This window comes from Melanerpes formicivorus, unplaced genomic scaffold, assembly GCF_026170545.1.
Source record: "Melanerpes formicivorus ecotype bairdi unplaced genomic scaffold, bMelFor1.0.p_v2 SCAF_72, whole genome shotgun sequence".
Taxonomy (NCBI): Eukaryota; Metazoa; Chordata; class Aves; order Piciformes; family Picidae; genus Melanerpes; species Melanerpes formicivorus.
In genome coordinates this window covers 49,037-183,727 of record NW_027142424.1, presented here as the reverse complement: position 1 = coordinate 183,727, position 134,691 = coordinate 49,037, and the positions used below count along the sequence as shown (strand labels likewise).

The window sequence follows — 134,691 nt, the reverse complement described above, 5'->3', positions numbered from 1 at the left end:
GGTTGGAGCCCTCAGGAGCTTCCAGGGAGCGCAGGGAGGTGGCAGAGGAGAGGCTGCCAAGTTTAAATCCCAGATTCCCAGTGGTGTCCTTGCTCCCAGCAGAGCCTCAGACACACCAGGAGCGGATTCACCTCTGAAGGGGGTTTAAAAGAGGGTTTCATTAGTTGAGCCCAATCCCAGGGCTCCCACCCTGGGCTAGAAGCCACTCACCCAAGGCCCCTCACAGAGCCACTGAGTGCCTTGGGCTGGAAGGGACCCTCCAAGGTCATCTGCAGCCAGCAGGGACATCCCCAACTAGATCAGGCTGCTCAGGGGCTTCAGATCTGAGCCCAGGGCTGGGGCTGAGCTGCCTGCTGGCATCTGCTACCACCCAGGACTGTCCCAGCCTTGTGCCCCCTTGCCAGCACCCCAGCTCCCTGAGGGTCTTGCCCAGCCCTGCTCTGCCCACGGGCAGCAGATGCTGGGGAAAGGTTTGCTCTCCTTCCCAGGGTTGGTGGCTTGGGTGGGCAGTGGGGAGGGGACCTTGGTCCTTCCTGACCACAGCCTTGGTGCCACTGCCAGCATCTTGGCCTGGGAATGAGAGGTTGCCATGGCAACCTGAGTTGAGACTTGCTGGGGACATGGATGGAGACTCCAAAGTGAAATATTCAGACCACAGAGAATCCCCTGCCCAGGGGCAGCTGGAGAGCAGGGCAGAGCAGGTTGGAAGGTCCCTAGGGCCACCAGAGCCTCTGTGGCATTAGGAGATGTGTGAAAAGGTGAAGGGAAAAGTGTCCTGACCCCACCTCAGCACCCGGCCAGGTCTCTGCCCTGAGCTCCAGGACAGGAGCAGGTCAGCAAGGAAAGCTGCAGGATGATGCAGCCCTTGGGGACTGCAAGGGAATCCCTCCCAGGGATCCTCCAGCCCACAGGAGGGAAGGGAAGCCCTGAAGCTCCTTCCCCTCTGCTGCAGCCTCCTGGCTGAGCCTGGGCATTGCTGATCTTCTGCTCTGCCTGGGAGCCGCTCTTTGGCACAGCTCTGGCGAGCACAGGCTGGGTGGCTCCATCCCACAACACCCTCCTGCACCCCCGAAGCACCCCACCACACCTCACAGGACCCCAGGGCACCCCAGAGCTCCTTGTGAAGCTCCACCTGCTTTGGACAAGCCCTGGGGATGGCTGCAGGGCACTCAGACTGCCCGGGAAGGAGTGATGGCCACCTCCTCCTGGAGAGCAGGACCAAGTGCTGGAGCCCTGGGGCTACCCTCAGCCCTGGGCTGCCATCCCACAGGGCAGGAGGACCCTGGGACAGGCACTGCTCCTGTGTGCCTTGTCTGGGCACCAAACCAGGGGGGAATTATCCTTCTGGCTCTCTTCAGCCTCTTGAAAGGTTGGAGACAAGTGGGGGTTGGTCTCTTCACCCAGGAAACAAGCAACAGGGCAGGAGGAAACAGCTTCAACCTGCACCAGAGGAAGTTTAGGTTGGACATGAGGAGCAATTCCTCCCCCTTGAGGGCTGTCAAAGCCTGGTCCAGGGTGGAGTCCCCATCCCTGGAGGGGTTTCAGAGCTGTGGAGCTGTGGTGCTGAGGGCCATGGCTTGGTGGTGCCCTGGCAGTGCACTGGATGTGCCCTGTGGTGCACTGGATGAGCTGAAAGGTCTCTTCCAACCCAAACCAATCTGTGATGTGATGATATTCTCTTATCTCAGAGGCAGGAAGGGTGGCTGAAAGCCACCCAGGAGCCCTCCTGCTCCCCAGGGGCCAGGTGCCTGCTGCCAGCCCTGGCTGCCACCCCCAGGCTGCTCCTCAGCTTCTTGCAAGGCTGGAGACAAGTGGGGGTTGGTCTCTTCTCCCAGGAAACAAGCAACAGGGCAGGAGGAAATGGCTTCAGCCTGCACCAGAGGAAGTTTAGGTTGGACATGAGGAGCAATTCCTCCCCCTTGAGGGCTGTCAAAGCCTGGCCCAGGCTGCCCAGGGCAGTGGTGGAGTCCCCATCCCTGGAGGGGTTTCAGAGCTGTGGAGCTGTGGTGCTGAGGGTGGTGCCCTGGCAGTGGTTAAGGGTTGGCCTGGATGAGCTGAAAGGTCAATTCCAACCCAAAGCAATCTGTGATGTGATGATATTCTCTTATCTCAGAGGCAGGAAGGGTGGCTTTCAGCAGGAGCCCTCCTGCTCCCCAGGGGCCAGGTGGCTGCTGCCAGCCCTGGCTCCCCTCCTCCCCCGGGGCTGGGAGCCCTGCGGAGCGCTTCCGCCAGCGGCTAAGTATAAAGCACGGGGGAGTGAGAGTGGGCTGGAGACATCCTCCCCGCAGCCCAGCCCCCCTCCTCGCTCTGTGTGCTTGCTGGTATCCAGGCAGATCCCAGAATAGACCTGCAGATGAGCTGTCTCTTTGCATTAAGGTCACTCGTGCTCCCAACCGGCCTGGCCCTGCAGAGTGCAGTGCCCGGGGGGGGGGTCCAGGAGGGGCTTCTGTGGAGCTCAGAACCTTGGCCCAGGGAGGGAGGTTGGGGATGGTCCCTCCCTGGAGGGGTTCCAGGCTAGGTGGGATGGGTTCCTTGAGCAACCTGCTCTGGTGGAAGGTGTCCCTGCCCATGAAACCTTTAAGGTCACTTCCAACCCAGAGACCATTCTATCAATCATAGAATCAATAAGCTTGGAAAAGAGCTCAGAGATCAGCAAGTCCAACCTGGCACCCAACACCTCAGGACTAAATAAACCATGGCTCCAAGTGCCACATCCAATCCCCTCTTGAACACTTCCAGGCATGGGGACTCCACCACCTCCCTGGGCAGCACATCCCAATGGCTAACAACTCTCTCTGGGAAGAACTTTCTCATCACCTCCAGCCTAAACCTCCCCTGGCACAGCCTGAGACTGTGTCCTCTTGTTCTGGTGCTGCTTGCCTGGGAGAAGAGACCAACCCCAACTGGCTACAACCTCCCTTCAGGGAGTTGTAGACAGCAAGAAGGTCTCCCTTGAGCCTCCTCTTCTCCAGGCTAAATACACAAGATAACCTCCTTGTACATCTTGATATCATTTCCCTCCTCCAGAGCTGCTTTAGCAGATCACAGAATCAATAAGGTTGGAAAAGACCTCAAGGATCATCAAGTCCAACCTGTCACCCAACACCTCATCACTACTAAACCATGGCACCAAGTGCCACGTCCAATCCCCTCTTGAACACCTCCAGGGATGGGGACTCCACCACCCCCCTGGGCAGCACATCCCAATAGCCAGGTTAGATCAAGGTCAGCATCACTTGTGTCCCCAGCAGCTCAGCATCGATGGATCAATCACTTGTGCAGGGCAGGGTGGATTTGGGCTGTGGGAGCAGCTGCTGGCCACACAGCCTGGGCTTGGGTAGGGAGAGGAAGCCTAAAGAGAGCCCTGCAAAACTCCTCAGGGAAGGAGAGCTGATGCTGGTGCTGCCCTGGGAACCAGCTCCTCCCCATCCCTCCATAGCAGGATGTCCAGCATCCCATGGCAGGGTCATAGGATCACAGAATAGTCAGGGCTGGAAGGGAGCTCAAGCCTCAGCCAGTTCCAAGCCCCCTGCCATGGCCTGCCATGACACCTCACACTCCAGCAGGTTGCTCACAGCCACATCCAGCCTGGCTGCAAACACCTCCAGGGATGAGGCTGCCACCACCTCCCTGGGCAACCTGTGCCAGGCTCTCACCACCCTCATGGGGAACAACTTCTTCCTCACATCCAATCTCAATCTCCCCATTCCTAGTTCTGCTCCATTCCCCCCAGTCCTATCCCTCCCTGACCCCCTCAAAAGTCCCTCCCCAGCCTTCTTGTAGCCCCCTGCAGACACTGGAAGGCCACAATGAGGTCTCCTTGGAGCCTTCTCCTCTGCAGACTGATCAGCCCCAGCTCCCTCAGTCTGTCCTCATAGGAGAAGAACTCCAACCCTCTACACCCATGGCCCCCACAGCAGGATGCTTGTGGAGGCCAGGCTCCACCTTGGGGTGGGATGAAGAGGACAGCAGAGACCTTCAGAGCCTAGCAGGGGGTTTGGGCCACCCCAGCAGCAGCCTGTGTGGGGGCACCAGGACACCCAGCCTCCCTGGGGGAGGAGCTCACAGAGGGCTGCTGGAAGCTGGTGCTTGCAGATGACACATGTGAAATGTCTCCTAATGTGCTGAGGGAATCAGCTAATGAATTTGCTGAACCACTGCTAATTAAAGAATTAATTGTTGAAGCCATGGGAAGCATTAAGGGAGGGCCCAGGGAAGCTCCTGCTGCCTGGCACTGCCTTGGCTGTGGCTGGGTCTAAGGCTCAGCAGGCAGCAGCAGCTTGGGGTGGGCATGGGCATCTCCTGGGTGGTGTCCCAGGGAGCTGGGGTGGGCATGGACATCCCCTGGGTGGTGTCCCAGGGAGCTGGGGTGGCTTAGCCTGGAGAAGAGGAGGCTCAGGGGAGACCTTTCTTGCTGTCTACAACTCTCTGAAGGAAGGTTGTAGCCAGGTGGGGGTTGGTCTCTTCTCCCAGGCAAGCAGCAGCAGAACAAGAGGACACAGTCTCAAGCTGTGCCAGGGGATGTTTAGGCTGGAGGTGAGGAGAAAGTTCTTCCCAGAGAGAGTTGTTAGCCATTGGGATGTGCTGCCCAGGGAGGTGGTGGAGTCACCATCCCTGGAGGTGTTCAAGAGGGGACTGGATGTGGCACTTGGTGCCGTGGTTTAGTCATGAGGTCTTGGTGACAGGTTGATGATCTCTGAGGTCTCTTCCACCCTTGGTGATTCTGTGATTCTCTGATCTTCCCTGGCAACAGTTTCCATGGCAAATGTTGACTCTTGGAGCTGTCTGCAGCGTGCTCAGAGCCTTGCTGCTGCTGCTGTGTCCAGCTTGTCTCCAGGCACAGCTCCTTGGACCCATTGCTGGGCTGGCAGTCCCTGGCTGACCATTAACCTCCTCAGCCAGGCTCTGCTTGCTCTTTCTGTCCCAACACCACCATGACCATCAAACCACATCCTCATGTGTGCCCACAGGTTTCCTGGGCACCTCCAGGGATGGGGACTCCACCACCTCCCTGGGCAGCCTCTTCCAATCCCTGCCCACTCTTGCAGCAAAGACATTTTTCCTCCTCTCCAACCTAACTCTCCCCTGGTACAATTTCAGGCCATTTCCTCCTCTCCTTCTATCACCTGAGACTAGGGAGAAGAGACCAAGCCCCACCTCACTGCAACCTCCTTTCAGGGAGCTGTAGAGAGCAATGAGGTCTCCCTTCAGTCTCTGCTTCTCCAGGCTGACTCACCCCAGGTCCCTCAGCTGCTCCTCCCCAGATCTGTCCTCCAGACCAGCAGGAGCTCCATCAGCCACAGCTTCCCAGGGGGCTGATCCCATGCCCCTGGCACAGCTCCAGCTGCTCACCCAGCAGTGCCCAAGTCCCACTGGTTCCCTGTTTGTTTTGCCTTTGCAGATAGTGGGTCAGGAGCAGTGCTGGTCCCCACCAGCCCAGATCCTCGTGGTGTGGAGGAGCTGATGGACAGGACAGCTGCTGGAGGTGGAAAGCTTGGGCATGCCACGGGTTTGACTGGCAGAGCCAAGGAGCTTGGGCACACCACTGGCTCAGCTGGAAGATCTGGGGAGCTTGGGCACACCACAGGTTCAACTGGCAGAGCTGAGGAGCATGGGCACACCACAGGCTCACCTGGAAGATCTGGGGAGCTTGGGCACACCATGGGTTCAGCTGGAAGATCTGAAGAGCTTGGGCACACCAGAGGCTCAGATGAAAGATCTGAAGAGCTCGGGCACACCATGGGTTCACCTAGAAGATCTGGAGAGCTTGGACATGTCACAGGTTCACCTGGAAGACCTGGAGAGCTTGGGCACACCACAGGCTCAGCTGGCAGATCTGGAGAGCTTGGGCACACCACAGGTTCACCTGGAAGATCTGGAGAGCTTGGGCACACCACAGGCTCAGCTGGCAGATCTGGAGAGCTTGGGCACACCACAGGCTCAGCTGGCAGATCTGGAGAGCTTGGGCACACCACAGGTTCATCTGGTAGACCTGGAGAGCTTGGGCACACCCTGGGTTCACCTGGAAGATCTGGAGAGCTTGGACATGCCACTGCCCTCAACCTGCTGCCAGCCATGGAGCACGGCACCAACCCAGCAGCGGAGGAGACGACGCTGCTGGGGCAGAGTCACATCCTGCCAGCCCCCACCACCGCCCCCCGCGCTGGTGACAAACAAACTTTCCCTGTAAAGAAAAAGCCTCCTGCTCTAAAACAAGCAAATGCAGCAAGGAAGCACCCGAGACCCAAGCCCACCCCCGCAGGACCCCCCCGGGCTGCCCCGCCGACCGGCGCGCCGGGCTCCAGGCTCCCCACCGCCTCCCGCCGCCCGCCCGCGCCGCCAGAGGTGGCACCCGGGGCAGGAGCCACAGAGCAGAGCCCCCCTGAGCTGCCCTGGGCTGAGCAGGCCACCACCAGCCGCCCTGCTCTCCAGATCTCCCCGTCCACCCTGCCCCCAGAGGCTCCTCAGCCCTTCCCTGGCGGCGCTGCCGATGCCGCCGCGGCCCCGACCGCCGCTCCCGCCGCCGCCGCCGCTAAGGGCGCAGAGAGAGAGGTGCCTGGCTCTGCAGCAGAGGACAGCCAAGAGACCACCACCTCCACCATCATCACCACCACTGTCATAACCACAGAGCCCACACCAGGTAAGCCAGGCTGCCCACACGGGGCTGGGGCGGTGCCAGCTGCCGGGGAGCTTCCGGAGCATGGATGGTGCCCCAAACCTTCTGCACCGCACTGGGGTCGGCTGCTGGGGAGCAGGGAGCTGGGGTTTAGGGGGGTGCTGGGTGTTTAGGATGGTGGGAGCACCTGGCTGCTACTGGGGTGCTGGGGTTGAGGCTGGCAGGAGCACCCAAGTCCTTGCTTTTCAGTCCCTCCAGGGATGGGGACTCCACCACTGCCCTGGGAGGAGTCTCCTTCTCTGGAGCCTTTCCAGCCCCACCTGGATGTGTTCCTGCGCAACTTGTGCTGGATTCTCTGCTCCTGCTCTGGCAGGGGACTTGGACTTGATGATCTTCAAAGGTCCCTTCCAACCCCTAACATCCTATGGGGACTCCACCACTGCCCTGGGCTCTGGAGGAGTCTCCTTCTCTGGAGCCTTTCCAGCCCCATCTGGATGTGTTCCTGTGTGAGCTGTGCTGGATTCTCTGCTCCTGCTCTGGCAGGAGGGCTTGGTCTTGATGATGACCTTCAGAGGTCCCTTCCAACCCCTAACATCCTGTGAGCCTATAGACTCCACCAGTGCCCTGGGCCAGGCCTTGGCAAGCCTTTAGGGGAAGAAACTGTTCCTCATGCCCAACCCAAAACCCAGCTGCTGGCTTTTAGGGTGATGGGAACACTGGGTGCCACTGGAGCAGAGACTTGGGTGCTGGGTTTGAGGGTGGTGGGAGGACCCAAGTCCCTGCTGTTCAGTTCTTCCAGGGAGGGATAGGCCAAGGGGTGATGGATATGAACTCCAGCACAGGAGGTTCCACCTCAACATGAGGAGGAACTTCTTCACTGGGAGGGTCACAGAGCACAGGAACAGACTGCCCAGGGGTGTTGTGGAGTTTCCTTCTCTGGAGCCTTTCCAGCCCCATCTGGATGTGTTCCTGTGCTGGATTCTCTGCTCCTGCTCTGGCAGGGGGGGTTGGACTTGATGATCTCCAAAGGTCCCTTCCAACCCCTAACATCCTGTGAGCCTATAGAGTCCACCAGTGCCCTGGGCCTTGGCAAGCCTCTAGGGGAAGAAATCACTCCTCATGCCCAACCCAAAAGCCAGCTGCTGGGCTTAAGGGTGGTGGGGAGCACCCAGGAGCAGGAAGGAGCGGCTGGAGGAGTTGCTGCCCTGGGGCTGTCAGTGACATGAGTTTCTCCCAGCTCCCTGCAGCATGACCTTCCACGAGCCTGAGGGCTACATTGACTCCACGGACTACCCCCCCCTGCCCCTGCACAGCTTCCTGGAGTGCACCTACAACGTCACAGTCTACACCGGCTACGGCGTGGAGCTGCAGGTGAGCAGCGCGGCGGTGGGATGAGGGAGGGGGGAGAAGGCAATCACCAAGGTCTGTGGGTCACAGCCTTGGGAACCTGCTCAAAAACCCCTCCCCAAGGGGGAAAACTCAGGTTTAGGAGGCTGTGTAACAAAACAAGGGAGATCCTGAGCCTCAGCAATGAGCCTGCAGCAGGAACAGTGTGGCCAGCAGGAGCAGGGAGGTCATTCTGCCCTGTGCTCAGCACTGCTCAGGCCACACCTTGAGTCCTGTGTCCAGTTCTGGGCTCCTCAGGTTAGGAAAGATGTTGAGACGCTGGAAGGTGTCCAGAGAAGGGCAAGAAAGCTGGGGAGGGGTCTGGAGCACAGCCCTGTGAGGAGAGGCTGAGGGAGCTGGGGTTGCTTAGCCTGGAGAAGAGGAGGCTCAGGGGAGACCTTGCTCTCTCCAACTCCCTGAAGGGAGGTTGTAGCCAGGTGGGGGTTGGTCTCTTCTGCCAGGCAAGCAGCACCAGAACAAGAGGACACAGTCTCCAGCTGTGCCAGGGGAGGATCAAGCTGGATGTTAGGAAGAAGTTCTTCCCAGCAAGAGAGATTGGCCATTGGACTGTGCTGCCCAGGGAGGTGGTGGAGTCCCTATCCCTGGGGGTGTTTAGGAAGAGCCTGGCTGAGGCACTTGGTGCCATGGTTTAGTTGATTGGATGGTGCTGGGTGCTAGGTGATGATCTCTGAGGTCTTTTCCAACCTGGTTAATCCTATCAGAGAGCTCAAGTGTCCTGCAATTAACTTAACAGGGAGGCTCTGGTGGGCAATTTGCTGAAACGGTTCTCAAATGTCATGGGAAGCAACAATGCTGCCTCCAGGTCTCTCCCCTTGCTGCCCACCCTGCAAGGTGGGTGAGGAGGGCACCAGCATCCTGGGTTCTATCAAGTGTGGCTTGCAGGACCAGGGCAGGAATCATAGCACTGGGCACTGATGGGGCCACAGCTTGAGCACTGGGCTCAGTTTTGGACCTCTCACTCCAAGAAGGGCATTGAGGGGCTGGAGAGCATCCAGAGAAAGGCAACCAAGCTGGGGAAGGGTCTGGAGAACAGGGCTGGGGAGGAACAGCTGAGGGAGCTGGGGGTGTTTAGGCTGGAGAAGAGGAGGCTGTGGGGAGACCTCACTGTTCTCTACAGCTCCCTGTAAGGAGGCTGAAGCCAGGCGAGGGTTGGTCTCTGCTCCCTAGTAGCAAGCGATAGGTCAAGAGGAAATGGCTTAAGTTGCCCCAAGGGAGGTTTAGGTTGGACATGAGGAACAATTTCTTCCCTTTGAGGGTGGTCAAGGCCTGGCCCAGGCTGCCGAGGGCAGTGGTGGAGTCCCCATCCCTGGAGGGGTTTCAGAGCTGTGGAGCTGTGGTGCTGAGGGCCATGGCTTGGTGGTGCCCTGGCAGTGCTGGGGTCATGGTTGGACTGGATGAGCTGAAAAGTCTCTTCCAACCCAAACCAGTCTGTGATGTGATGATACTCTCTTATCTCAGAGGCAGGAAGGGTGGCTGAAAGCCATCCAGGAGCCCTCCTGCTGCCCAGGGGCCAGGTGCCTGCTGCCAGCCCTGGCTGCCACCCCCAGGCTGCTCCTCAGCTTCTTGCAAGGTTGGAGACAAGTGGGGGTTGGATCTGATGACCTTGAAGGTCTTCTCCAAACAAAATGACTCTGTGATTCCTCTGCCTTGGCTGTGTCATGGTGGGGTGGGTGTCCCAGGATGCCCTTTCTCGTGGCCAAGACCTTTCCAAGCCCTGTGGGGTGGTGCAGAGCTTTCAGCTACCTGCAGGCACTTTGGGGTTAGGTCTTAGAGGCTTCTCTGTTGCCTGCCAGGCTCCTGCTCTCCCTCAGCAGCCCAAGCCCTGTGCTTTGCAAACCCAGCAGAGCAGGGTCTGGTCCAAGCAGCTGGGTTCCATCAGCTCTTCCCAGAATGCCATGGCAAGGCTGGGAGCAGGGCAGGAGCCTTGGCACATCCCAGGCACCCTCAGCCTCTGCGCTCTGCTCTGCCATCCTCTCTGCTTCTTGCACTTTCCATCCAATTAGAACCCATTCCCTTTTAATTAGTGTCATTAAGAGCATGCATTAAAGGAGGCAGTGGTTCCAGCAGGCTGACTGCTGCCATCCCTCCTGGATGGGGCTGACCTCCCTGGCACGGGAGGTGCCAGCCGTGGTGCAGAGGTTGCCCTGGGAGGTGGCAGAGCCAGGCAGGGACGAGCAGTGGGATGTGTGTGTGCGAGCCTCAGCCACTTCCCCATGGCAGCAGCTGTCTCCCCAGACCTGCAGGGTGCTGAAGACAGGCTGCTGCATCCATAGCCCATCAGGTGCCACCGCTCCTGACCTCACTCCATTGTGAGCTGAGGCTTTAATGGAGCATAAAATTAGCCTCTCCACCGCCCCCAGCTCTGCACTCCGCTCTGCTGCTGCTGCTGCTGCTTCAGAGCCTTTCAGACAAATTAAATCACCACAGCAGGTCCTCAGCTGGAGCTGGGCTCAGCAGGCAGCCGTGCAGCCCAGCTGGCAGCCAGCTCCCAGTGGTGCCCGAGGCGCCCCATGGGCAGGGCTGAGCCCTGCCACCCGAGCTGGAGCAGGGTGGGCTCTGGGGCTGCAGGCAGCGGTGCTGCTGAGCACCTCAGAGCTGCTGCCTGCAGCTGAGTGCAGGAGGAATCCTGCCCATGCCCTGCCCCAGGGTGGGCAGCAGCTCTGGGGGCGTTAGGGAGAAGGGAAGGAGGTGCCAGTGCCCCTCCACTGACCCCCATGGACAAGGACTGACGTTCCCCAGCATCAGCCAGTGCCTGCCCCAGTCAGGGAGCTCTGCAGAGAGCTTTCTTGGGAGGCTTTTAACCATCTGGGCAGCAGCAGTGCTGGGATTTTGCCCAGGGAGGTGGTGGAGGGAGTCCCCATCCCTGGAGGTGTTCAAGAGGGGATTGGATATGGCACTTGGAGCCATGGTTCAGTTAGTCAGGAGGTGTTGGGTGACAGGTTGGACTGGATGATCTCTGAGGTCTTTTCCAACCTTGTTGATTCTATGATCTGCTAAAGCAGCTCTGGAGGAGGGAAATGCTATCAAGATGTACAAGGAGGTTGTCTTGAGTCTTTAGCCTGGAGAAGAGGAGGCTCAGGGGAGACCTTATTGCATTCATGAGGCCAGCAGGAGCCTCTGCTTCCTTCTCTTCCACCCTTTGGAGTCAAACCTTTGCTTGCCGTGGGGAAAATCTGCCTCTGGTGAGGAGTGGGCACAAAACTTGGGTGCCAGGCGTGGTCTCAGGACCTGCCTGATGCTGGGAGGGGGGTGCCCAAGGTGGTGTGGGAGCTCAGGGTCCCTGCTCAGCAGGCTGCTGGCACCCCACAGGGAGCTGAGCCTCGCCCCGGCTGCCCCCATGCCGCCTGGGCCACGCCAGGGCTGCCCTGGCAGCAGTGAGCACTTCCTTGCTTCCTGAAAAGTCTGTGGAGTGCTTAAAGTTCTTGAATCTTCTTGGCAGGGAAGAGAATTTCCCTGAAGAGATTTTTCTAGTGGGTGAGCAGGGCTGGCAGCCTGCCCCACGGATCCCTCCTGCCTCCCAGGGAGGCTCTCCAGGAGCTGACGCTGCTGCAGCCTTGGATTCAAGGAAGAAACTCGTCCCCCCTCCCAGCCCCTGGCAGGAGCTCGCCCATATGGTCCTTCTGACAGCAGCTGATGGGCCCTGGCATGAGGCCACTGCAGCATCTCTAGCTGCCAGTTACTCCAGAGTGGCTCCTTGGAGGATGCCAGGCACTGGCACTGGCACGGTGGGTCCTCTACCCAGAGACGTCCCTGCTCTGGGCTCCTCTGAGGATGCCAGGCACTGGCACTGGCACAGGACAGCAGCACTCTGAGCTGGGTTAGGAGCTGGCTGCAGGGTGGTAGTGAATGGTGCCACATCCAGCTGGCAGCCAGGCACCAGTGGTGTCCCCCAGGGATCAGTGCTGGGCCCCAGCCTGCTCAATATCTTCATTGGTGATCTGGATGAGGGCATTGAGTCCAGCCTCAGTAAGTTTGCAGGTTACACCAAGCTGGGGGTGGGAGTTGAGCTGTTAGAGGGTAGGAGAGCTCTGCAGAGGGACCTTGCCAGGCTGGGCAGATGGGCAGAGTCCAAGGGCAGGAGACTGAACACATCCAAGTGCCAGGTTCTGCACATTGGCCACAACAACCCCAGGCAGTGCTACAGGCTGGGGGCAGAGTGGCTGAGAGCAGCCAGGCAGAGAGGGACCTGGGGACAGTGGTTAGGGGAGGGTTAGGTTGGAGAGGAGTTAGAAATCTTTGCTGCAAGAGTGGCCAGGCACTGGGACAGGCTGCCCAGGGAGGTGGTGGAGTCTCCATCCCTGGAGGTGTTCCAGAGCTGTGTAGATGCTGTGCTTGGCCATATGGCTTCGTGGTGGACTTGGTAGAGTTGGAGGCAGGACTTGATGATCTTTAAGGTGTTTTCCAAGCACCAGCTGCCTCTGTGATCTGTGACATGTCACCTCCCCTCCAGCAGAAGGTGGGTGAGGAGATGCCAAGTGGCTTGGGGGGTGGGGGGGTGGCTCTGTGAGTGCTCCCAGCAGCCCTTTGGAGCTGGGCACATCACTCCGTGCCAGGCTGGGGTGATGGGCAGGGTGGTGACAGCAGCCACAGATCCTTCCAGTCACAACATCATCGGGAGCAATCAGGGGCTGAGCCGGTGCCTGCTAAATATAGAGCCCTGGAGCTTCTGACACTCAAGGAGACAAATGATCTGATGAGCATCGTTGTGCTGGAGCAGGAGCCCATTCATTATGCTGAATGGAGGTGAAATGCAAATGTCAGGTTACTCCTCAGCCAGCTCCAGATAACAATTAAAGCTTGCTGGGGCTTCTCCATAAGCACCTTCCCTGTGGGGACTCCTCTCCCACCCCCTGGTGCGGGACCCCAGGGAATATCCTTGTGGGGGGGGGAATGGAGTCACCAAGCGGCCAGGCAGAAAGGGACCTGGGGGTAGTGGTTGAGAGTAGGCTGAACAGGAGCCTGCAGTGTGCCCAGGTGGCCAAGAAGGCCAATGGCATCCTGGCCTGCAGCAGGAACAGTGTGGCCAGCAGGAGCAGGGAGGTCATTCTGCCCTGTGCTCAGCACTGCTCAGGCCACACCTGGAGTCCTGTGTCCAGTTCTGGGCTCCTCAGTTTAGGAAAGATGTTGAGGTGCTGGAAGGTGTCCAGAGAAGGGCAACAAAGCTGGGGAGGGGTTTGGAGCACAGCCCTGTGAGGAGAGGCTGAGGGAGCTGGGGTTGCTTAGCCTGGAGAAGAGGAGGCTCAGGGGAGACCTTGCTCTCTGCAACTCCCAGAAGGGAGGTTGTAGCCAGGTGGGGGTTGGTCTCTTCTCCCAGGCAAGCAGCACCAGAACAAGAGGACACAGTCTCAAGCTGTGCCAGGGGAGGTTTAGGCTGGAGGTGAGGAGGAAGTTCTTCACTGAGAGTTGTTAGCCATTGGGATGTGTTGCCCAGGGAGGTGGTGGAGTCCCCATCCCTGGAGCTGTTCAAGAGGGGATTGGATGTGGCACTTGGAGCCATGGTTTAGTCATGAGGTCTGTGGTGCCAGGTTGGACTGGATTATCTTTGAGGTCTCTTCCACCCTTGGTGATTCTGTGATCCTGTGAAGAGCCTGGATGAGGCCCTTGGTGCCATGGTTGAGTTGATCAGACGGTGCTGGGTGCCAGGTTGGCCTGGATGATCTCTGAGCTCTTTTCCAACCTCACTGATGGATTCTATGAGCTTCCACGGGGGCTGCCTTGCCTCCCCAGCCCTGCCCCTCTCGGGGTCCCTTCCTTCCTTTCATGCCCTGCCACGGTTCCCTGCTGCCCCCCCAGGTGAAGAGCGTGAACCTGTCGGAGGGGGAGGTGCTGTCGATCCGCGGCGTGGACGGCGAGGCGCTGGTGGTGCTGGCCAACCAGAGCCTGCTGGTGGAGGGGCAGGTGATCCGCAGCCCCACCAACACCATCTCCGTCTACTTCCGCACCTTCCAGGACGAGGTGCTGGGCACCTTCCAGCTCCACTACCAAGGTGGGTGCCCCCCTGACCTGGCTGGGGGAGGAGGGCTGGGCTGGGCTGCCGGCCCCACCAGGCTGGAGGGACGGAAGGGTGCTGGCTCAGAGCGGCGGCCGGGGTGGGTCAAGCAGAAGCTCCTGTGGGTTCAGTGAGCACCAGCACCTGAACAGGCTGCCCAGGGAGGTGCTGGAGGCTCCATCCCTGGAGATATTCAAGGTCAGATTTGGTGGGGCCCTAAGCAACCTGCTCCAGTTGGAGCTGTGGAACAAAAGTAGGAATGGGTAGATTGAGGTTGGATGTGAGGAAGAAGTTGTTCCCCATGAGGGTGGTGAGAAATTGGCACAGGTTGCCCAGGGAGGTGGTGGAGGCTCCATCCCTGGAGATACTCAAGGTCAGACTTGGTGGGGCCCTAAGAAACCTGCTCTAGTTGGAGCTGTGGAACAAAAGTAGGAATGGGTAGATTGAGATTGGATGTGAGAAAGAAGTTGTTCCCCATGAGGCTGGCGAGACACTGGCACAGGTTGCCCAGGGAAGCAGTAGAAGCCTCACCCCTGGAGACATTCAAGGTCACACTTGGTGGGGCCCTGAGCAACCTGCTCTAGTTGGAGATGTGGAACAAAACCAGAAGTGGGTAGATTCAGATTGGATGTTAGGAAGTTGTTCCTCATGAGGGTGGTGAGAGCCTGGCACAGGTTGCCCAGGGAGGTGGTGGAAGCCTCATCCCTGGAGACATTTAAAGTCAGACTTGGTGGGGCCCTGGGCAACCTGCTGTAGTTGGAGCTGTGGAACAAAAGTAGGAATGGGTAGACTGAGATTGGATGTGAGGAAGAAGTTGTTCCCCATGAGGGTGGTGAGAGCCTGGCACAGGTTGCCCAGGGAGGTGGTGGAAGCCTCATCCCTGGAGGTGTTTGCAGCCAGGCTGGATGTGGCTGTGAGCAACCTGCAGTAGTGTGAGGTGTCCCTGCCCATGGCAGGAGGGTTGGAACTGGCTGAGCCTTGAGCTCCCTTCCAGCCCTGACAGTTCTGTGATTCTGTGTCTGTGCTGACTGCAGGGGGTTGGGCAGGATGATCTTTGAGGGGCCCTTTCCAACCTGCTGCATTCTGTGTGATCAGTAGCTGCACAGAATGGCTTTGGTTGGAAGAGACCTTAAAGACCACCTAGTCCCATCCCTCTGCCACGGGCAGGGACACCTTCCACTAGCCCAGGTTGCTCGAGGCCCTGTCCAACCTGGCCTTGAACACCTCCTGTGCTCCTCACAGCCTCCTTGCCCGCTTTCTGTCCCCCTCCAGCAGCATTTCCTGCACAGACTCAGCCCTCTGAGTCTATTTTTGCCCTGGAGGAGCTATAAAAAATGGATGAGTTGAAGCAAATCCTTGGTTTAAAATAGAAACTAGGTCTGGGCAGCAGCAGTAACAGGTGGAGAAGCTGCAGAGGGTGGCTCCTGGATGCTCTGTGGCCATCACCCAGCAGCAGGGGCTGCCTTGGGGGGGAGGGGGGCACCGTGGGGGGCATCCCCAGCGCTCCCACACTTACCCCTTGGGCTGGGGGGTGGGGGGAAGGGGGCTGGGAGCAGAGGAGCCTCAAGGTCTGAGGTGTGTGTGTGCTTCTCCCAGTGTTCATGCTGAGCTGCAACTTCCCACGGAGGCCTGACTTCGGGGACGTCACCGTCATGGACCTGCACTCGGGGGGGCTGGCTCACTTCCACTGCCACCTGGGCTACGAGCTGCAGGGCCCCAGGGTGCTCACCTGCATCAATGCCTCCCGGCCCCACTGGAGCAGCCCAGAGCCCATCTGCTCAGGTACCTTCGGGGCAGGGAAGCCTCAGCACCGAGGAAAAGGGATTCCCCCCGCCCCAACCCGAAAATGAAAGGGGGGGTTTGGGTTGGAAGTGGTCCTGGGAGCCTGGGGTCTCATGAGGAGCAGCTGAGGGACGTGGGGTTGTTCAGCATGAGGAGAGAGAGGCTGAGAGGAGACCTCCTGGCTCTCTACAGCTCCCTGGAAGGAGGTTGGGACCTGGAATAGTGAACCAGGAGGTTCTCCCTGTGTGGCAGCACAAGAGGAAATGGCCTCGAGTTGCCCCAGGGCATAAAGAGGCTGAGAGGAGACCTCCTGGCTCTCTACAGCTCCCTGGAAGGAGGTTGCAACCCGGAATAGTGAACCAGGAGGTTCTCCCTGTGTGGCAGCACAAGAGGAAATGGCCTCGAGTTGCCCCAGGGCAGGAATCGTAGCACTGGGCACTGATGGGGCCACAGCTTGAGCACTGGGCTCAGTTTTGGACCTCTCACTCCAAGAAGGGCATTGAGGGGCTGGAGAGCATCCAGAGAAAGGCAACCAAGCTGGGGAAGGGTCTGGAGAACAGGGCTGGGGAGGAGCAGCTGAGGGAACTGGGGGTGTTTAGGCTGGAGAAGAGGAGGCTGAGGGGAGACCTCATTGCTCTCTACAGCTCCCTGTAAGGAGGCTGAAGCCAGGTGAGGGTTGGTCTCTGCTCCCTAGTCCCAAGCGATAGGACGAGAGGAAATGGCCTCAAGTTGCCCCAAGGGAGGTTTAGGTTGGCCATGAGGAACAATTTCTCCCCCTTGAGGGTTGTCCAGGCCTGGCCCAGGCTGCCCAGGGCAGTGGTGGAGTCCCCATCCCTGGAGGGGTTTCGAAGCCATGAAGATGTGGTGCTGAGGGCCATGGCTTGGTGGTGCCTTGGCAGTGCTGGGTTAAGGGTTGAGCTGGCTGAGCTGAAAGGTCTCTCCCAGCCCAACCAATTCCATGGTTCCATTCCATGGCTCCATGGGGGGTGAGTTAAAGTGATGCCCATCTCTGTGCCCAGTGCAGCACTGGGTGCTCTGGGTTTCCACATCAGTGGCAGCAGAATGTGCCACCTAGCTCAGCAGATAAGGAAAGGCCATCTCAGCCTCTCTGTGTGTGTGCAAAACAAAGCCAGGCCAGGCAAAGAAGCTGATGAGACAGAGAAAGGACATCTCAGTGTGTGTGTGTGCAAAACCAAGCCAGGCAAAAAGCTGATGAGATAAAGGATGTCTCAGCATGTCTGTGTGTGGGCAAAACAAAGCCAGGCAAAGAAGCTGATGGGACACAGAAAGGACAGGCCAGTGTGTGTGCAAAACAAAGCTCAGGCCAGGCAAAGAAGCTGTTGAGACAGAGAAAGGACATCTCAGTGTATGTGTCTGTGTGTGCAAAACAAAACCAGGCAAAGAAGCTGATGAGACAGAGGAAGGACATCTCAGTGTGTGTGTCTGTGTGTACAAAACAAAGCCAGGCACAGAAGCTGATGGGACACAGAAAGGACATCCCAGTGTGTGTGCAAAACAAAGCTCAGGCCAGGCAAAGAAGCTGATGAGACAGAGGAAGGACATCTGTGTGTGTGTGTGCAAAACCAAGCCAGGCAAAGAAGCTGATGGGACAGAGAAAGGACATCCCAGTGTGTGTGCAAAACAAAGCTCAGGCCAGGCAAAGAAGCTGATGAGAGAGAAAGGACATCTCAGTGTGTGTGTGTGTGCAAAGCAAAGCCAGACAAAGAAGCTGATGGGACACAGAAAGGACATCCCAGTGTGTGTGCAAAACACAGCCAGGCAAAGAAGCTGATGGGACAGGCAAAGAAGCTGATGAGACAGAGAAAGGACATCTCCCTCTGTGTGTGTGTGTGTGTGTGTGTGTGTGTGTGTGTGTGTGTGCAAACAAAGCCAGGCAAAGGAGCTGATGAGCTGCAGAGGAGCCGGGCAGGATGCTGCACCCCTGTGGCCAGGCAGAAGCCCCGTGTGCCGGGGGCTGCCCCTGCTCTTGGCCCTGCCACGTCTCCTCACCCTCTCAGGGGGGGGCTGTGCTCTGTGTTGGCAGCTCCCTGCGGCGGCACCATCCACAACGCCACCATCGGCCGCGTCCTCTCGCCCAGCTACCCAGCCAACCAGACGGGCAGCATGTCCTGCGTGTGGGCCATCGGCGCCCCGCCCGGCCAGAAGCTCCACCTGCACTTTGAGAAGCTGCTGCTGACCGAGAAGGACAGGTGAGGCTCCAGGAGCTGCTCCTCTGCCCAGCTGCTCGGCTGGACTCGACCTGTCTTGGAGGTCTCCTCCAACCTGGTCGGTGCTGTGCTGCTGTGCTGCTTGCTGGTGCCGAGGTGTGGTGGGTTGGAAATCCTTCCCTGCACACCCTGCCCCCCAACATGAAATTTGCCAGGCTAGCTCAGCTGGTTAAGCAAAGGAAAGCTGTGTTTACAAGCAAAAGTGCAACCTACAAGGGAATGCAATGAATAAGTACAAAGTATACAGGACTTACAAATATTTACAGGTATTTGCACTTAATAAACAGCACAAGAAGCTCCCTGGCCAAGGACCAGGGCAAGCTGTTAGCTTCCCCCTCTGCTCCACTCTGCTGAGACCCCACCTGGAGCACTGCACCTGGAGCCTCTATTACAGGAAGGATGTGGAGGTGCTGGAAGGCGTCCAGAGAAGGACCAGGAGGATGAGCAGAGGGCTGGAGCTCCTCCTCCTATGAGGACAGACTGAGGGAGTTGGGGTTGTTCAGTCTGGAGAGGAGAAGGCTCTGAGGAGACCTAATTGTGGCCTTCCAGTATCTGCAGGGGGCTACAAGAAAGCTGGGGAGGGACTTTTGAGGGGGTCAGGGAGTGACAGGACTGGGGGGATGGAGCAGTACTAGAAATGGGTAGATTGAGATTGGCTGTGAGGAAGTTGTTCCCCTTGAGGGTGGTGAGAGACTGGCACAGGTTGCCCAGGGAGGTGGTAGCAGCCTCACCCCTGGAGGTGTTTGCAGCCAGGCTGGATGTGGCTGTGAGCAATCTGCTGTAGTGTGAGGTGTCCCTGCCCATGGCAGGGGGGTTGGAACTGGCTGAGCCTTGAGGTCCCTTCCAACCCTGACTATTCTGTGATCCTATGACCCTGCCATGGGATGCTGGACATCCTGCTATGGAGTGATGGGGAGGAGCTGCTCCCCAGGGCAGCACCAGCATCAGCTCTCCTTCCCTGAGGAGTTTTGCAGGGCTCTCTTTAGGCTTCCTCTCCCTACCCGTGGCAGGAGGGTAAGAACTAGCTGATCCTTGAGGTCCCTTCCAACCCTAACCATTCTCTGAAGCACCAGAACAGCTTCCCCAGGAGTGTGGTGGAGGCTCCATCCCTAGGGCAGCCTGCTCTAGCTGGAGGTGTCTCTGCTGACCGTATGTGTGTGTGTGTAATGGAGATGGGGGGAGGGGGGGGGGGAGTAGGTTGGACGAGACGCCTCTCTGAGGCTCCCTTCCAAGGGGCTGCACTGCAGGAGCCGGACCCCTGTGGCTTGCTGTGTGCAGGATGGTGGTGTACAGCGGGGACACGAACCGCTCGGCCGTGCTCTACGACTCGCTGCGCGCCGACAGCGTCCCCTTCGAGGGCGTCATCAGCGACGGCTCCGCCATCAGGATCGACTTCCTGGCACGGGAACCCGCCGCCGCCACCGCCTTCAACATCCGCTTCGAAGGTGAGCTGCGGCCAGGCAAGAGGTGGAGGTGCTGGGAGGTGTCCAGAGCAGGGCAACAAAGCTGGGGAGGGGTCTGGAGCACAGCCCTGTGAGGAGAGGCTGAGGGAGCTGGGGTTGCTTAGCCTGGAGAAGAGGAGGCTCAGGGGAGACCTTCTTGCTCTCTCCAACTCCCTGAAGGGAGGTTGTAGCCAGGTGGGGGTTGGTCTCTTCTGCCAGGCAAGCAGCAGCAGAACAAGAGGACACAGTCTCAAGCTGTGCCAGGGGAGTTTCAGGCTGGATGTTAGGAGGAAATTCTTCATAGAGAGAGAGATTGGCCATTGGAATGTGCTGCCCAGGGAGGTCCCCATCCCTGGGGGTGTTTAGGAAGAGCCTGGATGAGGCACTTGGTGCCATGGTTTGGTTGATTAGATGGTGCTGGGTATAGGTTGGACTGGATGATCTTTGAGGTCTTTTCCAACCTGGTTACTTCCCCTTCCCCTTTCCCCTTTCCCCTTCCCACCAAGTGCCACATCCAATCCCCTCTTGATCCCCTCCAGGGATGGGGACTCCACCACCTCCCTGGGCAGCACATTCCAATGGCTAACAACTCTCTCTGGGAAGAACTTTCTCCTCACCTCCAGCCTAAACCTCCCCTGGCACAGCTTGAGACTGTGTCCTCTTGTTCTGGTGCTGGGTGCCTGGGAGAAGAGACCAACCCCCACCTGGCTACAACCTCCCTGCAGGTAGCTGTAGAGAGCAAGAAGGTCTCCCCTGAGCCTCCTCTTCTGCAGGCTAAATGCCATGCAATGAATGTGTACCAAATACACAGTATTTACAGGTACTTACAATTTATAAGCAGCACAGGAAGCCCTCCCTGGACAAACCAGGGGAGCTCCCAACAGCTTCCCCACTCCCTGCTCCCTATCCCCCCTGTGCCCACAGGACAAGGGGAAGAGCAGAGAGTTGTTTGTTAGATACTCAGCCACAACAAAGGAGTGGAGCCAAGGTCAGCAAAGCTGCTCCTTCTGCCTCCCCTCTTGCTGATCCGAGGCAGGATGAGAGGTGACAGCAGCAGAGCCCAGAGGTCCCCTTGAGAGCCCCCAGACTGAGCATGTGAGGAGCAGGGGAAGGCAGCGCTCCCCTCCCGAGCCGGCCCCAGCGCCGCTCCAGCTGATGGTGATGTGTGTGCCGGGGGTGTTCCTCTTCCAGCCTTCGAGCGGGGCCACTGCTACGAGCCCTACATCCAGAACGGGAACTTCACCACCTCGGACCCCACCTACAACCTGGGCACCACGGTGGAGTTCACCTGTGACCCCGGGCACTCGCTGGAGCAGGGCCCCGCCGTCATCGAGTGCGTCAACATGCGGGACCCCTACTGGAACGACACGGAGCCGCTCTGCCGAGGTCAGTCCCCCTCCCTCGGGGGGTGGGGGCGATGTGGCGTGAGAACAGCTCTGGGAGGCTCCCTGGCTGAGCCCTCCCTGCCTCTCGTCCCCACAGCCACGTGTGGTGGGGAGCTGACGGCTGTGGCTGGGGTGATCCTGTCCCCGAACTGGCCGGAGCCCTACGCCGAGGGGGAGGACTGCATCTGGAGGGTCCACGTTGGGGAGGAGAAGAGGCTCTTCCTGGACATCCAGCTGTGAGTAGCCCAGAGCTCGGTGCGTGTCCCTGCCTGGCCAGTGCCCAGCCCACCCTCACCCCAGGCATCCTCCTGTTGCCCTGTTCTCCCCCTCCCCCCCGGGGCTTTCCCAATGCCCTGTGATGCTCTCCGCGGCCACGGGGAGATCCAGGGCTGTAGCAAGTGCTGCACCAAGTGCTGCTTCCTGAGTTCAAAGCGGTTACACGTTCCACAATCCACTTAACTGCTCCTGAGATGGTGGCTTGTGAACTCCTCTGGAGATAAGCTGCGGGGAGTGACGCCGCAGCTCCGAGTGGAGCTCTGAGTGACACACAGAGCCCATCCTGAGCTGGTTCATGCAGGGCCAGGAAAGCCTGGGGACATCCCTGAGCTGGAAAATTCAGCCTCATCTTTGGGCTGAATGGGGATGGAGGCACTGGGCAGGGAAGGGGGAGGGAGCTCTGCCCAGCCCTACCCTCACAAAACCCACCCTGGCCCCTCCTGGCTGCTAGCTCAGTCCTGTGCCATTCAGCTCAGAAGGCTGCAGGCAGTAGAGCAGAGCTGCCCAGAGACCCCCAGACATGGGCAGGGAGATGCCAGTGCTTGCTGCATGCATGGGAGTCAGAGGGGTGCAGGATTCAGTGCCAAGCTGGGAGCCCTTGGCATAATGCTGCCAAGGCAGAGGGCATCTCCTTTGATGCTATTTTGGGATTTTCAAGAGGAGAATATGTTTCAATTAGGGGCTTAGAGTCATAAAGGTCATAAAGGGCTCTGTGAAATCCCACCAGAGCTCTGGGTCCACCTCTCCTGGCTTTGTGGGGGAGCTTGGGCTGAGCAGAGCTGGGGGCCAAGTGATCTGAAGTCACCAGACATAAATGTCACAGGGGAAATCTTGTCTGACAGGCAGCAGAGATTCACCACAAATGTCAGCTGGCCATGGGGATTAGCTGGGAACCTTCTGAGAACATTTGTAATGAGAGATTGGCTCAAGCTTCTCCAAGCAAGGGCTGATGTGCAGGGGAGGGGTCCCCTGGTGACCAAGCTCATCCTGCACCCACAGCCAGATGGATCCTGATGGATCCTCCCTGTCCAGACCTGGCTGGAAAAGTGACTTCAGCCTCAGACCCAATGGGGCTGTTGAGCCTGGAGAAGAGCAGCCTGAGAAGGGATCTGATCAATGCTCAGCAGGAGCTGAAGGACCTATGGAGGGCAAGAGGATGGGGCCAGACTCTTCTCAGTGATGCCCAGGAAGAGGACAAGGGGCAGGGGGCACAAACTGGAACCCAGGAGGTTCCATCTGAACAGGAGGAGAAACTTCTCTGTTGTGAGGGTGCTGGAGGCCTGGAGCAGGCTGCCCAGAGAGGTTGTGGAGTCTCCTTCTCTGCAGAGCTTTCAAACCCACCTGGCCACTGTGATCCTGGGCAAGCTGCTGTGGGTGCCCCTGCTTGAGCAGAGGAGTTGCAGTGGATGATCTGCAGAGCTCCCTTTCAGCCCCCACCACACTGGGATTCTGTGTGAAGGAGCAGAGACCCCCTTGTGCCCCCTGCTCCAAGGGCAGATGATGCTGGTCCCGGCTCTGAGCAGGGCTTCTGCTGCCGGCCCGGCGCATCCCGGGGATGCTCCGTTATCCACGGCCCACCACTGCTCTCTGCTGGCGGCTCCGCAGCCGCCGGATGGGCAAAAAGGCGGCGATGAGGACAGGGGCGGGGATGGGAGAAAAATGAGGATGGGGATGAGACAGAAAAGGGGGTGGAATGCAGATGGGGACTGGACAGGGATGGAGATGGGACTGGGATGGAGCAGGAATGGAGATGGGACAGGGATGGGGACAGAACAGAGATGGAGATGGGGCTGGGATGGAGCAGGGATGGAGGTGGGACAGGGATGGGGACAGAACAGGGATGGAGATGGGACTGGGATGGAGCAGGAATGGAGATGGGACAGGGGTGGGGCCAGAACAGGGATGGAGATGGGACTGGGATGGGGACAGAAGAGGGATGGGGATGGGGCAGGACATGAGGCAGGTTCACTGCACTGCAGTGTTGGGGCAAGGGGTCACCTCACTGCCCCGAGCCCAGCACCATAGCATCCTGCCCAGGCTCTCTGCAGCTCCAAGCTGCTCTGACCAAGTTCTCCTTCCCAGCCTGAACCTCACCAACAGTGACATCCTCACCATCTACGATGGGGACGAGCTGACCGCCCGCATCCTGGGGCAGTATGTGGGCAGCAGTGGGCCCCAGAAGCTCTACTCCTCCAGTCCTGACCTCACCATCCAGTTCCACTCTGACCCTGCTGGCCTCATCTTTGGGAAGGGACAAGGATTCATCATGAACTACATAGGTAGGGTGAGCAGGGATGCTGGCTCTGTCCCCTGCCGTTGCAGATGGAGCAGGTTGTCCAGGTGCTGGATTTGGAAGCAGAGGGTCACAGAGCACTGGAGCAGGCTGCCCAGGGGGGTTGTGGAGGTTCCTTCTCTGGAGAGCTTCAAGCCCCATCTGGATGTGTTCCTGTGTGACCTGTGCTGGATTCTCTGCTCCTGCTCTGGCAGGGGGGTTGGACTCGATGATGACCTTCAGAGGTCCCTTCCAACCCCTAACTTGCTGTGATCCAGACTGCTCTGTGTGTCCTGATCCCAGTTCAGTTTTGCCTTTTAGGGTCAGGGATGGGGAGGCCTCAAAAAGCCTCCATTCTGCTCTGCTGCCCTTCTTCCCTTTCCCTGTGCCCAAGGGATGCCACCCGCGGGCCGTGCAGCTGCCTGTGGCCACGCTGATCATGGCTCACAGGGTTGGAGAGCTCTCAGGGGGAGACAGAGGCTTGATGAAGGGCTATGTCTGTGTGTGGTGGCTTGGAGGAAGGCTGTGCTGTGTTGTCCTGCCCAGTGGGTGACAGCCCAGCGCCTCTCTTGGCTGCAGAGGTGTCCCGCAACGACTCCTGCTCCGACCTGCCCGAGATCCAGAACGGCTGGAAGACCACCTCCCACACAGAGCTGGTGAGAGGGGCCAAGATCACCTACCAGTGTGACCCAGGCTATGACATCGTGGGCAGTGACACCCTCACCTGCCAGTGGGACCTCAGCTGGAGCAGCGACCCCCCCTTCTGTGAAAAGAGTGAGCGTCCCCAGCCCTGCCCCCCCAGCCCCCTCACCTGCACCACAGGGCTCCCCCACCCTCACAACAGCTCTGAGCTGATCTGCTGGAGGGGAGGAGAGCTCTGCAGAGGGACCTGGACAGGCTGGGCAGATGGGCAGAGGCCAAGGGAAGGAGATTGAACACATCCAAGTGCCGGGTTCAGCACTTTGGCCACAGCAACCCCAGGCAGTGCTACAGGCTGGGGGCAGAGTGGCTGAGAGCAGCCAGGCAGAGAGGGACCTGGGGGTAGTAGTTGAGAGTAGGCTGAACATGAGCCAGCAGTGTGCCCAGGTGGCCAAGAAGGCCAATGGCATCCTGGCCTGCAGCAGGAAGAGTGTGGCCAGCAGGAGCAGGGAGATCATTCTGCCCTGTGCTCAGCACTGCTCAGGCCACACCTTGAGTCCTGTGTCCAGTTCTGGGCTCCTCAGTTTAGGAAAGATGTTGAGGTGCTGGAAGGTGTCCAGAGAAGGGCAAGAAAGCTGGGGAGGGGTCTGGAGCACAGCCCTGTGAGGAGAGGCTGAGGGAGCTGGGGTTGCTTAGCCTGGAGAAGAGGAGGCTCAGGGGAGACCTTCTTGCTCTCTCCAACTCCCTGAAGGGAGGTTGTAGCCAAGTGGGGGTTGGTCTCTACTCCCAGGCGAGCAGCACCAGAACAAGAGGACACAGTCTCAAGCTGTGCCAGTGGAGGTTCAGGCTGGATGTTAGGAAGAAGTTCTTCCCAGAGAGAGTGATTGCTCATGGGAATGTGCTGCCCAGGGAGGTGGTGGAGTCCCCATCCCTGGAGGTGTTCAGGAAGAGCCTGGCTGAGGCCCTTGGTGCCATGGCTTAGCCGATTGGATGGTGCTGGGTGCTGGGGTGGGCTGGATGATCTCTTTTCCAGCCTGGTTAACTCTGTGCTCTGTGTTCTGCTCCCCAGTTATGTACTGCACGGACCCGGGGGAGGTGGAGCACTCGACGCGCCTGATCTCCGACCCGGTGCTGCTGGTGGGCACCACCATCCAGTACACCTGCAACCCTGGCTTCGTGCTGGAGGGCAGCTCGCTGCTCACCTGCTACAGCCGCGAGACAGGGACGCCCATCTGGACCTCCCGCCTCCCACACTGCGTCTGTGAGTCTGGGCCAGCGCCTCCCGCTCGCCTGCCGCCTGGCTCCGAGCTCCCAGCGCCACACTGAGGGGCTGGGGGCTGAGCAGGGAGGGGCTTTGAAGCTGGTGAAGGCTCTGAATCATGGAATAGATTCAGTAGATTCAGTATTCCTAAGGCTGGAAGGGACCTCAAAGATCATCGAGTCCAACCTGTCACCACAAGCATAGAACCAGAGAATCACAGCATCATAGAATCACAGCCCCACAGCATCACAGCATCACAGCCTCACAGCATCATAGAATCACAGCATCATAGAATCACAGCCCCACAGCATCACAGCCTCACAGCATCATAGAATCACATCATCACAGCATCACAGCATCATAGCATCACAGCATCATAGAATCACAGCATCACAGCATCACAGCATCACAGCCTCACAGCGTCACAGCATCACAGCCTCACAGCATCATAGAATCACAGCATCATAGCATCACAGCAGCACAGCATCACAGCATCATAGAATCACAGCATCATAGCATCACAGCCTCACAGCCTCATAGCATCACAGCAGCACAGCCTCATAGAATCACAGCATCACAGCATCATAGAATCACAGCATCATAGCATCACAGCCTCATAGAATCACAGCATCACAGCCTCATAGAATCACAGCCTCATAGCATCACAGCTTCATAGCATCACAGCCTCATAGAATCACAGCCTCACAGCATCACAGCCTCATAGAATCACAGCATCATAGCATCACAGCATCATAGCATTACAGCATCAAAGCCTCATAGCATCATAGAATCGCAGCATCATAGAATCGCAGCCTCATAGCATCACAGCCTCACAGCATCATAGAATCATAGAATCTATAAGGTTGGAAAAGACCTCAGAGATCATCAAGTCCAACTTATTACCTAATCCCTAACACCTCCTGACAACTAAACCGTGGCTCCAAGTGCCACATCCAATCCCCTCTTGAACACCTCCAGGGATGGTGATTCCACCACCTCCCTGGGCAGCACATTCCAATGGCCAATCTCTCTTGCTGGGAAGAACTTTCTCCTCACCTCCAGCCTAAACTTTCCCTGGTACAGCTTGAGACTGTGTCCTCTTGTTCTGGTGTTGGGTGCCTGGGAGAAGAGACCAACCCCCACCTGGCTACAACCTCCTTTCAGGTAGTTGCAGAGAGCAAGAAGGTCTCCCCTGAGCCTCCTCTTCTCCAGGCTAAGCAACCCCAGCTCCCTCAGCCTCTCCTCACAGGGCTGTGCTCCAGACCCCTCCCCAGCCTCATTGCCCTTCTCAGGACACATCCAAGTATCTCAAGCTCAGTGCTAAGGAAAAGGGAACCCCAAAACCAAGTGTGGTGGGTTGAAAATTCCCCCCCACATTAAATTGCCAGGCCAGCTCAGGTTGGAAGCTGCATTTACAAGCAAAACTACAAACTACAGTGGAATGCAATGACTAAGCACAAAATGTGCAACATTTACAGGTATTTACAGGTTATAAACAGCACAAGAACCCCCCCTGGCCAAAAACCAGGGGGGGCTAACAGCTTCCCCTTCCCTGCTCCCCTCCTTACCTCCCTGGACACAAAGGGACAAGAGAACCAGGGGAGCTGATAGCTTCCCCTTCCCTGCTCCCCTCCTTACCCCCCTGGACACAAAGGGACAAGAGAACCAGGGGAGCTAACAGCTTCCCCTTCCCTGCTCCCCTCCTTACCCTCCTGGACACAAAGAGACAAGAGAACCAGCGGGGCTAACAGCTTCCCCTTCCCTGCTCCCCTCCTTACCTCCCTGGACACAAAGAGACAAGAGAACCAGCGGGGCTAACAGCTTCCCCTTCCCTGCTTCCCTCCTTACCTCCCTGGACACAAAGGGACAAGAGAACCAGGGGAGCTAACAGCTTCCCCTTCCCTGCTTCCCTCCTTACCTCCCTGGACACAAAGGGACAAGAGAACCAGCGGGGCTAACAGCTTCCCCTTCCCTGCTTCCCTCCTTACCTCCCTGGACACAAAGGGACAAGGGAACCAGGGGAGCTAACAGCTTCCCCTTCCCTGCTCCCCTCCTTACCTCAATGGACACAAAGGGACAAGGGAACTAGGGGAGCTAACAGCTTCCCCTTCCCTGCTCCCCTCCTTACTCCCCTGGACTCAAAAGGGACAAGAGAAAGGAGAGAGAGGGAAGTTAATACCACTCACAGCAGAGCAGAAGCCAGTTGGTATCTCCCAGCCTGAGGCAGTGAGAAGAGGGAGCCTGATTTGGTGCAACTACTTGAAGCCCATTATCTCTTCCAGGGGGGTTGTTTGGAACTCACCATCATTTTCCTTTTCACACCCAACAGTGATTTGCATTCTACCACTCTGTTCAAGACCTGGGAGGGGGAATTTGAAAGGCAGAGCCTCAAACTCCCACACCAGGAAATAGAAAGGTGTTTGTGTTGGAAGTGGTCCTGGGGCATCCAGGGCTCTTGTGAAGAGCAGCTGAGGGATTGTTCAGCCTGGAGAAAAGAAAGCTGAGGGAAGACCTTCTGGCTCTCTGCAGTTGCCTGGGAGGAGGCTGGAGCCAGGTGGGGGTTCAACATTTCTCCCCAGGGACAAGTGACAGGACAAGAGGAAACAGCCTCCAGTTGCCCCAGCAGAGGTTCAGGTTGGCCATGAGGAACAATTTCTTCCCTTTGAGGGTTGTCAAGGCCTGACCCAGGCTGCCCAGGGCAGTCCCCATCCCTGGAGGGGTTTCAGGGCTGTGGAGATGTGGTGCTGAGGGCCCTGGTTTAGTGGTGCCCTGGCAGTGCTGGGCTAAGGGTTGGCCTGGATGCTCTGAGCCAACCCAGTTCCATCAGTCATCTGCTTGGGACGGCGCCGGGAAGCCCTTTGCTGCTGCTGCTGCTGCTGCAACCTTCCCCAGCTGCAGGAGGCGATGCAGAGCTCTGAGAGAGCAGGAGGGGGTTGGGGTGAGCCCTCGGGTGCCTCCTGGGCTCCAGCTCTCCCCGGTGCTGCCCAGAGCCCGGGGCTGATCCCGGGACTTGTTGCCTTTCAGCTGAGGAGTCTCTGGCCTGCGACAACCCCGGGCTGCCCGAGAACGGCTACCAAATCCTTTACAAGCGCCTCTACCTGCCGGGGGAGTCCCTCACCTTCATGTGCTACGAGGGCTTTGAACTCATGGGGGAGGTGACCATCAAATGCATCCTGGGCCAGCCCTCCCACTGGAGCGGACCCCTGCCCATCTGCAAAGGTAAGGGCGGGGGGTGGGGACGTCCAGCGCCCTCTGTGCCCACCCTGGGGCAGCCCCGGGGACCTCCCCTGGGCTGTAGGCACCCAGAGAGCTCTGCTGCCCCAAGAAGAGGGAGCAAAACCTCTGCCCGCGGTGCTGGTGGTGGAAGCTGTGTGTGTGGGGAGGGTGTCACTGCTCTTCCTGCCTCCCGGAGAGGTGTGCCCGGGGTTGGTCTCCCCGGGTGCCTGCTGAGCTGGGAGAGCTCAGCCCCAGGAAACCCTCTAGGTGCTGGCCTAAATCAGTTCTGGGTTTTATGGGCACAGGAGGACCCTTCCATGGCCACCAGGCTACAGGGATTAATTGCTCTTTAATTACTGGGTCTAAGTAGAGACCTTGTCTCCTGGGCAGTGGGGCACTCCGGAGGGTGCCAACAGCCTGGGCAGAGCCATCCTGCCCCTGTCTCGCCTGCCCAGCCTGCTCAGATCCATGTAAAGCCTGAGAGCTCACTAGAACCCGAGTTTGCAGCTCATCTTGGGAGCAAAGGGGGTGAGGAGACCCCAGACCTGGGCTCCCCATGCAGGCAACAGCTGCCAGCACCCAGCCAAACCCGCTTACGTAGCAGCAACTCTCCCCTTTCTCTTCCAGTGAATCAAGACAGCTTTGAACATGCTCTGGAAGGTGAGTGACAAGCATTTGGTGGCTGAGCCTTCCACAGGACCCTCACCCAGAATCTGTGTGGAGCCCAGGGGGGGGGGGGGAAAGAGCCAAGGTGGAAGGGGGAAGTACCGTGAGGTGCTGGTGAGCACCACCATAACAGATCCTGTTCTTTCAGTAGCAGAAGCTGCTGCAGAGACATCCCTGGAGGGAGGAAATATGGCCCTGGCCATATTCATCCCCGTGCTGATCATCTCCTTGCTGCTGGGAGGAGCATACATCTATCTCACAAGGTGGGACCTGCACTTGAGGCTGGAGGGTTAACCCTGGGGGGGATGGAGGACTGCGTCCAGCTCTGGTGCCCTACCCCCGCCCCGGTGTAAGAAGGATGTGGAACTGCTGCTGGAGGAGGCCAGGAGGATGATCAGAGGGCTGGAGAAGCTCCTTTGTGGGGGACAGGCTGGGAGAGTTGGGGGCTGTGCAGCCTGGAGAAGAGAAAGCTGCAGGGCAGCAGCCTTGCAGTACCCAAAGGGGCTGCAGGAGGGCTGGGGAGGGGCTTCTGACAAGGGCTGGGAGGGCCAGGACAAGGGACAATGGCTTGGAGCTGCAAGAGGGCAGATTTAGATGGGATGTCAGGAAGAAATTCTCTCCAGTGAGGGTGGGGAGACCCTGGAACAGGTTGCCCAGGGAGGTGGTGGGTGTCCCCTTCCCTGGAGGTGTTCAAGGCCAGGCTGGATGAGGCTTTGAGCAACCTGGGCTGGGGGGGGGGGTGTCCCTGCCCATGGCAGGGGCTTGGAACTAGATGATCTTTAAGGTCCCTTCCAACCTGTACCATTGGTTGGTTCTGTGTGATGGCCAGGGCTGGTTCAGCATCACTGTGTCCTCTGTGCCCACCTCAGGCAGGGTCCTGGGGAGCTGGGCACTGAGCTCCTGCTCTGGGGAGCCTGGGGAGCTGGGCACTGAGCTCCTGCTCTGGGGTTCTTGGGGAGCTGGGCACTGAGCTCCTGCTCTGGGGTGTCTGGGGAGCTGGGCACTGAGCTCCTGCTCTGGGGTCCCTGGGGAGCTGGGCACTGAGCTCCTGCTCTGGGGTGTCTGGGGAGCTGAGCACTGAGCTCCTGCTCTGGGGAGCCTGGGGAGCTGGGCACTGAGCTCCTGCTCTGGGGTGTCTGGGGAGCTGGGCACTGAGCTCCTGCTCTGGGGTTCTTGGGGAGCTGGCACTGAGCTCCTGCTCTGGGGAGCCTGGGGAGCTGGGCACTGAGCTCCTGCTCTGGGGTTCCTGGGGAGCTGGGCACTGAGCTCCTGCTCTGGGGAGCCTGGGGAGCTGGGCACTGAGCTCCTGCTCTGGGGTCTCTGGAGAGCTGAACACTGAGCTCCTGCTCTGGGGTCCCTGGGGAGCTGGGCACTGAGCTCCTGCTCTGGGGTTCCTGGGGAGCTGGCACTGAGCTCCTGCTCTGGGGTCCCTGGGGAGCTGGGCACTGAGCTCCTGCTCTGGGGTTCCTGGGGAGCTGGCACTGAGCTCCTGCTCTGGGGAGCCTGGGGAGCTGGGCACTGAGCTCCTGCTCTGGGGTCCCTGAGGAGCTGGGCACTGAGCTCCTGCTCTGGGGTCCCTGGAGAGCTGCTGTGGAGGGGTGTGGGAGGCTGGGGGCTGGTGGGGGGGGGGTCGTGCAGCCCGGTGACTGTGGTGTGCCCCCTGCAGGTGTCGGTACTACTCCAGCCTCCGCCTGCCCCTCATGTACTCCCACCCCTACAGCCAGATCACCGTAGAGACCGAGTTTGACAACCCCATCTATGAGACAGGGGTGAGTCCTGCCCTGCCCACTCCTCCCTGGGGGCCACCCCAAGGGCAGAGCTTGGGTCTCTCTCGCTGGGGGTGCAGCAATAGTCCTGGGAGGGGGAGGGAGGCTTCGGCCCAAGGGATAGGATGAAGTCCCAGACACCCTTACAGGGGAGTGGAAGGCTCCAGTCTGAGTGATAGGATGAGCCAGCCCAGCCTGAGATGGGAGCAGGAGGCTCCATCGCAAGGGATAGGACAAGTCCAGTCATCCTGATACAGGAGCACAAGGCTCCATCCCATGGGATAGGACAACTCCAGCCATGCTGATTGGAAGCAGGAGGCTCTATCCCAAGGGTTAGAACAACTCCAGCCATGCTGACTGGAAGCAGGAAGCTCCATCCCAAGGGATAGAACAACTCCAGCCATGCTGATTAGAAGCAGGAGGCTCAAACCCAAGGGTTAGAACAACTCCAGCCATGCTGACTGGAAGCAGGAGGCTCTATCCCAAGGGATAGGACAACTCCAGCCATGCTGATTGGAAGCAGGAGGCTCCATCCCAAGGGATAGGACAACTCCAGCCATGCTGATTGGAAGCAGGAGGCTCCATCCCAAGGGACAGGACAACTCCAGCCATGCTGATTGGAAGCAGGAGCCTCCATCCCAAGGGATAGGCTCCATCCCATGGGACAGAACAACTCCAGCCATGCTGATAGGGAAGTGGGAAGCCGGGTGGGCTCAAGTCCCAGTGGAGAGAGCATCATCCCCCCCAGCAGCACCACAACCCCAGGGGTTTCTCTCGGCTTTGGGCAGGGGGAGGTTACCCTGGCAGGCAGCTGCTGCCCTCACCTGGCTTCTCCTCCCTTGCAGGAAACCAGGGAATACGAGGTGTCGATCTAAGGCCAGCGGGAAGGGCTTCTCCAGCTGCCAACTCGATGTGCCCTCCTAGAAACCTCCTCAGTAACTAATCCAGAGCCCAGCGTGGCGTTGGTCAGACCCCCGACACCCCCACCCCCCATCCCCCCCCTCCCCCCCGCCCCGGCTCTGCTGTTGTCTTTCCTGTTCTTTCTTTTTTGCCTCTTTTCTGGAAGATTTCCCTCTTTTCTTCACTGTATTTATTCTATTTAAACCGCGATGGGGAGCCCTGGGGGCAGGCACCAGCGGGGGGCACCGCCCCGGACCGGTGAGGACAGGCTGGCACGGCGGGGAGGGGGGGGGGTGACACATCCCCTGGCACTGCCCCAGCAGGGGGTGGGGGTTGGGGCTGGGGGGAGGACAGGGAGGGGGTGTTGGGGGGGAGATTTTTTGCAGTTCTGATGTTGTTACCGATTAAAAACGTCTCCGTTGCAAGAGCCTGAGGTTGATTGCTGGCAGCCGAGGCGGGCACAGGGCTTGCCCCGGGGTCCCCAGCCGCCTTTCCCAGCCCTGCCCCATCCCGCAGCTCCCAGCTTCCCCCAGCGGGATCTGCGCCCCGGGGGCTTGGTAGGCTCGTGTGCCACCAGCCCGGGGACCCTTCTGGCTGTGGGGAAGCTGGGGAAAGGTGCCAGCTGGTGGGGGAAGGTGCCAGCCGGTGTGGAGTCCCGTGTGCCCGCGGCGCGGCCGGGCACCGAGCTTCCTGCTGCTTTGCTTTGCCTCCTTTGCCTTGGGTGCTGGAGAGGCAGAGAGCCAGGACTCAGCGCTCTAGGGACAGGCATCAAGCAGTGGCACCCAGCACTGGGAGCTGTGGGAAACCCCCCTGGGCACTGGGAGCAGCCAGTGCCCCTTTGCTCATGCCAGCCGTTCCTCTTTGGTAACACCGTGACCCTTGCCAGGACAGCCCCGGTCCCACCAACGGCTGGAGGGCACCTCTTGCCCCCTGGTAGCATCTCAGGGTGAGCAGGATGGACTGGGCTCTCTGCCTGGTGGCATGGCACTGGACAGAGATTGGGGCAGCACAGCCCACCCAGCACCTCCTGCCCAGACCCCCGAGGGTCTGCAGCTCCCCTCTGAAGCTCCCGGGGTTGGCACTTTGCTGGGACCTGCAGCTCCCACTTGAAGCCCCCAGGGTGGGCACTTTGTTGGGATCTGCAGCTTCCACTTGAAGCCACCAGGGTTGGCACTTTCCTGGGACATTCAGCTCCCACTTGAAGCCCCCAGGGTGGGCACCTTGTTGGGATCTGCAGCTCTCACTTGAAGCCCCCAGGGTTGACACTTTGCTGGGACCTGCAGCTCCCACTTGAGGCCCCCAGGGTTGGCACCTTGTTGGGATCTGCAGCTTCCACTTGAAGCCCCCAGGGCTGGCACTTTGCTGGGACCTGCAGCTCCCACTTGAAGCCCCCAGGGCTGGCACTTTGCTGGGTGCCAGCTGGGCAGGAGAAGGAGAGGGGCAGGGGAGGAAGGTGGAGGTGTACTGGGGAAGGAGAGGCAAGCAGGCAGCATGGGCAGGCTCTGGCACAGGAAATGAGCCCAGAGTGAGCAGAGCAGGCAGAAATCAGTCCATCCAAGTTGGTCCCACCACCACTTTGAGCCTCAGCACCACCCCCCATGCTCATTTGCTGCCTTCCCCGCTGCCCAGAACCAGGCACTGGTGGGGCTGACACCTACCCCAAAAATCACCTCCTCCCTGAGCCCCCACACCCCCCCAGCCAGGCCCTGGGGAGGGCAGTGAAGCCACCAAGAGTGTCCTGGGCTGCTGGTGTATTTATTTTGTCCTTGTAGAGCAGCAAAGAGTGACCACAGGAGGCTGGATTGGTTTGGGGGTGGAGGAAGGGTGGTTGGTGGCCTCTCTGCAGTGTACAGCTGAGAGTTAGGGGTTGGGTTGGTTGTTTGATTTGATTTGTTTGTTTGTTTGTTTCCTTTCAAATATCAATGAATGTGTTGTTTGTAATTTGGAAAGGTTAAAACAAAACAGAGACAATCAAACCAAACCAACAACAACAAAAAACAGGAGGAAGAAAAAAAAAAGAACAAAAAGAAGAGGAAAAAGAAAGAATAAAAAGAAGAAAAAATAACAAAAAAGAAGAGAGAGAGGAAAAAAAAAGAAGATAAAAAAAAAGAACAAAAAGAAGAAAAAATAGCTAAAAGAAGAGGAAAAAGGCAAAAAGAAGAGGGGAAAAAAACAAAAAGAAGAGAAAAAAAAAGAACACAAAGAAGAGGAAATAACAAAAAAAAAGAGGAAAAAAAGAGCAAAAAGAAGAGGAAAAAAGCAAAAAATAGAGAGAGAAAAAAAAGAAGATAAAAAATAACAAAAAGAAGAAGAAAAAATAGCTAAAAGAAGAGGAAAAAAGCAAAAAAGAAGAGGGAAAAAAGAACACAAAGAAGAGAAAAACGAACAAAAATAAGAGGAAAAAAAGAACAAAAAGATGAGAAAAAGAAAGAATAAAGACGAGAAAAAGAACAAAAAAACAGAAGAGGAAAAATAACAAAAAGAACAGGAAAAAAGAAGAGCAAAAAAAAGAACAAAATAGGAAAAGAAGGAAAAAAACCACAAAAAGAAGAGGGAAAAAAAGAACAAAAAAGAAGAGGAAAAAGGAACAAAAATAAAATTAAAAAGGATCAAAAAGAAGAGGGAAAAAAGAACAAAAATAAGAGAAAAAAGGGCAAAAAGAAGAGAAAAAAATAAAAATAAAAGAGAACAAAAGACAACAAAAAAAGAAGAGGAAAAAAGAACAAAAATAAGAGGAAAGAAGAACAAAAATAAGAGGAAAAAGAACAAACAAAGAACGAAAAAAGAGAAGAGGAAAAAAAAAGAACAAAAAGAAGAGGAAAAAAAAAAAGAATAAAAAGAAGAGGGGGGGAAAGAACAATAAGAGAAAAAAGAGCAAAAAGAGGATGAAAAAAAAGAGCAAAAAGAAGAGGAAAAAAGGAACAAAATAAGGAAAAAAAAGAGCAAAAAGAAGAGGGGAAAAAGAACAACAATAAGAGAAAAAAGAGCAAAAAGAGGAGGAAAAAAGAGCAAAAAGAAGAGGAAAAAAGGAACAAAATAGGGGGAAAAAAAAGAGCAAAAAGAAGAGGGGGAAGAAGAGCAAAAAGAAGAGGAAAAAAGGTCAAAAAGAGGAGGGAAAAAAGAGAACAAAATAGGGGGAAAAAAAGAATAAAAAATAAAGGACAAGAAGAGGAAAAAAAGAAAAGTGCCAAAAAAAAAACCCCACCCCCAAGGAGCCTGTACTAAAGCATCTCCTTTCCCGCCCTCCCTCCCTGTCTGTTTTTATAAGAACAATGTGAAAATTGCTGGGATTAAATATTTTTGAACATGACCAAAGCGCTGCTGTGGGAAGCCTTCGGTGTCCCCCTCCCCCAGGCCCTTGCTCCTCGGCTCTTTCCATCGTCCTTGCTGCTGGGGGGGTTGGGGAGTTTGCAGGTGTGGAGCGCGGCCCTGGGCCCTCCTGCAGCGGAGCAGGAGGTGAGAGCTGAGCCTGGCACACGCCCTTGGGCTATGGCCGTGGCCCAGTGCCTCTGGCTTGGCGCTGAGCGCGGCTCCCCGGGGTCAAATCCTGCCCTCGTGCTGGTCCTTAGCTGGCTGGGAGCTGTCAGGGCGTGGGGTGAGCTGGCACGGAGACTCAGGGGTGACCTTATCACTCTCTACAACTACCTGAAGGGAGGTTCTAGACAGGCGGATGATGGTCTCTTCTCCCAGGCACCCAGTACCAGAACAAGAGGACACAGTCTCAGGCTGCGCCAGGGGAGGTTCAGGTTGGATGTTAGGAAGAAGTTCTATACAGAAAGAGTGATTGCCCATTGGAATGGGCTGCCCGGGGAGGTGGTGGAGTCGCTGTCATTGAAGGTGTTCAGGAGGAGACTTGATGGGGTGCTTGGTGCCATGGGTTAGCTGTTTGGGTGGGTTGGATTGGTTGATGGGTTGGACACGATGATCTTGAAGGTCTCTTCCAACCTGGTTTGGTTTATTCCATGGGATGCCCCACGGGAGGCAGCAGCCTCCCCAAAGCCATCCTCCCCCCTTCCCTGAGCATCACCCGGGCCAGCCCAGCTGCAGCGTGGGGGGGAGGGAGGGAGGGCTGGGTCCTGCCCAGAGGCACGGGGACCCCACGGGACACCCATGGCCGTGTCACCCAGGGAAGGTGCAGAAGGTTTGGAGGAGCCCCACCAGCACCTTCGGGCACCCACCTTGCCCATGCCCTGCTCACCCCGGTGGCCGTCGTGTGCCAGCTGCCCCAAACCACAGAGAGAACAACACGGGGTGGGGGAGGAGGGGAGCAGCTTTGCCTGACCCCCATTCAGCTCCACGCCACCCACATCCTACACCCCTGCAGTGCCCAGCAGAGGGCCACAGCTCGGCTCAGAGCTGGGTGGGCAAAAGCCCCCTGGAGTTCCCTGGGAGTCGTGTGTGTGTCTGCCCGTCCCCGCAGAACAAGCTACTGGAGCAAGGATTTGTGTCTGCCCTGTGCCCCCCCACTTCCAGGAGGTTTCCCCCTCCTCCCTCCAGCAGTCAGCCAGGCGCTGGCACATCTCTAGGGAGTACACAAGCATCATGCCTGCCCAGGGTGTGCCTCTGCCTGGGGGCACCGGTGGGTACCAGGCACGCACGGTGGTGGCACGGCAGCTCTCAGCCCCTCCCCGAGGAGCACGGCTGCAGGGAAATCCCTCCTTTAAAACCCAGTTCCTGGATGCCTGCAGTGTCCCAGGTTTCCCCTGGCAGTGCCAAGGCAGTGCCAAGGCAGTGTCAATGACTGCTGGGGAGGGACAAGGACACGCAGCCCACCTACCACCCTGCCTCCCCCAGGGGCATCTGCCACCCAGCCAGGAAACCGAGGGGGGAGCTTCTTGCCCTCCCCCCCTCCCCCCTTTCACCTTCCCACACAAACCGCCCCCCGAGCTCCCCCTGCGACTGTTGGCAGAGGTTGGGATGTGTCAGGAGCCTTCACGGCTTCGTTTAGCAGCTGCGAGGCGACTGCAGGGGCTGGGGGTGGGGGTGGAGGGGGGTGGGGGTTGCAAAGGAGCTGAGGCTGCTGCTGAGCATTCCCGGGGGAGGATGGCTGGGTTATTTTTGGACAGAGATTGCAAGAGAATTAAAAAGAAGGAGGGGAAACAAAAGAGGGGCGGGAGGGGGAGGAGGGTGGGGGGAGAGGAAAGGACAACAGCGACAACAACAAAACCACTAACAAAGCCCCCCGGGGCTTGTCCCTCCTCGCTGACGTGCAGGCAGGAGCCAATCTTCGGCCCTGGGCTTTGTGTAGTGGAGGAAGATCTGGCTGGGAGCAGCAGCTGTGGCCATTGCTGCTTCCCCCACCTCTCCCAGCCTGCTCATGCCGCACCCCCACCCCACCCCGTGCCCACCCACCCAGCCTCAGGCACGGAGTCCTCTCTGCTCCACAAAGAGGAAAGCCCCCAGGAAGGCTTTGATCGGGGGCAGGGGCTCCTGGTCCCCATCAGGACATCAGCCAGATGTTATTTGCTATATTCCTGCATCTCCCCACATGTTGGGGGGGTCATATTTCCACACCTTCTCCCACTCTGAGGTCATCTTCCTTCATCCTCCCACATTTTGGGGTCATCTTCCTGCATCTTCCCACATTTGGGGGGGTCATGATTCCACATCTTCTCCCATCCTGAGGTCATATTCCTGCACCTTCCCTTGTTTTTGGGGACATCTTCCTGCATCATTCCCACTTTTGGGGTCATATTCCAGCTATCCTGCCCCATTTGGGGCTGGCATCTCTCAGGGCAGAGCTGGGCTGCAGCAGGGTGGCAAGTGGGGAGTGCTCAGGGCTGGGCTGGCAGCAGAGTGGTGCCCTGAAAGTGCCAAGGGAGGGACACAGGGCTGAGTGGGAAAGCCACACTCAGGGTGCTGCACGCTCCCTGGGCACAGGGTGGCCTGGCAGGGCTTCAGGGAGCAGAAGCTGGCATGCTGTGGGCCTCCTCAGCTTGGGCAGTGCAGGGAAGGCCTCCCCAGGTGCCAGCTCCGGGAAATCCTGTCCCTGGCAGGGCACAAGGCCAGCCTTGGCAGCAGCTGTGTGCTGGCAGTGGCTCAGGGGACGACACAGGGCGGTGGCTGCCCCAGGAGCGCTTCTTGGGAAATGGAGAAGGAACCACTGGAGCCAGGAGGCTGCCAGGCAGACAGGGCTCCTGCCAGGGTGTCACTGGCACAGGCATGCCAGGCACATCTCAGTGCTCTTCCCAGCACATCTGCCATGGAACAGCTCCTGTGCCAGCTTCTGCTGCCCACTTGGCCCCTGACAGACCTGTGTTGTCCCTGCCTTGAGCCCAGGGACCCTTCCTGATGCCCAGGTGCTGGCAGCGGGGCTGGGCTCACCCCTCCATCCCACTGGCACTGGCTGCAGGGTGGGTGCTGGGATCCCTCCATTCCCAGGCCCTGCCTGCCTGCCTCAGAGGGGTGGCATCTCCCCTGGGATCCCCAGGCTGCTGCATCACCCAGACCAAAGCAGCAGCTGGTAGTGCAGAGGAGGGACCTGCAGAGCACAGACCCCTAGAAGAGGCTGGCAGCAGGCTTCACCCTGGCAGCACCCCTGCCAGCTGCTCAGGAGAGTACAGAGCAAGGGGCATCAGGGTCCATGCACCCTCAGCACGGGGTTGGCACAGGGCACGAAAGCCCAGGGTGGGGCATGGAACCCCTGTGCTGCATGCTGAGGGGGGAAACCCACACCAGGGAGACCCCAGACCCTCAGCTCCCCAAAGCCCCCTTCCTCTCCCCAGCACTGGGGAGAAGCTGTGAGCAGAGCAGCTGCTGGAGACAGTGCACTGCTGGGAAGGGAGCTGCTGCACCAAAGGGTGAGGAGCACCAGGAGACGTCCTAAAGGCAGAGGCAAGAGAAGGGTATGGAGGTACTGGGTAGAAGGTTGGACCTGAGGATCTGAGAAAGGTCTTTTCCAACCTTTATTATTCTGTGCCTCTGTGATTCATCCAAGGAGTGGAGCTGAGGAGCAGGGCATGGAGCAGAGCAGAGAGCAGATGGAGGGAAGAAAAGATGGGAGAGCCCAGAGCCTGGCACCAAAAGATGGCAGAGTCCATGGCTGCTGGCAGAAGGGTGATCTCTCTGCCAAGAGCAGGCAGGAGGAGTGGGCTGGGGCTGAGAGGGGTCTGGGAGAGAGCAGGAAGGACTAAACTCCTCCTCCTCTCACCCTGCCACATGCAATGCTGCAAAGCACAGCGCTGCCAGGCTGCAACACGCCAGGCTGCCAGGGCTCTGCAGGAGCAAACCTAGGGTCAAATGTGCCCCTGGGAGCTCAGGGGAACGGCAAACTGTGCCAGGGCAGAAAACCAGGCTCAGCTTGGCTCTGCAGCAGCCAGGGCTGAGCTCGCTCCAAAGCCAGCACACGCAGCCGAGGGACCGAGCCCTTCGTCCACCTTCCCCCAGCCCAGCTCAAGCTGTGCCAGGCAGGATGGGCAGGCTGGCAGTGCCAGGCACCGGATGGCAAAGCCTGGGGAGCCAGGCAGGGCTTCCCCCGCACTGGGAGCAGTGACACAGCCCACGCAGCTCCACGTGGCACTGCCACAGGGCAGGGCAGGGCGGCGGTGCCAGGGCTCTGCCTGCAGCCAGGATCTGCCTGCAGCCGGCTGGGCCCAGCGGCTCGTCCAGCACCTGGGGGAGCTGTGGAGAGCTGCTGGACTGCTTTTTGGGGCTCCTGGCTTTGACAATATCCCCCGGGGGGAATGGGAAATGGGCTCGGAAGGACAAAAGCAAGGAAGCAGAAAGGACTCACCGCAACCTGTTCCTCCAGCAGCACTTCAGAGTGGACAAGGGACAGCCCAGGCTGCTCCAAGGGCGGCAGCTGGGGGGCTGCTGGGGCTCTGTGACTCCTGCCCCCGCCGCCTCTGGGCTCTCAGAGGGAATTCCCAGGGAATTCCCAGCTGCCACACACAGGTGTGTGCATCCCCAGGCACCACCGAGCCCTGCATCCTGGCTGCTGCTCCCCCAGGGGCCTGCACCCCTGCAGCCAGCACTCCCTCCCTCCCTGCAGCCAGCATCCTGCACAGCCCAGCTGCTGCATCCCTATGAATCTGTGTCCCTGCAGCCACGAACCTCTCTCCTGGGTGCCTGTATCCTTCTGTGCTCCCACTCCTGAGACCAGCACCCCCAGTGCCAGCGTCCCCAGGGCCGGTATTCCCAGACTGTACCCTTGGAGCAGCTTTCCCTGCCTGTCCTCCTGCATCCCTCTGCTCCTCCTGCATCTCTTTCATCCCCTCACTGTCTCTGCACCTCCTGCATCCCTGCTGCTGCAATCCCTGGTGCCCATGTCCCCCACATCCCAGTCTCCCCAGGATGGATGCTCGCTCTGAGACCAGCCCCCCTGGCACCACCATTGCCTGCATCCTGACCGCTGCAGCCCCCACCGCTCTTGTCCTTGGAGCCAGTTTTCCCTCCACGTCCTCCTGCATCCCTGTGCACCCTGCTGCTGCTGCCCGCCTCGGTGCCCGTGCCCTACCCCATCCCGCTGTTCCCGGGATGGATTCTCCCCTCTGGGACCCCCACCCCCTCCACTTCTCCACATTCCCTCCCTGCCCAGGACCCCCCACTGGAATGCCGCAGCCCCGCCGCTCCCCCCCGGCCCCTCCCGGCTGCGCGGTGGCGGGGGGCGGGACGCACCGCCCCGGGGCCGCGGCGAGGGGCGGGGGCGGGGGCCGGCACCGGGGCCGGTTCGTAGCGCAAAGGGCGGGCGGTGCCTCGGCCGGGGCCCGCAGCTGCCGGTGCCGGCGGGGGCGGTGCGGGGCCCCTCCTGCCCGGGCTGCTGGGAGTTGTGGTTCGGCGGCGGCGGAGAGCGGAGCGCGGAGCGGAACCGGGGGGCCCCGCACGGCCCCGCACCGGCGGCGGCTGCAGGTCGGTACCGCCGCGGTGCATCGCCCCGAAGCTCAACCGCATCGCGCGGTGTGGGGAGGGGGATTGCGGGGCGGGGAGGGCAGTCCCGGGGGGGCAGCCGGGGCTCGGCGCCGGCCGGGTGACCGCGGCCGCGCTGGGTGGCAGCACCGGGGGCAGGTGCCACCGTGGCGCTGGGTGAGGTGGCAGCGGAGCGGTGGGGAAGGGCTGGCACGGGGGCTGATGGCGACCCCCCTGGGTATGCGGCCCCGCGGGTGACACGGCCACGCTGGGGGACAAAGCCGCGCCGTGTGATGGCAGCCCCCCCACACTCCCCGGGTGAGACAAAGCCACGCTGGGGGACAAAGCCACGCTGGGGGACAAAGCCATACCGGGTGATGGCAGCCGCCCCGGTGACACAGCCACGCCGGCTGAGGCACCCGTGCCAGGTGACACGGACACGCTGGGTGACAAAGCCACACCGGGATAGGCACCCACGCCAAAGGGACACGGCCACGCCGGGTGACAGCCACGCCGAGGGACACAGCCACGCCGGGAGATGCCCCCCTGTCGGGTGACACGGCCATGCCGGGAGATGCCCCCGCGCCCGAGTGACACGGCCGTGCCAGGCGATGCAGCCACGGCGTGTGAGAGCCCTGTCGAGCGACACAGCCGTGCCGGGTGGCACGGCCACACCAAGGGACACAGCCACGGCGGCGGCACCAGGTGACAGCGTCGCAGCGGGTGGCTGACACGGCCCTGGGGACACGCCGCAGGAAAGCCAGCGCCAGCAGCTGCCTGGCCCCGCTCCAGCTCCGTAGTAGCAGCCGGTGCCCTGCCTCGCCCCAGCTCCTGCGCCCAGCCACGCTCCCGAAGGCGATGCCACCTGTGCCAAGCCGAGGACGGTCCCACCGCGGGCGTCCTCATCGGCACAGAGCCCGGCGGCCGGACTGGGCTGAGCAGAAACCGCCTCCTCCAGGAGACGCCTCCAGGGGCCACCACGGGGCCACCGCAGGGCCACCACGGAGCCACCGAGATGCAACTTTGTGCTGCATGGCAGCCTGGCTGCCTTCATTATGTAACGGCGCCGCTGCCTGGCACCGAGCTCGCCTCCACGTCCTGCACAACTTCAGGGTGGTGTGGGATGGATGCCACCCTCCCTGCCTGGCTCCAGGCTTTGTTGGCAGGAGCTGAGGAGCCTTCTCGTGGCTTTCGGGCCGGGGGCGCTTCGTGTGGCTGCCCAGCCCCCCGCAGCCGGGCTGGAAGGCTGATGGCACCCACCGGCCCAGCAGCAGGACCCAGCTGGCAGCGCTGCCAGCGTTTGGGCCGTGCTGTGCTGCTGTGGAAGGTGGGCTTGGGCATCAGGGCTGCTTGTGCCAGCGCAGGAGGCAGCTGCTGGGCTGGATCCCTGCAGGAAGCTCTGCCTTAAAGCTTCCATGTGCAGCCCAGGGCTCCAAAGGCCGTGGGGCTGCAGTGCCAGGCAGGCAGCGTGTGGGCACAGGGGCTCTGACCTCCTGCAGCTCGGTTTGCCCCCTTATTCTTCCCCTTTGAGCTGCTGACACCACCACCAGGACCCCAGCAGAGCTGTGTTTGTGCTGTGCCACCTGCACAGGGGGGTGAGTGACTCCAGCGTGGGGACTCCAAAGGTGTCAGACCCCCGCCCCCAGCTTTGCCCATCCTCTGCTGTTGCTTTGTCAGTTGGCATCTGAAGGAGCCTGGCTGCTGCACTCAGGCAGCTCATCTGAATACAGATGGTGCCAGGGCTCTGCCTGCCTCCCTGGGCATGCTCTGGTGCCATGGGGGGATCATACCAGGGCTCTTCCTGCCTTCCCAGGCACGCTCTGGCACCGTGGGGGACCATACCAGGACTTTTCCTGCCTTCCCAGTCATGCTCAGGCACTGTGGAAGAGCGTGGTGGGATTGTGCCAACCATGGGGAACACCCCTGGGACTGGCTTCGTGGCCTGGGCTGGAGCAGTCGGTGTGCCTGGAGGGATGCCAGGTGGTGGGGAGGGAGGAAAGTTACCTCCAAAGTCTCAGGAGGCCGAGGTGCCACGTGGATTGGTGATGCCAGGACGGGGCAGGCAGGCAGTGTGCTACAAGGAAGTAGGACAGGAGGAAGCTGGCTGTGTGGGTGTCCCTCCCTGGGGTGTAGGACTGCCCAGAGCCTGTCCCTCAGCCCTGCACAGGGTCCACAGCTGTAGAGACAGTCCTCAGCCAAAGCTCCACCAGCTGAAGCCATCAGCAGGGAGATGCAGGTTCGTGAGCAGGCTGCAGGAGCTTGCCAGGGAGGGCTGGGAAGGGTTTGAGGTCTTTGGATGGCTTCCCTGGCTACCAAACCCATCCTGCTCCTTCCAGCCAATGCTGCTGCTGCTGCTCCCATGGCAGCTTACCCGTGTCCTCCTTGTTTCACCCTTCCCAGCTAGAGAGCTGTTTGTGCTGCAGCTCCTGCCCACCAGCAGCCCTCTGCCCTGCGAGGGGCTGGGCAGCAGTTGGCATACTTCAGAGGAGCAATCTGGGCACAGCAGCAGCACAGATGAGCTGGATGAGAGCCCATGTCCTTCCCTTTCAGTGCTCCAGGGCAGGCTGTGACCCTCCACGTGTGCCCAGCCTGAGCATCTGCTTGGTGTGGGGATGTGGCCTGTGGGCACTCCAGTGCTTGAAATGCCGCCCACCAGCCATGGCAAGGTCCTCTTCGGTGCTGGCAGCGTGTCATAGGCCAGGGTACTTCTCAGGGTGCCTCCCAACCTCCACTTCTCACCCATTCCCTTGCCTGCCCCACTCCCTTGCTTCCCCGAGGTGCCCAGGGATGGAATTGGTGAGCTGTGAGGAGCTGGAGCATTTCCCCTCTTCACAGAGCTGCTTTTCCAGGTGATGGTGAGGTGGGCCAGAGCAGCCTGGAGGTCACTGGAGAAGGGACAGAGGGGCTGCTGGGTGAGCAGGGGACTCGTTCCCAGCCTGGGCAGGGAGGAGAGGCTCTGCTTTTTAGGCTGGGGGGGTGGTGGTGGTGCTAGGAGCTGGTGCCTTGTGAGCTGGTGCCATCAAACAAGCCAGCCTCTGATGCCACCACCATCACTGCCGTGCCCTCCCCGGGCTGGCCAAGCCCTGGGCTCCCTGCAGCCCGAGGGGACTGGGCAGGCTCTGAGCTGTCAGCTCAGTCGCGGGGGAGGGAGACTCATTTCAGAGCATTTAGATGGAGGGGATAAAGTGATGTGCTGCGAGATAGAGCTGTTAAAGTGTCTGCTCCCAGCTTCACCCAGCTGCCTTATCAGCCAGATTTCAGAGCTGATAATGGCAGCAGAGAAAGGAGGGGGGAGGAGGGGAGAGCAGGAGGAAGGACTGGTCCTGGGCATCCACAGGGGCTGGCTCTGCCTCTTCCCTTCTCTTTGGCCATTTGTGGAACGTGCTGTGGGGAGGGGAGGGTTATCTCCTCAGCATGGGATGGGGTTGGGCTGCTGGGCATGAGGGGAGGGCTCCTCACCCATCATCCCCTCCCCCCCTAAGGAGCGAGTGCCCCATACAGCCCTGGCACATGGCCCTGGCTGTGCCCTCTGCATCGAGCCCTGCAGGGACCCCAAGGGAAAGCTGCCTCCCTCCTAAGGGCAATGAAGTTGGTGAACAGGCCTGATCAGGAGCAGATGGGGGAACTGGGCTGGTCTAGGCTGGAGAAGAGGAGGCTTTGGGGAGACCTCATTGCTCTCTACAGCTCCCTGAAAGGAGGCTGGAGCCATGTGGGGGTTGGTCTCTTCTCCCTAGTATCAGGTGATGGAAGGAGAGGAGGAAATGGCCTGAAATAGTGCCAGGGGAGGGTGAGGTTGGAGATGAGGAGAAATTTCTTTGCTGCAAGAGTGGTCAGGGCTTGGCACAGGCTGCCCAGGGAGGTGGTGGAGTCCCCATCCCTGGAGGTGTGCAAGAAACCTGTGGCCAGGGCACTTGGGGACCTGGTTTGATGTCCATGGTGGTGTTGGGTTGCAGGTTGGGTTCCATGGGGTTGAAGCTTGGCTCCAGGGATCTCAGAGGGCTTTTCCAACCCAAGCAATCCCACAGTTCTCTAACACCTCTGCCTTTCTTTCCCCAGAGCCTCCCTCCAGTCCTACCTCTCAAGATGAGGATCCTCTGGTTACCTCACTGCTGACCCCCACCGCTGGCACCCCCTGGGCAGTGCCGGGGGAGGACCGCAGCTCCGCTTCCCCATGGCAGCCCCTTCTCCCCAGGCCCTGGCCGAGCTGCACGCCGTGGGTGCCCCCGAGGAGGAGCAGGAGGAGCAGCAGGAGGACTGAGCGCCCCGCGCCCGCCGCCCCCTCGCACCACCATGTCTCCCGAGTGGCTGCCGGGCTGGAGCTGGTCCCTGGACGGCTTGCGGGACTTGGTCGCCGCCTCCATCCAATCCTTCCGGGACTGCGACGCCGGCGCCCTGGCCGCCGGCGCCTGCCTGCTGCTCCTCTTCGTCTGGTACTGCTACCATGTGGGGCGGGAGCAGCCCCGCGCCTACCCCACCGTCAACGCCCTGATGCAGGGCGCCGAGGCCGACGGCGTCCAGAACGGCTTCGCCTACTGCCAGTCGCCCGAGTGCCTGCGCTGCGCCCACCACGACGGCCTCAACCAGAAGCTCTACCACAACCTGCAGGAGTACGCCAAGCGCTACTCCTGGTCGGGCATGGGCAGGATCCACAAAGGCATCCGCGAGCAGGGCCGCTACCTCAGCAGCCGGCCCTCCATCCAGAAGCCCGAGGTCTTCTTCCTGCCGGACTTGCCCACCGCCCCTTACTTCTCCCGGGACGCTCAAAAGCACGACGTGGAGTTGCTGGAGCGCAACTTCCAGACCATCCTCTGCGAGTTCGAGAGCCTCTACAAAGCTTTCTCAAACTGCAGCCTCCCGCAAGGATGGAAAGTGAACAGCACGCCCAGCGGGGAGTGGTTCACCTTCTACCTGGTGAACCAGGGCACCTGCGTGCCCAGGAACTGCAGGAGATGCCCACGGACGTACCGCTTGCTCGGCAGCCTCCGCACCTGCATTGGCAACAACGTCTTTGGCAACGCCTGCATCTCGGTGCTGAGCCCCGGCACCGTCATCGCCGAGCACTACGGACCCACCAACATCCGCATCCGCTGCCACCTCGGTGAGTGCCCGCCCGCCCGCCCCGGGCCTCCGCCCGCCCGCCCCCGGCCTCCGCCCGCCCGCCCCCGGCCTCCGCCCGGCCCCCGCGGCGCGGCCCTGCGCTGCGCTGCCCTCCGGGGGCTCGCTGGTTGTTGCAGCTCTGAAAGAGGGTGCCCGGGATGCTGAGCTCCCTGGGGGAGGAGAGGAGCAGCAGCTGGGCGCAAGAGTGCAGCAAATGATTGGTGGGTTCATAGAATGGGTTGGGGTTGGGATGGAAGGGACCTTAAAGATCCTCTTAGTGCCAGCCCCCACTTCTTGAGCCTTGTGCTCCCTGGCACTGCAGCCCTGCCTGGGTGCTGGAGAGCAGCAAAAGCTCATTCCTGGAATGGTTTGGGTTGGAAGGGACCTTAAAGATCCTCTTAGTGCCAGCTCCCACTTCTTGAGCCTTGTGCTCCCTGGCACTGCAGCCCTGCCTGGTTGCAAGAGTACAGGAAAAGATGATTCCTAGAGTGGTTTTGGTTGGAAGGGACCATAAAGATCTTTTTAGTGCCAACCCCCATTTCTGCAACCTTGTGCTCCCAAGTTTGGCCACTGGTTGCAGCCCTTGGGCCACCTCGGGTGCCTCTGCTTTGGTCCAGAGGGAGATCTGGGAGCTCTGGTGGCAGTGTAGGCTCAGTCCCCCTGTGTGCTCAGGGTCCCCAGCTCAGCGTGGGATATGGAGCTGATATTGTCCTGGGAGCCTCTGAACGACCCCCACTCCGCAGCCCCCTCCCCCCAGTTTTATCTTGGTATTTCAGGGCACCCCGGGGTGCTGCCCCAGGGACCCATCTGTGTCCCAGCGCTGCCCCTCCAGCAGCTCAGCCTCTCCTGGGACTTCAGGCTGCCCGCAAAGATGGTACACGTCTGGGGTGGAGGGTCCCGGGGTCTCCCCTCCGGCGGGGCTGGCAGCACGGTGGCGCTGGGGACAGGCGGAGCCCAGGCGGCACAGATGGTGGCGACGGGGACGGGGACGGGGACGCTGCCGCGGCGCAGCCCGTGCCGGGGGTGGCACCGCACGGGCCCTGCTGGCAGGCACCAGACGGGCTCCTGCCACCAGCTCCTCCCGGGTAAACACACCCCGTGGTGACTGCCTGTGCCTCCAGAGCAGGTCCAAGGAGCTCTCCAGATCTGGGGTGCTGCTGGAGGGCCAGAATCTGCCCTTGCTGGGGCCGGGAGGTAGCCCAGGGTCTGCCCACCAGCTCTCCCCTCTCTCTGTGGCACTGGGGTGCTGCTGGAGGGCCAGAATCTGCCCTTGCTGGGGCCAGGAGGTAGTCCAGTGCTTAGCCACCAGCTCTCCCCTCTCTCTGTGGCATTGGGGTGCTGCTGGAGAGCCAGAATCTGCCCTTGCTGGTGCCAGGAGGTAGCCCAGTGCCTAGCCTCCAGCTCTCCTCTCTCTCTGTGGCACTGGGGAGATGGGTTCACCTTGCCAGGGACTGGGAGAAGTTCCCAGGAGGAGGGCAGTGAGGTGAGATGGCTCAAACATCCCTTGCCCTGGCATCATGGAGCTGGTGCCAGCCCTGCAGCTGGTGCACACCCTCCCCCCAGGGACATGAGCCATGTGGGTCATTCCCTTCTCCTTCCATGTTTTCCAGCTCCATCTGCTCAGGTCCTCCAGCCAGGACAGGGTACCCTGCCTGGGGCTTCTCCACCTTGGTGCTCAGCTCCTGCTGTGCCCAGAGGAGCACTTTCAGGCCAGCTTGCTCTGCAAAGGCAGAAGAGCCAAGCTGCTCTCTAGGCTTTACCCCAACCCCACCACTGCTCTGTGAACGCAGAGGGCCAAGCAGTGGCACCAGCTCAACCCCTCTGAGAGACAGGGCAGTGTCCCCTGGGGTATGGGTGTGATGGGAGAGCTGCTGGCTGCCACCTCCCCTGGCTGCCACCTCCCCTGGCTGCCACCTCCCCTGGCTGCCATCTCCCCTGGCTGCTCAGCTCCTCCTTGTGCAGCTGGAGCATCTCCAGCTGAGGCTGTTGTGCAGGGAAATGGCTCTGGGTTCTGCAGGCTTTGAAGCAGCCCTTGGAGAAGCAGAGAAGCTTTCTGAGCTCCTGGGCAGCCAGGAGCCCCTGCTGTGCTCGCTGGCATTGGCACCAGCTCCCTTCCAGCTCCTTTGCTGCATCCTTTCTCTTTGCAACCCACGTGAGCCCTGACCCCTTTCTCCACCACAGCTGCATCCTCGGGGCTGGTTGGCTCTGCAGCAGCTCCAGTGCCCCCCTCCCAGCCCTGCCAGGGGTGATATTCCTGGTGTGTGTGTGGGGGGTGGTGGGCTCAACCCTCTGGCCTGGCTTGTGCTGGTATTTTAGGAAGGGACCCAATTTTATTCCTAGCATTGTCCTTCTTCACGTGGCCTCCACAGATCCTCTTCCCTGCCAGGGCTTTGCCAACCCCCTACCTGGGTTTCTGTCCCAGGGAGGGAGCAATTGGCAGCATCTCAGGTGGAAGGGACTGAGGGATGAGGCAGATGCTGAGCAATGCAAGGTCAAACGGGGAGCTTTTGGCAGAGCCAGGAACTGAGCCCATTGCTCCAGCCCTGGTGCAGCATTGCCTCCCACAAGGCTCAGAGCCTTGGAATTGCAGCAGAGCTGGGGGGGGAGCAGAGGGCAGGCTCCTGAAGCTAGAAAATGGACCAGGAATGTGGCTTCCTACATCCACCCTCCATGGCTGTGGGCTCTGGGGAATTGCTGGTTGCTGCAGCTCCAAAAGAGGATGCCCAGGACGCTGAGCTCCTCGGGGTGCAGCAGCTGGGGAGGAAAGGAGCAGCAGCTGGGGAGGAAAGGAGCAGCAGCTGGGCTGCAGCGTGCTCAGAGGTTAGCTTGCAGGTGCAGTGCCAGCTTGGTGCCTGCTTTGAACCCTGGATGATCCCATGTGCTGAGATCAGTGGCTGCTGCATGCCTCTGCCCTGCAAGGGGCTGGGCAGCAGCTGGCAGCTGCAGGAGGTGCAATCTGGGCACAGCACCAGCACAGATGAGAGCCCACAACCTTCGCTCTGCTTTCAGTGCTGCAGGGCAGGCTGCGACCCTCCACCTGTGCCCAGCCTGAGGATCTGCTTGGTGTGGGGACCTGACCCATGGACACCCCTGCTCAATGCCTTAAATGCCACCCATCAGCCATGAGAAGGCTGTCTTTGGCACTGGCAGCGTGCCCCAGGCCAGGGTAGCTGTCAGGGTGCTTCCCAACCTCCGTGTGCTGATGTCAGCGATCGCTGCTGCTGCTGCTGCTGCTGCCCTGCAAGGGAAGCAAACCCTGGGCAGCAGCGTGGAGCTCACCATGTGCTGCTCTTCCTGACTCTCCCTGTCCTCTCTCTTTGTGCCTGAAGGTCTGAAGACACCCAGCAACTGCGAGCTGGTGGTGGGGGGTGAGCCTCAGTGCTGGGCTGAGGGTCGCTGCCTGCTCTTTGATGACTCCTTCCTGCACACGGCCTTTCACGAAGGTAAGCCCGGCATGGGGGCTCCTGGGGCTGGGGAGGGCAGCTCTGCCCAGTCCTTTCTCCTGCCAAGGTGCCTGCAGGCATGGTGCTACCTCATCCTGGGGGGATTACACCACTGCTGCCCTTGGCTTGCAGGAGGGAGGGCAGCAGGCCCATTCCTGGCATGATGAGACTCATCCATCATGCTGCTTCAGGGGGGCTGGAGCAGCCATCCCAGTGCCCCTGCTGCTCAGAGGAGTCCCCTTAGCACCCTCCTCTCCACACATCCCTGAAAGGAGGCTTGAGCCAGGTGGGGGTTGGTCTCTTCACCCTAGGAACAAGTGATAGGACAAGAGGGAATGGTCTCAAGTTGCACCAGGGGAGGTTTAGGTTGGACATGAGGAGCAATTTCTTCCCCTTGAGGGTTGTCCAGGCCTGGCCCAGGCTTGCCCAGGGCAGTGGTGGAGTCCCCATCCCTGGAGGGGTTTCAAAGACATGTGGGTGTGGTGCTGAGGGCCATGGTTTGGTGGTGCCCTGGCAGTTCATGGTTGGACTGAATGAGCTGAAAAGTCTCTTCCAACCCAAACTATTCCATGAGTGTGACTCTCAGCCTGCTCTGGGACTCACTCCCCCTTCTGCTTCACAGCCCACAGTGCTGGTAGCTCAGCACAGGGCTGGATGATCCCCTCCCTGCCAGCATGGGAGAGCTTCTCATGTTCCCTCAGAGCTTTGCTGGGCAGCTCAGACTCTCACCCAGCAGCCTCAGCATAGAATCATAGACTGGTCTGGGTCGGTAGGGACCTTCAAGATCATCTAGTTCCAACCTCCCCTGCCATGGGCAGGGACAGCTCCCAGTAGAGCAGGTTGCTGAAAGGCCTCTCTGGCTCTCGCTGCAGCAGCTGTGGTGCAAGGCAGCAGCTGGGTACTGAGGTGCCAGCAGTGCTGCTGTCTCCCGTGCAGGGACAGAAGCTCCACCCCAGGCTGTTTTGTTGTCTCTCTCGGTGCTGTTCCGCTCCAGCTCGCCTGGATTAAGCAGCATTAGTCACCCATGGCATAAAAGCCTGGAGCAGAGCTGCTGCAGGCAGGGGGGAGAACAAAAGCTGCTGCTCCCACAGCAGCCCTGCTGCGGGATTGGGAAGCTCAGCTTGAGGCTGGGGAGGGCTGGAACAGCGCAGCAGGAGCAGCTCCCACCACGGCTCCGAGATGCAGCTGAAGGGAGGGGGAGCTCAGCAGCATCTGCTGCCCTGCCAGGAGAAACCTTCAGGTCTGGCTGCCCAGGGAACCCCCCAGAACCTTGGCAGGGTGGACTCAGCCCTGTGCCAGCTGTTTGAGGCACTGGGCTCCCAGTGAGCACAGAGCCATAGGGTTGGCTGTGGTTGGAAAAGGTCTTTCAGCCCATCGAGTCCATGGGGCTAAAGCATGGCCCTCAGCACCACATCTCTGCCCCTGGGAACACCTCCAGGGATGGAGATTCAACCCCTTCCCTGGGGTGCCTGTTCCATAACCCAGCACTGCCAGGGCAGCCCTAAACCATGGCCCTCAGCACCACATCTCTGCCCCTGGGAACACCTCCAGGGATGGAGATTCAATCCTTTCCCTGGGGTGTCTGTTCCATACCCCAGCACTGCCAGGGCAGCCCTAAACCATGGCCCTCAGCACCACATCTCCATGGCTTTGGAACCCCTGCAGGCATGGGGACTCCACCACTGCCCTGGGCAGCCTGGGCTGGGGCTTGACAACCCTTTTGGGTGGAGAGATTGTTCCTCATGTCCAACCCAAACCTCTCCTGGTGCAGCTTGGGGCTGCTTCCTCTGCTCCTATCACTTGTTCCTCGGGAGAAGAGACCAACCCCACCTGGCTGCAGCCTCCCTTCAGGCAGAGATGGAGGTGGTGAGCAGCAGTCCAGCTGCTTCCTGGGGTTGCACTGGGCAGACACTTCCCTGCTGCTGGGTGCAGGGCAGACACTTCCCCTGCTGCTGGGTGCAGGGCAGACACTTCCCCTGCTGCTGGGTGCAGGGAAGACACTTCCCCTGCTGCTGGGTGCAGGGCAGACACTTCCCTGCTACTGGGTGCAGGGCAGACACTTCCCTGCTGCTGGGTGCAGGACAGCAGCTTCCCAGCGCGGAGCCCCCCGCGGATCTCCTCACCCTGCTCCTCCCTCCCACCCAGGTCCCCCGGAGGAAGGGCCCCGCGTGGTCTTCATGGTGGACCTGTGGCACCCCAACGTGGCCGCCGCCGAGCGCCAAGCCCTCGACTTCATCTTCGCCCCGGGACGATGACGGCGCCGCCGGTGTCGCGGGTTTGAGGGCAGCCAGGGAGCGGCCGTGCCAGCGGCCGTGCCAGCGGCCGTGCCAGCCGGGCTCCCGCGGGTCCCTGCGCCGGGTGCCTGCCGCGCTGGAAGCATCGCAGCCTCAGGCTGCTCCCTCCTGGGGGGTCTTGTAAATGGAAACCGCGCCGCGGAATCAACGCCCATCTGCCTCCTTCCCTCCCTCCCTGCCTCCTTCCCTCCCTGCCTCCCATCCTCGGCTCCGGGGGGTTCCGTTCCACCACGCCAGCGCCTCGCCTCCCCGCCTCGGTTAGCTGCTGCAGCACCACGCCCCTGCCCTCCTCTCATCTTGCTACTGTGGTTTGTTGCGGTGTTCAGAAGCAGAGGAACCGAGCCGAGGGTCCCTCGTTCGGCTGCCATCGTCTGGGAGCTCCCCCTGGCCGGCACAAAGGTCGGCACAATCACGCAGACCCCGAGAGCAGAGGGGCAGCCGAAGCTGTTGTGCTCGGCTTGGCCCCCTCCTGCTTGCAGTCCCTGGATGGATGGGTGGGTGGGTGGATGGATGGATGGATGGATGGATGGATGGATGGATGGATGGATGGATGGGTGGGTGGATGGATGGACTGGGGGGGGAAGGGGGGCTGCAGTGGGCACAATGCACCTCCTGGAGCATTGTGAGCTCCAGGGGCTGCTGGGGCTGGGGCAGGCAGGGCAGCCTCTGAGCTCTTGCTTCCACTCCCTCCCTCGCATGCCAGCACGCCCCTGTCTCCCCCTCCCTTCTTCCACCCCCTCCCCTGTGTCCCTCCCCATCCCTTCTCCTCCAGGAAACCTGTATTACCCCCTGGGCAGGGAGAAGGGCATGATGCCACCTCCTTGGCTGCCCTCACAGCCCCAGCAAGCCCAGGAGCATCCCAACACCCACCCTGTTGAGGGGACAGCCACCCTTAAGCCCAGCTCTCTACTCTGACCCAGGGTCTAAATCCCTTCTTGGTGTCATCTGCAACCTTTGGTTTCCACAGCTGCAGCTGGGAAGCCCCTGCCAGGGGCAGGGACACCTTGGGAACGAGCCCAGGGCTTTGGTTTGACAGCAGGCAAAGGCCAGGGAGGAAAAGGAGGTCTCTCTTCCTTCTGCTGCTCCATCTTCTCCTTTCCTCCAGCCAGGCTGAGCACAGGCAGAGGCAGCTCCCCTCTTCCTGCCACCAGTGGAAAGGCCTCCAAAGCTTGGGGGTGGTTAATTCTGTCCCCCCCAAAGGAGGGAGCCCTCAAGCCCCTGGGTGTCCTGCTGGCCCAGCATCCACCAGGCTGCTCCTGTGAGTCACTCAGCACCCAGGGGGGGCTTTTGGGGGTGACCCCCGTGCTGTGGTTGGGAAGGGGCTGTCCCAGGCTGGGTGGCCTTAGCACAGCTCTGGGGACCACTCTGCCCCCATGCTCTGCCCAGGGAGGGGGGGGGGAGGGGGACACACAGCCTCCCAACCCCCCTTCCCCAGGTTCTTGACAAGTTTTCCAGTGAGGAGATTGCAAGAGAAGGGCAGAGAGTTGCAGCCCCCCTCCCCTCCCACTCCCACCCCCCCCCCCCCTCCCCCCCCCGAGGTCCTTTTTTCCCCTACACCTGTCCTGTGCCAGACTCTGAGGTGCATGAGGGCTGCACACAGCGAGGACCTGGAGCCAGAGGGAGCCAGCAGGCTTGGGGACTGTCCTGCAGTGTGGTGACATTCATACAGTGGATAAGCAAAGATTACCAATAAACAGTTGTGCTGAACACAGGAGAGCCTCTGCCTGCTGTGGATCTGCATGAGGGCATGGAGTCCAGCAGCAGGGCATCTGCAGCTGACACCCAGCTGGGGGCAGGAGCTGATCTGTTGGAGGGTAGAGAGGCCCTGCAGAGGGACCTGGACAGGCTGGGCACATGGGCAGAGTCCAAGGGCAGGAGGTTGAACACATCCAAGTGCCAGGTTCTGCAGGTTGGCCACAACAACCCCAGGCAGTGCTACAGGCTGGGGGCGGAGTGGCTGAGAGCAGCCAGGCAGAGAGGGACCTGGGGGGACTGGTTGAGAGTAGGCTGAACATGAGCTAGCAGTGTGCCCAGGGGGCCAAGAAGGCCAATGGCATCCTGGCCTGCATCAGGAAGAGTGTGGCCAGCAGGAGCAGGGAGGTCATTCTGCCCCTGTACACCCCAGCTCCCTCAGCTGCTCCTGCCCAGCCCTGCTCTCCAGACCCTTCCCCAGCTTGGTTGGCCTGTTCTGGCCCCACTCCAGCCCCTCAATGGCCCTCTTGGGAGTGAGAGGCCCCAAAACTGCAGCCAACATTCACAGTATCACAGTATCACTTAGGTTGGAAAGGACCTCGAGGATCATCGAGTCCAACCTGACACCACAGACCCCATGACTAGACCATGGCACCAAGTGCCACGTCCAATCTCCCCTTGAACGCCTCCAGGGTCGATGACTCAACCACCTCCACAAGGTGTGGCCTCAGCAGTGCCCAGTACAGGACCATTATCACTTCCCTGCTCCTGCTGGCCACCCTGCTGCTGATCCAGGCCAGGTGCTGGTGGCTTTCTTGGCCACCTGAGCACACTCTGGCTCATCTTCAGCTGGCTGCCAAGCAGCACCCCCAGGTCCTTTCCTGCCAGTCAAGGCTGGGCCCTGCTTGCCTCAGCATTGCTCTGGAAAAGCAGGAGCTGCAGGGTGGGAAGGAGATGAGGGGCTCAGGCTGGGCATGTTGAGCCAGGGCAGTGCTGTAAGCCACCCAGCCCTGTGGCACTTCTGCCCTGAACAGGCAGAACCTCCCCAGCCTGCCTGTCTCCACTGCCAGGAGCTCAGGGAGCATCTGCTCTGCATCTCCCTGCATCTTCTGCTCCCCTCCTGTCCAGGCCCAGCAGAGAGCACTGCCTGTGCCCAAGGCAGCACAGAGCATTCCCAGCCTGCCCCCAGCCTCCACCCAGGGCCCCCAGCCTGCCCCACAGCCTTCAAACCAAGCACCTCAGAGCCTGCTTCCAGCTGCCCACCCTGACAGATGCGAGGCAGCTGCAGCAGGAGCAGCTCTGGGGCGGAGGGCACCAGGCTGCCCCGAGAGCAGTGCCCAGCAGCAGCCCCTGCAGCACAGGCCCAGCCTGGCAGCACGAAGAACCCAGCCCTGGCCTTCCTCAGCAGGACTCTGCTGTGCTGGGGCAGGCCACAAGGCCAGCAGCAGCTGCTCCTCAGCTCCTCACACTTGACCCAGTTGGGTTCTGCTCTCTGCAGCACAACCCCCGGGGCGAGGGCCTGGAGCTCTCCTTTGCTCTTCCCACCCCGAGACAGCCTTCACCTCCAGGACCCGAGGCCAGCCCTGGGGCTTGGTGGCCAAGGGGCAGCCAGAAGAAGGCAAAGGGAAGGGAGCTGGCCCCAGCTGTGGGCTGCCAGCAGAAGGCAGAGCAGATTGCAGCAGCAGACTGCTGACGACAGCAGGCAGTTTGTGCTCTGCTGCTGTGCCAAACCCAACCCCTCCTCCCTCCTGGCCCTCTGGGGGGTTTCCCTTCAACTGCCTCACGTTTCCTGCTGAGCAGCAGACCTTCAGCATCCCCTCAGAGCCTGACAGGCAGCTGCCCTGCAGGAGGGAGGGAAGCCACAGGCACTGCCTACTGCCTACATTCAACAAGCCCAAGTGCCAGGGGCTGCACTCTGCCCACAGCAACCCCAGGCAGTGCTACAGGCTGGGGGCAGAGTGGCTGAGAGCTGCCAGGCAGAGAGGGACCTGGGGGTGCTGATTGACAGCTGCCTGAATATGAACCAGCAGTGTGCCCAGGGGGCCAAGAAGGCCAAGGGCATCCTGGCCTGCATCAGGAAGAGTGTGGCCAGCAGGAGCAGGGAGGTCATTCTGCCCTGTGCTCAGCACTGCTCAGGCCACACCTGGAGTCCTGTGTCCAGTTCTGGGCTCCTCAGTTTAAGAAAGATGTTGAGGTGCTGGAAGGTGTCCAGAGAAGGGCAACAAAGCTGGGGAGGGGTCTGGAGCACAGCCCTGTGAGGAGAGGCTGAGGGAGCTGGGGTTGCTTAGCCTGCAGAAGAGGAGGCTCAGGGGAGACCTCATTGCTGTCTACAACTCCCTGAAGGGAGGTTGTAGCCAGGTGGGGGTTGGTCTCTTCTGCCAGGCAGCCAGCAGCAGAACAAGAGGACACAGTCTCAAGCTGTGCCAGGGGAGGTTTAGGCTGGAGGTGAGGAGAAAGTTCTTCCCAGAGAGAGTTGTTAGCCATTGGGATGTGCTGCCCAGGGAGGTGGTGGAGTCCCCATCCCTGGAGGTGTTCAAGAGGGGATTGGATGTGGCACTTGGTGCCATGGTTTGGTTGTCAGGAGGTGCTGGGTGCCAGGTTGGACTTGATGATCTCTGAGGTCTCTTCCAACCTTAGTGATCCTGTGACACTCAACCCCACCAGTGCAGGACCTTCCCCTCAGCATGGAGCCACCCAGGGGCTCCCAAGCCCTCACCACAGCAGCCCCAAGCATCACCACCAACCACAAGTGGCATTCTGCCCCCATCCCTTGGTGAGGCTTGGGAGGCTTTTATTTCCCCAGTGATGTCTGTACCAGCAGCAGCAGGCTCTGGAACACAGCCCAGCCAGCTGCAGGTATCCATCCCCCCAGCTCACCACCAGTGTCCCCCCCAGCCCCAGGAGGGAGCAGACTATCCAAGCAGAAGGAGAACATCTGCTGAGGGCTACAAAACCTCTTTGGTCCTTAAGCTTAAGGGCTCCCAGCTGCCTTTTCTGTCAACAGGGCCAGAGCAGCAAGAGCAAGGGGGTGAAAGAAGGTCCTGAGGCAGGAGGGAAAGGGGAGGAAGCAGGAAGCTGAGGAGCAGGCAGGAGGTTCACACCACCATCAGCAGGGCAGGCTGGAATGGAGCAGGATGGAAGGGCAAGGACCTCCTGGCTCCAGCTCCAGCACAAACCTCTCCTGGCAGCACCTGTGAGGAGCTCTGCAGCACCTGTTCTGCTCCAGCTCCCCTGAGAAGGTGCAGAACATCCTCTCTGCTGACCCAGGTAAGGCAAGGGGGCATCAACAAAGGCCAGGGCAGAGCAGGGCAAGAGCAGGCACAGAACCCCAGGCAGATGCAGTGCCTGACACCTCTGAACACCACTGCTGCCCAGGAGCTTACAGCAGGCAGAGTTTATCCTTGGGCTCAAGGCACTCTGTGGGGGCACAGCATCAGGAGTGCTGCCAGAGGCCATGGAAAGCACCTGCCCCAACCCAGCTCCTGCTGCCTTCAGGCTTTGGCACCCAGGGTGGGCAGGAAGAGGGCACCAAGAGTGGTCCTTCCTCAGGGTGCTGTGGGCAGCAGACCCTCATGGGCCTGGCACAGAGAGGGCAGGAAGAGGGCACCCAGAGTGGTCCTTCCTCAGGGTGCTGTGGGCAGCAGACCCCCATGGGGCTGGCACCCAGGGTGGGCAGCAACAGGGCACCAAGAGTGGACCTTCCTCAGGGTGCTGTGGGCAGCAGACCCCCATGGGCCTGGCACCCATGGAGGGCAGGAAGAGGGCACCAAGAGTGGTCCTTCCTCAGGGTGCTGTAGCCAGCAGACCCCCATGGGTCTGGCACACAGAGAGGGCAGGAAGAGGGCACCAAGAGTGGTCCTTCCTCAGGGTGTTGTGGGCAGCAGACCCCCAGGGGCCTGGCACCCAGGGAGGGCAGCAAGAGGGCACCAAGAGTGGTCCTTCCTCAGGGTGCTGTGGGCAGCAGACTCTCCCAGACCTGGCACACAGAGAGGGCAGCAAGAGGGCACCAAGAGTGGTCCTTCCTCAGGGTGCTGTGGGCAGCAGACCCCCAGGGGCCTGGCCCAGAGCCCTGTGCCTCCTGCAGGATGAGGAGCTCAGAGGTGTTCCTCACTGGAGGTGGATGCTGAGCATGGGCTGAGCCCCTGTGCCCCAAGCCCCTTGGCTCAAAGGAGGTTGACTCCATGCTTCAGCAGCTTCTGCTTGGCCTTGCTGGGCAGGCTGAAGGCACTGTCATGAGGGTTGGGGACCCCTGAGTTGCGCAGTGGGGCACCCAGCTGCTGGAAGTAGGTCTCCTGGACGGGGTTCCTGCAGGCATAGATGGCAGTGGAGGCATTCCTGGCAGGGGAGGAGAGAAGGCAGTGATCAGAGCTCTGAGCAAGATCCCCTCCAAGCTACCCAGCTGGGCAGTGGGGTGCTGGGGGTGCTGGGCTCCCAGCTCCTGAAGGACTTTCAGCTCACTCTCAGCAGGGAAAAGCAACACAGAGCTAAAACAGGCAGCAAAAAGCTTGGAGGAGACCACAGGGAGCCAGATGCTCTCTCCAGGGTCCTGGCATCCCAAAGTGTCCTGTGTCACATCCCTGGGGACCTCCTCAGCAGCATGGGAACTCCCCTATCCCAGCAGCCCAGTCCAGTCCATCAAGAGCTGGGAGTTCAACACTCCTGGTGTCCAACATCCCTTCCTAGGGGCTGGACTAGATGATCCCTAGAGGACCCTTCCCAACCCCCCCCTACCACTCTGTGATTCCAGGAGGAATCCCTCTGATGCTGCAAAGCCCAGCAGCCCTTCAGCAGGAACCATCTGAGGTGGTTTGGCTGTGGTGGAGCTCAGTGTCCCACCTGAACAGGAGGAGAAACTTTGCTGGGAGGCTGCTGGAGGCCTGGAGCAGGCTGCCCACAGAGGTTGTAGAGTCTCCTCCTCTGGAGAGCTTCCAAACCCCCCTGGCCACTGTGATCCTGAGCAAGCTGCTGTGGGTGCCCCTGCATGAGCAGGGGACTTGGACTGACTGGATGGTGTCCAAAGGTCCCTCCTAAGCTCACCAGGCTGGGATTTGCTGATGGTTGCAGACACTGCACCCACAGAAGCTCAGCTCACTGATTCACCCCCAGCCCTCAGGACTCACACATCCAAGTGCCAGGTGCTGCACTTTGGCCACAGCAACCCCAGGCAGTGCTACAGACTGGGGGCAGAGTGGCTGAGAGCAGCCAGGCAGAGAGAGACCTGGGGGTGCTGGTTGATAGTAGGCTGAACATGAGCCTGCAGTGTGCCCAGGGGGGCAAGAAGGCCAATGGCATCCTGGCCTGCAGCAGGAACAGTGTGGCCAGCAGGAGCAGGGAGGTCATTGTGCTCTGTGCTCAGCACTGGTTAGGCCACACCTGGAATCCTGTGTCCAGTTCTGGGCTCCTCAGTTTAGGAAAGATGTTGAGCTGCTGGAAGGTGTCCAGAGAAGGGCAACAAAGCTGGGGAGGGGTCTGGAGCACAGCCCTGTGAGGAGAGGCTGAGGGAGCTGGGGTTGCTTAGCCTGGAGAAGAGGAGGCTCAGGGGAGACCTTCTTGCTCTCTCCAACTCCCTGAAGGGAGGTTGTAGCCAGGTGGGGGTTGGTCTCTTCTCCCAGGCAAGCAGCACCAGAACAAGAGGACACAGTCTCAAGCGGTGCCAGGGGAAGTTTATGCTGGAGGGGAGGAAGAAATTCTTCCCAGCAAGAGAGATTGGCCATTGGGATGTGCTGCCCAGGGAGGTGGTGGAGTCCCCATCCCTGGAGGTGTTTAGGAAGAGCCTGGCTGAGGCACTTGGTGCCATGGTTGAGTTGATCAGATGGTGCTGGGTGATAGGTTGGGCTGGATGATCTCTGAGGTCTTTTCCAACCTGGTTCATTCTATTCTATTCTATTCTATTCTATTCTATTCTATTCTATTCTATTCTATTCTATTCTATTCTATTCTATTCTATTCTATTCTATTCTATTCTATTCTATGCTACCCTACCCTACCCTACCCTACCCTACCCTACCCTACCCTACCCTACCCTACCCTACCCTACCCTACCCTACCCTACCCTACCCTACCCTACCCTATCCTCCTCTCCCTGCGCAGCCCAGGGGCTGGCAAGGAAGGCAAAGCAAGAGGGCTCTGCTCCTCCCTGACAGAGGAAAGCAGTGAGTCCTGTGTTTGCTGACAGCCCTGTGTGACAACTCTCCCTCCAGGAAATCAGCCTGAGTCATCCTGTTCCTCAAAGCTGATTCACACAGCAGGGAGCTGCTTCCTTCGGGGGCTGCCGCGGGAGCCGCCGCTCGGCCGGGCTGGGACGGGAGGGAGCTGGAGGAGCTGCTGCTAAACAAGGAGCCCTCCAAGCACTGGAGTGGTTCACATTCCCTTGGCAAGCTGTGGCAGAGGAGTGAAAGTCTGTCACTGCCAGCAGCATTTCCTCATGCTCTGGACCAAGACAGCAGGGCCAGGGCAGGTGGGGTCTCACTGCCGGAGCTCCCCTGAGCTCAGCCCCGGGAGCAGGGGGAGGGCTGGGGATCAAGCTCCCCCCATGGCTGCCTCCAAGGGCTCTGGCTGAGAGAAGGCCATCACAAGGAGCTTGCTACACACATCCCATCATGCTGCCAGCCCAACAGGCCCTGCAAGAGAAACAATCTCTAGGCTGCCAAGGCTGGGTGCCTCTGGCTGGCAGCCGAGACACAGATTCCTTAGGCACAGCTCAGCTGAAAGCTGCCTCTCACAGCCTCCTGGGGCCAGGCCCTGGCACTGCTCTGGGCTTGTGTCTGCAGCCACACAGCCCTGGCACTGCCTCAACCTGCACCAGGGGAGGTTTGGGCTGGAGGTGAGGAGAAAGTTCTTCCCAGAGAGATTGGCCACTGGGATGTGCTGGCCAGGGAGGTGGTGGAGTCCCCATCCCTGGAGGTGTTTAGGAAGAGCCTGGATGAGGCACTTGGTGCCATGGTTTAGTTGAATAGATGGTGTTGGGTGAGAGGTTGGACTGGATGATCTCAAAGGTCTCTTCCAACCTGGTCAATTCAATTCAATTCAACTCAATTCAACTCAATTCAACTCAATTAAATTCAACTCAACTCAATTCAATTCAATTAAGTTCAACTCAGTTCAACTCAGTTCAGTTCAATTCAGTTCAACTCAGTTCAATTCAGTTCAATTCAATTCAATTCAGTTCAATTCAATTCAGTTCAATTCAGTTCAGTTCAATTCAATTCAGTTCAGTTCAATTCAGTTCAACTCAGTTCAATTCAGTTCAACTCAGTTCAATTCAGTTCAATTCAATTCAATTCAGTTCAATTCAATTCAGTTCAACTCAGTTCAGTTCAATTCAGTTCAACTCAGTTGAATTCAGTTCAATTCAGTTCAGTTCAATTCAATTCAGTTCAGTTCAATTCAGTTCAACTCAGTTCAATTCAGTTCAACTCAGTTCAATTCAATTCAATTCAGTTCAGTTCAATTCAGTTCAATTCAATTCAGTTCAACTCAGTTGAATTCAGTTCAATTCAGTTCAGTTCAATTCAATTCAATTCAGTTCAGTTCAATTCAAGTCAATTCAACTCAGTTCAATTCAATTCAATTCAATTCAATTCAATTCAATTCAATTCAATTCAATTCAATTCAATTCAATTCAATTCAATTCAATTCAATTCAATTCAATTCAATTCAATTCAATTCAATTCAATTCAATTCAACTCAATTCAATTCAATTCAATTCCAGTTCAATTCCTATTCTCAAGATCCAGGCAGAATGTTAGGGAGCCCACAGCCAAAGAGCAAGCAGCAGGCAGCATGGTGACACCACTGACCCTCAGCAAGGGTCACCAGTGTGACTGCAACCTCTGCCAAGCCTCAGGCAGCCCTAGCAACAGGGAAGGTTCTCCCCCTCCTCCCCCTCTGAGTGCCACACAGCACCCTGTGCCTGGCAGAGCAGGGAGTCAGGAGCCCAGCTCACCTGATGATCACCTCAGAGGCAGTGGGGAGCTGGCTGAAGTCAGAGTGGATCAGTGTGGTGGCTCTCAGGAAGTGTCTCTCCAGGGGACCAGGTGTGTGGGGCAGGTTGGCTGCAGAACAGGAGAAAAAGAGGTGGTAAGAGGAGCCATGGCCCTGGGCACTCAGCAGGGGAAGGCTGTGGAGCTCCCACAGAGCCTGGATGAGGGACTGGGCACACCCTGAGCCCCAGGTAATCAGTCAGCAGCTTGCACTGTGCTGAGCCATGCACAGAGGAGAAGCCTGGAGATCTTCATCCAACATATCAGAGGGGTGGCCAGAAGGCCTTAGATGCCCTACAAACATTGGGGTTTGAAGCCTGGAGGTCATCTCCATGCTTCTCATCAGAGGGGTGGCCAGAAGGTCTTAGATGCCCTACAACCACTGAGGTTTGAAGCCTGGAGATCATCTCCATGCCTCACCTCAGAAGGGTGGCCAGAAGATCTCAGATCCCCTAGAACCACTGGGCTTTGAAGCCTGGAGATCTTCATCCAACATATCAGAGGGGTGGCCAGAAGGCCTTAGATCCCCTACAAACATTGGGGTTTGAAGCCTGGAGATCTTCATCCAACATATCAGAGGAGTGGCCAGAAGGCCTTAGATCCCCTACAAACTTTGGGGTTTGAAGCCTGGAGGTCATCTCCAGGCTTCTCATCAGAGGGGTAGCCAGAAGGTCTCAGATCCCCTACACCACTGGGGTTTGAAGCCTGGAGATCTTCATCTAACACATCAGAGGGGTGGCCAGAAGGCCTTAGATGCCCTACAGCCATTGGGGTTTGAAGCCTGGAGGTCATCTCCATGCCTCACCTCAGAGGGGTGGCCAGAAGCCTGGAGATCATCTCCATCCCACCCATCAGGGGCTTTCTGCATGCCCAAGGTCCACCCAGTGAGCCAGAGGAGCAGGACTGGGGGGGCTACAACCTGTTCCCAGTTCCTGCTTCTCCTGGCCAGCAGCTGCACAGCAGGACATCACCCCCAGGGTGAATGGAGCTGGGGGGAAGGAGGGGGGGCTTCGAAGAGGACATCTCAGCCCTTAGCCAAAGCCCAGCAGCACCAATTCCAGCAGAGCACCAGTGGCAGCTGCTCCACCTCCCAGCACCCCCAGGGAGCAGCAAGCCTTCAGCAGGTGAGGAACCCCCAGAACACAAAGCTGCCTCCCCCAGGGCCCTTATCTCCAGCCTGCTTTTGGAAGAGTTCTGGCAAGCAGTGACCCTGAGAAGCCTTGAAGCATGCCAAGAGGTCACCACAGACCCTGTTCTCCTCCCAGGCAGCTGCTCCTGCCCAGGCTGAGGGCTCACCTGTGAGCACATTCTGGACACAGTCATAGTGGGTGAAGCTGTAGGTTGTCTTGGCTGAGGAGGAGGAGGAGGAGGAGTCCTTGGGCAGAGTCTCCCTCAGGTGAACCTCAAGGCCATTCAGAGAAGCCAGGCTGCTGTGGTACTGCAGAGAGGGCAAGGCAAAGGTGTTAGAGGAGGAGCCCTGCTTCACCCAGCCCCTCCAGGGGAGGTGGTGGACAGAGGGGACTGGATCCCTCCAGGCTGCTGCTCCCACCAGGAAGAGCAGGGGAAGCAGAGGAGTCTCACAGTGAGACAGGCACCCAGGAAAGGGACACTCAACCTGCAAAGAGGCCATGAAACCACCTGGAATTAAGAGGAAAACACAAGACCTCATTGATTTCCCCCCAGGCATCACTCTCCAGGGCTGATTTTCACACCCTGGCCACAGCAAGGAGCACTCCTTGGCTCAGCAGCCCTTGTCACACCCCACAGACGGCAGCCTGGAGAATCATTGGGGCTGGAAAAGACCTCCAAGGGCATCAAGCTGGAAGAGGGGAGATTTAGACTGGGTTATCAGGAAGAAGTTCTTCCCAGGGAGGGTGGGGAGACACAGGAACAGGCTGCTCAGGGAGGATGTTCAACCCCTTGGGGGTGTTCAAGGCCAGGCTGGATGGGAGCTTGAGCAGCCTGGGCTGGGGGGAGGTGTCCCTGCTCATGGCAGGGAGGTTGGAACTGGCTGAGCCTTGAGGTTCCTGCCAACCCAAACCATCCTGTGACCATCAAGCCAACACCATGACCACTAAACCCCAGCTTGGCAGACCTGGACTGGATTTAATTGCCTCCAGGGCTCCCTCTCAACACACCAGCAACTTCCCTAATGGGCACCAGGGCTCTGTGCCCAGGCTGCAGGCACTGGGCTAAGACTAAAAGGGCAAGAATGAAAGGCAAGGAAACAGCCTCAGAAGCCCAGCATGGAGCAGTGGATGCACACACCACCTGCTAAGGGGAAAGCCAAGCTGCTTTCCCCTCTGGACTGCTCAGCAGAAGAGCTGCTGAGGCTCACAGGCAGCAGACAGGGCTCAGGGATGATTAATTCTATAATCCTCCAGCCTGCTCTCCTCCACCATGGAGAGGATGAAGCCTCTGTTCAGCAGGACCTGGCCCAGCCTTGACCCCCTCCTGCTCATGGAAGGGATTTGCCTTTCTGTGCCTCGAAGGGATAAGCCCTGAAGAGGGGCAGGGAGCAAGCCCCAGAGCCTCCCAAGCCTCCTGGCTCTGCAGGGAAAGCCCTGCAAGGGGAATGGAAACCACCCTGGGCGCTGCCTGCTGCTCCCAGCTGCACAAGCAGCATACTTTACCCTTCTTTGGTGTCATGCAGGGGCCTCAAAGCACTCAGCAGACATTAGTTAGAGCTGAGCTCTGCCATCCCTGGGAGCTGAGGGGCACTGGCCACAGATAAACAAAGCAGCAGGCAAGCTGAGGTTGTGTCTCTAGAGCACAGCAGCAGAGCCCAGCTCCACCTCCTGGAACAACCCTCCTCCTCCTCCTCCTCTGGGGTGGTAGGGACATGCAGAGCATCTCATGAAGAGCATTTCAGGAGCTTCAGCTTGGGGAGGAAGAACTCAGGCAGATGGGCAGAGGCCAAGGGCAGGAGATTGAACACATCCAAGTGCCAGGGGCTGCACTCTGCCCACAGCAACCCCATGCAGTGCTACAGGCTGGGGGCAGAGTGGCTGAGAGCAGCCAGGCAGAAAGGGACCTGGGGGTGCTGGTTGATGGTAGGCTGAACATGAGCCTGCAGTGTGCCCAGGTGGCCAAGAAGGCCAAGGGCATCCTGGCCTGCAGCAGGAACAGTGTGGCCAGCAGGAGCAGGGAGCTCATTCTGCCCTGTGCTCAGCACTGCTCAGGCCACACCTTGAGTCCTGTGTCCAGTTCTGGGCTCCTCAGTTTAGGAAAGATGTTGAGGTGCTGGAAGGTGTCCAGAGAAGGGCAAGAAAGCTGGGGAGGGGTCTGGAGCACAGCCCTGGGAGGAGAGGCTGAGGGAGCTGGGGTTGCTTAGCCTGGAGAAGAGGAGGCTCAGGGGAGACCTCATTGCTGTCTACAACTCCCTGAAGGGAGGTTGTAGCCAGGTGGGGGTTGGTCTCTTCTCCCAGGCAAGCAGCACCAGAACAAGAGGACACAGTCTCAAGCTGTGCCAGGGGAGGTTTAGGCTGGATGTTAGGAAGAAGTTCTTCCCAGCAAGAGAGATTGGCCATTGGGATGTGCTGCCCAGGGAGGTGGTGGAGTCCCCATCCCTGGAGGTGTTTAGGAAGAGCCTGGCTGAGGCACTTGGTGCCATGGTTTAGTTGATCAGATGGTGCTGGGTGAAAGGTGGGACTGGATGATCTCTGAGCTCTTTTCCAAACTGGTTAATTCCATTGCATTCCATTGCATTCCATTGAACCTGGGGAGGAAGAACCCTGCAGCAGGACAGGTGAGAGGATGGGCTCCCTACCTGCCTGCACCTCCTCCTCTCCCCACAGCCACAGAAGGGGTGGTGGAGCAGGAGGAGTGCAGGAGTGTCCTTGAAAGGAGCAGGGCCATGTGCCACACCTGCTGTTGAGAGGCCAGGGCTGCAGGTCATGTTCTCCAGGCCAGGAGGGATGCAAGCTGGACATGAGGAACAGTTTCTACCCCAAAAAGGGCTGCCAAGCCTTTGCCCAGGCTGCCCAGGGCAGGGCTGGAGTCTCAGGGCAGGGCTGGAAGCTCAGGGCAAGGCTGGAGGCCCAGGGCAGGGCTGGAGGCCCAGCTCTGGAGGGGGCTGTGAACACAGTGGAGATGTGGTGCTGAGGACCATGGTTTAGGGGTGCCCTGGCAGTGCTGGGCTGATGGTTGGCCTCACTGACCACAAAGGCCTCTTCCCCCTACAACAACTGCAGGATGCTGCAAGAATCCCTTCCTGAGGGTGCAAATCCTCCCATGCTGTGTGGAGAGGGCTCATGGGGGTGGGGGTGAGGTGGGGTCACAGCCTCCAAGTGCCAGAGCTCAGAAGCAGCAGGAGTAACCTTGAGGCTGTGCCAGTGCTGGGAGCCAGAGTTACTCTGAGCTTCCCTCCACCTCCCTGCCCGACAGGGAGAGAAATGAGGTTGTTGCCATGGCAACTGGCACATCAACCAGGCCTCTGCAGCTTTGACTCAGCTGCTGGGGGTGGGGGAAGAGGCAGAGGCCAGGCAGGAGCTCTGCAGGCTGCTGCCTCACCCAGGGCTGCCACCTCCTTCCCTGCAGCCCCCCCCAGCTGCCCTGCCCTGCCCTGCCTGAAGCCTCTGCACCACAGGGGAGTCACTGGGGGTGGCTCTGGCACAGCACCTACTGGGGGGGCTAAGGGGAAGCTTCTGCTCCATCCTGCTGAGAGCAGGGCCAGGGGATGCAGAGGGCAGGAATTCCAGCAGGAAAGGGCTGTGGAGCTCACAGGGAAGGTTCCTGTCCCTCAAGGGGTGCAGAGGGCAGGAATTCCAGCAGGAAAGGGCTGTGGAGCTCAGAGGGAAGGTTCCTTCCCTTCAAGGGGTGCAGAGAGCAGGAATTCCAGCAGGAGAACTCAATTGGAGCTCAGAGGGAAGTTTCCTTCCCTTCAAGGGATGCAGAGGGCAGGAATTCCAGGAGAAAAACTTGACTGGAGCTCAGAGGGAAGATTCCTTTCCTTCAAGGGGTGCAGAAGGGAGGAACTCCAGCAGGAAAGGGCTTTGGGGACTTACAGGGCTGTCTCTTTTCCTTGAAGGGATGCAGAGGGCAGGAATTCCAGGAGGAGAACTCAACTGGCCCTCAGAGGGCTGGCTCTCAGAGGGCTGGCTCTCAGAGGGCTGGCTCTCAGAGGATTGGCTCTCAGAGGGCTGGCTCTCAGAGGGCTGTCTCCTTTCCTGGGTAGGAAGGGAAGGCCGTGGGGACTCACTGCCAGCTGCGTCTCCCCGCTGCTTCTCCAGAGGGAGAAGCTGTGATGTGCCAAGTGGAGGTTCAACAGCCCCAGCCTGGCTTCCCCAGGGCTGCTGGGGCTTCCCCCCAGCTCCCAAGGCCAGCAGAGGCCCCTGGCAGGCCGTGGGGCTGTCTGACAGCGACACCCACACGCTGCGCTCGGGTGCCGGCAGCGGCAGCCTCCTGCCAGACAAACGCTCTCACCTCTCACTGCTGCCTGCCAGCCACCTCCCACACAGCCCTGCCTGTGCTCAGCAGCCCCAAGCCACAGCTTTGCCTTGCAAAGAGCACAGAGCAGGTGAGCAGGGAGATGGGAGGCACCATCTGAACAGCCAGGCTGGAGGGGAGCCAGCAGGGTGCTCAGGTGGCCAAGAAAGCCACCAGCATCTGGCCTGGATCAGCAGCAGTGGGGCCAGCAGGAGCAGGGAAGTGATCATGGTCCTGTACTGGGCACTGCTGAGGCCACCCCTTGAATGTTGGCTGCAGTTTTGGGGTCTCTCACTCCCAAGAGGGCCATTGAGGGGCTGGAGCAGGGCCAGAACAGGCCAACAAGGCTGGGGAAGGGTCTGGAGAGCAGGGCTGGGCAGGAGCAGCTGAGGGGGACTGAGGTTGTTCAGCCTGGAGAAAAGGAAGCTGAGGGGAGACCTCATTGCTCTCCACAGCTCCCTGGCAGGAGGCTGGAGCCAGGTGGGGGTTGGCCTCTTCTCCCTAGTCTCAGGTGATAGGAGAAGAAATGGCCTGAAATGGTGCCAGGGGAGGGTGAGGTTGGAGATGAGGAGAAATGTCTTTGCTGCAAGAGTGGTCAGGCACTGGCACAGGCTGCCCAGGGAGGTGGTGGAGTCCCCATCCCTGGAGGTGTGCAAGGAATGTGTGGCCATGGCACTGTGGGCCATGGGTTGATGGCCATGGTGGTGCTGGGGTGCTGGTTGGACTGGATGACCTCAGAGGGCTTTCCCAACCCCGCCCAGACTCAATGCTTCTGCTCTCCCTGAGGCTGAGCTGTCAGCCCTGTCCCCAGCAGCAGGCAAGCAGCAGTGAGTGTGCCCTGCAGGTGTGGCAGAGCTCTCCCACTTACCACATCTTCCACCCAGCTGAGGTCCTGCTGGAGGTGGTGCTCAGCCAGGAGGGAGAGCACGAGCCCCCTCATGCAGTGGACGTACAAGCTCATCTTCAGCGGCTGGCATGGCCTGCCTGGCTCCACGCCAGCCTGGGCTCCCAGACTGCCCAGCTGAGGTGGCCAGCCCCTCTCTGTGCTGCTGGGCCAGGCTGTGCTCCCTGCTGGCTCAGCAGGCAGGCTCTCCTGAGGCTCAGGAGCTGGCAGCTGGCTGCCCTGCAGCCCCGGCTGGGCGGCGCCAGCTGCGCAGTCCAAACCCTGCAGGCTGCCCCCAGCTCCACCTCTGCCTTCTCCAGGGACACCACTTGGGCTCAGAGTCCTTTGCTCAGCTTGCTGACTTGTCCTCCTTCTGCCCAGCTCTTGGGCCAGAGAGCCAAGGGCTGGACTGCCACTGGCTGGAGAGCTTAGGAGCCCACATTGCTCAGAGTCCAGGAGGGATTGGCTCAGTCTCTGACTTCCCTGCTCCTGGAGGGCATAAGGGTTTGGAAAGGCAAAGCCAGCCGGGTATGGAGCTGCAGCATGGAGTGTGGCAGGGCTGGGTAGCTGCTCTGTGTCTCTCTCTGCTGGCAAGGATGAATTTCCACCAAGCTCTGAGCTTCTGCTGCCTGGGCTGCTCAGCTCTGCAGCTGGAGAAGTCTCTGTGCTGGGAAAGGCCTGCAAAGGGCTGCTGCAGGGCACAGCATCCTCTGGTGCAGCTGGGCTGGAGGCTTGCTCAGGGGACTCCTCCACAGAGAGGTTATTCAGGTCTCCTGCTAACTCTGGAACCTCCAGAGCATTCTTCTCTCTCTTCTCCCCTCCAGGGCTTGCTGGGGACCTAGTGGGAGATGACAAGTTGATGAAACTGAGCTGGTTGAAGTCATCACACAGCTCAGGACACCATCACTCCCTGGCAGGGTTCAACAGCTGACCTGTCCTCTGCTACAAACCACATCTACCCCTGGAAAGGGGGGTGGGGGGCTAAGGTCTACCAGAGGTGCCCTGGAGTGGCACTCCCTCACTGCCAGGGCACACAGGCAGCAGCTGTGAGCTGAGAAACAACAGAACATCACACCTGGCCCTGGGGAAGAGCAGCTTCAGGCTGCTTCACCACAGAGATGTGGACACCATGAACTCTGTCCAGCCTGGCAGACCTCAGGCAGCTTGAAGAGGCAGAGGAGAGTCTGACTGCCAGAGAAAATGGTAAGAGAGGAGCCAGTGCCTCATGTCAGCTCCTCTGCTCCAAGTGAGGAGAAGAGGTCTCCAGGAAATGTGTGGACCTGACACCTGGGGACAGGGTTTGATGGCCACAGTGGTGTTGGGTCAGCAGCTGGACTCAATGATCTGAAGAGGGCTTCTCCTAAGCCAAACAATTCTGGGATTCACTGAATGGTCAGGGTTGGAAGGGACCTCAAGGATCAGCCAGTTCCAGCCCCTCACACTACAGCAGGTTGCTCACAGCCACATCCAGCCTGGCTGCAAAAGCCTCCAGGGATGAGGCTTCCACCACCTCCCTGTGCCAGGCTCTCACCACCCTCCTGGGGAACAACTTCTTCCTCACATCCAATCTGAATCTACCCATTTCTAGTTCTGTTCCATCCCCCCCAGTCCTATCACTCCCTGACCCCCTCAAAAGTCCCTCCCCAGCTTTCCTGTAGCCCCCTGCAGGTCCTGGAAGGCCACAATGAGGTCTCCTGGGAGCCTCCTCCTCTCCAGACTGCACAGCCCCAACTCCCTCAGTCTGCCCTCACAGCAGAGCAGCTCCAGCCCATTTCTAGTTGTGCTTCCATTCTCCAAGAGCCTCACTGGGCCTCAGAGGGATTTCCCACCTTGTCATCCACTGCAGGGGGAAGTGCTGGAGCACTGAGGCCTCCTCTCCCGTCAGGAACACCGGGATGATGCGGACACCCTGCGGCCACCGAGACCCTGCAAGGGCAGAGGGGGGCTGAGCCTCACCCCACAGAGCCACACAACCAACCAGCTTGGAGAAGACCTCAGAGATCACCAAGTCCAGCCTGTCACCCAGCACCTCCTGACAACTAAACCCTGGCTCCAAGTGCCACATCCAATCCCTTTTTGACCACCTCCAGTGATGGTGACTCCACCACCTCCCTGGGCAGCACATTCCCATGGCCAATCTCTCTTGCTGGGAAGAACTTTCTCCTCACCTTGAGCCTAAACTTCCCCTGGTGCAGCTTGCCTAGGCATGGAGAGTAGAAACCAGACTCCTCCATCAGTGTCCAGTTCTGGGCCACTCAATATAAGGACACTGAGACACTTGAAGGTGTCCAGAGAAGGGCAACAAGGCTGGGGAGGGGTCTGGAGCACAGCCCTGTGAGGAGAGGCTGAGGGAGCTGGGGTTGCTTAGCCTGGAGAAGAGGAGGTTCAGGGGAGACCTCATTGCTCTCTACAACTACCTGAAGGGAGGTTGTAGCCAGGTGGGGGTTGGTCTCTTCTCCCAGGCAAGCAGCACCAGAACAAGAGGACACAGTCTCAAGCTGCACCAGGGGAGGTTCAGGCTGGGTGTTAGGGAGAAATTCTTCCCAGCAAGAGAGATTGGCCATTGGGATGTGCTGCCCAGGGAGGTGGTGGAGTCCCCATCCCTGGAGGTGTTTAGGAAGAGCCTGGGTGAGGCACTTGGTGCCATGGTTTAGTTGATCAGATGGTGCTGGGTGAGAGGTTGGACTCAATGATCTCTGAGGTCTTTCCCAACCTGGTTGATTCCATGATCAGCCCAAAGGCTTCTGCAGGAGCAGGCATTCCACCATGCTGGGTCACCACCAACTGCCCACATCTCCTGGGCTCCATTTCCTCACCCTCCTCACCCAGCTAAGCCTTCCCTGGGTGCTTCCCTTCTCTGACCAAGCTGGCAGAGCCTCTATCAACTGCTGCTGCGGAGCGTGGAAGGAAGGTTTGGGCTGCAAGCTTCAGCCATCTGCTTCCAGGGCTCCACCAGCAGCCAAGCAGGCACATGGGGAGCTGGGATTCATGTCTGGAGTCTGTAAAAGCTGACAATGAAACCCAAAAAGAGCAAATTCCTTTGCTCAGCCAAAGCAAGGAGCTGGTTCTGATCACACACCACCCACTGGCACACGCTGACTAGTGGCAGCAGCAGCCTCGGGGATGGAGCTCCTGCCCCCAGCCACAGCTTGGGTGGGAACCTCCCAGGCCCAGCTCATGCCCTGGCTGGGGAGAATGCAGCCCCAAGAAGGTTGCCCATGTGCTGCTGCTGTGCACTTGGCAACCAAGGCTCTGAAGCTGGATGCTCACCAGGCTCCTGCTGCTCCTCACCTCCAGGCTCGCCCTGAAAGAAAAGGCAAGAGTCAGCTCTGGGGGATGACTCAACACCAGGACATCTTCTCCAGCCTGCCAGCAGAGCCCAGAGCACCCCTCTCAACACCTGCTGGCACTGTTTCACCATGCTGGGCATGGATGTGCTCCTCAGGGAGCCCTCAAAGCCAAGAGGGCTGCCCAAGGAGCAAAGCACATCCGAGGGCAAGGACAAAGCCCAGGATCTGTCAGCACTGGCACTGCCTGCCCAGGGGGACAGAAACCTGCCTCACTCAAGCAGAGGAAGAGCAGAAGCCTCCTTCAGATGGAGATCTTGACAGCTCTTGGGTGGAAGAGCTGGAATCACACAGACATTTAGTGTGGACAGGGTTTGGCAGCCACACAACTGCAACCCTTTGCCACCTGCAGGGGGCTGCTTGGCAGGTTGAACCCTGGAAACCTAAGCTTGGGGAAAGGAGCTCAGCAAAACATCACAGAGGAGAGAACCCAGGAAATGTTAAAGACCTAAAATCCTCACCCCCAAAATTCCCAGTGCTGAGGTTTTGAAACCTTCCTCAGTTGTAACAGAGAATCAGTGAATTGTCAGGGCTGGAAGGGACCTCAAGGCTCAGCCAGCTCCAACCCCCCTGCCATGGGCAGGGACACCTCACACTACAGCAGGTTGCTCACAGCCACATCCAGCCTGCCTGCAAACACCTCCAGGAATGAGGCTTCCACCACCTCCCTGGGCAACCTTTGCCAGGCTCTCACCAACCTCATGGGGAACAACTTCTTCCTAACATCCAATCTCAATCTCCCCAGTTCTAGTTCTGTTCCATTCCCCCCAAGTCCTATCCCTCCCTGACACCCTCAGAAGTCCCTCCCCAGCTTTCAAAGCCTTTAGCATCACCATCAAGATTTGGCCTTCCCAGTGGTGGCAGATGGAGGATCTACCTGACAAGAGCTTCCCCAGCATGTCCTCACAGCTGGCTATCTGCAGTGCAGGTCTGGACACCTACCTGGCCTGGAGACTCATCTCCTTGGAGAAGAACTTTGGCAGTGAGAGAAGGTGGCAGCTGGGTGCTCACAATCCTAGAAGGACAAACCAAAGTTAGCTTGGCCTGCAGCAGGAACAGTGTGGCCAGCAGGAGCAGGGAGGTCATCCTGCCCTGTGCTCAGCACTGCTCAGGCCACACCTGGAGTCCTGTGTCCAGCTCTGGGCTCCTCAGTTTAGGAAAGATGTTGAGGTGCTGGAAGGTGTCCAGAGAAGGGCAACAAAGCTGGGGAGGGGTCTGGAGCACAGCCCTGTGAGGAGAGGCTGAGGGAGCTGGGGTTGCTTAGCCTGGAGAAGAGGAGGCTCAGGGGAGACCTTCTTGCTCTCTACAACTCCCTGAAGGGAGGTTGTAGCCAGGAGGGGGTTGGTCTCTTCTGCCAGGCAAGCAGCACCAGAACAAGAGGACACAGACTCAAGCTGTGCCAGGGGAGGTTCAGGCTGGATGTTAAGAAAAAGTTTTTCCCAGCAAGAGAGATTGGCCATTGGGATGTGCTGCCCAGGGAGGTGGTGGAGTCCCCATCCCTGGAGGTGTTTAGGAAGAGCCTGGCTGAGGCACTTGGTGCCATGGTTTAGTTGATTAGATGGTGCTGGGTGAGAGGTTGGACTGGGTGATCTCTGAGGTCTTTTCCAACCTGGTCTATTCTATTCTATTCCTATTCTATTCTATTCCTATTCTATTCCATCCTACTCTATCCCACCCTACCCTACCCATGAGCAGTCATCTCCTGAGGCTCAGCCAGCAGCTCATGAAGGGCAGAGCCAGCAGTGAGGCTCCCACCAGGCTGTCACTTGGAGTCTGAGCAAAACCAAGGGTGCTGCAGGTCCCCATTCCACAGCTGGCAGATCTCTGGGGTAGTCTCTAAGGTCCTACCACTCCTGGCCCTGCCACTCTGCAAGGGTTGAAGCCCCAGACATGGGAAGGAGCTAACACAACCCCCAAAGCAGGAGCTGAGGGGGCCCCATCAGGACTTTTGTTATTTCCCCTGGGTCAGCTGCACTCAGCTCAGGCAAACCTCCTGCTGGTTTTTGCTCTGGGCCAACAAAGCAGCTCCCAGGGCCCTGCTCTGGCTGACACCCAGCCCTGGGCAGGGGCAGGCTGCAGGGCTGAGTCAGCCCCCTGGATACCCTCTGGTTTTACTCACAAGCCCCTGTAGAGAATGCAGCCTGCCAGGACATGGGGAGAACGCTGGCAGGTCTGCAAGATCAGAGCAGCCTTCAGGAGAAGCAGGGGGTCCACCTAGAGGAGGGGGGAGAACCACTACAAGTTAGGCCAGGGTGTCCTGGGGGATGCTGAAAGCAGCCAAGAAACACAAAGCCCTTGGCCCTGGGGCAGCTCCAGAGGCAGGGGCTGCAGGGGACCTGCTCTCACCTTGGTTTTGTCCAGATTCCAGAGGGCATTGAAGATCTTGTGGAGGTCACTGGTGTTCCTCTGGATGTGCTCGATGTATCTGTCCCACTGCTTGCTCAGGGCCTCCTGAGAAGACACCTGAGGAGGAGGAAAACCCCCCATGGCTGTCACTGCACAGGGCTGCACACAGCCAGGGGGTTAGACACAAGCAGGGTGAGACACTCCCTGTGAGGGCCAAAGCTTGCTGGGGCAGGAGGCAGCTGCCAATGCTTTCCCCCAGGGGAAGTGGTGGATTCCCCTGCACTGGACAGCTTGATCCTCAGCTTGCCAGGGTGCTGGGCCAGCTCTTCTCAGCCACACTAGCCCCTGGAAAGGTGGCACCAGGTGATCCTTCCAACCTGCCATTCCATCACTCTGTGATGCTGAGAGGAAACTGCTTTAAGCTCAGCACCTCAGGAAGGTTTAGCAGCCAGCAAGAGGAGGGTGAGGCCCCACACTGCTCCTGGTCCCAGCTCCTTCACCTCTCAGCTTGCTCTGACCCCTGCTAGCAGGCAGACAACCTGAGGGAAGAACCAGCACCTGTGTGCCTGGGCAGAGCTTGGCCAGCATGGGAAGTGTTTGAGATCTCCTCCTCATCCCAGCAGCCCTTAGCACAAGGAGGACATGGACCTGTTGGAGCAGGTCCAGAGGAGGCCACAGCAGCAACCTAAGGCTAGAAGCCCTCTGCTGGGAGGCCAAGGCTGAGAGAGTTTGTGGTTGTTCAGCCTGGAGAAGAGAAGGCTGCAGGAAGAACTCCTGGTGGCTTTGCAGTGCTGAAAGGGGCCAAGAGGAAAGCAGGGGACAGGCTTCTGAGCAGGGCCTGTTGTGACAGGGCAAGGGGGGGTGGTCCTCCTGGGCAGGACCCCCAGGGCTGCTGGTCTTCAGTTACCCTGTAGGCATGCTGCACAGGGCCATTGTAGAAGGTGAAGAGGCTGATCAGCTGCTCCAGGAACCTCCTACAGCTGACATCAGGGAGCTCAACAGCACAGCCCAGAACCTTCAACACAGAAAGGAAGAGTGGTCAGTGACAAAAGCCAGCTGAGAACAGCTCTCATCACTTCCAAAGGTGTGTGAGCAGCTCTCTGGCACCCAAACATCCCCCAGAGCCAGGAGATAGGTGAAAAAAACCCAATTCAAAGCACTCACAGAAGAGGCCTGGCACAGACAGGAGCAAGTCCAAGTGCCAGGGGCTGCACTTTGGCCACAGGAACCCCATGCAGAACTACAGGCTGGGGGCAGAGTGGCTGAGAGCAGCCAGGCAGAGAGGGAGCTGGGGGTGCTGGTTGAGAGTAGGCTGAACATGAGCCAGCAGTGTGCCCAGGGGGGCAAGAAGGCCAATGGCATCCTGGCCTGCATCAGGAACAGTGTGGCCAGCAGGAGCAGGGAGGTCATTCTGCCCTGTGCTCAGCACTGCTCAGGCCACACCTTCTCTGGACACCTTCCAGCACCTCAACATCTTTCCTAAACTGAGGAGCCCAGAACTGGACACAGGACTCAAGGTGTGGCCTGAGCAGTGCTGAGCACAGGGCAGAATGACCTCCCTGCTCCTGCTGACCACACTGTTCCTGATGCAGGCCAGGATGCCATTGGCCACCTGGGCACACTGCAGGCTCATGTTCAGCCTACTCTCAACCACTGTCCCCAGGTCCCTCTCTGCCTGGCTGCTCTCAGCCACTCTGCCCCCAGCCTGTAGCTCTGCCTGGGGTTGTTGTGGCCAAAGTGCAGAACCTGGCACTTGGATGTGTTCAAACTCCTGCCCTTGGGCTCTGCCCATCTGCCCAGCCTGTCCAGAGCCTCTCTACCCTCCAGCAGATCAACTCCTGCCCCCAGCTTGGTGGTGTCTGAACATTTCCTGATGCTGGACTCAAGGCCCTCATCCAGATCATCAGTAAAGATGTTAAAGAGCATGGGGCACAGGAAACTCTGCACAGAACAGCTGAAATGACCTCAGCAAGGTGCTGCAGGGCTGTGGAAAGCAGCCCTGATGCTACCTTGCCAGGAGAGGCTGTGCACTGGCAAGCTCCCACCTCGGCTCAAGGTGTGCAGCCCACGCCCTGGGGAAAGCAAAGTCCTCTTGGCCTGCCACAGCTGGCTCAGGCTCTGCTTCCCCTCTGGGACTCTCTCCAGCCCTCTTGGACTCACCCAGAGGTAGTCTCCATCCAGCACAACAGCAAACTTGAGCTTCCTGAGGCGGATGAGGCTGGGAGGAGCTCCGGAGATCTCGGCCACGCAGCGCACCACGCCGGCCACCTGCCCGCACAGCAGCTCCTGCTGCTCAGGGAGGGTCTGTGCAGGGAGGCAGGGGAGAAAGGCCTCAATTCCCAACTTCTGGAAGGGCTTGGGAGCCAACAAACATCACTGCTGCACTTGGGGGGGACCTGGTGGTCCTGGAGGTCTCTTCCAGCCCACACAAGTCTGTGGTTCTGTGCCTCAGGGGTGAATCATCTGACTGCCAGGGCTGGGTCAAAGCAGAGGATCCCTCAAGCCCAGCAGGGTGGGGGTGGGAAGGGACCTCTGGGCATCATCCAGTCCAAGCCCCCTGCTCAAGCAGGGGCACCCACAGCAGCTTGCCCAGGAGCACAACATTCAGGGGGGGTTGGAATCTCTCCACAGGAGGAGACTCCACAGCCTCTCTGGGCAGCCTGCCCCTGGGCTCCAGCAGCCTCACACCAAAGAAGTTTCTCCTCCTGTTCACTGGAACCTCCTGGGTTCCAGTTTTGCCCCTTGTCCTGCCCCTGGGCACCACTGACAGGAGCCTGGCCTCATCTTCTTGCTCTCCCACAGATCCTTTAGCTCTGGCTGAGCATTGGTCTGATCCCCTCTGGCTGCTCCTCTCCAGGCTCAACAGCCCCAGGGCTCTCAGCCTTTCCTCCTCACACAGATGCTCCAGGCCCCTTCAGCATCTTTGGAGCCTCTGCTGGACTCTCTCCAGCAGTTTCCTGTCCCTCTTGACCTGGGGAAGCCCAGAACTGTGCCTGGTCCTCTAGGACAGAGCAGAGGGGGAGGAGAACCTCCCTTAACCTGCTGGCCACACTCCTCTCCATGCACTCCAGGAGACCATTGGCTTTCCTGGCCACAAGGGCACATTGCTGGCTCCTGGGCAACTTGGTGCCCACCAGCACTCCCAGGGCCCTCTCCAGAGAGCTGCTTCCCAGCAGGGCCCCTCCTCACCTGTCCTGGTGCAGGGGGTTGTTAGTCCCTAGGTGCAGGACCCTCCACTTGCCCTGCTTGAACTTCATGAGGTTCCTCTCCCCCAGCTGTCCAGCCTGTCCAGCTCTCAGGAGAGCTGAGAGGAGACTCCACAGCCCCTCTGGGCAGCCTGCTCCAGGGCTCCAGCAGCCTCACAGCAAAGAAGTTTCTCCTGGTGTTGAAATGCAGCAGCAGAAGGACTTTGGGGGCAAACACAACTGGATTGCTCTTTTTTATCCTGGGGGAGGGGACACACACTTTCATCCCTTGTGTGTGACAATCCATGCCACCAGAGCAGCCCTGGACACTGCTGGAGGCTGAAGGAACAGACACCACCACCCTGCCCAGCCACAGCTCAGGAACTTCTCTGCACAACCCCAGCTAGTTCCAGTGCCATGAGCTTCCTTAAGGCTCCTGGGAAGGAGGAATGGATCCAGAGCTCCACATGGAAGCCTGCCTGCTCCTCCTGAACCAGAATCCCCAGCACTGGCTCAACACAGGCACTGCAATGAGCACAGACATTACCTGAGGAGGGTAGAAATAACAAATGCCAGCACTTGTGGGGTCTCCTTCTTCCTTCACCTTTGAGCCATCATAAAGGAAGAAGTAATTCCACCTAAACAAAAAGCAAGGCAAAGAGGCATCAGAGATGGTGGGAAGCTTCTCCCTCTCCTTTGTGTTAAGCAAAAGGCAACAGAAAGATTGTAATGGATGAAGAGAGGCCTGATTTGGGTCCAATCACTCTGACCTGAGGCAGGAAAGCAGCACTAAAAGGGGCCCACAGCAATCAGCTGAACCAACTGAATGGCTTTAAGAGCCTCTAACCCTGCAGCTAAGACATGAGGCAGGAGACAGGGACTTGTGAGATGCTCTCTTACTCTGAGCCTGCAAAATGCACCTCACTAAGCACTAAGCACAGGGGCCAAACAGCTCCCACAACCTGCTGCTGCCAATTCAACCACAGGCACAGTGAGCACAAGGTGGAGGACTCCTGGTGATGGTCTTCAAGGTCTTCTTCAGCCTGAAATGATTCTGGGGTGAGACAGCCTACAGTGTGAGGGCATTGAGCTCCCAGTTTCAAGGCTGTACACAGGCAAACCCACTTTCTGTCCACTCCTAATAGGAAGTAGCTGGTTACAGCTCCTTGCAGCTGGTGAGCAGCTTTGCACACAGGAGCTCTGCAGCAGGAGCAGATGATTTCTGGAGCCCAAGGGAAGGGGCAGCTCAGGAGGTGAAGCTGAAGTGTGTCCAGAGAAAGGCCATGAGGATGAGCAGAGGACTGGAGCACCTCTGCTATGAGAACAGGCTGAGGGAGTTGGGGCTGTTCAGTCTGGAGAGGAGAAGGCTCTGACAAGGCCTAATTGTGGCCTTCCAGTATCTGAAGGGGCCTATAAGAAAGACCCCTCCTCAGCTTTGTTGCCCTTCCCTGGACACCTTCCAGCATCTCAACATCTTTCCTAAACTGAGGACCCCAGAACTGGACACAGGACTCCAGGTGTGGCCTAACCAGTGCGGAGCACAGGGCAGGATGAGCTCCCTGCTCCTGCTGGCCACACTCTTCCTGCTGCAGGCCAAGCTAACTTTGGTTTGTCCTTCTAGGATTGTGAGCACCCAGCTGCCACCTTCTCTCACTGCCAAAGTTCTTCTCCAAGGAGATGAGTCTCCAGGCCAGGTAGGTGTCCAAACCTGCACTGCAGATAGCCAGCTGTGAGGACATGCTGGGGAAGCTCTTGTCAGGTAGATTCTCCATCTGCCACCACTGGGAAGGCCAAATCTTGATGGTGATGCTAAAGCCTTTGATTTGGGGGCCTACAAGAAAGCTGGGGAGGGACTTTTGAGGGTGTCAGGGGAGGGATAGGACTGGGGGGGGATGGAACAGAACTAGCAGTGGGTGGATTCAGATTGGATGTTAGGAATTAGTTGTTCCCCAGGAGGGTGGTGACAGCCTGGCAAAGGTTGCCCAAGGAGGTGGTGGCAGCCTCATCCCTGGAGGTGTTTGCAGCCAGGCTGGATGTGGCTGTGAGCAACCTGCTGTGGTGTGAGGTGTCCCTGGCCATGGCAGGGGGGTTGGAACTGGCTGAGCCTTGAGGTCCCTTCCAGCCCTGACAATTCCCTGATTCTAAGCGGAAAAGGCCAATTCAGCCCCAAAACGCCCTCCCCGCCCCCCCGGAACCGTTCTCAGCAGAGGGCCCAAAGCCGCTGCCGAGCGCCCGGCGCTGCCTCCTCCGCGCTGCGGGTGCTGCTCCCAGCGTGGCCGGGCCCCTGGAGAGCGCTGCCCGTTGCGGTGCTGCCTCCATTCCCTGTCGGAAGCGGGAGAAACGGGGCGGGGGCGGCGGCACCGAGAGGCAAGGAGCGGGAGACGCGGGGGGCCCGACCCGGGGAGGGGCACAGGGGGTCCCCGAGGGCTCACCACGGCGCTGAGCTGGGGTCCGGAGGAGCGGGACGGGCCATGGGGGGCCGGGGGGGGTGTGTGTGTGTCACGGAGGTGTCCGGCCGCTGGGACCCGCGCGACCCGCCGCAGCCGCCGCTTCCGGTCACGTGACAGCGGCCGCGGCCCGCCGGCGCTACGGTGGCCGAGAGGGGCCCAGAAGGGCCGGACGGCGCCGAGCGGCACATGGCGGCAGCGGGCAGGAGGAGAAGGCGGCGGCGGCGGGGCCGGACGGATGAGGTGGCGGAGGACGGCGGAGCGGTGCTGAGGAGGCTGCGAGAGGCCCGGTGAGTCCCGGCGGCGGCCCCGCGTCTGTCCCCTCCGGGCGCCCCCTCCGGGCCCGCTGACGCTGCGCTCTCCCCGCAGGGACGATCTGCTGAGCTCCGGCTTCTGGGCGGCGAGCGCCGGTGCGTGTGGGGGGGGCGAGGAGGAGGAGAGACGGAACCGCTTCTCCGCCTCCCTGTCCGCGCCTCACGCCCCTCTTCTTCTCCTCTCCGTGTCCGCAGGGGTCGTGCGCGCCCGGCTGGGCGGCAGCGCGGAGCCCCCCGCCCGCTGCGTCTGCTACGGGCTGGGCCGGTTCGGCGGCTGCCCCATCGCCCGGGAGCAGCTCGCCTTCCTGCTGCTGCTGCTGGAGGAGCTGGGGGTGAGCGCGGGAGCCGGGAGCGGGGCGGTCTCTGTGCCCCAGCCCCTCGCTCACGGCCGCCGCTCTTCCCGCAGGTGCCGCCGGGCCGGTGCTCCCTGTTCGACCCCGTGTTCTCGGAGCAGGAGGCGGCGGTGCTGGCGGAGCTGGGGCTGCGGCTGCTCCCGGAGAACGAGGTGAGCGGGGCCGCACGCCTCCCACCCGGGACCCCCCCGGTCCCACTCCGAGTGACCGGCCCTGCGGGGATCCCGCAGCCCCGGGATGGGGGCAGCATCCCGCCGCCGCTGTACGGTGAACCGGGGCAGGGGGAGAAGCACGGGGAGTGGGGCTGGGGGCACCAAGCAGCACTTGCTGTAACGGCACCGTTGGTTTAAGGTGCAGGAAGGGAAGCACGGCGGGTAAGGGCACCAATCACCAGCCGGTGTAACGGGAACCAGGGCAGGCAGGGGGTCGGGAGCAGCACCCGGTCCCTGCTGCAATGGGAACAGCTGGCTTAAGGGGCAGGAGGGCAAGCACAGGGTGGGGGCACTGGCAGCCCCCTGGTGTAATGGGCACTGTTTGCTCACGGTGGGCAGGAGGGCAAGCACAGGGTGGAGGCACTGGCAGCCCCCTGGTGTAATGGGCACTGTTTGCTCACGGTGGGCAGGAGGGCAAGCACAGGGTGGAGGCACTGGCAGCCCCCTGGTGTAATGGGCACTGTTTGCTCACGGTGGGCAGGAGGGCAAGCACAGGGTGGGGGCACTGGCAGCCCCCTGGTGTAATGGGCACTGCTCACGGTGAGCAGGAGGGCAAACACAGGGTGGGGGCACTGGCAGCCCCCTGGTGTAATGGGCACTACTCACGGTGAGCAGGAGGGCAAGCACAGGGTAGGGGCACTGGCAGCCCCCTGGTGTAATGGGCACTGTTTGCTCACGGTGGGCAGGAGGGGAAGCACAGGGTGGGGGCACTGGCAGCCCCCTGGTGTAATGGGCACTGTTTGCTCACGGTGGGCAGGAGGGGAAGCACAGGGTGGGGGCACTGGCAGCCCCCTGGTGTAATGGGCACTGTTTGCTCACGGTGGGCAGGAGGGGAAGCACGACATTGAGGGCTCAGCTACACTGTTCTACATGGTGCACTGTGGGAATGCCCTGTACAACAACCTGCTGTGGAGGAACTGGTCCCTGGGGGCCCTGCCCAAGCTGGTGATCATCGGGAACAGCTTCAGAGGCATCGAGGAACGGTGTGTGCAGCTCCCTGCTCCTCCTGGCTGCTTTTCACCCCTTTGTCCTGCTGCTCCTGACAGTCATTTCCATGTTCTGCTCCTTTTCATCTTGCTGTTGTATAGATTCATGGAATAATAAAGGGTTGGGAGGGACCCTACAGATCCATCTAGCTCCAACCCCCCTACCATGGGCAGGGACATCTCCCACTAGAGCAGGTTGCTCAAGGCCTCATCCAGCCTGGCCTTGAACACCTCCAGGGAGGGGGCATCCATGCCCTCCCTGGGCAACCTCTTTCACTGTCTCCCCACCCTCTTTGGAAAGAATTTCTTGCCCATACCCAGTCTAAATCTGCCCTCCTCAAGCTGCCACCTTTCCTGTCCTAGAGAGTTGTGTGAACTCCCAGGAGCATCACATCTAACCCTGGGGACCTTTTGTTCTTCCAGCTTGCTGCCAAGAGTCTTGAGGAGAGATTATTCCTACATAGCAAAGGTAGGAGCTGCTAACTTCTCAGTGGTGGTGTGTGGACACAGCACCTTCTTTTCCCCTTCTTTCCATGAGAAAGGAGTTGCAGAGGATGCTTCATTGCAAAACCTTTGCAATTGAATCACTTGAGGAGCCTCCTGTGGTGTCTGGGGTCAGTGCTGGGCCCACCCTTGTTCAGCATCTTCATCAACAACCTGGATGAAGGGGTGGAGATGACACTCAAGCAGTTTGCTGATGATAGACAGGGGGCACAAACTGGAACCCAGGAGGTTCCATGTGAACAGAAGGAGAAACTTCTTTGCTGTGAGGCTGCTGGAGCCCTGGAGCAGGCTGCCCAAAGGGGCTGTGGAGTCTCCTCTCAACTCTCCTGAGAGCTGGACAGGCTGGACAGCTGGGGGAGAGGAACCTCATGAAGTTCAAGCAGGGCAAGTGGAGGGTCCTGCACCTAGGGAATAATAACCCCCTGCACCAGGACAGGTGAGGAGGGGACCTGCTGGGAAGCAGCTCTCTGGAGAGGGCCCTGGGAGTGCTGGTGGGCACCAAGTTGCCCAGGAGCCAGCAATGTGCCCTTGTGGCCAGGAAAGCCAATGGTCTCCTGGAGTGCGTGGAGAGGAGTGTGGCCAGCAGGTTAAGGGAGGTTCTCCTCCCTCTCTGCTCTGTCCTAGAGGACCAGGTGCAGTTCTGGGCTCCCCAGATCAAGAGGGACAGGGAACTGCTGGAGAGAGTCCAGCAGAGGCTCCAAAGATGCTGAAGGGGCCTGGAGCATCTGTGTGAGGAGGAAAGGCTGAGAGCCCTGGGGCTGTTGAGCCTGGAGAGGAGCAGCCAGAGGGGATCAGACCAATGCTCAGCCAGAGCTAAAGGATCTGTTGGAGAGCAAGAAGATGAGGCCAGGCTCTTGTCAGTGGTGCCCAGGGGCAGGACAAGGGGCAAAACTGGAACCCAGGAGGTTCCATGTGAACAGGAGGAGAAACTTCTTTGGTGAGAGGTGGAGTCTCCTCCTGTGGAGAGATTCCAACCCCCTCTGAATGTGCTCCTGGGCAAGCTGCTGTGGGTGCCCCTGCTTGAGCAGGGGGCTTGGAGTGGATGATGTCCAGAGATCCCTTCCAATCCCCACCCTGCTGGGAGCATGCTGCACACAGGATTTCAGTTGACATCATCTTACCCTTCACAGGCTGAACTTTGCAGGAAGCTTCTGCCTCCCACAACTCTTTCTCCAAATGCTCTTTAGGTCCTGAAGGTGACAGAGGAGGTGGCACTCCCAGCCCACCCTCAGTACCTGGACACCTTTAGTGACACCTCCATTCACTGGTTTCCCTTGGAAAAGCTGCAGGAGCTCTCCCCTGAGGTCTGGGACTTTGTGGAGGAGCCAACCTATGAGGACTGTGACAACCTGGAGATCATCAGGAGGGAGGACAAAGCCCAGGGGTGCAGCCCCATCGCAGCTGAGCCCTGACTCCTCTCTACAGCAGGGAGGGGGCAAGCCTGGGGCTGTGTCTCCTTCCACAGCAGCTCCTGCACAGCTCAAGCTGGTGCCAGCATCAAAGGCAGCAGCAGCAGCAGCCCAGCCCTGGGACATTTTTGTATCTGGGTTATTTAATAAAAGGTAAAGCTGGGTTGGACTCAGCTGCAGCAGAGCTGTAACTGCAGCTGCCTGTGACACCATCTGCACTGCACCAACTGCTCCTGCTCCCCCTCTGGCACCTGTCAGGCCACCAGAGGAGTGGCCCAGGCTCTGCCTGAAGCCTTCTCCTGCCCAAAGGGAAGGAGGGAGAGAGAGTGAGGGGGTAGGAAACAAACTGAATCAGCTTTAATGGAAACAGTAACACAATTAAATAGGTACAAATAGGTCCAAGCCACAGTGGAACCCAGCCCCTGATGGCACCCTTGTCACCACTGATGCTGGGGGCCAGGCACTGGACTCACTGGGAAAGGGAATGGGAGCCAGGAGCTGGATTGAGGAGTTCATAGAATTGTTTTGTTTGGAAGAGACCTTTCAGGTCATCCAGGCCAACTCTGAGCCCAGCACTGCCTGCTCAGCACCAAACCAGGGCTCTCAGCACCACATTCCCAGGGCTCTGAAACCCCTGCAGGCATTGGGACTCCACCACTGCTCTGGGCAGCCTGGGCCAGGCCTTGACAACCCTCCAGGGGAAGAAATTGTTCCTCATGTCCAACCTAAACCTCTGCTGGGGCAACTGGAGGCCATTTCCTCTTGTCCTATTGCTAGTTACTAGGGAGAAGAAACCAAGCCCCACCTGGCTGCCAACCTCCTGGCAGGGAGCTGTAGAGAACAATGAGGTCTCCCCTCAGCCTCCTCCTCCAGGCTGAACAACTCTGCTTCCCTCAGCTGCTCCTCCCCAGACCCTTCACCAGCTTTACTGCCCTGCTCTGGCCAGGCTCTGGCCCCCTCAATATTCTTGGAGCAAGGGGCCCAAAACTGAAGCCAGCACTCAACAGATGTGGCCTCACCAGTGCCCTGGTCCTGCTGGCCACACTACTGCTGATCCCAGTGTTGGAATCACTCCTTCCTCCCTTAGCCCTGACTTCCAGAGCTACCACTGCACCTGAGCAGCTCCTCTGAGGAATAAAAGTCTGAGGTGTCACTATCTACAAACCTTTAGAAGGGCAATGAGGCTGGGGAGAGGGCTGGAGCACGGCCCTGTGAGGAGAGGCTGAAGGAGCTGGGATTGCTTAGCCTGGAGAAGAGGAGGCTCAGGGGAGACCTCATTGCTGTGTGCAACTCCCTGCAGGGAGGTTGTAGCCAGGTGGGGGTTGGTCTCTTCTCCCAGGCAAGCAGCACCAGAACAAGAGGACACAGTCTCAAGCTGTGCCAGGGGAGGTTTAGGCTGGAGGTGAGGAGAAAGTTCTTCCCAGAAAGAGTTATTGGCCCTTGGGTGGAGTCTCCATCCCTGGAGGTGTTTGAGAGGGGACTGGAGGTGGCACCTGGAGCCACGGTTCAGTTAGTCAGGAGGTGCTGGGTGCTAGGTTGACCTGGATGATCTCTGAGGTCTTTCCCAAGCCGGCTGCCTCTGGGCTCCTCTTTGCCACTGAAAGCATCCTCAGGCAAGGGTGCTGAGCAGAGCCCGGGGCCGGGCCCTCACTTGGCCATGTCGATGAGGCTCTGGAGGGAGGTGGGCACCCAGGTCTTCTCGCCCTGCACGAAGACGACGCCGCGGTCGATGTAGATGACGATGCGGCCGAAGGTGTAGAGCTGCTTGCCCTCGTGGCGCTTGCCGATCACCGGCATGAAGACGATGTTGTGCTCCTCCGCCTTCGTCTGGATCAGGTCCTTGAAGTTCATGGGCACGGCGCCGGCGGCCGCCCCGATGCCGCGCTGGGCCATGGTCTCCGCCTCCCGCCGCTCCTGCATCGCCTCGTACTGGAAGTCCTTGCGGCGCTCCGTGTGCGTCAGGTAGGCGATGTTCTCCCGGGCCCCGGGCTGCATGTAGCCTCCTGGGGGGAGGGAAGGCAGGGGGGGGTCAGAGAGGGGAGGGGGAAGGAGGGGTCAGAGGGGGGAGGGGGAAGGAGGGGTCAGAGGGGGGAGGGGGAAGGAGGGGTCAGAGGGGGGAGGGGGAAGGAGGGGTCAGAGGGGGGAGGGGGGAAGGAGGGGTCAGAGGGGGGAGGGGGAAGGAGGGGTCAGAGGGGGGAGGGGGAAGGAGGGGTCAGAGGGGGGAGGGGGAAGGAGGGGTCAGAGGGGGGAGGGGGAAGGGGGGGGTCAGAGGGGGGAGGGGGGAAGGGGGGGGTCAGAGGGGGGAGGGGGAAGGAGGGGTCAGAGAGGGGAGGGGGAAGGGGGGGTCAGAGAGGGGAGGGGGAAGGGGGGGTCAGAGAGGGGAGGGGGAAGGGGGGGGTCAGAGAGGGGAGGGGGAAGGAGGGAAGGTGGGGGGGTCAGAGGGGGGAGGGGGCAGAGAGGGGAGGGGGGCAGAGAGGGGAGGGGGGCAGAGAGGGGAGGGGGGCAGAGAGGAGAGGGGGGCAGAGAGGAGAGGGGGGCAGAGAGGAGAGGGGGGCAGAGAGGAGAGGGGGGCAGAGAGGGGAGGGGGGCAGAGAGGGTCCTCTGCGGAGAGCCAACACCTCTGCAAACCAGGTTTAGGTTGGAGATGAGGAACAGTTTGCTTCCTGCAAGCAGTCAGGTATTGGAAGGGGCTGTCCAGGGAGGTGGAGCAGCAAGCAGGTGAGAGGTATGCAGGAAAGAATGTCTCAAGCTTGAAGTACAGGAGACATCTCAGGTGCTGCTCCCTTCCCTTTTACCCAGTTTAATTCCTAGAGGGATTCCTAAAAGTCTCTTTTAGGTCACAGGAAGTGGAAGTCAGTGCTCTAAACCTAAGGAGAAGAACCAGAACCTCACTGTCAATAACAAAACCCAACAAGTGATGGCTGGGAGAGTCAGTCACCCCCTGGGGCTGGGGTCCCTGCCTGACATAAAACACACCAGAACTGGGCAAGGCAGAAAGAATGTTTAGGAAGAGCCTGGATGAGGCACTTGGTGCCATGGGTTAGTTGATCAGATGGTGTTGGGTGAGAGGTTGGACTGGATGATCTCAAAGGTCTTTTCCAACCTGGTTAATTCTATTCTATTCTATTCTGTCAGTGGCTCAATGGTGCAGGCAGGCAGCCACCCAAAAGCTGCTCCTGCTTCAGTGAAGCACAGAAGAACTCAGCAGCACCTCAGAGAAGGTTATTTGTGGGCACTGGAAGAAAACCACTCTGAAGTCACTGCTCACTTGGAGCTGCCACCTCATCACAGGCAGGGCTGGGTCTAAACCCAGCCTCACAGCAGCCAGACACTTGGGCAGAGCCATCACCACGAGCCACCCACCAACACTGGAGGAGACAGCCCTGTTCATGATGTCAAGAGCTTCATTGAACTTGTCCTTGATGGATGGATGTGCCAGCACTTGGTCTGAGAACATGGACTTCCAGCCCAGGTACCACTTGGTGATCTCCTCGTAATTGGGGCTGTTACTAAGCCAAGAGCAGAGCACCTGCAAAACAGGAGAGAGCAAATGAAGGGCAGGTACAAAGTATCACACAACGTGCTGACAGAGCTCTCTGTGCCCTCATGCAGGTCACTGATGGGGTCCTAGTATTGACCCCTGAGGGACTCCACTAGATACAGGCCCCCAGCTGGCCTCGCTCCCAGTGACCTCTCTGACTTCTTTCCTTCACCCAGGCCACAGCTTCAGTTTCTTTCACAGTGAGGCACTTCACACTCACTGTGAGACATCCAAGCAAGCCTTCTGAGGATAGGAGTCCTCTTGAAGTGGAGAGAAAGCTTTGCTGGCCAGAAGCTTGTTTCCTGAACAAGTCCAAAGGTGCCTCTAGACTTGCTGTGGCCAGCAAAGCTTTGCCCTGAACAGCTCCAGGGAAAGCAGCCCAGAGCCAGGGCCTGGGCTAGGATCCATTAGTGCAGAGTTCTCTTTGACACAACCCAGTGCATTAAAGACATGGCAAGTCTCTTCTCCAGTGCCAGCCACTGAAATGTCTTCCAGCCAAGTATGGAGGAGAGTCCTTCTTGTGCCTTAATTCATCACTGAGCTTCCACAGAGTCACAGAATCAGTGAGGCTGGGAAAGACCTCAGAGATCAAGTCCAGCCTATCACCCAACACCTCCTGACTACTAAACCATGGCTCAAAGTGCCACATCCAATCCCCTCTTGAACACCTCCAGGGATGGGGACTCCACCACCTCCCTGGGCAGCACATCCCAATGGCCAATCTCTCTTGCTGGGAAGAACTTCTCCCTAATCTCCAGCCTGAGCCTCCCCTGGTGCAGCTTGAGACTGTGTCCTCTTCTTCTGGTGCTGCTTGCTTGGCAGATGAGACCAACCCCCACCTGGCTACAACCTCCCTGCAGGGAGTTGGAGAGAGCAATGAGGTCTCCCCTGAGCCTCCTCCTCTCCAGGCTAAGCAACCCCAGCTCCCTCAGCCTCTCCTCACAGGGCTTGTGCTTGAAAGCAAGGGCAGTGAGAGCCTCAGAAGTGCCTGTCCTGATGGGGCTGGAGCTCTGAGTGGCAATCACCCCCTCTGGGACTTCCAAAGCTGAACTACTTCCAGGGACTCCATAGAGTCACAGAATGGTCTGGGTTGGAAGGGACCTCTAAAGGCCATCTAGTGCAACCCCCTCTGCAGGCAGCAGGGACATAGAATCACACAACCAATGAGGTTGGAAGAGCCCTCAGACATCATCAAGTCCAACCTGGCACCCAACACCTCCTGACTACTAAGCCATGGCACCAAGTGCCACATCCTCAACTAGATCAGGCTGCCCAGAGCCCTGTCAAGTCTCAGCTTGAATTGCTCCAGGGATGAGGCCCCAACCACCTCCCTGGGCAAGCTGTTCCAGTGTTGCACCACCCTTATGGTAAAGAGCTTGTTCCCAACATCCAATCTAAATCCACTCTTCTCTACCTTGAAGCCATTGAAGCCCTCAAAGCCCTCAACCTATCCCTCCAGTCCTGTGGGAGCAGCCCCTCTTCCCCTATCCCTCCAGTCCTGTGTGAGCAGCCCCTCTTCCCCTCTCCCTCCAGCCCTCTGGGAGCAGCCCCTCTTCCCCTCTCCCTCCAGCCCTGTGGGAGCAGCCCCTCTTCCCCTCTCCCTCCAGCCCTGTGGGAGCAGCCCCTCTTCCCCTCTCCCTCCAGCCCTCTGGGAGCAGCCCCTCTTCCCTCCTCCTTCTGAGCCCCCTTCAGGTACTGGAAGGCTGCTGTTAGGTCTCCTGACTTCACCCCTTTCAGCTGCTCCTGGGCAGGAGTCACCACAGCACAGTGCCTCAATCCCATTCCCCTCAGCCTCCAGTCCTCCTCACCTGCAGCCACTTGGGGAAGAAGTGTTTCTCCAGCAGTCCAACCAGGCTGGAGACAGAGATCATCCCCTCCCAGTCAATCACCCAGTAGAAGGCATCCATGTGCTGCTGGTGAGGGTTTATGATGAGCTCATTCAAACACATCCCTGGGGATAAGGGAAGGAGAAGTTAGACAAGAACCTGACCACACTTTGATTGGCCTTAGAATACAATTAACCAGGTTGGAAAAGACCTCTGAGATCATCAAGTCCAACCTATCAGCCAACCCCACTGGGTGGCTATTCCAACCCACACAGATTCTATGATTCCACAAAACCTCCTGGTGAAAGCATCAGCACAGGACAAAAGAAGCCAGCAGCAGCAGAGACATTCACAGCCTGCTGCTGCCTGACAGCTGCAGATGTTCTTGACCCTGTGCTCAGCACTGGCCAGGCCACACCTGGAGTCCTGTGTCCTGTTCTGGGCCCCTCAGATTAGGAAAGATGTTGAGCTGCTGGAAGGTGTCCAGAGAAGGGCAACAAAGCTGGGGAGGGGTCTGGAGCACAGCCCTGTGAGGAGAGGCTGAGGGAGCTGGGGTTGCTTAGCCTGGAGAGGAGGAGGCTCAGGGGAGACCTTCTTGCTCTCTGCAACTCCCTGAAGGGAGGTTGTAGCCAGGAGGGGGTTGGTCTCTTCTCCCAGGCAAGCTGCACCAGAACAAGAGGACACAGTCTCAAGCTGTGCCAGGGGAGGTTTAGGCTGGAGGTGAGGTGAAAGTTCTTCACAGAGAGAGTTGTTAACCTTTGGGATGTGCTGCCCAGGGAGGTGGTGGAGTCCCCATCCCTGGAGGTGTTTAGGAAGAGGGGACTGGATGTAGCACTTGGAGCCATGGTTTAGTCATGAGGTCTGTGGTGAGAGGTTGGACTTGATGATCCTTGAGGTCTCTTCCAACCTTGGTGATTCTGTGATATCAGTCCTTTTGAGCCTCTTTGTCTTAGGAAGAAGTTCTTCCCAGCAAGAGAGATTGGCCATGGGAATGTGCTGCCCAGGGAGGTGGTGGAGTCCCCATCCCTGGAGGTGTTTAGGAAGAGCCTGGCTGAGGCACTTGGTGCCATGGTTTAGTTGATTAGATGGTGCTGGGTGAGAGGTTGGACTGGATGATCTCTGAGGTCTTTTCCAGCCTGGTTAATTCTATTCTAAAATTAACAGACTGCTGTGGGAAGTAGATGATCCTTGTGGTCCCTCCCAACCCTCACTGATACTATGATACTACTATGAAAGGACCTCTGGAGGCTGAGTCCAACCCCCCTGCCAAAGCAGGATCACATCCAGGCAGGCCTTGAAAGCCTCCAGAGATGGAGACTCCACCACCTCTGTGGGCAGCCTGCTCTGTCACCCTTCAACAAGTTCCTCCTCATCTTCAGATGGAAAGACAGAGGCCAGCCAGCAGGCTGCAGCAGTCCCAGCAGGGCTGGGCTGGTCTCACCTAGCTTAGGCACAATGTTCTTGACCATGAAAGCCTCCCAGGACCCTGGGGTGAACACATCCTTCCAGGGCTGCAGGATCAGCTTGGCAGAGGAGTCACTGGGGTGCCACTTCTGCAGGGCATTGGCCAGCTTGTTTCTGATGGGGGAGTAGAGGGGCTCCAGCCTTGCCTGCATCAGGGGCAGCCAGGGGTGGATCCAGGAGTGGATGGGCACTGTGTCTGTCAGAGGGTTCCAGCTCTCAACCTGCAGGCAAAGCACAACAGAGCCAAGTCAGACTGCTGAAGGCCTGCCAGGGGCAAAGAGCAGCCACAGAGCAACCCCCTGCAGTCACACCATGCCTTCAGCTGGAAGAGACCTTGCAGCTCAGCAAGCCCAAGCCTCAAGCCAGCACTGCCACCAAGCCATGGCCCTCAGCACCCCATCTGCACAGCTCTGAAACCCCTCCAGGCCTGGGGACTCCACCACTGCCCTGGGCCAGATCTGCACAACTCTTCTGGGTAAGAAATTGTTCCTCATGTCCAACCTAAACCTCCCCTGGGGCAACTTGAGGCCATCTCCTCTTGTCCCATCACTTGTTCTCTTGGGAGAAGAGGCCAACCCTCACCTGGCTCCAACCTCCTTTCAGGGAGCTGCAAAGAGCAATGAGGTCTTCCCTCAGCCTCCTCTTCTCCAGACTCAACAGTCCCCATTCCCTCAGCCACTCCTCACCAGCCCTGCTCTCCAGACCCTTCATCAGCTCCACTGCCATCCTCTGAACCTGCTCCAGGTCCTCAATGTCCTCCTTGGAGTGAGTGGCCCCAAACTGAGCCCAGTATTGGAGACATGGCCTCAGCAGTGCTGAGTACAGGGGGAGAAGCCCTGCACTGCTCCTTTGGGTCACACTGCTCCTGATCCAGGCCAAGCTGGTGGCTTTCATGGCCACCTGGCCACACTGCTGGCTGCAAACCCTTACTGCTCCAGAAGTCCTCCTTGACTGACATTCAAACACTGGTTCAGAACCTGGCTTCCTTCTAAGCCAGCCCCCTCACCTCACCTCCTTCTGCAGCTTGGGGAAGACAAGCTGATCCAGGATGTTTTCCAGCATCCAAATAGGAACCACATTTACCCAGCTGTCCAAGAAATCCACCATGGCTCCACAGTTCCTTGGCTGCCACTGTGCTACAATGGTCCTGACACAGGGCATCCAGATCTCCCACATCAGTCTGGAAAGAAGAGAGATCCAGAATGAAATAATCAGAGTGGACAGAATAGGATTAACCAGGTTGGGAAAGACCTTGAGATCATCCAGTCCATCACCCAGCACCATCTCATCAACTCAAGCATGGCACCAAGCACCCCATCCAGGCTCTTCCTAAACACCTCCAGGGATGGGGACTCCACCACCTCCCTGAGCAGCACATTCCCATGGCCAATCTCTCTTTCTATGAAGAACTTCTTCCTAACCTCCAGCCTGAACCTCCCCTCTACAGCCCCAGGCCTCAATAACCCAATGGCATCTAAGAAGCTACAGAGATCTGGAGAGCTGAGAGCTGGACAATGGAATAGAGACATCAAGAGAATCAGCTGGAAACCAGCAGGATGGCCAAGGGCTCAGGCCCAGCCAGCATGGGTTCAGGAAGGGCAGGTCCTGACTCTCCAACCTGATCTCCTCCTATGGCCAGGTGACCTCCTGGTGGCTGTGGAGCAGGCTGGGGATGTGGTCTGCCTGGACTTCAGCAAGGCCTTTGACACCATCCCCCACAGCAAACTCCTGGCCAAGCTGTCAGCCCATGGCTTGCACAGCAGCACTCTGAGCTGGGTTAGGAACTGGCTGCAGGCTGAGCCCAGAGAGTGGTGGTGAATGGTGCCACAGCCAGCTGGCAGCCAGGCACCAGTGGTGTCCCCCAGGGATCAGTGCTGGGCCCCAGCCTGTTCAATATCTTTATTGATGATCTGGATGAGGGCATTGAGTCCATCATCAGTAAATTTGCAGCTGACACCAAGCTGGGGGCAGGAGTTGATCTGCTGGAGAGTAGAGAGGCTCTGCAGAGGGACCTGGACAGGCTGGGCGGATGGGCAGAGGCCAAAGGCAGGAGATTGAACACATCCAAGTGCCAGGTGCTGCACATTGGCCACAGCAACCCCAGGCAGTGCCAGGAGAGGATTAGGCTCAAGGTGAGGAGAAAGTTCATCCCAGAAAGAGAGATTGGCCATTGGAATGTGCTGCCCAGGGAGGTGGTGGAGTCCCCATCCCTGGAGGTGTTCAAAGAAAGGTTGGATGTGGCACCTGGAGCCATGGTTTAGTTGTCAGGAGGTGTTGGGTGACAGGTTGCACTGGATGATCTCTGAGGTCTCTTCCAACCTGGGTGATTCCCTGGTTCTATGAAAGCTTGCTGCTGGTTTGCTCCTTACCTGTGGAAAGCATCTGTGGAGAGGTCCTGGCCCCCATGTGACAAGAGCTGATCATTCTCCAGCAGGCTCTTCCACTTGGCAATGATTTCTGTGCCATAGGTGCAGTCCTGGAAATGAGAACACAGCAACAGCCTTTAATCTTCTCCTCAAGTCCAGCTGGAGCAGGATGCTGGGAGACTGATGGTCTGATCAGGAACAGGATAGACCAGAATAGACCAGACCAGGTTGGAAAAGACCTCAGAGATCATCCAGTCCAACCTATCATCCAACCCCACCTAATCAACTCAACCATGGCACCAAGCACCCCATCCAGTCTCCTCCTAAACATCTCCAATGATGGTGACTCCACCACCTCCCTGGGCAGCACATTCCAATGGCCAATCTCTCTTGCTGGGAAGAACTTCTTCCTAACATCCAGCCTGAACCTCCCCTGGCACAGCTCGAGACTGTGTCCTCTTGTTCTGGTGCTGCTTGCCTGGGAGAAGAGACCAACCCCCATCTGGCTACAACCTCCCTTCAGGGAGTTGTAGAGAGCAAGAAGGTCTCCCCTGAGCCTCCTCTTCTCCAGGCTAAGCAACCCCAGCTCCCTCAGCCTCTCCTCACAGGGCTGTGCTCCAGACCCCTCCCCAGCTTTGTTGCCCTTCTCTGGACACCTTCCAGCATCTCAACATCTTTCCTAACCTGAGGAGCCCAGAACTGGACACAGGACTCCAGGTGTGGCCTGAGCAGTGCTGAGCACAGGGCAGAATGACCTCCCTGCTCCTGCTGCCCACACTGTTCCTGCTGCAGGCCAGGATGCCATTGGCCTTCTTGGCCACCTGGGCACACTGCTGGCTCATGTTCAGCCTACTCTCCCCCAGCACCCCCAGGTCCCTTTCTGCCTGGCTGCTCTCAGCCACTCTGCCCCCAGCCTGTAGCACTGCCTGGGGTTGTTGTGGCCACAGCTTTGTCACCCACCCTAAAGGCAAGCCAGGAGCTTGCAGCCATCACTCTGCCCAGGCAGGTGGTGGAGTCACCATCCCTGGAGGTGCTCAGGATCTATGTGTGGGCATGGCACCTGGGGCTGTGGTTTGGTGGCCTTGGTGGTGCTGGATTGAAGATTGGACTCCACAATCTTAAAAGCCTCTTGCAACCCAAACCATGCTATGATTAGTAAACCCCCACAGGAGGAAAGAAATCCCAGTTTATGGATTGAAGACACCTCCAGGGGGGAGGTGAAGAGGAGAGTCAGAACTTGTTCAGGGGTAGAGAGAGAGTTCAGAGTCTCACCTGCCACTGAGCACAGATTTGCCTAGGTGACAGCCAGGCCTCTCCTGCTTTTGCAAGGATCAGCCTTAGCTTTCATCAACTTTTTCCTCCCAGCACCCCTGAGAAGGATTCATTTTAGCTCTCCAAGCCCTTACACTGTTGGTCCCCCTGGGGAGCTGCAGAACCTTGCAACCCTCCGTGGCAGCCAAGCCTGGGCGTGGGGCTGGGGTTTGCTTCCCTTCTCCCCAGGGGCTTGGAGCCAAGCTCACAAAGAGCCCTTAAAGCCACCAAGTGCAGGTACATCAAAGCAATGCCCACCTTGAGGGGGTCCCAGTTCTTGAAGTAGTCCTTCATGAGGGGATAGACTATGGCCACTGCCAGGTCCACCCTGTCAGACATCCGGTACTCCTCGTAGTACTTGTCCTGCAGGGTCTCAAAGACCTTGGCACACTCATCCAGGGTTAAGGGGTTCTCACAGCCGGGCTGCATCCTCCTCTCACACTCCTCCACCACCTCCAGCACCTTGCTGAGGTTGCTGATGGCCTTCTCCTCGTGTGAGAGGACTTCAGCCACCTTCTCCAGCTCGTGGCTGAGGTTGATGACCATGTCCCTCTCGTACTGCAGCTGCCGGTCGTTCTGGATGATCTCCTGCTCCGTGATGTCGATCAGCAGCTGCAGGTTGTGCTCCAGCTCCGGCAGGGCAAAGCCCTGGGGCTTGGAGTCCTTGCCCAGGGGCTGCTGGGGGCTGTCATCAGGGATGTTGTGCTTGTGGCTGATCTGGCTGTAGCTGTAGTACACCTTCTGCTCCCGGCCTGTCATGTCTATGACCTGCCAGGGGACAGGGGTCACGGAATCAAGCAGGGTGCAAGGGACCTCAGAGCTCCTCAAGCCCAACCTATCACCTGACACCCAACACCTCCTGACAGCTAAACCATGGCTCCAAGTGCCACATCCAAGCCTGTCTTGAACACCTCAGTATCACTAAGGTTGGAGGAGACCTCAAAGATCGAGTCCAACCTCTCACCACAGACCCCATGACTAAACCATGGCTCCAAGTGCCACATCCAATCCCCTCTGGAACACCTCCAGGGATGGGGACTCCACCACCTCCCTGGGCAGCACATCCCAATGGCCAATCTCTCTTGCTGGGAATAACCTCTTCCTAACATCCAGCCTGAACCTCCTCTCGCACAGCTTGAGACTGTGTCCTCTTGTTCTGGTGCTGGGTGCCTGGCAGAAGAGACCAACCCCCACCTGGCTATGACCTCCCTTCAGGGAGTTGGAGAGAGCAAGAAGGTCTCCCCTGAGCCTCCTCCTCTCCAGGCTAAGCAACCCCAGCTCCCTCAGCCTCTCCTCACAGGGCTTGTGCTTGAAAGCAAGGACAGTGAGAGCCTCAGAAGTGCCTGTCCTGATGGGGCTGGAGCTCTGAGTGGCAATCACCCCCTCTGGGACTTCCAAAGCTGAACTACTTCCAGGGACTCCATAGAGTCACAGAATGGTCTGGGTTGGAAGGGACCTCCAAAGGCCATCCAGTGCAACCCCCTCTGCAGGCAGCAGGGACATAGAATCACACAACCAATGAGGTTGGAAGAGCCCTCAGAGATCATCAAGTCCAACCTGTCACCCAACACCTCCTGACTACTAAGCCATGGCACCAAGTGCCACATCCTCAACTAGATCAGGCTGCCCAGAGCCCTGTCAAGTCTCAGCTTGAATTGCTCCAGGGATGAGGCCCCAACCACCTCCCTGGGCAAGCTGTTCCAGTGTTGTACCACCCTCATGGTAAAGAGCTTGTTCCCAACATCCAATCTAAATCTACTCTTCTCTACTTTGAAGCCACTGAAGCCCCCATCCTATCCCTGCAGCCCTTCACAAGCAGCCTCTCTCCATCCTTACCTTGACCTGAGACAGCTCCTTTTGAGGGGCTGAAAGCTTCTTGTTGATCCTCCCCTTGGCTTTCAGTTCTTCTACTGTTTTATAGCTGTACTTGGGCTTTTTCTTGCCTCCATTGGGATCCTTCCTCCACTGACTGAGCTCCTTCTGAAATTCCTGGAGCAAGGAAGCAAACAGACAAAGAGAAGCAATGGAGCCATGGTTGCTGCTTCCCTCTCACAGCTCAAGCCTGCCTCTGTTGTCTACAGGAAAAGAGCCCCCAGTGAAGAGTGCTGCAGAAGAAAACAGCTGGGCAAGTGGTAGAGCTGAGGGAGGAACTGGCCCAGGGGCTGTCATCCAGATCCAAGCACCAGCTTCAGGACCCCAGCAGCAACTCTCTGGGTGGGTTTGAGGGGGTTTGGGTGTATTTTGGGGCTATATTCTTTGATTTAAGCTAAAACCAAAGACTGTTTGCCTCAGGGGAGCTCTTTGAGAGCGAGCTTCCAGCAAGGCTACTGGAATAAAGTGAGCCAGAAACAACAGAGAGCATTGCAGTGACATGGAAAATGTATTCAGCTTCTTATCTCCAGTGATTCCAGGGCTCTCTGGCACAGGAGACACCAGAGGCTGGCAGCAGAAGTGGGTTTTGCACATCCACCACAACAGGGAAAAGGCAGAAATGCACAAATACCTCCTCAGCTTCTTCTTCTGAGTCCACCACAGGGAAGTCCTGCAGGGACTGGCTGGTTCTCTCTGATCCATAGGCCCCCACAGCTCCTTTGCCTTTCCTCTGCTTGGCCTCAATGGGGTTGATGATACCTAAGGAGGACAAAAGGGGGAACAGAGAGAGCAGTTGGCTTCCTGACAGAGAACAGGGAGGGCTTTTTTTACTACAGCTCTCAAATCAGCACAGACACCCAGCCTGCTATCCTGCCTCTATCACTATGGCCTCTTCTACCTCCTTACTCATTGCTTAATGGTTTTCTAGCCCCTAACTCCAACACACAGCAAAGCAGAGCATGATCCACATCTGCCTTCCACTGCCTGTTGACCCCACCCCATAAATTCCAGCTCCTCTGAGCTGAGCTGACCCCCTTGGGAATTTCACCTCCATCCTTTCCTCCCTCTTTTGCTCTTGCAGAACAACAAAGAGCATAAAACTGCCCTCTTCTGACTTGCACACAAGTGGAGGTCCTCATGAGGAACCATGGGGCTTGGAGGAGGTGCAAGAAAACAAGCAAGAAGTTCTAAAGCAATCTGGAGATGAGATGGGCAAGGGGAGGGCAAGGGGAGGGCAAGGGGAGGGCAAGGGGAGGGCAAGGGGAGGGCAAGGGGAGGGCAAGGGGAGGGCAAGGGGAGGGCAAGGGGAGGGCAAGGGGAGGGCAAGGGGAGGGCAAGGGGAGGGCAAGGGGAGGGCAAGGGGAGGGCAAGGGGAGGGCAAGGGGAGGGCAAGGGGAGGGCAAGGGGAGGGCAAGGGGAGGGCAAGGGGAGGGCAAGGGGAGGGCAAGGGGAGGGCAAGGGGAGGGCAAGGGGAGGGCAAGGGGAGGGCAAGGGGAGGGCAAGGGGAGGGCAAGGGGAGGGCAAGGGGAGGGCAAGGGGAGGGCAAGGGGAGGGCAAGGGGAGGGCAAGGGGAGGGCAAGGGGAGGGCAAGGGGGAGGGCAAGGGGAGGGCAAGGGGAGGGCAAGGGGAGGGCAAGGGGAGGGCAAGGGGAGGGCAAGGGGAGGGCAAGGGGAGGGCAAGGGGAGGGCAAGGGGAGGGCAAGGGGAGGGCAAGGGGAGGGCAAGATGGAAGAGACCTTTGAGATCATCCAGTCCAACCTATCACCCAACACCATCTACTCAACCAAACCATGGCACCAAGTGCCTCATCCAGGCTCTTCCTAAACACCTCCAGGGATGGGGACTCCACCACCTCCCTGGGCAGCACATCCCAGTGGCCAATCTCTCTTGCTGGGAAGAATTTCTTCCTAACATCCAGCCTGAACCTCCCCTGGCACAGCTTGAGACTGTGTCCTCTTGTTCTGGTGCAGCTTGCCTGGCAGAAGAGACCAACCCCCACCTGGCTACAACCTCCCTTCAGGGAGCTGTAGAGAGCAAGAAGGTCTCCCCTGAGCCTCCTCTTCTGCAGGCTAAGCAACCCCAGCTCCCTCAGCCTCTCCTCACAGGGCTGTGCTCCAGACCCCTCCCCAGCTTTGTTGCCCTTCTCTGGACACCTTCCAGCAGCTCAACATGGCAGTTCTTTGAAGGATTGAAACCCCAAATTAGTAGTTACCAGTAAATGACCAGAGAGATGAACACTGTACCTTGAGCATTCTTCCCAAGACCTCTTCCTGGGACATAACCCATCTTCTGGAGCAGCTTCTGCCCAATTCCTTTGGTGTGTCTCTCCCAGCTGCCAAAATCCACGAAAGATTTGCTTCCCCCTACGAAGCCTTTCTGACTGGGCTTGAAATTCCCACCCTGGTAACACAGAAACACCAACACCCCAAATGACTTTAAGGCAGCAAAACATGCAAGCAGTGATTTCACCCAGAGAGAGACCTTAAGGCATCAAACCCAGCACTGATTTCACCCAGAGAGAAGGTTCTCCCTAGAAGAGAGACCTTAAGGCATCAAACCCAGCAGTGATTTCAGCCAGAGGGAAGGTTCTCCCCAGAAGAGACTCAGTTGTCACCACTCTGCACAGCTCACCACATCAGGACTTGTGCACACACCTAAGTCTCCTGAACTCCCTAGCATGGAAGAGGAAAGTCCTGACAAGGTGATGGGTATTAGAATGTGGCCAGCAGGTCAAAGGAGGTTCTCCTCCATCTCCACTCTGCCCCACTGAGGCCACTTGTGGTCACTAGGTGCAGTGCTGGGCTCCCAAGCTCAAGACAGAAGGGAGCTACTGGAGAGAGTCCAGCTCAGGCTACCAAGATGCTGAGGAACTGAAGCATCTCTGTGAGGAGGAAAGGCTGAGAGCCCTGGGGCTGTTGAGCCTGCAGAAGAGCAGCCCCAGAGGGGACCTGTTTAATGCTCAGCAAGAGCTAAAGGACCTGTGGGGGGGCAAGAGGATGGGGCCAGACCATTGTAAGTGGTGCCCAGTGACAGGACAAGGGGCACAAACTGGAACCCAAGAGGTTCCATCTGAACAGGAGGAGAAACTTCTTTGGTGTGAGGCTGCTGGAGGGCTGGAGCAGGCTGCCCAGAGAGGTTGTGGAGTCTCTTGCTTTGGAGAGGTTCCAAACCCAGCTGGATATTGTGCTCCTGGGCAAGCTGCTGTGGGTGCCTCTGCTTCAGGAGGGAGGTTGGACTGGATGATCTCCAGGGGTCCCTTCCAACCCACACTATGCTGGGCTTCAGGGATTCTCTATTACACTCTACCACTAAGTGTAGCTGAAGCTGCTTCCTCATGCTTCCTAGGTTTGGTAACAAAGGGAGTTCTGGTTTTAACCCATAACAAGCCTGGGTTTGTCATCCTGAGCTTAGAATCAAACACCTCTGGAATGTTCCTTACCCACAGCAAGGCAGACACAGCATGGCCTTGCTTTTGTTTTAACCTCTATTGGCCACAGGGGATGTTAGGGAAGACCAAGAGGCTCAAAAGGCTGATAGCACAGTATCACCAAGGTTGGAAGAGACCTCAAGGATCATCCAGTCCAACCTGTCACCACAGACCTCATGGCTAAACCATGGCACCAAGTGCCACATCCAATCCCCTCTTGAACACCTCCAGGGATGGGGACTCCACCACCTCCCTGGGCAGCACATTCCAATGGCCAACAACTCTCTCTGGGAAGAACTTTCTCCTCACCTCCAGCCTAAACCTCCCCTGGCACAGCTTGAGACTGTGTCCTCTTATTCTGGTGCTGGGTGCCTGGGAGAAGAGACCAACCCCCACCTGCTTACAACCTCCCTTCAGGGAGTTGTAGAGAGCAAGGAGGTCTCCCCTGAGCCTCCTCTTCTGCAGGCTAAGCAACCCCAGCTCCCTCAGCCTCTCCTCACAGGGCTGTGCTCCAGACCCCTCCCCAGCTTTGTTGCTCTTCTCTGGACACCTTCAAGTCTCTCAATGTCCTTCTTAAACTGAGGAGCCCAGAACTGGACACAGGACTCAAGGTGTGGCCTAACCAAGGCAGAGTCCAGGGGCACAATGACCTCCCTGCTCCTGCTGGCCACACTGTTCCTGCTGCAGGCCAGGATGCCATTGGCCTTCTTGGCCCCCTGAGAACACTGCTGCCTCATGTTCAGGCAGCTGTCAGTCAGCACCCCCAGGTCCCTCTCTGTTTGGCTGCTCTCAGCCACTCTGCCCCCAGCCTGTAGCTCTGCATGGGGTTGCTGTGGCCAAAGTGCAGCATCTGGCACTTGTTGAATGCCATCCTGTTGGCCTCTGCCCATCTGTCCAGCCTGTCCAGGTCCCTCTGCAGAGCCCTTCTGCCCTCTAACTGACCAACATCTGCTCCCAACTTGGTGTCATCTGCACATTTACTGATGACTGACTCAATGCCCTCATCCAGATCATCAATGAAGATGTTAAAGAGGCTGGGGCCCAGCACTGCTCCCTGGAGCACACAGTGACACCCCAGAACAGTACAAAAGGCAGGGAAAACACCTCCCTCAGCTGCACATCACCACATCTGCTCCTCTGGTTTTGACTATTTCCCCTCTTTTCTAGTGCTCCTTTATTTTCCCAGTGCCTTTGAGCACAACTCTTTCAGCACCTTTGATTACACCCCAGGTTTCCTGCACCCATTACACAGGAGTGAGACCTTCCTGGATAACTCACTGTTTTCAGCTTCTTTGGCACAAATTCTTTAGGGATTTCCTCCTGCTTAACAGGCTTCTCATCTTCATCAGAGTCTTCTTCTGAGAGGTCCTCAGCTGCTGACTTCTTCAGCCCGGCACTGATGAAGTTCACAGGGGCTGAGTAATCCCTGGAGCTACACCAAAAAGGAGAGCAGTGAGGGAATTCTGTTCCAGTGGAGCAGCACTCCTACAGAAGCCTGGGGCCTACAAGACCCTTAAACGTCTACAATTAAGCCTTTAAGCTTGACAAGCACTTCATCGCTGTTTTGGACAGTTAAGAACCATTCTTCCCCCTCCCCTGGGAAGCAGGGGCATGCTTGCAGAGACAAAGTCCACGCTGATTACACCATGGGCAGCCCCTATCCCGGACTGTGCTGCTCAGGACAGCGTTACCAGGCTGAAAACCTCCGCGAACCAAGGCAACCAGCCGAGCCCTGCCCCGCAAACCCACCCAGCGGGCACCGACCGGGGCCTGGAGGGATCGGCCCCTTCCCCGCCGCCGGCGGGGCCCTACCGCTTTCCGCCGAAGCTGGGCCGCTCCTCATCCGAGTCGCGCTCGGCCCACACGCCGTAGGTGGCCTCCTCCTTGGTCTGCCGGTGTCGCTGCCGGTGGGGGTTGAACTCGTTCTGCAGGTCCCAGTCCGACACCTCGAAGCTCTCCATCTCCACCCCATCTTCGCCATCCGTACCGTACAAGTGGGACATCGACATGGTGCCGGCGAGCACCACCCCAGCCCCCCCGAGGCCGCACACGAACGGGCCCCCGCCCCCGCAAAGGGGCCGCGCGTACGGACGGCTCCCCCCCCCCCCCCCCCCTTGCAAAGGGGCCGCGCACACGGACGCGCACGGGCGCGCCCCGACGCTCCCACGCAGCACCGGCTCGCCTCAGCCCAGAGCCTCCGCTACCGCCGGGCCCCACTGCGCCCGCGCCGCGCCGGAACTCGCCCGGACACTTCCGGCGACGCACTTCCGGTGACGCACTTCCGGCGCCAGGCCGCGCAGAGGAGCGAGCGCCCCAGGCGGGCTCGGCGGAGCGCGGCCTGCAGGAAGGGAGGCGCCGAGGCCGAGCCCTGGCGGGGCGGAGAGCGAGGGCCGAGGCGGGGTTATTAAACCAACACTTTAATGGTGTGCAAGAGGGCGGGGAGGAGGCGGGGTGGGCTCATATATTAACTCTGCAATAGCCTCTGTAAGTCACAGTGAAGGGCGGGGCGGGGAGGAGGGCATCACTCGCACGACAAAGGCTCCACAGGCCAGGACACCGAGTTGTGAGCCGGGACAGGAGAGCAGCGTTAGGAGACACAGAGACGCGACCGAACGAGTCCTTCACACGCCATTGAGCGAGTCCTCAGGCCACGGTGTACGATAAGCCTTCCCTCACCGCCACCACCCCCCCCCGCGGAGGCCGGGTTTGCAGCGCCGCTGGCCCCACGGAGGGCAGGGGGAAGGCAGGCAATGGGGTGTCCGAGGTGTGAAAGGTTTGGCCTTTGCAAATAAATGCAAATAACATTCCTCGTAGAGCAGTCGTTTTGGCAATAGTTACTGAGCAAGCAATATGCTTGGATAACCGATTCCCACTGGTGCTGCTTCTTTGCAAACTCCGCCTTGCTGGGCAACAAAACGGCTGTTTGCAGCATTCTGGAAGAGAACAGAAATAGAATAGAGTACAATAGAAGAGAATAAAGCAGGTGGGAAGAGACTTTCAGGATCATCCAGTCCAACCTATCATCCAACACCATCTAATCAACTAAACCATGGCACCAAGTGCCTCAGCCAGGCTCTTCCTAAACACCTCCAGGGATGGGGACTCCACCACCTCCCTGGGCAGCACATCCCAATGGCCAATCTCTCTTGCTGGGAAGAACTTCTTCCTAACATCCAGCCTGAACCTCCCCTGGCACAGCTTGAGACTGTGTCCTCTTGTTCTGGTGCTGCTTGCCTGGGAGAAGAGACCAACCCCCACCTGGCTACAACCTCCCTTCAGGGAGTTGGAGAGAGCAAGAAGGTCTCCCCTGAGCCTCCTCTTCTCCAGGCTAAGCAACCCCAGCTCCCTCAGCCTCTCCTCACAGGGCTGTGCTCCAGACCCCTCCCCAGTTTTGTTGCCCTTCTCTGGACACCTTCCAGCAGCTCAACAGCTTTCCTAAACTGAAGAGCCCAGAACTGGACACAGGACTCAAGGTGTGGCCTGAGCAGTGCTGAGCACAGGGCAGAATGCCCTCCCTGCTCCTGCTGGCCACACTCTTCCTGCTGCAGGCCAGGATGCCATTGGCCTTCTTGGCTGCCTGGGCACACTGCTGGCTCTTTTTCAGCCTTCCATCAACCACTACCCCCAGGTCCCTCTCTGCCTGGCTGCTCTCAGCCACTCTGCCCCCAGCCTGTAGCACTGCCTGGGGTTGTGGTGGCCAATGTGTAGAACCTGACACTTCGACGTGTTCAATCTCCTGCCCTTGGACTCTGAGGAAATAAAAGCAGCCTGAGGAGCAGGGTCTGGTCACATCAGCACTGCCCCTGCCTGCCTGATGGTTCTAAAGCAGCCAGCAGGCCAAGAAAAGGGTTAAAGAGTGAAGCAAGTCCCAGCTGTGGGGTGAGGGGCACACATCTGCCAGTTGCATTGAGTGCTCCTGCTGTGTTTCTTTAGCACAGTGGGTTGCTTCTGCACACCAACTGGTTCTGAAAGGGTTGGGTTTGGTGAGAGAAAATGACATTTTCTGCTTCAGCTAGCTAAAAAGAAAAGACAGGAAAAAACCCCACATCTCCACAGCTGTACCTGCAGCAGAAAGCCCTGCCTAGCAGCAGCTTTGTTTCTTCCCTAAGTGACAACAGCTGCAGCTGCTTTAGGTGTCACAGGTCCAGGGCACCTCCTGGAAGGCAGCTGGGGAAGCAGCTCAGCTCCTCCACGCCTTCCCACATCCCCTTCTTCACTCCTTGTCCCCCCAGGGACAGGCAGGAAGAACTCTCCCAAGTGGCTGCTTTCAGTTCTGCTGAAAATAAGGCCACTTCCAGAGCTCAGAAGGGAAGAACTTCTGAGCCATCAGCTCACAGGAGTGCATTGTCCTGGAAAGCCCAAAGCAGCTGTGAGGGAGGGGATTGTGGTTGTGAGCAGCCAGGCTGATCCAGGCACCCAAATGCTACCCCCTGCAGCAAAGCAGGGAGATTTCCCCAGGTCCCCCAACCCAGCACCAGGTCTTACCTGGAAATCATTCATTTTCTTAGTGAGAAGAGGATGTGTTCTGAGTCACCTGGAACAACCCAGAAACAGAAGGGTCAGCTGGAAGCCAGCATCTGCCCCCCGCAGAGCACTCCCAGCAGCAAGGAAAGGAAATGGTTAGGGCACAGAAAGAAGGACAAGAGCAGAGAGCCAGCAGCCACCAGGCTACAGCCTCCTGCTTTGCTGCTGATAGGGTAGGATAGGGTAGGGTAGGATAGGGTAGGGTAGGGTAGGGTAAGGTAGGGTAGGGTAGGAATAGAATAGAATAGAATAGAATAGAATAGAATAGAATAGAATAGAATAGAATAGAATAGAATAGAATAGAATAGAATAGAATAGAATAGAATAGAATAGAATAGACCAGACCAGACCAGACCAGACCAGGACAGGACAGGACAGGACAGGACAGGACTAGACCAGGTTGGAAGAGACCTCAGAGATCATCCAGTCCAACCTATCACCCAACACCATCTAAGCAACTCAACCACAGCACCAAGTGCCTCATCCAGGCTCTTCCTAAACACCCCCAGGGATGGGGACTCCACCACCTCCCTGGGCAGCACATCCCAATGGCCAATCTCTCTTGCTGGGAAGAACTTCTTCCTAACATCCAGCCTGAACCTCCCCTGGCACAGCTTGAGACTGTGTCCTCTTGTTCTGGTTGCCTGGGAGAAGAGACCAACCCCCACCTGGCTACAACCTCCCTTCAGGGAGTTGGAGAGAGCAAGAAGGTCTCCCCTGAGCCTCTTCTTCTCCAGGCTAAGCAACCCCAGCTCCCTCAGCCTCTCCTCACAGGGCTGTGCTCCAGACCCCTCCCCAGCTTTCTTGCCCTTCTCTGGACACCTTCCAGCACCTCAACATCTTTCCTACACTGAGGGGCCCAGAAGCCCCATAGCCTATTTTGGACACCTGCACACAACCACCCATGCACAGGAACTAGAAGATCCATCTGTAACCCTTAAACCATCCAAGCCACCCTCCCTACAGCAGGCAAGACCATGGCCCAGCAGCAAAACAGTTAGGAGTTTTGGGAAGAGAGAGAAAGGTTAAAAACCATCTTGAAGGAAGAGATGCAAGAGCACAAGTGTCACAGGACTCCACTGCAGGACACCACTCACAGGAGCAGGAGGAGGAGGTGAAGCAGCAGTGCCTGAGGGGCACAGGACACACAGCACAGCCCCATGGACTGGGGCAGGAGAGCAGGGACATTCCCTCAGCTGGTTGCCCAGCCTGCAAATGCCCGTAAGAGGGAGCAAAGCACCAGGAACCCAGGATTCAGCCAAGCAAGCAAAGCCCTCCAAGGGCCAGTGGATTCTTCCTTACCTGCAGATGACCTTTCAAGTTGGCTGGTGTTTTATAATCCCCCTTTAAAACCTATGGGAAAAGAGAAAGCTGCAGTGACCCTTCCAGGGTAGTGGCAAATTCACCTCAGCCACCTCATGAACCTGTGTCCCAGCATGTCTGAAGCAGCTGATGGATGCTGGCTCTGCACCATGGTGCTATGACTGGGGCCCTCCTTCCTGACTGGGAGCAGCACCCTGCTGGGGCAAGGGAACTGACACCAGCAGCTCTTCACTTCCCATTTTTAGCCTGGAGGAGGAGAGTGTTTGGGGTCTTTGCCACGTGCCAGGTCTCCAAATCCATCCCAGGAAGTATTTGGAAGGTCCACACCAGAGCCCCCAGCCCTGCCCAGGGTGCATGTTCACCCCAATCATGTGTCCTGGAACAGCTCTTAGCAAGCACAGGGAACAAGGAGGAGCACTTGGGAGTACAGACCAGCTCAAGGGAAGCTCTTCCAACCTGCCAGCACTGGCTGCCCATGATCTGCATAGAGTCCCACAGGGACCAGTCCCACCTGCAGGCATTGCCATAGGATCAAGCAGGCTGGAAAAGACCTCAGAGATCAAGTCCAACCTATTACCTAACACCTCCTGACAACCAAACCGTGGCTCCAAGTGCCACATCCAATCCCTCTTTGAACACCTCCAGGGACAGTGACTCCACCACCTCCCTGGGCAGCACATTCCAATGGCCAATCACTCTGAAGAACTTTCTCCTCACCTCCAGCCCAAACCTCCCCTGGCACAGCTTGAGACTGTGTCCTCTTGTTCTGGTGCTGCTTGCCTGGGAGAAGAGACCAACCCCCAGCTCACTACAACCCCCCTGGTGCAGCTTCTGACTTGAGGCAAGTCCCCAGCTGGTGGGGTAAAAAGGTTGAGTGGTTGTAAGCCACAGCAGGAATATATCTGAAACCCAACCTCCTCACCTTGAAAGAAGGGGCTCCAGAAAATATTCCCCTAGAACCTAATGAATCCCTCTTCCAATTTACTCAATGATCTCAAAGGTCTCTTCTAACCTGGTTAATTCTATTCCATTCCATTCCATTCCAGTCCAGTCCAGTCCAGTCCAGTCCATTCTCCATTGTCCTGCTGCCACCAGTGTGACAGGGAACACTTTGTCCAAGCCACCCTCATGCACATGCAAAGCTAGGGGCTGCAGAGTCCAGCCTCAATCCAGGGAGGAGCCACTCAACCATAAGGTTAGCTTTGGGCTCCTCACTCCAAGAAGGGCATTGAGGGGCTGGGAGTGTTACCAGAGCAGGGCAACCACTCAACCATAAGGTTAGCTTTGAGCTCCTCACTCCAAAAAGGGCATTGGGGGGCTGGGAGTGCTACCAGAGAAGGGCAACCACTCAACCATAAGGTTAGTTTTGGGCTCCTCACTCCAAGAAGGACATTGAGGGGCTGGAAGTGTTACCAGAGAAGGGCAACCACTCAACCATAAGGTTAGCTTTGGGCTCCTCACTCCAAGAAGGGCACTGGGGGGCTGGGAGTGTTACCAGAGAAGGGCAACCACTCAACCATAAGGTTAGCTTTGGGCTCCTCACTCCAAGAAGGGCATTGGGGGGCTGGGAGTGTTACCAGAGAAGGGCAAGGAAGCTGCTGAAGGGTCTGGAGAACAGGGCTGGTGAGCAGCAGCTGAGGAGGGGGGAGTTGTTCAGCCTGGAGAAAAAGATGCTGAGGGGAGACCTTCTGGCTCTCTCCAACTCCCTGAAGGGAGGCTGGAGCCAGGTGGGAGTTGGTTTCTTGTCCCTAGAACAAGGGACAAGAGGAAGTGGCCTCAAGTTGCGGCAGGGGAGCTTTAGGTCGGCCATGAGGAACAATTTCTGCGCTGCAGCAGTGGTCAGATGCTGGAATAGGCTGCCCAGGGTGGAGTCCCCATCCCTGGAGACTGTAAAGCTGTGGTGCTGAGGGTTTAGTGGTGACCTGGCAGTGCTGGGTTCATGGTTGGGCTGCAGGATCTGCAAGGTCTCTTCCAAGCAAAACAATTCTGTGACTCTACAAAGCACAGGCAGCTCTCTCTGGATTTAGCTGCTGGCTGTGGCTCTGCAGCTCCTTCCTCCCAGCTCTGCTCCAGGGACATGACTCAATACTAAAAACAGAAAAAAACAACCCCAAAACCCCCAAACCAACCAATAAAAACCACCAAACAACAAGGAAAGTCTTCTGGTGCTGCCCAAATGCCTTTTGAGCCTCCCCTCGCATTCCCTGCGGGCTGCTGGGAGTGGCTGGTGAGCAAGCCAGGGACACAGCACAGCCTGCATGGCCTCCTGGGGCCAGGCTGGTGTCTGGTGCCTGAGATAAGATCAGCTCACAGCAGCAGCTCCCACGCCTGGGTTCAGAGCAGGGCTGGAGAGGGAGGGCCAGGACAGTATCTGCCACCACAGAAGCAAGGAGCACCACTACAGAACGGTCTGTCTGAGCCACACCAGGCTCAACCCACCACACACATCTGGTTGGGCAGCAGCTGGGGGGAACTGTCTGTCTGTCCTTGTCTCCTGAAAGAACTGCAGAACGCTTTGGGTGGGAAGGGAGCCCTACAGCTCATCCAGCCCAACCCCCCTGCACTCAGCAGGTTGCTCACGGCCCCAAACAACCTGACCTGCAGTGCTTCCAGGGCTGGGGCATCTCCCACCTCTCTGGGCAACCTGGGACAGGCTCTCCCCACCCTCAGGGTCAAACATGTCTTCTCTCTCTCCAGTCTCAGTCTCCCTCTTTTACTTTCAAACCATCCCCCCTCATCCTGTCCCACCAGGCCCTGCTCAAGTCTGTCCCCAGCTCCCTGCTCAGCCCCTTTAAGCACTGAAAGGCCACCAGAAGGTCCCCCTGGAGCTCCTTTTCTCCATGCTGAACAACCCCACCTTTCCCAGCCTGGCCTCAGAGGAGAGAGCTTCCAGTTCTCCCAGCACTGCTGTGGCCTCCTCTGGCCCTGCTCCAACAGGTCCCTGTCTCTCCCGTGCTGAGGACTCCAGAGCTGGCCCCAGCACCGCAGGTGAAGTCTCAGCAGAGCACAGCAGAGGGGCAGAGTCCCCTCCCTGCCCCTGCTGCCCACACTGCTGGGGATCAGCCCCAGGACAGGGCTGGCTCTGGGCTGGCAGCACACAGTGCTGGCTCATGTCCAGCTTCTCACCCCCCAGCAGCCCCCAAGTCCTTCTCCACAGGGCTGCTCTCCAGAGACCTCTGCTCCTCTGTTGTGAGCTGAGCCACCTCTCCTGCTCCCAGGGCTCTGTGGCTGCCCAGCCCCCCAGCCCCACTCACTCTGTGTGTGTTGTTGACCACCAAGGGGTCGGGGTGCCCATAGTTGGGGGGGTTGGCATAGGGGTCGTAGCCCAGCCTGGCAAGCATCGGCGCGATGTGGGCCATGTCCTGCAGCACATCCCCAGGGATGTGCCCAATCCACTTGGACAACGCCTCCATGTTCACTGGCTTGATGACCTGGTCTGTTGACCTTTCTATCCTGGGGAAAAAGAAGAAAGAGAGAAACAAACAAGACAAGACACAAAGGTGTTGGTTTTCACCCTGAGGGCAGCCTCCAACCTCACATTTCTCTACCTCATCCCCAGGGGAGGTTTAGGCTGGGGAGGAAAGCTCACTGACAAAGTGCACAGATCATAGGATGCAGCAGGTTGGAAGGCACCCTCAAAGGTCATCCTGCCCTACCTACCCCCCTGCACTTAGCAAGAATGCCTCCAACTAGATCAGGCTGCCCAGGCTGCCCCATCAAGTTTGACCTTGGATGTCTTCAAGGCTGGGGCCTCAACCACCTTTCAGAACCCAGAACTGCCTCCAGAACTGGTTTTGGGTTTCTAGAACTGGGTCCTCAAAGACTGGAACAGGCTGCCCAGTGAGGTGATTGACTCCTCTATCTCTGGAGATGTGCTGGAGAGATGGAGCAGCTGCATGTCCACAGCTGCCCTCACGGCCTGGGGCACGAGCACCCATGCAAAGCCTGCTTGTCTGGTTCCCTTCTACCAGTGATGACACTTTGATATGCCAGATGTAAGCCTCCATTTAGGACATGAGAGCATTAAAGAGGAGAAGCAGCTGGGAGCAGGCAAGCACCTCCCTGGCACCCAGAGCCAGCTATCAAGGAGGGAGTGCTGGGGTGTGTCCCACCAAGCAGGTACGGCTTTGATTCTGCAACACCAGCACCAAACCTGGCAAGAACTGCTGCTCACTGCTGACAGCCAGCCATGAGCAGCCAAGCTAGGAGGCATCTGAGGATGGGTGGAGGAGAGAGGCATTAAAGAGCTCCTGTTTGAGAGCAAGCAGTTCTTTTCAAACTAGAAATTGCTTCTGCACTGTCAGGAGAGATGAACAAAGCAGCCACCTGCTCCTCAAATCCTCGCCTGACAGGCTGCTGTGTGGGGCTCAACAGATTGCTGGGGCTTAAATCATCTCCTCAGCAACACCAAACCTCCTGCAGCAAACCTGGATGTGCTGCCACCTCTGCCCCTGAAAAAATCATAGAACTGCTTTGGCAGGAGGGGTGCCATGAGGTGCTGGGCCCCCAGCTTCACCTGTACCAGCCCTGGGATCAGGCCTGCAGCTCAGGGTGTCACAGCATGGAGCATGTCCATGGCCTGGGCTCACCAAACCCCAACTGAAACCAGACCAGGGTATCTCCATGGAATGATAGAATTGTTTGGGTTGGAAAAGCCCTCTGAGATCATTGAGTCCAACCATCAGTCTACCCCCACCATGGCCTCTAAACCATGTCCCCAAGCGCCATGTCCAACACGTCTCTTGAACACCCCCAGGGGTGGGGACTCCACCACCTCCCTGGGCAGCCTGTTCCAAAGAAATGAAGCAAAGAAATGTTTCCCAGTCTCCAACCTGGCACGGTTTCAGGCTGTTTCCCCTCCTCCTGCCACCTGATACCAGACAGGCAGACACAGCTGATGCGTCTTTGCCCCTGGTTTTAGCCTTGACCCCAACAAAACAGCTCCTTGAAGAGAGTTGGGACTATTCAGTCTGGAGAGGAGAAGGCTCCAAGGAGATCTTATTGTGGCCCTCCAGTATCTGAAGGGAGCTACAAGAAAGTTGGGGAGGGACTTTTGAGGGTGTCAGGTAATGATAGGACTAGGGGAGGATGGAACAAAACTAGAAATGGGCAGATTGAGATTGGATGTTAGGAAGAAATTCTTCACCACGAGGATGGTGAGACACTGGCACAGGTTGCAGAGGGAGGTGGTGGAAGCCTCATCCCTGGAGGTTTTGAAGGCCAGGCTGGATGTGGCTGTGAGCAACCTGCTGTAGTGTGAGGTGTCCCTGCCCATGGCAGGGGGGTTGGAACTGGCTGATCCTTGAGGTCCCACCCAACATCCCTGGAGGTGCTTAGGAAGAGCCTGGATGGGGTGCTTGGTGCCATGGTTTAGTTGATTAAACGGTGTTGGGTGATAGGTTGGACTGGATGATCTCAAAGGTCTTTTCCAACCTGGTCAATTCAATTCAAGTCTAGTCTAGTCTAGTCTAGTCTAGTCTAGTCTAGTCTAGTCTAGTCTAGTCTCATTCTATTCTATCCTATCCTATCCTATCCTATCCTATCCTATCCTATCCTATCCTATCCTATCCTATCCCAATTCTATCCTATCCTATCCTAGCCTAGCCTAGCCTAGCCTATCCTATCCTATCCTATCCTATCCTATCCTATCCTATCCTATCCCAATTCTATCCTATCCTATCCTAGCCTAGCCTAGCCTAGCCTAGCCTATCCTAGCCTATCCTATCCTATCCTATCCTATCCTATGATGCCACGCTAGAAAGCCAGGACCCTCACTTGGAGAGGGACACGCCGCCGGGCTTCCCGATCAGCTCCTCGTGGTGCAGCAGCGTGTCGCTCCAGGAGATGCCCAGGAACTTCATGATGGCCTGCAAGGACTGCTCGGGGTGCAGCACCAGCTGCTCGTAGTAGACGGGCAGGCAGCGGGCCCTGCCGATCTCCAGGCACTGGGAGTACATCACCTCGATGGCTTTGTTCCACTTGGTGAGGCAGTCGCGGTAGCTGCTGAGGTCGAAGCCGGCGATGGTCACCTTGCGGCTGATCATGGAGTGGACGGAGGCGCGGCCGTCCCGCACCATCAGCAGGAACTTGGAGTTGGGGAAGAGCCTGGCCAGGTAGACGGAGGACTTGAGCGTGAAGGGGTCCTTGTTGCACAGGTACCTGGCGGGCTCGCCGTGCTTGGCGATCACCTCCAGGATGAAGGCCTGCATGGCGGCGTCCAGCACCTGGTCGGTCACCCCGGCCTCGTCCAGCCGCATCTTCTCGCGCCCGGACTTGGACCAGGCCTGCCGCATGGCCAGCAGGCGGGGGATGATGCGCGTCTCCTCCCCGCAGCGCACCTCGGGGTGGGCGTCCAGCATGGCCCGCATCAGGGTGGTGCCGCTGCGCGGGACGCCGCCGATGAAGATCAGGGGCATCTCCTTGCTGTAGCGGTACTCCACGCGGTTGGCGTCCAGCACCACCAGCTCCTCGCTCTCGGGCCGCATCAGCCCGCGCCGCCGCTCGCTCAGCACCTGCTGGCACCGCAGCACCTGCTGCCCGAGGTGCAGGGTCACCGTCAGGGCGGCCACGCAGCCCACCACCAGCAGCAGCCTCCTCATGGTGAGCCGCATCCTGCTCCCCACCGCGCAGGCTGGGGACCCAGCGCCTCAGCTGGCGGCTACTGAGCGCTCCACCCAGCGGGCATCTGCAAGAGGAACACACAGGGGTCAGAGGAGATGGGAGGGGATGGGATAGGGTAGGGTAGGATAGGATAGGATAGGATAGGATAGGATAGGATAGGATAGGATAGGATAGGATAGGATAGGATAGGATAGGATGGAATAGAATAGAATTAGGATAGGATAGAATAGAGTAGAAATAGAATAGAATAGAATAGAATAGAATAGAATAGAATAGAATAGAATAGAATAGAATAGAATAGAATAGAATAGAATAGAATAGAATAGAATAGAATAGAATAGAATAGGAATAGAATTAACCAGGTTGGAAAAGACCTCAGAGATCATCCACCCCAACCCAGCACCATCCAATCAACTAAACCATGGCACCAAGTGCCTCAGCCAGGCTCTTCCTAAACACCTCCAGGGATGGGGACTCCACCACCTCCCTGGGCAGCACATCCCAATGGCCAATCTCTATTGCTGGGAAGAACTTCTTCCTAACATGCAGCCTGAACCTCCCCTGGCACAGCTTGAGACTGTGTCCTCTTGTTCTGCTGCTGCTTGCCTGGGAGAAGAGACCAACACCCACATGGCTACAACCTCCCTTCAGGGAGTTAGAGAGAGCAAGAAGGTCTCCCCTGAGCCTCCTCTTCTCCAGGCTAAGCAACCCCAGCTCCCTCAGCCTCTCCTCACAGGGCTGTGCTCCAGACCCCTCCCCAGCTTTGTTGCCCTTCTCTGGACACCTTCCAGCATCTCAACATCTTTCCTAAACCGAGGAGCCCAGAACTGGACACAGGACTCAAGGTGTGGCCTAACCAGTGCTGAGCACAGGGCAGAATGAACTCCCTGCTCCTGCTGGCCACACTAATCCTGATGCAGGCCAGGAAGGAGCCACAGCCCAGTCTGCTGGCACCTCAGCAGCCAGACAGCTCCTGCTGGATGCTGACACCGTGCCAGGCTTTCATCATCGTCAAGAGGGAGGGGACAGGCTTTGCTCAGCTGCACCCTGAGATAGGACAAGGGGCAATGGATATAAAGTGCAGCACAGGAGGTTCCACCTCAATATGAGGAAGAACTTCTTCACTGGGAGGGTCACAGAGCACTGGAACAGGCTGCCCAGGGAGGTTGTGGAGAGTCCTTCTCTGGAGACTTTCAAGCCCCACCTGGATGTGTTCCTGTGTGACCTGTGCTGGATTCTATGCCCCTGCTCTGGCAGGGGGGTTGGACTTGATAAATTTTGAAGGTCCCTTCCAACCCTTAACATCCCATGACCCTATGATCTCTTTCACCTATCAGCAGCTTCCAGGCTATGGTGCCTACTATCCAGGAGATAATTAGAGGCTGCCTCAGAGCACACCCAAGGAGATTGTTTCTGGAGCCTTCGTGTACCCAGAAACAGGTCTGCAGCTGGGGCAAAGCTCCAGGAGCATTTTGGAGGAGAGCCTTTACAAGGAGTCTGTTCCACCCCAGGTGAAGCCCAAACCCTCCCCCTGCCCTTCTCCTTCCTCCTCAAAGAGAGCTCAGCACACCACCACCTTCTCACTTCTCTCAGCCACCTGCATTTCCTTGAGTTTCAAGGTGCTACAGCAAGGGAGGGAATGAAGCTGAAGCAGGAGAGAAACAAAAGCAGCTTTTAAAGGACTGAGTCAGGAGAAGCAGTTACCCATCAGAATGAAACACACAAATGGTTCAACCAACCAAAGGCTACCAGCAACACAGAGTCAGCACTAAAGCAGAGAGCTGTTTGGGTTGGCAAAGCCCTCCAAGATCATCCAGTCCAACCATCACCCCACCACCACCACAGCCATTAAACCACGTCCCAGAGTGCCATGGCCACCCATCTCTAGACTCTTAGATGCCCTCCATAGAATCATTTTGGTTGGAGAAGACTTTTAAGGTCATCAAGTCCAGCCATGACCCCAGCAGAGCCAAGAGAAATCCCCTCCTGCAGAGACTCACATCAAAATCCTTGCAGCCTTCACCTGGCATTGAGGCTCTGGGGTTTTTCCTGTCTCCTGGGGTAGGATGTCCAGCAGGGAGCTGCAGCTTCTGCAAGTCCTCTGCCCTGCTGCCTGCCAGGGGAGGACTCCTGGGAACGCTGGCACCGCTTCCCACACCCTCCCCCATCCTGCTCCATTTGGGAGCTCAGGTTTTGCAATCCTCCCCTGGGCTCACCCAGGGATTTCAAGTCCTTTGTGATTATGTGGCCGGGGTGGGAGCTGAATGGAGGGGAAGGAATGGGCCATCCACGTGTTCTGCTCTGCTGACAGCCCCAAGAACAGCTGCAGGGAAACCTGAGCTCCAGGAAACAGCACAGGGAGCAGCAGATCCTGTGAAGCCCCTTGGTGTGGGGAGCAGGCAGGAGATACATCCCAGAATCATAGAATTGTTTTGGTGGGAAGAGATCTTTCAGCTCCTCCAGACCAACCTTTAACCCAGCACTGCCAGGGCACCACCAAGCCATGGCCCTCAGCACCACATCTCCACAGCTTTGAAACCCCTCCAGGGATGGGGACTCCACCTGGGCAGCCTGGGCCAGGCCTGAACAACCCTCAAGGGGAAGAAATTGTTCCTCATGGCCAACCTAAACCTCCCCTGGTGCAACCTGAGGCTGTTTCCTCTCATCCTGTCACTTGTTCCTTGGGAGACCAACCCCCACCTGCCTCCAACCTCCTTCCAAGGAGTTGAGGAGGAAAACTACTGCAGTGATGCAGGGCCCATGCTCATGTTCAGCAGTCACATCACCACCACCATTACTTCTGTGGCTCTTTGGCATCCTGCTTGACCCCCTGGCCAACATCCCAAGGCTAAAGGGTTTCAAGTGCCTGGCCACATCCCATAGGAAAATCCAAGGAGTCCAATGCAGCTGCCTTTGTGGAGATGGAGATCAGAGAGGGGAGAACAAACAGCTCTGGCTTTTCTGCAGCAGTCAGAGGCATGGCAAATCCAAGGGCTCCCCTGCTCCTTCCTGCCACCTTGATCTGTTTCAGCCCTGCAAAGACCTTCAGATGTTCACTGTAGAAATAACTCCAAATGCCCACAAGAGCCATTCCAGTGCTGGGCAGTGGGAGCAGGCAGGACTTAAGGCCAACTGGAGTAATTATGCAGCCCAAGGCAGGCTAATTAGCAGGAGAGAGCTGCAGCTGAGAGGAGGCTGGAGCACAGAAGTGCTCTGTTCTGAGCTTCCAGCAACCAATTCCCACCCAGAGGGATTTGGTGTGCAGGAGGAGAACAAAAGGCACTCCCTGGGTGAAGTGGGAGCCTGGCTGGGAGGTGGTGGTACAGATCCCACTCCAGCAATGCTGCAGCACAGAATCCCAGTGTGGGGGTGGGGGGGAAGGACCTCTGGAGATCATCCAGTCCAACCCCTCAGCTCAAGCAGGGTCACCCAGGATCACAGGATCATGGAATTGTCAGGGTTGGAAGGGAGCTCAAGGATCAGCCAGCTCCAACCCCCCTGCCATGGGCAGGGACACCTCACACTACAGCAGGTTGCTCACAGCCACATCCAGCCTGGCTGCAAACACCTCCAGGGATGAGGCTTCCACCACCTCTCTGGGCAACCTGTGCCAGTCTCTCACCACCCTCATGGGGAAGAACTTCTTCCTAACATCCAATCTGAATCTACCCATTGCTAGCTTTGTTCCATCCTCCCCAGTCCTATCACTCCCTGACACACTCAAAATCCAGAGCAAGGATACCCTCCTAGTCCTTCAGCTGAGGCAGGCAGGATGGGCACCCTGCTCTGAGGCAGGCAGGCAGGATGGGGACCCTGCTCTGAGGCAGGTAGGCAGGATGGGGACCCTGCTCTGAGGCAGGCAGGGATCAGGGAGCTCTGCAGGGCTTCTCAGGCACACCACAGCAGGGAGTGGTGAGGGGAAGCAGAAATCCAAGTGCCTGCAGCCGAAGCCCCCGAGTGCAGCTCGGCCACAGCAGGACAAGGACAAGCTGTGACCCACAGCCGAGAGCTCTGTCCCTGAGAGGCTGGTACAGAGAGTGTGGGGGAGGATGGGAGCTGGCAGGGAAGTGACAGCAGTGCAGTGACAAACAAGGGCATGAGAGGTTCCACAGGCAGAATTCTTCCTCATTCTGCATGCTGAGCAGACACAGCCCTGATCAAGGCTCGAACCACTCCGTGTCAGCTTGCGAAGGCAACGGAGTATTCACGGGGTGCCAGGGCACAGCCACTGCAGGAGACCTGTGCCCACCACCAGAGGGGAGCCCACCACTCTGGCAAGTGCCATCTGCCTGGGCTTACCTTCCCCTGGGGAGTTCATTTTGCTGCTAGCCAAGCTTCATGCTGCAGCACAGGTGGCCAACAAAAAGACCTAAGAGGGAAGAAAAGCCACAACGTCAGTTTGTTTATCATGGTGACAAGTGATGCAATCCTCCTCCTCCTCCTCAGCACCCTGCCCTGCTCACAGCCTCCCTCCCAGCCCAGGGGAAGGTGGTCCCAGTGGAGCTGGTGGTCTCAGCTCAGTGCTGGCAGGCAGACATGGCACAGCTGCGACTCATCTGCCAGCCCCAAGGCGTTGGCACTGCTCCACCGTGAAGGAGAAAGCCAGGGAGGCAGGAAAAGTGGCTGCTCTTTTCAAACATGAAGGATCCTGGAAGGGGGAATCCTCAGGGGACCAGGAGCAGCTGGGATGGTTAAAACCCAGGGGGCAATGGTCTGAACGTGTCACGATCCCATCGCACACAAGCCAGCAGTACACCAGCAGAGAGGAAGCAGCTGGAGGAAGCAGCTCCCAGCCCCCCCTCCCCGGGACAGGCTTTGGTAAACACACTGAAACCAGGCAAAAAGTGAGGCTGTGGTCACAGCCCCCAAACCAGGAGTGGCAGGAAGAGAGGTGGCCCAGAGGATTCACACATCTGCCAGGTCCCACTCATGCCTCCCACGGAGGGCACGGGGATGCCAATCGCTGCACGGGGAGTTGCCCACGCTGCCAGGAACTCCTCAGCTCCAGCCCAAGGTACAAAGCTCTCTCCACCCTCACCATCCCTTCCCCGTGGCACAGAACCCTCCCAGGCAAGGAACCAAACCCCACACACCACCCCCAACACCAGTGCTCCCACATGGACATGACTCCTGTGCCCATGAGGGCAGCCATCTGCACCACCTTGGCTGAAGCTGCCTGGCAAGCACAGTGTGTCCCAGTGACAGTGTGCCAGGCATGCTGGTGGCACTGCACCTGTGCCCCTGCAGGACACCCTCCTCCAGGCACTGGAGGGCAGAGGAGCACCCTCCTCTGAGATGGGTGGGCAGGATGGCACTCTGCTCTGAGGTTGGATGGGTACCCTGCTCTGAGGAGGGCAGGCAGGATGGGGACCCTGCTTGGAGGGCAGGCAGGGAGGATGGAGACCCTGCTTGAAGGGCAGGCAGGATGGGCACACTGCTCTGAGGCAGGCAGGATGGGCACCCTGCTCTGAGGCAGGCAGGCAGGCAGGATGGGCACCCTACTCTGAGGCAGGCAGGCAGGATGGGCACCCTGCTCTCAGGCAGGCAGGATGGGGACCCTGCTCTGAGGCAGGCAGGCAGGCAGGATGGGCACCCTGCTCTGAGGCAGGCAGGCAGGATGGGCACCCTGCTCTGAGGCAGGCAGGATGGGCACCCTGCTCTGAGGCAGGCAGGATAGGGACCCTGCTCTGAGGCAGGCAGGCAGGATGGGCACCCTGCTCTGAGGCAGGCAGGCAGGATGGGCACCCTGCTCTGAGGCAGGCAAGATGGGGACCCTGCTCTGAGGCAGGCAGGCAGGATGGGCACCCTGCTCTGAGGCAGGCAGGATGGGGACCCTGCTCTCAGGCAGGCAGGATGGGCACCCTGCTCTGAGGCAGGCAGGCAGGATGGGGACCCTGCTCTGAGGCAGGCAGGATGGGCACCCTGCTCTGAGGCAGGCAGGATGGGGACCCTGCTCTGAGGCAGGCAGGATGGGGACCCTGCTCTGAGGCAGGCTCACAGCATCTGCTCAGAGCCCCAGGCTCACGGTGAGGCTGCTGCAGCCGAGTCCTTCCCACAGCCAGCTCCCAGCTGCTGCGGGAGAGCGTCCCAGCCTTAGAGGACGTTCCCGAGGACACTTCAAGCAGGGACACTCATTGTTATTCCAGCCACCCCAGAGTCTCCTCCTCTCCTTGCCCAGCTGCCAGCCAACGTCACACGGCTGCTCCACTGCAGCGCTCCTTAGAAACCAGAGGAAAACTCCACCCAGCACCAGCTCGGCAAGACCTTCTCCTTCCCTGCAAGACCTTCTGCTCCGTCCCAGCCTGACCTCCATCCGCCACCGGCTCCGGATGAGACTGCAGGAACCTCTGGCAAGCGCCCAGCCCATCCCTGGCTGCGCTTCTGCAGCGCCACAAAGGCTCTGGAGCAGGCAGGCAGGCAGCACTCGAGCAGCCCAACCTGAAACACCCTGCCCAGGAAATGGCTCCAGCTCTCGCTTGTGCACAGACAGACGCACGGACACACAGACACACACACGCAGGCTTCCTTCCTGAGCCCATGCGGACAGCGCGGCTGAGCGAGCAGCGGCAGCGACCGCAGCATCCACGTCCTCCTTTCACCTGCCCCTCCTGCCAACGGGCAAAACCACCAGCGCTGCCAAAACCCAGCCCCGGGCACAGCCTGGCACCATCTGTGGTGGGGAAGCAAGATCTGAGCTCTGCTTGAACGCAGCAAAGTGTTACCAACCCCCCCCACCCCCCCGCCAAGAGAATCCTCCGATGGTTCGGCGGCGGAAGGGACCTTAAAGATCATCGAGTTCCAACCCCTCCCTATCCCAGGGGCAGGGACACCTCCCTCTAGGAGCAGGTTGCTCAAGGCCTCATCCAGCTCATCCAAATCATGGAATCATAGAATCAACCGGGTTGGAAGAGACCTCAGAGATCACCAAGTCATAGAATCAATAAGGTTGGAAGAGACCTCAGAGATCACCAAGTCCAACCTGGCACCCAACACCTCCTGACTACTAAACCATGGCTCCAAGTGCCACATCCAATCCCCTCTTGAACAGCTCCAGGGATGGGGACTCCACCACCTCCCTGGGCAGCACATCCCAATGGCCAATCTCTCTCTCTATGAAGAACTTTATCCTCACCTCCAGCCTAAACTTCCCCTGGCACAGCTTGAGACTGTGTCCTCTTGTTCTGGTTGCCTGGGAGAAGAGACCAACCCCCACCTGGCTACAACCTCCCTTCAGGGAGTTGGAGAGAGCAAGAAGGTCTCCCCTGAGCCTCCTCTTCTCCAGGCTAAGCAACCCCAGCTCCCTCAGCCTCTCCTCACAGGGCTGTGCTCCAGACCCCTCCCCAGCTTTGTTGCCCTTCTCTGGACACCTTCCAGCATCTCAACATCTTTCCTAAACTGAGAGGCCCAGAACTGGACACAGGACTCAAGGTGTGGCTTGACCAGTGCTGAGCACAGGGCAGAATGACCTCCCTGCTCCTGCTGGCCACACTCTTCCTGATTCTATGAGGAGAGGAAATGGCCTCAAGTTGATCCAGGGGAGGTTCAGGTTGGATACCAGGGAAAGTTTCTTCCCAGAAAAGGGTTCTCAGGCACTGGGAAACAGGCTGCCCAGGGAGGTGGTGGAGTCACATCCCTGGAGGGCTCTAAAAGATGTGTGGATGTGGTGCTGAGGGCCATGGTTTAGTGGTGGTGGCTCAGCAGCAGCGGCGTGTTTGGGAGCTCCAGGCAAGCAGCTGGGGCAGATGACCTTTAAGCTCTCTTCCAACATGGAACAGTTTTATGGCTCTATCAAACTATTGCTGTTAACTGCAGGTTCCCCCAGAAGGACTTAGGTGTGGCCTGGCAAATTTGAGCTCAGCCCAGTGGTGCTCAGTCAAAGGATGAGAGCTTGCAGGAGCCTTTGTGGCAGCACAGCAGCAGAAGCTGTGGTCACTGGGAGATGTTCTCAGAGATCTAACTCACATCTTCACAAATCAGCAAAGTCCTCCTCGTGCAATTGAGAGCCTCCAGTTGATTCCTAGGGGGAACTCAACACAAAACCAAGCCTGGCCTGCCTGAGGGGGCCTGCTGCCATCCCAACCTCAGCCCATGCTCTCATAGCATCACAGAATGCATCAAAGGAGCCTTGAAGCTCGTCTTGTCCAGCCCTCCTGCAGGCAGCAGGGACACCTCCAACTAGATCAGGTTGCCCAGGGCCACATCAAGTTTCACCTTGAATGTCTCAGGGGGTGGGACCTCAACCACATCCCTGGGCAACCTGTTCCAGTATTTCATCACCCTCCTTGGGAAGGACTTCCTCCTGATGTCCAACCTAATCTACCCTGCTTATGCCACACTTCTAACAGGTCTTTCAACACACCCAATGACTCCAAGGCATCTCTTTTAGCAGCCCTGAGATGCTCAGGTCCTGAGGAGGAAGCAGCAAACAGCAGGAGGATGAAACAAGCCCCAAGAGAGGAGCTTGTATCAGGAATAGTGTGGCCAGCATGAGTAGGGAAGTGATTGTCCCCCTGGACTGGTCACCAGGTTCAGTTTTGGGCCCCTCACTCCAAGAAGGACATTGAGGGGCTGGACTGGGTCTAGAGAAGGGCAAGGAAGTTGGTGAAGGGTCTGGAGAACAGGGCTGGTGAGGAGCAGCTGAGGGAGCTGGGGTTGTTTAGTCTGGAGAAGAGGAGGCTGAGGGGGAGACCTTCTGGCTCTCTACAGCTCCCTGCAAGGAGGTTGCAGTGAGGTGGGGTTGGTCTTTTCTCCCTAGGATCAGGTGACAGGATGAGAGGAAATGGCCTGAAACTGTGTCAGGGGAGGGTGAGGTTGGAGATCAGGAGAAATTTCTTTCCTGCAAGAGTGGTCAGGCGCTGGAACAGGCTGCCCAGGGGGGTGGTGGAGTCTCCAACCCTGGAAGTGTTCAAGACATGTGTGGCCATGGCACTCTGGGACATGGTTTGAGGGCCACGGTGGTGTTGGGCTGCTGGTTGGACTGGATGCCCTTAGAGGGCTTTCCCCACCCAAGCAATCCTGTGATTCCCTTCTCATTGTCAAAGCAGCTGGAGCAAAGGCTGGGGAGGAGATCTGAAAACCTTCCCCAAGAGGTGGCTGAACAGCAGCAGGCACAGAGCAAGCAGCCAGCTCTGCCAGCTGCTGGTGCTCAAAGCATGGCTGTGGCTCAGCACAGCCCCAGCCCCGTTGCACAACCCCACAGCTGCCAGTCCCCCAGCGCTGCCAATCGATCCCTGCAGGGTCAGCCAGCTGATGGGAGCAGGGTCCAACCTTCTCTGCCCACCCTGGTCAACACCACAGCTGCTCACAGCAGGACAGGAGCTTTGGACAACCCTCAGGCTCCAAGTGGCCAAAGGAGAAGCTCAAAATTCAGCTGCTCAACACAACCTCCGGCGCCCGAAAGTCCCCCCCAAGAAGCTGCTTGCAGGACACCACGTGGCAAGAGCAGCAGCACCACAAGCAGAACGTGGTTTGCCTGTGGAAGCTGAAGATGCACTGCAGGCCACAGATCCCCTCACAGCAACAGGAATCAGAAGCCAATTCCAAGGCAGAGAGCACCTCAGGGCTCCATGGCCCTCTGAAAATCCCCCAGCAGGGCAAACCGCATCGTGGTTTGCACCTGCAGCACCACCACCATCCCAGGCAGAACTGGGACAGTCCAAATGGGCACAGGCTTGCAGACAGAAAGCTCCATCTAGACACAAGGAGGAACTTCTTGATGTTGAGGGTGGTAGAGAGCCCTGAAACTGGCTGCTCAGAGGCGGTGGAGCCTCCGTCGCTGGAGTTACTCAAAGCCCACCTGGCTTTGCCATCCTGTGCAACCTGCTGTGGGTGAAGCTGCCCTGGCGAGGGGGAGGTTGGACTTGATCTCCAGAGGTCCCTTCCAACCCCCACCACCCTGTGGTTCTGTGAGAAGGCTGCAAGACTGCGTGTTAAGCACCCAAAGCTCAAGGAGGGGGGCCCCAAGCTTGCACCTTAGCACCCAGGCAGCTCATCTCACCCCCACAGCAGCTGCAGGACATGCCAGCTCTGCTGTCCCCATGGGTCCTGCCCCACTGCCTTTCAGCTGGCTGCACTCAGCACCAGCCAGGGGCCCTCCAGCCCTCAATAAACTCTACAATGTGGAACCTTGAGCTGAAGCTGCTTGACTAGGCTCTTAATCACAGCAAGAAAGAAGCCAGTGGGCATCTCACAGCACAGGGGGATTGATCTTATATTACTTTGAGGCTATTATGATCAGAAAGAAAAACATTCTATTTCCCTGCTCAGTGCTCCAAGGCTCCTGAAATAACAGCATTCCCACCAGTGTGAAGTGTCTTTGCTCCACCAACCTCGGGGGCCCAGCACAGCAGTGGCATTTTATCACCCATCCATGGAAACCACACCACCCAGAGGTGCAAAGCCCTCCCTGAGGCAGCAGCCTTTGTCTCAGACTGCCTTATTCATTATGAAAGGCCCAAAGTGAAAGCTGCTGGCAGAAGGCAGGGGTGGAGGCACCAACCCCAGTGACCTGGCACAAACCACTGCACCCCAGCAAAGCTCTAGTGTGGGGTGTCCCTGCCCATGGCAGGGGGGTTGGAACTAGGTGATCCCTGTGGTCCCTTCCATCCCTGACTGATTCTGTGAAAGCTCCAGCAAAGCCAGGGAGGAAGGGGCTCACCAGGTTCCCTCTTGGCTCAAGGAGCAGGGGCAGGAATCACAGAACTGGTTTGGTTGGAAAGGTCTTCTAAGAGCATTGAGTCCAACCACGACCCCGAGACCACCATAGCCATCAAACCATGGCCCAAAGTGCCATGGCCACAGGTTTCCTGAACACCCCCAGGCATGGTGACTCCACCACCTCCCTGGGCAACCTATTCCAAAGCCTGACCAGGAGGCTCAGCTGCTGCTGGAAGGAGCAAGACAAAGGAGGGAGGTAGAGCCATGGGCTGTGAGGGATGGATGCTGGAGCAGGAGGGGTGTCTGCGACCCTCCAAGTGACAGATGGGGCCACCACTCCCCCCCGGATTTCTTGTCCTCCACTTTGGAAGCACTTGTGCTGAAGCAGGAGAGGAGCTCTGTCAGGAGTGGAGCTCCTGACTTTTAATTAACCCACAGCTCCAATCAACAGAGCTTTACCTTTCCTTAATTACTCTGCAGTGGCTGCCTCAGGGGGACGGAGGCGAAGGCAGCGCGGGTGGCGCCTCGCCAGCAGTGACAGACAGACAGACACACTGCCACGCTCCCTTGCCCCCTGACCAGCAGCCCTCCACATCCCAGTCCCCCCCCAGGAGCTGGATGAGAGGTTCCTGAGAAGCACAGAGCTGTTCCCCGCTCCTCCAACCTCCCAAACCCCACCCCTGGTCGCAGGGAGGTCCCCAGAGAGGAGCCCAAGCCTGCAGCTCCCACATTAGCTCACCAAACCTTGGCTCTTCCTGCCCAAACCAAGATCCCCCGTGGTGGGCAGAGCCCACCAAAGGTCAGGGGAGGAAGAGAAACAACCAGGAACAAAACATCCTGAGCATCTTCAAAAGCCACATTTTTGCAAGCCCACATGCCAACCCAGGAGTCTCCACAAGCTCCATCCCCCAAGATCAGGGCATGCAGGACAGAAAAAGAAGCTGTTTCTGCAAGAGAAACCCCCAAAACCTCAAATTTGCTTAAGAAACACAATCAAAATGTTTTATTTCCTCAGCCAGTGACAGCAGCCCTGCCCAGAGCTGAAGGCACACATGCCTTGGGCTGCAAGGTGGGGGAGGAATGGTGCTGTACCCACCTCCTTCTGCCCATCCCTGCCCCCATCCCTGTGGGCACACCTTGACAGGCTGGAGAGGTGGGCACAAGCCAACCTCAGGAGCTTCAACAAGACCAAGGACAGGGTCCTGCAGCTGGGTGGAGGCAACCCCAGGCACAAATCCAGGCTGGGCAGGGACTGGCTGGAAAGCAGCCCTGAGGAGAGAGACTTGGGGGTGCTGGGGGAGGAGAAGCTCACCAGGAGCTCTCAGTGTGCACTTGCAGCCCAGAAAGCCAATCAGATCCTGGGCTGCAGCAGCAGAAGTGTGGCCAGCAGGGCAAGGGATGTGATTCTCCCCCTCTGCTCAGCTCTGGGGAGACCCCACCTGGAGTCCTGCCTCCAGTTCTGGAGCCCCTATTGCAAGAGGGATCTGGAGGTGCTGGAAGGTGTCCAGAGAAGGGCCAGGAGGATGAGCAGAGGGCTGGAGCACCTCTCCTGTGAGGACAGACTGAAGGAGTTGGGGCTGTTCAGTCTGCAGAAGAGAAGGCTCCCAGGTGACCTCATTGTGGCCTTCCAGTATCTGAAGGGGGCTACAAGAAGGCTGGGGAGGGACTGCTCAGGATCTCAGGGAGTGATAGGACTAGGGGGAATGGAATGAAGCTGGAGGTGGGGAGGAAGTTCTTCCCCATGAGAGTGGTGAAGCCCTGGAATGGGTTGTCCAGGGAGGTGGTTGGGGCCCTGTCCCTGGAGGTGTTTAAGCCCAGGCTGGCTGAGGCTGTGGCCAGGCTGATCTAGTGTGGGGTGTCCCTGCCCATGGCAGGGGGGTTGGAACTAGATGATCCTTGTGGTCCCTTCCAACCCTGACTGATACTATGATACTATGTCCCCTGCCACAAGGGCAAGCAGTTTTGGGTGCTGCCCAGCACCATCTGAAGATGTGCCCCCCACCCCACCCTGCTCCATGTGGTGCAACACCCATGTGCCTGCACAGCTCCCAGGGAGGACGTGCCACAGCCTCCAGCCAAGCCTCGGGGTGGGGGAAGCTCTTGTGAAACTGGATGGGAGAACAGGAACTGGGTCCTGCCCAGATGTGCTGCTCTGGCCACCAGCAAAGACAAATTACCCTGAGAATGCATAGAATTGTCAGGGTTGGAAGGGACCTCAGGGCTCAGCCAGTTCCAACCCCCCTGCCACGGGCAGGGACACCTCACACTACAGCAGGTTGCTCACAGCCACATCCAGCCTGGCTGCAAACACCTCCAGGGATGAGGCTGCCACCACCTCTCTGGGCAACCTGTGCCAGGCTCTCACCACCCTCCTGGGGAAGATCTCATGGTGAGGAGCACATCCAAGTGCTTCACAGCTCAGTTTCTGCCTGCAGGAGTCCAGCTCTGGGTCCTCTGCTGCCACTCACAGCTGCAAATGCTGGGCCACCAAGGGCTGTCCCTGTATGCTGCCCTTCCTCCTCACGCTGCCCTTCCTCCTCACGCTGTCCTTCCTCCTTATGCCACCCATGGCAGCAGCCTGTAGCTGGGGCAGCTCCAGGAGCTGACCTGCTGGAAAGCAGCTCCGTGGAGAAGGACACTGGAGTCCTGGTGGACTTCAAGTGGCCCATGAGCCAGCAATGTTGCCCTTGTAGCCAAGAGGGCCAATGGTCTCTTGGGGTGCATGAAGAAGAGTGTGGCCAGCAGGTCAAGGGAGGTTCTGCTCCCCCTCTACTCTGCCTTAGTAAGGCCACATCTGGAGTACTGGGTCCAGTTCTGGACCCCCCCAGTTTAACAGGTCCCTTTCCAGCCCCCACCATCCTGTGTTTATCTGTGGGCTGCAGCAGCTGCAGAGCTCAGGGGTCAGGGCTGTTCCTCCATGGAGAAGCACCTCACGCCACAGCCACGTGTCCAGTCCCCATCGAGGGTTTGGGCTCAGGTCTGGGAAGCAGCCTCTTGCTTCACTTCTGAGGGCTGTGGCTTGAGCAGCCCTCTGCTGCTGTTGGTGCTTCTTGTTTGCAAACCCTGTGAGGGGACAAGGGGCAGCTGCTCGGTGGCCCTGAGGCACACTGCATGGCTCCACAAGCAGGGCAACTGGCCAGGTCCCAGCAGTGGCCTCCCAGTCCCAGCATGGTAGGGGGGTGGAACAGACCTCTGGAGATCATCCAGCGGCTCAAGCAGGGGCACCCACAGCAGCCTGCCCAGGAGCACAATGTCCAGGTGGGGTTGGAATGTCTCCAGTGAAGGAGACTCCACAACCTCTCTGGGCAGCCAGCTCCAGGGCTCCAGCAGCCTCACACCAAAGAAGATTCACCTCCTGGTCAGATGGAACCTCCTGGGTTCCACTTTGTGCCCTTTGCCCCTTGTCCTGCCACTGGGCACCACGGACAAGAGTCTGGCCCCAGCCTCTTGCTCCCCACAGGTCCTGTGGCTCTCACTACAGCAGATCCTCTCTGGGGCTGCTCTTCTCCAGGCTCAGCAGCCTCAGGGCTCTCAGCCTTTCATCCTCACAGAGACACTCCAGGCCTCTCAATCCTTAGATCCTCCAGCAGTTCACAGGAACTGTGGAGCCCAGCACTGGACCCAGTCCTCCAGATGTGGCCTCACTAGGGCAGAGCAGAGGAGCAGGAGAACCTCTCTCAACCTGCTGGCCACACTCTTCTTGATGCACCTCAGGAGCCCATTTGCATCTTGACCATGAGGGCACATTGCTGGCTCAAGGACAGCTTGAAGTCCATGCACAGACTGCAGGCTGGGCAGGAAAAGTCAGCCCTGAAAACCAACCCAAATTTGAGGCTGAGGGAGTTGGGGTTGCTTAGCCTGGTGAAGAGGAGGCTCAGGGGAGACCTTCTTGCTCTCTCCAACTGCCTGAAGGGAGGTTGTAGCCAGGAGGGGGTTGGTCTCTTCTCCCAGGCAAGCAGCACCAGAACAAGAGGACACAGTCTCATGCTGTGCCGGGGAGGTTCAGGCTGGATGTTAGAAAGAAGTTCTTCATAGAAAGAGAGACTGGCCACTGGAATGTGCTGCCCAGGGAGGTGGTGGAGTCCCCATCCCTGGAGGTGTTTAGGAAGAGCCTGGCTGAGGCACTTGGTGCCATGGTTTAGTTGATTAGATGGTGTTGGGTGATAGGTTGGACTGGATGATCTCAAAGGTCTCTTTCCAACCTGGTTAATCCTATTCTATTCTATTTCAGGGGCTGCTCCCCCTCAGGAGCACCCTGCAGCCCTCCTCTCCCTGCTGCCACACATCCCCCCACACACACAGGCACACAGCAGCAGAGAACCCTGCTCGCAGGAACCTTCAGAACCTGCGTTGGCACTTGACAAGCTCCCCCTCCCCCCACCCCTCCCGCCCCCCCACGGGCATGCTGCAGCACTCCCAGAAAAGCAGCATCGGATTTTGGAAGCCTGCTGGCACCGAGCCCGCTCCTCGCCTCGCCAGCCCTCCCTCGGTGCCCGCGCAGCAGCAGCAGCAGCAGCAGCAGGGCCGTGGTGCCATGGGGACAACTCCAGCAGCCCTCGCGTTAAGTACAAGCCGCCGGCAGGGCCGGGCTGTGGCTCGCAGGAGAGACAACGTGTGGAGCGGGGCTTCAAGCCCTGAGATGGGTTTTGGACCCGGCCCCAGCGTGCAAACAAACACAGAGAGGGCCAGGACGAAGCCCCACGGCAACGCGAACCCAGCCCTGCCCCGTGGAGGGGGGGTGGTGGTGGCCCCAGCTCATGCTGCCCGCACCGGGAACCTGCTGCCAGCAGCTCCAGAGACCACCGCTCGGTCCCAAGGAGCTGGAGCTTCCCGTGGAAACAGCGTGGGTCTTGCAGCACCGTGGGGCAACAGCCCCCCTGAGCTTGCCTCTGCGCACTGTGTACTGCACAACACCCGGCGCCCTGCATCCCTCACAGCCTGAGCACCCTGAACCACTCTAGGCACCCAGCACCCTGCATCCCTCACATCCTGAGCATCCTGAACCACTCTAGGCACCCAGCACCCTGCATCCCTCACACCCTGAGCACCCTGAACAGATCCGGGCACCCAGCACCACTCTAGGCACCAAGCACCCTGCATCCCTCACAGCCTGAGCACCCTGAACCACTCTGGGCACCCAGCACCGCTCTAGACACCCAGCACCCTCCATCCCTCACACCCTGAGCATCCTGAACCACTCTGGGCACCCAGCACCACTCTAGGCACCAAGCACCCTGCATCCCTCACATCCCTCACATCCTGAACCACTCTGTGCACCCTCAACCATTCTGGGCACCCAGCACCCTGCATCCCTCACACCCTGAGCACCCTAAACAGATCCGGGCACCCAGCACCACTCTAGGCACCGAGCACCCTGCATCCCTCACATCCTGAGCACCCTGAACCACTCTGGGCACCCAGCACCCTGCATCACTCACACCCTGAGCACCCTGAACAGAATTGGGCACCCAGCACCACTCTAGGCACCGAGCACCCTGCATTCCTCACATCCTGAGCACCCTGAACAGAATTGGGCACCCAGCACCACTCTAGGTACCAAGCACCCTGCATCACTCACATCCTGAGCATCCTGAACCACTCTGTGCACCCTGAACCACTCTGGGCACCCAGCACCCTGCATCACTCACACCCTGAGCACCCTTAACTGCTCTGTGTAGTGCACCCAGCACCACTCTGGGGACCTGGCACCCTGCATCCTTCACATCCTGAACCACTCTGTACACCCAGCACCACTCTGGGCACCTGGTACCCTCCACCCCTAACTGACTGACCACCCTCAACACACCCCCTCCCAGCACTCTGCATCCCCCAAGCATCCTGCACCACTCCAAGCATCCAGCACCCTGCATCTGGCACTGCCCTGAGCACCCAGCACCCTCCACCTGCACCACTCCGAGCACCCTGAACCACTCTGTGCACCCAGTACCACACCGAGCACCCAGCATCCTGCACAGGAAAGCGCTCTGAGCACCCAGCACCGAGCATCCTTCATTCCCGCCCCGAGCCCTGAGCACCCTGCACTCCCCACGCACCCAGCACCCCACACTTCTCCGTGCACCGAACACCCGGAACCGAGCACCCTGCATCCTCCCCACACAGCCCTCACCGAACACCTCTCCGTACACCGAGCACCCTGCATCTCCCCCCCAAGGCACAGAGCATCGAGCATCCCACGCCGCCCGGCGCACCGGCCGCTCCGCACCGAGAGCCTTGCACAGCGGGCACCGAGAGCCTTGCACAGCGGGCACCGAGAGCCTTGCACAGCGAGCACCGAGCGCTGCCCGCCGCGCTCCCGCACCCCCTGCCGCTACCCAGCACCACCCCGGCAGCAGAGGAAGGAGCACCGCGCTGCTGCCGGAGTCGATCCCCCACTCATCGGGGCCACCGTTACCGTTACCGTTACCGCTGCCGTCGCCGTCACCGCTGCCACCGGTCCGGAGCGGCGCGAGACGCGGCGACGTCACGCGCACGAGGGGACGGGATCCCCGGGGCCGCGCATGCGCCCGGGGGAGGCGGCGGCGGCGGCGGCGGCACCGGGAACGCGCGAGGGACGGAGGGCGGGCGGCGGCGGCCGTCACGTGAGGCGCGCGTGCCCGGCACCGGGCGTGTGCCCGCGACGCGCGTGTGCTCCCTACCGGGGAGCTGGGGCCGGGACCGGGACACGGCCGTGCCCCGGGGACAGGGGATCGCCTTCTCCCGGGCGCTGCTGCGCGGTGCCCGGTGCATGGTGCCCGGTACCCGGTACCCGGCGGCGCCGTAATCGGTGCAATTAGTGTAATCAGTGCGATCGCTAATTAGCAACGTGGGAGCAGCCCCGGAAGGTGCCTCCCCGGGATACGAAACAGGGAACAGTGCCCGAGGGAAGCGCTGGGTGGGGTGGAAACGGAGGCCGGTTCTTGGGGCGGGGTGGAATCTCCCCGAGACTGGCTCGGGTCCTTGATGGACAGCAATTAGCGCCGGTAATTATTGGCCGCTCCCGGGGAGTCCGACTGCATGCTGCTCACAGTCCAGCAGTGCCCCCCACGTACCCACCAGCAGCGCCCTGCGGTTCTCCGGGGCCCTCTCCCCAGCAGGACCCCCACGGTTCGGCCACTCCTGGTGTTCCCTGAGGTCCGTAAGGAATCCCCATAAGGCTAGAGGAGACTTCTGCCACCCTGGCCCCCTCCATCCCCATCCTGCTCCCCCCGGCGTCCCCCTTTCTCCCCACCACATCCCCGGCACAAGGGCAGAAGGGAGCGATCCCGTTGAGCGCAATTCCCGGGGGGGAACCACCCTCCGCCCGCCCCCTCCTGGCACAAGGCGGGCCAAAGCCGGGGGGGCATCCCCCAGGGGCAGCGACTCTGAGCGGGTTTAGTCTTCTGGGATTTTTTTAATTTGCCTCGCAAGGTAGAGAACATCCAGGGAATGTGCAATGTACAAGGAAAGTGCTGGGCAGGCGAGCGCGGGGGGAGGCGGGGGTGCCCCACGGGGCCCGGGACTCTGTAGCTAGCAGGTGGGCACGCTCAGTCGGAGGGCGCGTCGGGGGTGACGAAGGTCCCCTTCTGGTCCCACTGCATGTCCCGGATGCGGCGGATGGATTGGATCTGGGGTTGGAAGGCGGACCACTCGTTCCAGTGTCGGAAGTCTCCGGTCTCAAAGAGGTACTGGTAGCCTCTGTAGCCAGGGTACTGGTACCCGACCCAGCTGTAAGGGAAAGCCAACAGAGGGCACCTGAGCGGCGTTGGCCGCTACGGGCAGCAGTGAGCCCAGCGGTGCGCTCTCAGGTAGGGGACCCTAGGCACCCGCTGGCAGTTTCCCCATGTACCCACTGGCTGTGCCCCTCCTACCCACTAGCAGCTCCTCCCATGTACCCACTGGCTGTGCCCCTCGTACTCACTAGCAGCTCCTCCCATGTACCCACTGGCTGTGCCCCTCCTACCCCCTAGCAGCTCCTCCCATGTACCCACTGGCTGTGCCCTTCCTACCCACTAACAGCTCCTCCCATGTACCCACTGGCTGTGCCCCTCGTACTCACTAGCAGTTCCTCCCATGGATAGGATAGGATAGGATAGGATAGGATAGGATAGGATAGGATAGGATAGGATAGGATAGAATTAACCAGGTTGGAAAAGACCCACTGGCTGTGCCCTCCCTGAACCCCCTGTGTACTGGGTTCCACCCCCTGGGTGGCACTTCATAGCTGACTGAGCCCCATCTGTGGGTGCCCAGGCTCAGCAGGCAGGGAGCTGAGGTGTGGGGGAGGATGGGGAGCCTGGCAGGGGTCAGCCACCACCACCAGGGCCCTGCTTACGTTCCACTGGGCACCTGCACGCTGCCCACGCGGTCACAGAAGCCATAAGCCCAGAGGCTGGGCACGTCGTCCTCCTGGATTTCCATCTTGTTGCCCTTGAAGTCAGCAGACTCGTACAGGGAGATTTTGTGTTCCTCAGCCTCCTGGAGGAGACAGAGGGAAGGTGCTGGGTGGCGTGGGCAAAGCCCTGGAGCTTGCTGGCGCCCAGCCCCGGGGCAGAGCCCGCTGGGTGCCTTCTGCTGCCACTCACCATCTTGATGGGACGCATGGACATGAAGCAGTCACTCCGGTAGCTGCTGGACCAGGTGTCCCAGCGAGGGTACTCGCCCTTCTCCAGGATGAACATCTCCCCACGCATGTTGGCCTGCTCGTAGGCCACCCAGCTGGGGAGAGGGGGGTGAGGACAACGCAGTGGGTCAGATGCCACCGCAGCAGCTCCTTTCCTGCTCTACCAGCCCACAGGGTGCTGGAGCTGGGCTCCCGGTACCCATGAAGGCTGCGGGGGTCAGGACTGGTCCCACCATCCCACTGCCACCTTGCTCCCAGGCCAGGAGCTGGTGTGAAGCACCAAGGTCACTCCCCTGAGTGCTCACTGGCACACGCATCCGAGGCCAGCAGCAGACACCGGTGTGCCCACGGTGCTCCCTTCCTCATCATGGGGAGCAGCAGGGCCCCAAGAAGCTGGCAAGCCCTGCATGGGGCACACCAGAGACTTGTCCTCGCTTTATCTCAGGACCTTGACTCTTCTCCCTCTTGCACCACTGAGCCTGGGCTGCTCTGGCTGCCTGCTCCTGGCATGCTCTCACGCTCTGCTGCACCAGCTCCAGCCAGGCTTGGCATCTAGCCCATGAGCACCGTGTGGGTGCTCGTTCAGCTGCAATGTCACCTCTTTAGCGGTCCCACGAGGTGCTGCTGTGCTCTGAATGTTACAGGCTCGGAGCTCCGAAAGCTCCCAGGCACCAGCCCAGCCCCACATTTGCTGCTTCCCCCCTCCCAGAAAGGGTTCATTTCCTGCCCATGCCCACAGGTCTTTTCCTGATGGCAGGGAGATGTGCTGGAGCACTGCGGGCAGTGCCACCTTGTGCTGGCTTCTAAGGCTCAGCTTGGCTGATTGTGCTTTTCTCTTTCCCTAAATAGATTTGGGGGGAAAGTCTCAGAAGACTCTTGAGGACCTCAATGACACTCAAATCCTCTGCTCCCCAAGTTTCATCCCTTCTGTATCTAGAGCAGCTTCCCCATTGTCACACCTGAGCTCCTCAGGGCTGCTCCATCCCCTTCCCTTTCAAGACCAGTTGGATATTCTGCCTTCCCAACAAAAAAGTTGTCCCTGGTGCTATGTGGTGTCATTCAAGGTGACCATAAGCCACCTTGGCCAGTCCCCCAGAGCAAGCTGTGTCTGGTGCACCCTTCCTGCAGCACTGCCAACCCCCCCCGGCTGTCCCACCGCTGCCAGCCTGCATTCCAGCCAGGCATGGCCGTGGTGAGATCGCTTTCAACACCCGGATCAGTTATCTCATTTGGCCATCAGTTTGGTCCCTGCCTGTGTTGATGTTCCCATGGCTTTTAGACCTTCCCAGACACTTTGTCACTGGGAAGCATAAGGGGCTCTCTGTCTGCCCTCCCCTGCCAGCTTCAGCCTTGTCATTGTGGTGGCTCCAGCCACTAGCCTGCTCCAAGGCACCCACTTCATCTCACCTTGGCCTCTAAACTCCACAGGTCTTGTCTTTCACGGCCAGTTTCAGGTGGCAGATCTGGTGGGCACCTTTCCTTGGCTTTGCCCTGGGTGCCCTCTGTTTTACAAGTGGCCCTGGCATCCTGCTCTCCTGCCCAGACCATCCTGTCCTTCTCGAGGGAGACCTGGGTTCCCCAGCTCTGCTCCTGTGCTGCTCCTCCTCCTGTTTCTCCCTCTGTCCAGGCTTCAGAGAAGTGCTCTGCACACCGTGCTGCTCCCCAGGACCATGTCCCCACCTCCCTGAGACACCCCCAGGGACATGGTCCCCTCCCTGGCCAGGGTCACTTACGGTCCAGAGGTGACAATGACGCTGCGCACCCGATCGAAGCCGCGGTCCCCCAGGTTCAGGCACTCAGTGGTGAACTCCATCTGCCTGCCCTGGAAGTTCTCCTGGTCAAAGACGATGATCTAGGGGCAGAGGGAAAGGGTTGGATGGGGCCATGGATGCATGGGGATGGCAGGGTGATGCTGCACGTCCCTGCATGCCTGATCCCACCACCCCCTGTGTCCCCCTTGGCTCTCCAAGGCTTCCTGAAGAACTTTGGGACAAGCCGAGTTGGCCTCCATGCATAAGCAGCTCCATCCCAACACCAACCGAACACAGGAAGGTCCCCTTCTGCCAGCTACCCTCAGTCTGAGATGACCTCATCCTGACCCCAGTTTTGGGGCTGCAAAGCCATGTCTCCCTGTGCTGGTGCTCACATCAGGTCCCAGCTGGACTGGCAAGGAGCTGTTTCTCCAGGGGCTGCACCCATTCCGTGGCCTTTGCTGCCTGGCATGTGCAGAAGTGTCACCAGAGTCCTCACATTGCTCACCCCTTGTCCCCAGCCCTGCTTCAGCACCTTGGTGACACCCTGTCTTGTCACTAACATGGCATTTTGGTGTTGGCCCAGTCACCTGCAGCCTCCTCCTTCACCCTCTCACAGCACTGCAGGACCTCCAGACACGGAGGTGACCAGAGGGAGCGGGTGGCCAAACCAAGACCTGTCACCACGGCCCATGGCAGAGCATTTGCAAAGCCTGTGGTCCCCAACAAGATGTCCCAGCTGTGGGGCATCCAGACCATCCCTCCTGGGCAGCTGCCTGAATCCTGCACCCGGAGAGCTGCTGCCCAGCAGGGATGGAGCAGGGCAGGATGGCATCGTCTGCGCTCTTCTCCTGCTCTCCGAGGAGGCTCCTTGCCCCTGGGCCGCCTGTGCTCTGCTTCTACCATCGGACCCAGAGATGCTGGCACCATCCCTCACACCCAGGTCGTGTCACTGCCTGTGGGAAGGAGTTGGGCTTACCCTGAAGGCTTCTGTGGAGGGTTCCTCGCCCTTGCTGTTTGCAACGGGAGCAGGGTCGAGGGATGGAGTCGGCGCTGGGGCTGCCTTCTCCTTCTCCTCCGCAGCCAGGCCGGGAGCAGCGGGTTTTGTGGTCTCAGACATCGCGGTGTTGGGCTCAAGTCTGGCACAGGGCACCCAGCAGAGATGCCAGCGTCAGGTTAGAGGGGAGGCACAGACATGGGCACCCACCCCGGCCCTCACACTGCCCCGGGGACGGTTACATTGGGATGGGAAGGCTCAGCAACGAGCCAAGTGGCCGGAATCGGGAGAGGAGCTGCCAGGAGGTTCTCCAGGCAGGCAGAGTGCTGCCTTCACCAGCAGGACCACAGGAGGTTTTGGATGCCCACACTCCCCGTCTGTGGTCAGGAGAGCCCTAAGCATGGTCTCCCCACTGCAGAGGTGCCCAGGGCAGCCCCCAAACACCAGTTCCCAGCCGCTCTCTTGTGTCCTCAGCCAGGCTGCGTCCTGATTCTGTACCAGGTGTTGGGGCCAGCCCTCCAGGGAGCCAGCTGAGCACCAGGGCAGCGTATGAGGGCACGGGAAGAGGACAGCCCAGTTTCCACGACGCCCTCAGCTGGGCACCCCATCAGTGGCCCTGCAGGTGACCGTCACCAGCAGCTACCATTGGAGCAGAGGGCAGCAGGATACCAGGCGCCGGGGTGGTCCCAGGTGCGGTGGCCACGGCCGGGGTGGTCCCAGGTGAAACCCTGCATCTCCCTCTTCCCCACCCTCAGGTCCGGCTGCAGCCCAGTGCCCGGGGACTTTGTCCTCTTACCTGGGCAGCTGCTGCTTCTTGTTGGAGTGAGCGGGCTTGTGTTTCGGGGCGCAGCGAGGCCCCCACTTTATAGCCTGGCAAGGGCAGACCCCCCGGGCGGGCACACAAAGGAAGTGCCAGCTCATCAGTGTCTGCACGGCCGCCCAGTCATCACATCCTGCAAAGCGCTGGGCGAGCTGGAAGCCTCTCCCCCGGCCCCGTGCCCAGCCGCTGAACCCAGCACTTTCCTTTGTGCCCGCGGCACAACAGAAGGCCTGACCGTGCCACTTTGCAGCGCGCGCGTGCGGCCGCCCCGCCAGGGCATATATAGCCCTGCCGCGGCCCGGCTGGCACCGCCGTGCCACCCGGCCCCTGCCCGCCGCCGTGCCACCCGGCCCCTGCCCGCCGGCCCTGCCACCCGAACCCGCCCGGGCGCCCGCCTTTGGTGCCGCGCCAGTCCTGTGCCCACCGGTGCCCAGCCCTCTGGTTGCTCCCTGCCCCTTTCTCCCCTCTTAAACAGGTCAGAGAATCACAGAGCTGTTAGGGCTGGCAGGGACCTCAAGGCTCAGCCACTTCCAACCCCCCTGCCATGGGCAGGGACACCTCACACTACAGCAGGTTGCTCACAGCCACATCCAGCCTGGCTGCAAACACCTCCAGGGATGAGGCTTCCACCACCTCCCTGGGCAACCTGTGCCAGGCTCTCACCGCTCTCATGGGGAACAACTTCTTCCTAACATCCAATCTGAATCTACCCATTTCTAGTTTTGCTCCATCCCCCCAAGTCCTATCACTCCCTGACCCCCTCAAAAGTCCCTCCCCAGCTTTCTTGGAGCCCCCTTCAGACACTGGAAGGCCACAATGAGGTCTCCTCAGAGCCTTCTCCTCTCCAGACTCAGTAGCCCCACAGCTTGCATGGGGTTGGAAGCGACCCTCCAAAGTCACCTTGTCCTTCCCCCCAAACACTCCATCTCTGTTTTTCGCCATCACTCTGTGCCCAGGAACTCCTGAGGGCACTGCCCTGCAGAT

The 134,691-nt window shown here is 58.8% G+C and overlaps 7 protein-coding genes across 12 annotated transcripts in view; 3 read left to right on the top strand and 4 right to left on the bottom strand.

The window, feature by feature from the left end:
- SEZ6L (seizure related 6 homolog like) overlaps window positions 1-34,945 on the top strand; it is a 49,028-nt gene extending 14,083 nt beyond the window's left edge. The window contains exons 2-17 of one of the 2 annotated variants that reach the window (XM_068163284.1): window positions 5,402-6,640; window positions 7,854-7,987; window positions 13,817-14,009; window positions 15,609-15,794; window positions 17,839-18,004; window positions 19,301-19,467; window positions 20,656-20,850; window positions 20,947-21,085; window positions 23,208-23,404; window positions 23,977-24,171; window positions 25,106-25,297; window positions 28,322-28,516; window positions 29,141-29,173; window positions 29,331-29,442; window positions 30,846-30,948; window positions 31,791-34,945. In XM_068163284.1, the coding sequence (XP_068019385.1) occupies window positions 5,402-6,640; window positions 7,854-7,987; window positions 13,817-14,009; window positions 15,609-15,794; window positions 17,839-18,004; window positions 19,301-19,467; window positions 20,656-20,850; window positions 20,947-21,085; window positions 23,208-23,404; window positions 23,977-24,171; window positions 25,106-25,297; window positions 28,322-28,516; window positions 29,141-29,173; window positions 29,331-29,442; window positions 30,846-30,948; window positions 31,791-31,820 (3,476 nt within the window). In that variant the 3' untranslated portion in view covers window positions 31,821-34,945. Of the gene's footprint in view, window positions 1-5,401; window positions 6,641-7,853; window positions 7,988-13,816; window positions 14,010-15,608; window positions 15,795-17,838; window positions 18,005-19,300; window positions 19,468-20,655; window positions 20,851-20,946; window positions 21,086-23,207; window positions 23,405-23,976; window positions 24,172-25,105; window positions 25,298-28,321; window positions 28,517-29,140; window positions 29,174-29,327; window positions 29,443-30,845; window positions 30,949-31,790 lie in introns of both variants that reach the window. The other variant, XM_068163283.1, reaches the window with a different exon arrangement.
- Window positions 34,946-40,627: 5,682 nt separating this feature from the next.
- ASPHD2 (aspartate beta-hydroxylase domain containing 2) lies at window positions 40,628-52,062 on the top strand. Its single transcript, XM_068163256.1, has 4 exons — window positions 40,628-40,692; window positions 44,746-45,787; window positions 49,116-49,229; window positions 51,375-52,062. The coding sequence occupies exons 2-4, from the start codon at window positions 44,980-44,982 to the stop codon at window positions 51,482-51,484; spliced, it is 1,032 nt and encodes a 343-aa protein (XP_068019357.1). The 5' UTR covers window positions 40,628-40,692; window positions 44,746-44,979; the 3' UTR covers window positions 51,485-52,062.
- A 3,835-nt stretch (window positions 52,063-55,897) lies between these two features.
- HPS4 (HPS4 biogenesis of lysosomal organelles complex 3 subunit 2) lies at window positions 55,898-79,048 on the bottom strand. Its single transcript, XM_068163278.1, has 13 exons — window positions 78,818-79,048; window positions 76,933-77,023; window positions 75,361-75,504; window positions 74,108-74,215; window positions 73,201-73,317; window positions 72,974-73,068; window positions 71,797-71,869; window positions 70,778-70,811; window positions 69,337-69,433; window positions 67,493-68,345; window positions 62,494-62,635; window positions 61,161-61,269; window positions 55,898-57,550 (listed from the first exon to the last, which is right to left on the bottom strand). The coding sequence occupies exons 1-13, from the start codon at window positions 79,021-79,023 to the stop codon at window positions 57,379-57,381; spliced, it is 2,241 nt and encodes a 746-aa protein (XP_068019379.1). The 5' UTR covers window positions 79,024-79,048; the 3' UTR covers window positions 55,898-57,378.
- On the top strand, window positions 79,022-95,476 carry SRRD (SRR1 domain containing). Of its 3 annotated transcripts, XM_068163281.1 has the most exons (10): window positions 79,022-79,122; window positions 79,202-79,242; window positions 79,342-79,478; window positions 79,553-79,651; window positions 80,540-80,694; window positions 81,121-81,166; window positions 82,389-84,572; window positions 85,746-86,082; window positions 89,669-89,916; window positions 95,200-95,476. In XM_068163281.1, the coding sequence occupies exons 1-7, from the start codon at window positions 79,022-79,024 to the stop codon at window positions 82,611-82,613; spliced, it is 804 nt and encodes a 267-aa protein (XP_068019382.1). In that variant the 3' UTR covers window positions 82,614-84,572; window positions 85,746-86,082; window positions 89,669-89,916; window positions 95,200-95,476. The 3 variants fall into 3 exon arrangements, with proteins under 3 accessions (XP_068019382.1, XP_068019380.1, XP_068019383.1); XM_068163279.1 differs by lacking the exon at window positions 89,669-89,916; XM_068163282.1 differs by lacking the exons at window positions 85,746-86,082; window positions 89,669-89,916.
- Window positions 82,946-100,494, bottom strand: TFIP11 (tuftelin interacting protein 11). The gene is made up of 12 exons (XM_068163277.1): window positions 100,229-100,494; window positions 99,695-99,848; window positions 97,233-97,389; window positions 95,622-95,749; window positions 94,955-95,107; window positions 93,377-93,886; window positions 91,811-91,917; window positions 90,453-90,621; window positions 89,419-89,662; window positions 87,960-88,102; window positions 85,974-86,139; window positions 82,946-84,613 (listed from the first exon to the last, which is right to left on the bottom strand). Exons 1-12 carry the CDS (start codon window positions 100,423-100,425, stop codon window positions 84,258-84,260), a joined length of 2,484 nt encoding a protein of 827 aa, XP_068019378.1. The 5' UTR covers window positions 100,426-100,494; the 3' UTR covers window positions 82,946-84,257.
- A 323-nt stretch (window positions 100,495-100,817) lies between these two features.
- TPST2 (tyrosylprotein sulfotransferase 2) lies at window positions 100,818-128,051 on the bottom strand. 3 transcript variants are annotated; one of them, XM_068163274.1, is made up of 7 exons: window positions 127,953-128,051; window positions 115,184-115,253; window positions 110,039-110,948; window positions 107,518-107,716; window positions 104,243-104,293; window positions 102,902-102,950; window positions 100,818-101,349 (listed from the first exon to the last, which is right to left on the bottom strand). In XM_068163274.1, the coding sequence occupies exons 3-6, from the start codon at window positions 110,872-110,874 to the stop codon at window positions 102,921-102,923; spliced, it is 1,116 nt and encodes a 371-aa protein (XP_068019375.1). In that variant the 5' UTR covers window positions 110,875-110,948; window positions 115,184-115,253; window positions 127,953-128,051; the 3' UTR covers window positions 100,818-101,349; window positions 102,902-102,920. The 3 variants fall into 3 exon arrangements, with proteins under 3 accessions (XP_068019375.1, XP_068019374.1, XP_068019376.1); XM_068163273.1 differs by having other exon boundaries at window positions 127,959-128,051; XM_068163275.1 differs by lacking the exons at window positions 115,184-115,253; window positions 127,953-128,051 and adding an exon at window positions 112,885-112,942.
- Window positions 128,052-128,922: 871 nt separating this feature from the next.
- On the bottom strand, window positions 128,923-133,814 carry LOC137453762 (beta-crystallin B1). The gene is made up of 6 exons (XM_068163276.1): window positions 133,684-133,814; window positions 132,870-133,029; window positions 131,873-131,991; window positions 130,102-130,234; window positions 129,852-129,994; window positions 128,923-129,244 (listed from the first exon to the last, which is right to left on the bottom strand). The coding sequence occupies exons 1-6, from the start codon at window positions 133,806-133,808 to the stop codon at window positions 129,064-129,066; spliced, it is 861 nt and encodes a 286-aa protein (XP_068019377.1). The 5' UTR covers window positions 133,809-133,814; the 3' UTR covers window positions 128,923-129,063.
- Window positions 133,815-134,691: the final 877 nt, after the last annotated feature.

Coding starts and splice junctions, on each gene's coding strand:
- LOC137453762 (XM_068163276.1), bottom strand. CDS start 133,808: ATGAGCTGGCACTTCCTTTGTGTGCCCGCCCGGGGGGTCTGCCCTTGC. Junction 131,992..132,869: donor CCTCCACAGAAGCCTTCAGG/GTAAGCCCAACT, acceptor CTCTGCCCCTAG/ATCATCGTCTTTGACCAGGA. Junction 129,245..129,851: donor GTGCAGGTGCCCAGTGGAAC/GTAAGCAGGGCC, acceptor TTTCCCTTACAG/CTGGGTCGGGTACCAGTACC.
- ASPHD2 (XM_068163256.1), top strand. CDS start 44,980: ATGTCTCCCGAGTGGCTGCCGGGCTGGAGCTGGTCCCTGGACGGCTTG. Junction 45,788..49,115: donor CCGCATCCGCTGCCACCTCG/GTGAGTGCCCGC, acceptor TTGTGCCTGAAG/GTCTGAAGACACCCAGCAAC. Junction 49,230..51,374: donor GCACACGGCCTTTCACGAAG/GTAAGCCCGGCA, acceptor CCTCCCACCCAG/GTCCCCCGGAGGAAGGGCCC.
- SRRD (XM_068163282.1), top strand. CDS start 79,022: ATGGCGGCAGCGGGCAGGAGGAGAAGGCGGCGGCGGCGGGGCCGGACG. Junction 79,652..80,539: donor GGCTGCTCCCGGAGAACGAG/GTGAGCGGGGCC, acceptor CACGGTGGGCAG/GAGGGGAAGCACGACATTGA. Junction 80,695..81,120: donor TTCAGAGGCATCGAGGAACG/GTGTGTGCAGCT, acceptor TTGTTCTTCCAG/CTTGCTGCCAAGAGTCTTGA.
- HPS4 (XM_068163278.1), bottom strand. CDS start 79,023: ATGTGCCGCTCGGCGCCGTCCGGCCCTTCTGGGCCCCTCTCGGCCACC. Junction 73,318..74,107: donor CTGTGCAGCATGCCTACAGG/GTAACTGAAGAC, acceptor CCTCCTCCTCAG/GTGTCTTCTCAGGAGGCCCT. Junction 62,636..67,492: donor TCAGCTGGGTGGAAGATGTG/GTAAGTGGGAGA, acceptor CCCTCTCTGCAG/TACCACAGCAGCCTGGCTTC.
- TFIP11 (XM_068163277.1), bottom strand. CDS start 100,425: ATGTCGATGTCCCACTTGTACGGTACGGATGGCGAAGATGGGGTGGAG. Junction 90,622..91,810: donor TCCACAGATGCTTTCCACAG/GTAAGGAGCAAA, acceptor TCTTCTTTCCAG/ACTGATGTGGGAGATCTGGA. Junction 89,663..90,452: donor TCCCCAAGCTGCAGAAGGAG/GTGAGGTGAGGG, acceptor CTTTGCCTGCAG/GTTGAGAGCTGGAACCCTCT.
- TPST2 (XM_068163274.1), bottom strand. CDS start 110,874: ATGCGGCTCACCATGAGGAGGCTGCTGCTGGTGGTGGGCTGCGTGGCC. Junction 107,717..110,038: donor GGCGGCGTGTCCCTCTCCAA/GTGAGGGTCCTG, acceptor CTTTTTCCCCAG/GATAGAAAGGTCAACAGACC. Junction 102,951..104,242: donor ACTTGAAAGGTCATCTGCAG/GTAAGGAAGAAT, acceptor GGGTTGTTCCAG/GTGACTCAGAACACATCCTC.